This window comes from Dryobates pubescens, chromosome 1 (genome assembly GCF_014839835.1).
Source record: "Dryobates pubescens isolate bDryPub1 chromosome 1, bDryPub1.pri, whole genome shotgun sequence".
NCBI classification, from domain to species: domain Eukaryota; kingdom Metazoa; phylum Chordata; class Aves; order Piciformes; family Picidae; genus Dryobates; species Dryobates pubescens.
Window position 1 is genome coordinate 62,289,667 of NC_071612.1, and position 110,633 is coordinate 62,400,299.

General features: G+C 56.5%; 8 protein-coding genes across 11 annotated transcripts; 5 read left to right on the forward strand and 3 right to left on the reverse strand.

Moving 5' to 3' along the window:
- Nucleotides 1–10,588: 10,588 nt before the first annotated feature.
- Nucleotides 10,589–52,559, forward strand: TEX264 (testis expressed 264, ER-phagy receptor). Of its 2 annotated transcripts, none has more exons than XM_054167004.1 (6): nucleotides 10,589–10,708; nucleotides 11,696–11,762; nucleotides 12,911–13,202; nucleotides 19,626–19,847; nucleotides 44,735–44,900; nucleotides 51,726–52,559. In XM_054167004.1, exons 3-6 carry the CDS (start codon nucleotides 12,924–12,926, stop codon nucleotides 52,037–52,039), a joined length of 981 nt encoding a protein of 326 aa, XP_054022979.1. In that variant the 5' UTR covers nucleotides 10,589–10,708; nucleotides 11,696–11,762; nucleotides 12,911–12,923; the 3' UTR covers nucleotides 52,040–52,559. The 2 variants fall into 2 exon arrangements, with proteins under 2 accessions (XP_054022979.1, XP_054022983.1); XM_054167008.1 differs by lacking the exon at nucleotides 10,589–10,708 and adding an exon at nucleotides 11,350–11,558.
- A 5,379-nt stretch (nucleotides 52,560–57,938) lies between these two features.
- On the forward strand, nucleotides 57,939–66,546 carry GRM2 (glutamate metabotropic receptor 2). Of its 2 annotated transcripts, none has more exons than XM_054167023.1 (5): nucleotides 57,939–58,603; nucleotides 60,750–61,587; nucleotides 62,871–63,934; nucleotides 64,947–65,025; nucleotides 65,500–66,546. In XM_054167023.1, the coding sequence occupies exons 1-5, from the start codon at nucleotides 58,145–58,147 to the stop codon at nucleotides 65,571–65,573; spliced, it is 2,514 nt and encodes an 837-aa protein (XP_054022998.1). In that variant the 5' UTR covers nucleotides 57,939–58,144; the 3' UTR covers nucleotides 65,574–66,546. The 2 variants fall into 2 exon arrangements, with proteins under 2 accessions (XP_054022998.1, XP_009905949.1); XM_009907647.2 differs by having other exon boundaries at nucleotides 57,941–58,603; nucleotides 64,851–65,025; nucleotides 65,500–66,543.
- Nucleotides 66,547–66,559: 13 nt separating this feature from the next.
- On the reverse strand, nucleotides 66,560–70,100 carry RRP9 (ribosomal RNA processing 9, U3 small nucleolar RNA binding protein). The gene is made up of 15 exons (XM_054167035.1): nucleotides 69,982–70,100; nucleotides 69,823–69,905; nucleotides 69,638–69,753; nucleotides 69,471–69,550; nucleotides 69,321–69,362; nucleotides 68,951–69,077; nucleotides 68,630–68,754; nucleotides 68,304–68,396; nucleotides 68,108–68,208; nucleotides 67,848–67,982; nucleotides 67,597–67,659; nucleotides 67,371–67,516; nucleotides 67,188–67,267; nucleotides 66,991–67,064; nucleotides 66,560–66,893 (listed from the first exon to the last, which is right to left on the reverse strand). The coding sequence occupies exons 1-15, from the start codon at nucleotides 70,048–70,050 to the stop codon at nucleotides 66,752–66,754; spliced, it is 1,476 nt and encodes a 491-aa protein (XP_054023010.1). The 5' UTR covers nucleotides 70,051–70,100; the 3' UTR covers nucleotides 66,560–66,751.
- Nucleotides 70,101–70,526: 426 nt separating this feature from the next.
- NAA80 (N-alpha-acetyltransferase 80, NatH catalytic subunit) lies at nucleotides 70,527–74,018 on the forward strand. The gene is made up of 2 exons (XM_054170155.1): nucleotides 70,527–70,709; nucleotides 72,248–74,018. The coding sequence occupies exons 1-2, from the start codon at nucleotides 70,553–70,555 to the stop codon at nucleotides 73,024–73,026; spliced, it is 936 nt and encodes a 311-aa protein (XP_054026130.1). The 5' UTR covers nucleotides 70,527–70,552; the 3' UTR covers nucleotides 73,027–74,018.
- A 67-nt stretch (nucleotides 74,019–74,085) lies between these two features.
- Nucleotides 74,086–75,886, forward strand: HYAL3 (hyaluronidase 3). 2 transcript variants are annotated; one of them, XM_009907673.2, is made up of 3 exons: nucleotides 74,086–75,009; nucleotides 75,104–75,193; nucleotides 75,324–75,886. In XM_009907673.2, the coding sequence occupies exons 1-3, from the start codon at nucleotides 74,119–74,121 to the stop codon at nucleotides 75,669–75,671; spliced, it is 1,329 nt and encodes a 442-aa protein (XP_009905975.2). In that variant the 5' UTR covers nucleotides 74,086–74,118; the 3' UTR covers nucleotides 75,672–75,886. The 2 variants fall into 2 exon arrangements, with proteins under 2 accessions (XP_009905975.2, XP_054026217.1); XM_054170242.1 differs by having other exon boundaries at nucleotides 75,104–75,620.
- Nucleotides 75,887–78,401: 2,515 nt separating this feature from the next.
- Nucleotides 78,402–82,190, reverse strand: IFRD2 (interferon related developmental regulator 2). The gene is made up of 12 exons (XM_054167061.1): nucleotides 82,109–82,190; nucleotides 81,660–81,776; nucleotides 81,450–81,534; nucleotides 81,232–81,356; nucleotides 80,991–81,148; nucleotides 80,714–80,764; nucleotides 80,236–80,405; nucleotides 80,018–80,123; nucleotides 79,636–79,773; nucleotides 79,370–79,498; nucleotides 79,200–79,295; nucleotides 78,402–79,080 (listed from the first exon to the last, which is right to left on the reverse strand). Exons 1-12 carry the CDS (start codon nucleotides 82,134–82,136, stop codon nucleotides 79,000–79,002), a joined length of 1,284 nt encoding a protein of 427 aa, XP_054023036.1. The 5' UTR covers nucleotides 82,137–82,190; the 3' UTR covers nucleotides 78,402–78,999.
- Nucleotides 82,191–85,489: 3,299 nt separating this feature from the next.
- LOC104306686 (2'-5'-oligoadenylate synthase 1) lies at nucleotides 85,490–87,574 on the forward strand. The gene is made up of 6 exons (XM_009907676.2): nucleotides 85,490–85,706; nucleotides 85,875–86,169; nucleotides 86,249–86,424; nucleotides 86,505–86,746; nucleotides 86,832–86,964; nucleotides 87,044–87,574. The coding sequence occupies exons 1-6, from the start codon at nucleotides 85,515–85,517 to the stop codon at nucleotides 87,572–87,574; spliced, it is 1,569 nt and encodes a 522-aa protein (XP_009905978.2). The 5' UTR covers nucleotides 85,490–85,514.
- A 956-nt stretch (nucleotides 87,575–88,530) lies between these two features.
- LOC104306687 (semaphorin-3B) lies at nucleotides 88,531–104,557 on the reverse strand. The gene is given in 23 exon segments (XM_054177700.1): nucleotides 88,531–89,369; nucleotides 89,453–89,592; nucleotides 89,671–89,726; nucleotides 89,838–89,995; nucleotides 90,093–90,134; nucleotides 90,312–90,403; nucleotides 90,494–90,713; nucleotides 90,815–90,959; nucleotides 91,042–91,111; nucleotides 91,201–91,315; nucleotides 91,406–91,551; nucleotides 91,859–91,978; nucleotides 92,067–92,160; nucleotides 92,241–92,360; nucleotides 92,446–92,508; nucleotides 92,592–92,749; nucleotides 93,735–93,941; nucleotides 95,222–95,758; nucleotides 99,687–99,783; nucleotides 100,030–100,092; nucleotides 101,760–101,834; nucleotides 102,085–102,216; nucleotides 104,174–104,557. Coding segments are annotated over 23 exon segments (3,675 nt in total). The 3' UTR covers nucleotides 88,531–88,928.
- Nucleotides 104,558–110,633: the final 6,076 nt, after the last annotated feature.

Genomic DNA, 110,633 nt, shown 5'->3' on the forward strand with positions numbered 1-110,633 from the left:
GATAGGCTGTTAGTCATGGCTGGAGAAATGAAGCCTCCAAGCACCAGTACAATGCAGTTGGTGTGGCATCAGCATAGGCACCTCCTAGATGGCATTGTTCAAGCGTCTCTGGCCCAAGGAGCAGCAAGCTCTGTCAAGGACTGCTCAAGGAGAAAGCAGATCTGTATTCTCACTGGGAAACCCTGGTACAGAAGCCATGGAGATCCAGAGGAATATAGGACTTTTGGGAATAGTGTGGGACTTGAAGCTTCACCCCTGCATCCCCAGGTACAGCAAGCACTCTTAAAAATCTTACAGCAATGCAACTAGTTGTTATGGTCTGTGTTCCCTGTGCAGGATCTTCTGCACTCCTCACATGAAGATGATTTATGACCTTAACCAAAAGTTCATCTTGTATGCCTGTCTGGGAATGTGTATCCAGAAGCCTCTACATTTTGGAGGGCTTGGCTGGCGCTTGGGCATGGCAGTTCCAGACTTTCACAAGCTCATCCCTTAATCCTAATGTGACCCCCCCCCCCCCCATTCTTCTCTCCCACATAGAGGGCACAAGCAGTTCTGAAAACCTTTATTTCACTATCAAGTTCTTTGTTGCAAGTAATTTATTTTCCTTGTATCTTGGTTGAAAGTTGCTTAGAATTTCTATTCACAATCTAACTTCTTTCACACCAGCACAAAACCTTTGCTTTAAGCTTGTATGTGGCATTCTGCTGGCCTTAAAGGTAGTTGTTGCTATGGCAAGGAAATGCAATTAAAGCAAGTAAGGTTATCTTGTGGTATGTGGAGAGTCTTAGTTGAATTAAAAACCCTATCAGAAATATCTGCAGTTTGACTACCAGGCAGCAGGCAAGACAGTGAAATTCAGTCTATGTTCAAAGACTAGATTTATCCAGAAGTTGGAGTTTTTAAATGGAGCAGAACACACAACATGCAGAGATCTTTAGTAAGATCCAGCAATAACTCTACAGAAACTGTAATGCTTTGTAAAACAGTAGAATAGAAAGGGCATAGAAGACTTCAGTTGTACAGTAAGGCATTCAGTATTAACTCTTTTTGTTCTGATTTGTTTTCTTCCTGTTTTATGAATTGAGAAATATTTGGAAGACCTCTAGTGAATTAAACTGTGAGAAACCAAAATAGAACTGGTTTTCCTTCTCAGGCCCTGTGCCTTCCCCGCTCCCCAGGTCTGGATTTATTTCAAGAACCAGCAGAAGAGCCCTGAGACTCAAATATACAGCACATGTAACACTTTGCTTATATCCCAGGCTGGCTTGTCAGCAGAGGGAACACATCAGGGACTAAAGATACCTTACTGGGACTAAGTTTTCATATGTGGTTTCAGCCTGCCATTAAATGCTTGCTAAATCCACTGTTTTTCTTACATGCAGAAGGGAAAGACTAGCAGATATTCCCTCAGTATGAAATGTGCTATCATTGAGCAGCAAGGACAGACCTGCCAGTGCCCTACAAGAACCTCCAGTCTTGCCTGAAGGAGGACAGTGCCTCAGCTTGCTCACTTCCTGCCCTTTGCTGCTACACTCCAGAGAAGCCAGCTCAGAGGAACCAGAGCAGGACACCTGGCATGTGCTTGTACAGCTGTAAGGGTAAGGAAGGCTGTGCCCTGCTTTATGGCTTACCTAAATCAGCTGCATCGGGGCAAGATGAGAACTGAAGCTTTAGTAGCACTCGGTGCATTTGGATGGGGATTCCTGTAGCAGCAGGAAACTGTCCTGGAGATTCCCTTACCTACATGCAAAAAGCAAGAAAAAAATGCATAATACCCTCTGTTGATTCAAGGTCCCTGTGCCAAGTGGCGTTGAGATTTTTAGGCTGCTTTTAGGGCTTTCTGACAGCGGAGGGAGCTGTTAGCTCAGCATTGACCTGCACAGCCCACTTGAGAGCTGGTTAAGCTATCTGGGTGGCCCACCAAAGATGTAAAGCTTGACTTGCAGGAGCTGGATGATAACCTGAAAGTACCTAAGTCTTTTGGTTTATGTGTCTCTACGGGGTGTTTTGTGTCCCTGCACAAGGGAAATCACAATAACTAGTCTGCAGGGACAGTGGGAGCAGCAGGTGTGAGAAGCTGTCTGGAAGTGATAGGGTTGTGCACTCTTGAATGCTGTAGCAATGATCCCCGCATTGCACCCAGAGCCCTTGGAAAACTGCAGCCTGTGCAAAACCTTCCTGCTGCAAACCAGAGTCAGAGCACCCTCTGTGCCCACAGGATGCAAACAGTCTTTTTACCTGGAATACCTGCCAGGCAGCAGAAACAGGCAAGGAAGAAGCAAAGTTAAACTGGTCTAATGTAGACTCAAGCCAATGTGGACTGGTCTGAATTGGAATAACAACCTGATATCATCTGCCATTTCTCCTAGTACACTTTTTCAGCAGCCTTCCTGCCTCAGCCAGTAGCAGTGTGACAAAGAGTGGCTTAATTGCAACCTTGTAATAAAAAACAATTTCCTCGTTAGATGTTGCTTTATGGCTGCATCAGTCATCTGTCCAGCTGCTCATGGCACAGCTCCCAGTGGGCTGAGTCGTGCTGGTTTGGCAGGTACCTGGGGTGGTGGTGGTTTTCAGTGTGCAGCTGGGCAGAATGGGGCTCTGAGTCAGGAGCTTCTGGTGATGTTGCTAAATTCAATTTGCCACAAAGGTCTTTTTCTACTTCATACTGGAGCTGTCTATATGCAGTCTTTCTGCCTTCAGAAATGTGGCTCAGACCCAGTGCTTGGGAGTCATGTGTTCAGTTGTTAGCCCTTGGAAAAAGGCAAGAGGGAAAAAGTGACATTGTTATGTATTTGTGGACTGGTTTCCACCACCCTTGTCTTCTGACAGCAGTTAGTCAAGACAGCCTGCCTTCCTACCCAGGAGATCATGCTTTATTTATCCAGCCATTGAGGTAATTCCAGTATCAGACAACTATTGTGAGACCCTGAACAGATGATTCAGGAATGTGTGCTGTCATGGTTCTGATTTTTTTGTGCTGCTTTCTGCCCAAGAAAGGTGGAACTTGGCTAAGGCTAAATGAGAACATAATAGCAAATGCAATATGGTGCTATATGTTGTGGCTAAATGGATTCCCTTTAAGCCCCAGTCAGTCCGCCAAATCCTGTCCATCTTTCCCCAGGGTGCTGGTGCTAGAAAGTGGCAGCTTTTCTTCCACTTCAGTTAATGCACCAGCATCACCTTAGTGCTAATGGTTCTGAGCTGGTCTGGACTAAAGGTAAAACTTGTGTGTCTCGTACAACAGTGACTGACTCACATCAGCTCCCTTGGTCACTTATTCCAGGAAAATACCACTCAAATTTGCCAGAGAACTGCCCCTGACACAGTAAAATATTTGTGAATTCAAAGCTTTTCATACTCATAAAGATGATTTCTGGAAGTTTTCCTGTGAAATTGTTCATACTGAAGTGTGAGAGTTGTACAAAGAGCCTTGCTAGACTCTTCAGTTTGAGAAAGGTTTAACACTGACCAACAGGAGCCTTTTTTCCAGGCACCAGATTAACATTCCAGGCTAATGCAGAGTTGTACCAAAACCTCCCTAAAAAAGTAAAAATCAAGGCATACACTTGGGACTTAATTTTTCCATTTCATGCTGAAAGAATATTTAGCTTTAACTCAGGAAAGAGCTATTATCTAACTAGAAAAGATGTGTTTTCTCAGTGATGGCCTTAATACAATCCTTTTATGTTCTCCTTTTGGGTTTTTCTTGGAGAAGAGGCGAAAGGTGCAGGAGCAAATACTGGCAAGAAATAAGACCTCCCCTGTCATATGGAAGGAGCAAAGGTTTTGTAGTTACATTGGGGGAAAAAAGGCTTGCTTTTAGGCTTCTGAGGTTTTGCCACAAGTCTGTGTGGGATTTGTCACTGGTCCTCCCCAGCCACTGCATAGTGTTGCATTCACAGGAATAGGATCTTTGCTGGTACTGGAGTACACAGGATGACGTAGGGGATGTGCTGAGGGCACACAGCAGACTGGCTGTCATGTGTGTGGTGAATGCCTCTGAGTTAACTGCTACCACTGTATACCTCTGTCACTTCAATATGCTTTGCAAGGCCAGGGCTGCAGACCCTCCTCTTCCAAAACTGCAGTGGGACTGTCAGGCTAGCTCAGATGTGATAAGCTTGAGCCTTAAATGGAACAAGGACCAGGTAAATCTCAGAGCCACCTCCTAAACTTCTTAAATTTCGGTAAACTGATTTACTTGTGAAAGCCTAGACAAAATATGCAGTGTTGAGTCAGAACACCATTTTGTCATTTGGAGATTCAGCTCAGCTCAGTTTCTGACTTCACAGATGACAGCAGCAGTTTCTGAAAAGAGCCTGGTTGGAAAAGCTGCCAAATTTCCCCAGAAGATGTGCGTTAGAGGTTCGCAAGCTTCCTGCTCAATCGGTCCCTTGTGCTCAGGCTTTTTTGCCCTCCAGTGATACATAATATTTGGACAACCCATGATGCATTTGCCCAGCATTGCACCTCTCTTCCCTCTGGGCTGCATCTCAGTCTTTACTTTTCTGGCTTTGTCTATTAAGACAGCAGTTATGAGCTGTGACTTGCACCCCAGGTAGATTTCTGTGCCTCCCCCTGCCCCCAGCACTTCCAGTCTCTGTTTTCCTTAGATATCTGTGCCTGAGTTGGTTGTTTAGATTCCTGGTATAGAAAGACAGAAATTAAACAGACATGGTTTACCTTAGCCTAAAGTAGGAATAGGTACCTACAGAGAATTTTGGCCTGGAGGGGCCTTTATGACTGAACCATAACCTACATCTATGGTCTACCTAAAACTTGCTGAGTTGATGCTGCTCCCAGCTCATGCAGCTAGATGGGAAGTAGCTTTTTCCTGTCTTGCTGCTCTGTTACTGGTCTCATTCTGGAGGAGTGCAGCTATCTTGTATGCAGATGGGAAGGGAGCTGTGGAGGTTTGCTTGTGCAGCCCTTCTGCTCCAGCAGGGTCACCCAGATCTGATTTCCCAAGACTGTGTCCGGATGACTTTTGAATATCACCAAGCATAAAGATTCCACAAACTCCCTGGGAAACCTGTGTCAACACTTGGTTACACTCACAGTAAAAAAAAGTTTCTTGGTGTTCAGAGGGAACATCCTGGCTTTCACTTTGTGTGCATTGCCCCTTGCCCTGTCACTGGGTACCACTGAAAAGAGCCTAACTCCATCTACTTTGCACCCTCCTTCATGCATTTGGTATGCCATGCATTAGCAAGATCTCCAGTTTGAACAGTCCTAGCTCTCTTAGCCTCTTCTCATAGGGGATATGATCCATTCACTTGGTGACCTTAGTGGCTTTTCACTGGACTTTGTCCAGTATGTCCATGTCTCTTGTAGGGGGGAACCCAGGATTAGATCCAGCACTCTAGGTATGGCCTCACCAGTGCTGAATCAAGGGTTAGGGGTCACCTACCTTGACCCCCTGGCAATGCATTGCCTAGAAGAAAGGTGGGACTGACATCAGCTGCATCTGGAGGGTCTCGGGATCCTCATCAAACAGATGTTGCATAAGGGTGAGGCAGAGAAATTGTGTGTGCACTTTTACCCCCTGGGAATGGAGGCACTGAGATCAAGCCTGACCAAGCCAAAGAGGGAGGGTGAAGTTGTATTGTGTAGAGGAGGACAGCACAATTCCTAGCGGTCACTGCAGGTCTGGTTCAGTGTAAGGGTTTCCCACACATTATCCTCGCTTTAGAAGTGCAACAAAAAGACAAGAACACTGCAATGCCTTGTTGTGACACTGTCTTCTGTCTCCTTCCCCCATGTGGGTGGTAAGGCTCTGCACTCCAAATTCAGTTGTGGCTCGCATTTGATAAGGCAGCCAAATAAACTGTGCAATTAAAAATACTCCTGGATCTCCCTTTAAATGGTTTCCCTTACTGCTAGGGCAGACTTGTGTCACAGGGGATGGGATTTCCCCTTCTGTGCTCTGTTGCTGCAGAGTTCAGCCTATGTCAGTGTGAGCAGTCACCCTATCTAGTCAAGAGGAGGAGAAAGAGTAGCCACAGGAGCTAGTGCAGGCCTCCTGAAGAAATCCAGTCAGCTGAGACAAGCTCTTCTGTGAGGTACTTGTAAACTTGCTTCTCTAGCAGAGCTGCACTGGTGGGCTTAAATAAGTAGCAGGGAAGGGGAACATGTCTTGTTGAGATGGAATAATGTCAGAAATCATAATAGGTTTAATAACCTATTATGAATGCTGTGACCACTCCAACATGAGACAGCAAGAAAAGAAAAGGAGATAGGAGAATCAAATTAATCAAATAATCAGGGCTTCTCTTCAGCTCTTTTGGAAGATCTCCCCTTCCTCAGATTTGCTGCAGCTCCCTTGCAGATGGAAGAGGCTTTTGAAGTACTTTTTCAAGACCTTTTTTTTTTGGCCAGGAAGGGGATGAAAATCTTAAGCCAAAAATGTCTTTCAGCTTTCAATTTGGAGTTGTCATTGTAATGCAGTTCTTTACGCAGCTGCCAGAGGGGTTTTTGAAAGTATCATTTACATGTCTGCATTAAAACCAGGAGCACAACATGCCTATGAGAAATTGATTTTCTGGTCTTGAAACTAGCAATTAAGTTTGGGACAAATGTTCACATTTGTTGTTCCTTCTGCACAGTGACTCTCATAAAGCTAAAGAACCACTGGCATGAAAGCTCTGCTGGCGTCCTTACCACTGGGCTGCTTTGCTTTGTGAAACACCAGCTCCTCTCTGGTTAGGGCACAGTTGTTGAAGGCTCTTAAAATCCTGTTGAAATCTCTGGAAGCCTGTTAGGGGGTCCTGCATTAAAAATTCTGGATGTCACTTGCTGTGGAGAACGAGGTTGTTGACAAGGCCACATTAAACCCAGCTTTTTTGCAAGCACAGTTTGCAAACCCAGAGAGACACAGCGCAGCGTGTTTGTGCTTGTCTTCTTATTTTTGTCTGAATGGAAGATGACTCTGGGTAGAATCTCTCATGTCCTCAGCAAGAAAAAAAGCTAAACTTAATCTAGAAATCATGTACAAGGGAGGAGATTAAAGAAGACAACAGAAGAGCCTGGTTCGTAGATGTATGTTCTCCTGTAGCTCAAAGACAATGTGAGATCATCCTCAGGATGAAGAAGGGCCTACACAATCACCACTAAGACAATGCAAGTTGAAGGCATGTCACAGGAGGAGAAATGAATACCTCCTTTTGATACAAATGGCCTTATAAAATACATTTTTTCACCAGGAAGAGATGTGTATAGCCCTGTTCTTCATGTGTGTGTGATACCCTGCAGTAGGAGGCTCAAATACTCACAGGTAAAGGGAGATATTTCCTTCTGGATTGAACATGAATGTCTGTGAGAAGCATCACTACCAACCTGAGTACTGAATGTGACTGCAGGAAAGTGATCCTTTCTGAGCACTGGCCCCTGCCTGTCATCACTGGAAGAATTCAACCAGACAGACCTCTTTGGTCATGAGTAAAAGTTGTGCACCCTAGTTCTAAACAACTGGGACTGTTAAGCGGTTTAAAATGATTTTCAGGGGAATTCAGAGGTGAATAATGCATCCCTCCAGACCCATAAGTCATCTTTTATTCACACAAAATCAGTGATGTACAAATGAGATTGCTGGCACAGGGAGGGAAGTCTGAATGGCTGCTTATCGCTCATTTCAGCTACCAGAAGCGCTGTGACATCTGAAAGGAAGAAATGAAAGCTCCATCACAACCTGTTAAATAAAAAACACCTTAGTATCTCACTAAATAGCTGATAATCAGAGGTGCAGAATTCTAATGTGCTGTGAGGTGCTTTGATAACAAAAGCAGGAGTTCATAGGCTACAACCTACAAAAGTTTTTCTTGCGTAACTTTATGAACGTTTGCTCATAGCATGCATGGAAATTCCTTGTGACAGGAGTCAGGATTGAGACAAAGGCCTGGCAAAATACCTGATCTGTCTAATTCTGTGAACTCCTATTCTAAAATATTATTTCCAAATGGCATAGATGTAGAAGAGTGAAATGGAGAACGATTGTTGAGGACATGGGAGAGCTGGTTAATTTATTTACCCCAGCAAAATGAAAGCCAGAACAAGATGTTCCCCCTGAAGTAATAAAACTCACTGGAGACTGAAGTCAATATACACTGAAGAAAAGTAGACACTGGTTCTAAAAAAACTCCACTAAACACAAAAAGCAGATTTAGAGCCTTCCACTGCCCCCTGTCACGCCAGAGGAAGTGTTTGGAAAAGCTGTTTATTGGAGCAAGGAGCCTGGTTATCTTAAAGATGGCACATGGGAAATTTATTGAGAAATCATAGGATGCCACTGGAAAGGACTGGTGTCCAAACTGTGCATTCTTCCTCGTCCTGCCACTGTAAGTCTCAAGATGCCTTGCAGGCGTTACTGAGCGCTCTGTCCATCACTGCTGGATCTTCCGTTGCATTTGGTGCCTTGGGTTTTGGTTTAGCGAGGGGATTGTACAAAGCCAGCTTGCCCACATCTTCTCTTGCTCAAACCCCACCTCTGTTTCATGTCAGCTGCTAAGAGAGAATTTACATGAGAATGGGCTGACCTCTGTACCACTTCAGAGATGTGTGAGGCCCCACTTGGCCCAAACAAGTCTGCTGAAATCAGTCTGCTGCAACCAGACACTCAGGACCCTCACTGGAGAGCTGGCCCAGCTGGCTGACACCGTCAGACACCTGTGGTGGGTATGCAAAGTGACTGAGCTGTGCTGAGCAGGTGAGGACAACGGGGGAGCCTGCCAGACAGCACACATGTCACATCCTTCTGCTTCGGCTCTTTTTGATGGGCTGCTCCAGAGCAAAGGCATGAAACTGTTAAATGAGACCCACATTCTAGGGTTTGCTGCTGTAATGGGAGAATGTATGTGTGAGGTATTAACATTTGCTGAGTTAAATAATTCCAAGGCTGGAGGAAAGAAAAGTGTCTGCTGGCCAGAGCTGGCAGTTAAATGGCATTTGAGTTCTGTTCCTCTCCCTGACAGTGATTCACTGCACGGCTCCAGGCAAGACACGTAGCCAAGCTGAAATATTTTCTTCCAGCTGTAATGCCAAATACAAGGAAGACCTCTGAGGTTTAATTCCACTTTACAGAAAGCCTTGCTATCCTCACTGGGAGGCTGTTGGAGAAAGGCAAGTATTACAGTTTTTCAAACTACCATTCATAAATGAGCCCTTTGGCTTCACATCAGTGAAAAGCTGTGCCTGGGACTGCCTCTGCAAATGGCCCCAACAAATGGGGTTGGGATGGATGGGAAATGGATGTGAAACCAGAGGAGGAGAGACAGCAGCAAACTCCACTGCTTCTGGAGGTGGCTGAGGTGGGCAAGTTAATTTGGTATACCAGCGTAGAACAAACTTTCCCCACTAAGAGAGTTGAAGAGGCTGGAGAATGCTTGCTGTAAAGAAAGAAGTGTGAAGGTTACTTCTATACAGGGAGAAGAAAAGGAGGATGGCAATTATGTATGGCCCCAAAGGAGGCATGAGCCTCTGTGTTAAAGAAGTTGTCCCAGGATGTCAGAGCTTGGGGTGGGGCGAGGAGTGCAAGATGATGGTGCTCCTGACCGACTCCTGTGCTGGCTGAAGCTTTGTGAGTCATTAGCAACTGGTTAATGTGGTTCCTCTCTGGGTGATGAACCCCAGCTGGTAGGGAATGCCTGATGCCTGCAGTGGGCTGCAGGAATACAAGTGAGCAGAGAACATCAGGCCAAAGTCTGCAAACCCTTGAATGAAACAATGTCTTAACTCTGAACTCTCTTGGTGTTTCCCCTTGTTGGCTAGCACTGTCCATGCCTGCTGGATTTCCTTTCAGTTGGGCAGTGCAAAAGCCTGAGTGCTGGCAGAAGCTAAGTTGTTTCTGCCAGATGGCAACAGCCATAGTGATGGGCCTGCAGGAACCCATGAGCAGCTGCTCAAAACCCCTGTGGGTTTGGTGCAGAGGGCCCTGGCACTGCAGAGCAGCTCTGTCCAGTGCCCCAACCAGCCAGGCTTTGTGGTCATGGCTGTGACACACAGCTGGTGCATCCCCTAGTGTTGCGGCACCAGCTTTTCCAGCGCCAGAGGGGTGAAGCCTGTTAACTAGAGACTCCAGCTGTTAAGGAGCCTGAAGCTCAGGGGTCATTCCGCCAGGACGTGTGCTGAGCTCTGCAGCCCTAGCACTGGGGAAGCTGGAGGACTCAGCGCTGTGGTTCATCAGTCACACCCAACAGCGTATCTTGGCTCAAGAGCTAGCTCTGAGGGCAGTGCCGTGCTTACCGTGGGGCCTCGGGGTTGAGCTGGTCACCAGACCTAATGGCCTTGCACCCATGCTCCTCCTGAGCAGCACAGCGAGAGGCTCTCGGGCTGCTGCCAGGAGGAAAGCGCCGGGGAGAGCTGGGAGGCAGCTATTGTCAGGCCCCTGCGAGCCCCACGAATAGGGACGCGCTCCGTTCCCGCCTGCCCGCCAGGGGGCACTCTCGGCAGGGTGTTCCGGCTGTCATTGCCCGCGTAGGGGAGAGCGAACGGCTAGGGCGGCTCCGCCTCGTGCCGGCAGCTCCACCCCTCGCCCCGCCCCTCCGCCGGCCCCGCGCGCGCGCTCCCTGCTTCCTGCCGCGCACAGCCACCGCCAGCCGCGGCCGGGGCGGGCCCGGGGGCCCCGCGCGAGCGGGGCGGGGCAAGGCGGCTCGGGGCGGGGCGAGTGAGGCTCCGGGATCGCTCCGGGCCGGCCGTCACCGGCGAGCCCCGGGTGAGGAGAGCGGAGCGGAGCAAAGGGGCACGGGTCTTACCGGCTGTCACCGGGGCGGGGGGTGTCTCTGCGGGAGTGCAGCGGGGCCGGGCAGGCCAGTGCCGCTCCTGTCTGGTACCCCCAGGCCGCGGCCTGCCCGCAGCCGGGGGTCGCTGGCCGGGCCTGGTGGCAGCTCGGCAAATCCCTCACTGCTCCGGCCGCTGGGGTGGTGGTGGAGGAGGTTGCAGCCTGTGCCGGTACTGAGTCTCTCCGTCGCCGGGCAGGGCCGGGAGCTGTGGCTCCTGGCAGGCCAAGCGGGTATCGCCCGGCGCGAGCACTTGTCAGGGCCTTTCGGGTCAAATCCCCCGGCGGCCCGGGCGGGGACACGGTCTCTGGGCCGGGCAGGAGCCATGTGAGCACTACTCTTGCTGCCCGTAAGGAGGGCAGAGGGGAAACGACCCACGCCTGCCACCGGCGTTGAACCAGCTGTGGGAATCGGGAAGAATCGCCAGAAATACCCTGTTCTCCTCTGGAGCCGGTTCTCCGCAGGGCCCTGGGGCTGGCTGTTGGGCTGGCAGCTCATGGAGAGTCACCAAAGCCTGATTGCAAGTAATAAATGTGTGCTGGTCGCAGGGAGGAGGTGGTGGACGGACATACAGCTCCGGCCAGGCCATAGGTACAGGAGCGCTGCACAAAGAGGTCACCTGGGAGCAGCCCCGGGTGTGGCTCAGGTGTCCCGGGGGACAGCCCAGAGTGGTACACAGCTGCAGGACGTTGTCCTCCTTCCTGTTCCTTTCCAGTTTTTGTGCTTCTCGGTTCTGCTGCAGAGATTTGGGAAGAAATCTCGGCCTGTGGGGTCCTGCAGGAGAAGGTGCTGCTCAGGACAGTCCTTCTCTGGGGGGCAGGTCCGAGGTGACCAGGCGCCTTTTGGACGCTCTGGCACGTTTGTTTTGCTTTTGGCCTGGTGAGTTTGAAGGAAGCAATGACATTTGTTTTTTCCTGCTGCAGCGCTGTGGATCCTGCACCCTGTGGATCAGATGTCGTGAACTGTTTCTGGCTTGAGCTGGTTTTTCAGGTGAGTAGGGCCCTGGCATGTGATGGTGCCCAGCCTGATGCTGCCATGGCACCCAGACGGTGGTGCTTGCTCTGCAGGACTTGGTATTGTACTGCTACTTGCCGGGGTTGAGCAGAGCCACCCACAGTTCCTACCAGGATGTGGCTTTTCTCTTCCCGTAAAGCTGAACAAGCAGCAGCTGCTGTGAATGACTTTTTTTGGACAAAATGTGTTTATGGCACAGAGGTGAAGGTGAAATGTTTACTTCAACCTTTGTTTTCAAACCTAGCTCCTGTGGAGCTCCCAGGGGAGCGTCGCAGCAGGTCTGCGTGACCAGAGCTGTGTTTCAAGGGAGAATGAAACGCAAACAACTCTCCTGCAATGGTTTGAGTGGCAACTCCCTAGAGTGGGTGAAAACGAACAGGAGGCATTCACCAGTCTGCTGGGTTCTGCAGTCAGTGTGAGAGACAAAAGATGCCAAATGAAACAGGAAGACTTGGCTGGGGTTATAAAAGTCTTTTAGGTTAAAAAGAGCTCTCTGAAAAGAATATCAGTAATACAGTGCTCCTCAGTGTGTTGGGGATGCTTTTTCTACCTGGACTGTAAGCTTCCCCGGAGGCTGTCTGGGTGCTTGGATCTGGATGTAGGGCTCAACTCTGGTGGTCATCATTTAGGTTGTGAAAGGCCTGAGCTTCTAGTCTTTTTTGCAAAGAGGCTGCCCTGGTCACAGTGTTGGCTCTGATATCTAGATGACAAATTATTTGATTATGATCCCTTGATTCTTAGCCCAGTGCTGCATATCTGTTGGGTGATGCAGGCTCCCAAGATGATTTTTTGTTCTCTCCTGGATGGAAGGCTGGGCACAAGCAGTGTGGCTGGTTCTGGGGAGATGACAGTGCCTCTCCAGCTCCCCTCCATAATCACCTCATTCCCAAGGGATGCTGAAGCAGTATAATTTGTACCTGGTGGCCAATTGGAACAGGCTGATGCAACGTGAGACTAATATACAGGAGGTTTTGTCAGGGGTGTGTGTGTGTTCCTCCGTTTTTAAGCTTCACACGTAAGAAGAATTGGAGGAGGGTGCTTTTTTCCTGCAAGTAAACGGCTTTAGAGAGCAGCCGTGTGCCCGAGCACTAGTTTAACTCTCCTTTCTCTTCTCTTATTGCTAGTGCATCAGGAAGCATGCAGCACCAAGTGTCCATCATGTCCGACTGGGTGCTCCTGGGGCTGATTGCCGCAGTGGTGGCGCTGCTGCTGCTGACCATCTTTGGTTTCGCCGTCTACTCGGGGCTCTTCACAGAGGTGGTAGTGAGTGCTGGCTCCCCTCCTGTCGGCAGTATCACTCTGGCCTACAAGTTCAGGGTAGGCCCATATGGTGAATCGGGGCAGCTCTTCACAGATGGCTGCAGCATCTCTTCAAAGCTGTGTTCCATTGGCGTCTACTATGACAACCCTCACACGGTAAGGTGTGCCCAGCGGGGCCAGCAAGCTCTTGTGGTCAGTGCCCGGGTTCCTGGCTCAGGGTGCTCCCTGACTGTATTTCAGGCACTTGCAGCTCATCCTCTGTAGATGAGCACTGGGGTTCACAAGGTCTCTCCACATCTGCAGAAGGATGCTCTGTGGGGAAAGACACCTGAAAGCAGATAACCCTAACTGGAAGGTATTGAAGTGAGTAATGCTTGCTATCTTCTGATAGCTTCTATGAGCAAGTTACCAAGAGGATAAGGGATCTAGTTGTGGAGCAGAGGCCATGGAGCATGGCTTGTGATCCCAAGGTGAGGTGTTCCTTGGCAGATCTGCTGGCTGCAGGATGTGCAGCCAAGACTCCTGGACTTGCAGCTCTGTGGTTGAAAGCAGATGGGCTCTTCAGCTTGCTCTGTCCTCATCCGTATTCCTTCTCTTGTTTCTAGTGCTTTCATGTGTTTCTGAGCTTCCCTGTAGTCCTTTTGTCTCCTGAGAGTACTTACTAAAGCCTCAGGTGATGCGTGCTGAGGGCTCCTGTCTGATGAAACAGTTACTCCATGATGCTCTTCAGGCCGAGAGGTGAGCAGAAAGTGCACTGCCTAATGGCTGCCCGCCAGAGCTAAATACTTTGATGGGGACAGCCTAGGACAAAGAAGATACAGAAGTGCATCAGGGCTTGCTGGGGGGCAAGGAGCCTGGCTGCTGATGCTGGGTGGCACTGGGGTCTCAGGATAATGGCATGTGGGCATTTGTCTGTTGCAGACAGCCTGTCTCCCCAGTAATTCTATGGTAGCTAGTGTGACCGTAGAGGAATGCTGTGGGGGAGAGGGACAGCAGAGTGGCCAGCAGCTGTGTGTGTGTGCTTGGGCATGTGTGCTAGTGGCTGGCGTGGGGCACAGTGCTTGGGCTGACAGTCTTGCCTAGGGCTTCTGTTCTGGGGGTGACTGGTCCTGTGTTAGGAACCCTCTTGTTAGCACGATGATGCTCCCAAGGGAGACAGGGACCTACTTAAAGGGACCTTGTCCTTGAAGAAATAGTGCTGAATGGACTGTGACTGGAATGTGTTGGAGGCAAGAAAACACTGAGCTTAACTGTGCTCAGTGGAGCTTGGTGTGCTCAGCCACCTTGTCTCTTTGTATCCTTGTATTTACCCTGTAGTTTTTGATTCTGAATCATGGGCAGCAGAGAGGAGACACTGCAGTGCCTTTTCCTGGCCTGGGAAAGAGGATGGAGAAGAGGACCTTTCCTTCTGAGAAGAGATGAGCAGAGGCAGGGCCTGACTCAATGTGTTTGGCCACTTTTGTCCTCAGGAATTGTCATATTTGGAGAGGGTGAGGGATGAGGGCCCTGATGTGCTAAGCCCCACACTGTGAAAGTGGGCAATTCCCTCACCACTAATCTGTGTCCTTGTCTTTGTCTGAAGCTGAGAACCCCAGTGCTGCTGCTTCTTCCCCCCGTGCCTCTGGGGCTGGAGTGCAGCAGTCGACGGTGTTGGAAGGGCTCAGCATTCTCTGGTGAAATGATGTGGATGTGCCTGTTGTTGCCCTGCAGACCTTCATCTGGGTGCTGTGCCTTGCCTCTCTGTTGGTCAGAGCCTGGGCTAGCGAAAGCCTGTACTGCTGAGGACCACAGATAATGGTGAGGATATTTGTGGTGACTCCTTCCATGGCTAATGCAAGGAGTGTTTTCCCTGGTAGCACCAGGTGAAGTTGGGAAGAACTGGCTCCTCCATGACTCTTGAAAGTTGGACTGTCCATGTAGGATGAAGCTGCCTCCTCTTTCTGGTCCTGTCTTTAATCCTCTTCTTGCATCTGTCACACCTCTGCCCTCACCCTGTGGCTGGAGCAGGCAGTGGGGCTGCAGAACTTGTCTCTGGGTCTCCAGTGGTCATCCAGGGTCTTGGAAACCATCTGCATTTCCTTTCTCAGCCAGGTCTCTCAGGAGAGGAAGACCTTCTCTGCCAGCATGACTGAACGACATCTGGTGGGCAACAAGGCTCATCTTGATGTCAGTGACTGGGGGAGGTTTCTCTGGGTTCAAGGCTTAGCTGGTGGAGGTAGCTCTGGTTTGCTGTGGTCAGTGCACACCAGGACCTCTGCCTGATGGCCTGGTTGGTGCCTAGTGTGGCCTGGAGCATGCTACTGAATCTGGAGACCTTCTTTCCCATGCTGCTAAGGGTTCTGTACATGCTTGCCCATGGGCTGGCCAGCGATCCAGCATAGGTTGCAAGTGCCTTCAGCTGACGTGTGAGCTGAGGAGAGGTCCTTACACAGGGCAGAATACTGTGGGGAGCTACAGTCCATAGTGGGGCCCTCACAAAGTTTGATAGTTTTATAGAGAGTTCATATGGATCCTCAGATATTTTGGAGGATGCATGGCCCCAAGTCTGTGTGCCAGGCTCAGAGATCCTAGTGGTGATGCTGGGAGGGAAATTGCCTCCCTCTTGGAGCCTGCTATACAGGTGGTGCTCGGGATGGGTACAGTGAAGGCTCTGGGTGCTGCATGTTTGTGGAGTGAACCTGGGGGGTGCTGGAAGCTTTCAGGGACAGCAAAGCCTATAATGCATCTCTGTAACCAGACAAACCAAGCCCTGGAAGGCTGTGTGGTTGGTTCTTGTGACAGGAGCCTAACCTGCCCTCAAAACTTGGCAGGCAGCCCTATAGACCTTGCCCTTCTCTGGAAGGGCTACCTTTGCTTGTGACGTTGGCAGGTGACATTTGGCCTGAGCCTCCTTTGTCCATAGGTGCTGTTCTGGGGCAGAGCAGGGCTGTGCAGGACATAGCTGTGGTGCCCAGGGCTCTGCACAGCAGCAGAAGCCTCTTCTTACCTGATACCCCTGTGCACACTGTCAGATCTGCATCTGCTAGAGCAGCCAGAGTTCCTGTGGAGATCTGTCTCAGCCCTGGGCAGGCCAGGCCAGACAGAAGATGCTGGGAGTGAGGATGTCCTTGGCAGGATGGGCAGAGGGCCACCTTGCCTCCAGGCAGGTGCAGAAGGGACCAGTTTTAGGTGGATCACTTGGCCAGGCTGCAGCGGTCGTGCCTGCGCGCGGGCTCAGGTGCTGAGCACCTCAGTGTCCTGTGGGGTGCCCCTGTGCGCTTGCAGCCGTGATGGCATGGGAGGTGGTGTGCGCTGCTGGCTGCTTGGTCCTGGAGGTCCAGCAGGATGGGATTGGTCCCCTGGGCTGCCTTTCCCCTGGGAGGAAGAGAGGACCTCTTTCTTTTCCTCCTCATTCTCAGTGCTCTCCTGACTTCAGTGAAGCACCCTGTGGCAGGCGCTGGTCTACCCTAAGCTGGTCACCCCGACCGATGTGGACTTGTCACCAAAAATAGACCTTTTGTCACCAGGCAGCAGAACATGCTTGCTGCTTGCTGTGTCTGATGGTGTCCCTGGCTGAGTGCCAGTAGGCTCTGGCCAGACAAGACCCCTTGAGCCTGGCTCGTGGCTACTGGCTTCCAGTGGGTTGGCTGCCCCTGGCACTGTGGCAGCAAGGAGCTGGTGACCAGCAGGTGCCAGTGTAGCATTTGTTGTGATGGTGGACTCATGACCAACAAAGGTTCTTGCAAGGAGATGCCAGAGCTGGAGAACAGTGTGTGCTGCCTGCCAGATGGAGTGGGGCTGGGGTGAGCCCTGTGCCTGGGGTGTTTGGGCAGCCTTGGGGTAATGCCAGGCCTTGAGGCAGCTGCTGTCACCAACATCTCCAGGGCTTCCCACAGGCTCCTTGCTCTCTGGCATTTGCACAACGATGCTCCTCGAGCGCTGCCGAACCCCTGCCAGCAATGTTTTATGTGTTTTAATGGATGAGATTAATATTAATTTGCACTTTAAAAAATTATCTTTTTTATTTAATATTTAGCAGCCCAGAGGACTTCACCCTCCTTCTCCTACCTCTGGCAGGAATAAAAATAACTCCTCAGCAAGGACGGGATGTGGCAGGCGAATTTGTACTCAGCTCCAGCCAAGTGCTTCTGCTCACACTGAGCTGTAGGCACGTATCTGGGTGCTCAGCAGCCAGCTGGTGCCCAAGGATGGGATGGATGAGGCCAAAACACTCTGAATGTAGCAATGGGCCTTGCTCCTACAGGAGAAGCTGTAGACAAACTGGTTAACTAATAATTTCTAAAACGTCTCTGTTGGGGTGCCTGAGGGAGCAGAGGCTTTGATCAGCACCTGGCCACCCTGAAAGGATGAATTTGTTAAGGAAAGGCTGGTTTTAATCAGAGTATTTCCTTCCCTCCCCTGAGAGACAGGCTTTGCCAGGCAGGGCAGGAGGCAAATCCGCTTTGCTGCTGCCCTTGAGAAAGCACCTGCAGGGCTGTATACCGTGAAAAAGAAAGTTAAAAGGAGAAGGAAGGAAGCAAACACCCCTGGTCCAAGTGATACTCCCTCCTCCAGCAGCTCAGGTCCTTCTGTCAGTTGCTCTCTCTTTGCTCAGGTGGCCTGTTGAAAGGAATTTTATCTAGATTGCCTTTATCTCCTTGCTTCATCTAGAGCTTCCTCCATGAGTACCTCTTGGTGCTACCTCTCACTGTCTTTGCAATGGATCTACTGCTTCTTCCCAGCCCCAAAGCTGCAGTGATGAGCAGGACCTTGTCTGCAGCTCCCTCTTGCAGCACAGGAGGGCAAGAGCGAGCCGTCACGCACGGCAGGCCTCGGCCTCATGGCTGCTGCTGCTCCTGGCAGCCTGGTTTCTTCCTTCCAGAGTACATTTCCCTGTGCTTCTCCTCCAGAAGGGTCTTGCTATGCAACAGTAAAAGGTATTTAAGGGAAAGGGAGGGCAAAGAGCGAGGTGTGGGGTGGTTCTGCTGCAGGTGGAGACGTTGCTGAGCTTTAGCACAGGGAAAGTTAGGGATGAGATTGGTGAGCACAGGGTGGGTATCCCCTGGGGGGGACACGTGAGGATGGGAAGTGGTAACACGCCGGCTTCGTGTGCATCCTCTCTCTGCTTCGCATCATCCCTATGAGAACTTCCTGATGCCAGCGCCTGCAAGGGTGTCCATCTGTCTTGCTGCCACTGTCAGGCATCCTGGCAGGTCCTTGTGAGTTTTGCCACCTTGTGTGACAGAAGTTTGGAGGCTTTGGTTTCCCAGCCCTCACCAGAAGAGGCTGGCAGAAGGTGGCCAGGATCACACATTTACTGGTCCTGATTGCTGTCTGCCACATTGTCTCATCCACCTGGCTTGAGAGCAGATGGCAGGGAAGCATGAACATTCAGATGGTACCCACCTCTTGGTGCCCCCTGCACCCTCTGTACCTCCTGGGCTCTTTCTTCAGGCCAGTGAACTGTGCTTGAAGGAGCCCTGTCTCTGCCTGCCTACTCCTTCTTAATGATCTCTTTGCGGGGTGAAGGATGGCAGCTCTGCTGGGGACAAAGGCTGGAGTTAAAGAGAGTGGCTGGGCTCCAGTCTCAGCAGTGTGAAAACACGCTGTGCCTTTAGCTGGTACTGGGGAGAATTACTGGGCTGCCTTGCCCCCTGCCATGTTCCTGCCTAGTGCCATGGGTCAGTGGTGGTCGACTGGTGGAATTTTGTTAAAAACCAGAACTGAAAGCCATGGCCTTGGGGCAGCTTTGGTGTGGCAATGGCTGGAGTCCTGTACCAGGAGCAGAGCCTTGGACACTCGCCTTGCTGGACTGGGAGCCCTGCAGCCTCCTGCCTTAGTGGAAGGCATCTCCAAATCTGGAAGGAGAGCATGTTTTATGTTTTGCATGTTGTTTGGGTCTAGGGTGGAAGGGCATGCATTTCTTTTTGTGTTGCTACAAACAGCTTGGTGACTGCATGCAAGTCTTGGGTGCCTCAGTTTTGTCACCCCTGTGCTGGACTGAGTGTGCCTCCTTAGGTGGGACCCAGCAGACTCTGGATTTCTCTCCAGCTTAGTGCTGGTGGCCCATGCTGGTGGGTCGCATGTCCAGGCACCTGTTGGGGGCAGGCATTCCTGCAGGGTGACCTCCTTGGGGTGGGATGGGTGCAGGCTGGGTAGGTTGTTGTCACATCTCTTTTTAGCAGCACTCCCTGGAATTGCGGAAATGTCTTACAGATGGGGGCAGAGGTGAGCAAGCCTCAACAGTTGAGTCACTGATGGGCTCCAGGAGAGACACTTACTGCAGTGGCTGTCACCCAGGGTGGGCTTAGGTGAGCAACCCGGTGGGGTTTAGTTCTCTGCTGCAAGTCCCTCTGCCCTCCAAGGAGGTGAGCAGTACCTTCCCCACTGGCTGTGAGCTTAGGGTGGAAGGAATGTGGACAGTGTGTGCCTGGATCAGCCTTGGTTAGAAGTGGACACCTGGTTTGGTGTGCCCTGTCGTGCTGGGCCATTGCATTTACCCTGGTTTGTGGTGGACTCCTGCCTCCACGTTCAGCAGGATGAGGTTCTGGCCAGTCTTAAGCCTTCTTCTCATGCCATCTGTCTGTCCCCCTCAATCAGGTGTCTCCAGAGAAGTGCCGCTTTGCCATAGGCCGAATCCTGAGCGAGGGAGATGCAAAGCCATCAGAAGAGCAGATCAAACGGTTCCAGAAGTATGGCTTCAAGATCTTCTCCTTCCCTGCTCCCAGTCATGTGGTCATGGCAACCTTCCCATTTACTACACCACTGTCCATCCATCTGGCAGTCAACCGTGTCCACCCAGCCCTTGACACCTACATCAAGGTAAGCAAGTGTGGCGTGAAGAGCCTTGCATGTGTTTGGTGGACTGTCAGAGGCTGCTTCTGCTGACAGCTGATGGGACTGCTCTGACATGTCATCTCTTGATGTCTTCCCATGAGTCCTACCATCAAGAGCTCCTCCTTTTGCAATCTGGCAGGTAGTTCCCCAGCAGGCATGTCCTTCCATTCGCTCTGTAGGCACAGGGGTGTCTTTTCTTCTGTTCTGTGTTTACGAGAAGCAAGTTCTCATCTGACAAGTTGCTGCTCTTCTTAATGCACAGATAAAAGCTGCCTTTCTCCTTGAGCGCCTTGCTTGTTGTTGGGAGCTGGCAGGTACCTGCCCCTTCAGTGTAATGCATCACGCCATGAAACTTCTGTTTCAAGTGCCAGCCTCACGTGGTGCAGCTGTCTTCTGTAGGAGAAGTTAGAAACTTTCTAGCCTGTGGGCTTATGAAGGCTTGGTTTCAAGCAGTACATGGAAATTTGTGGCCCTTGGCCCTGTCTTGGCAGCTGGCTGCTGTGGGCTGTGTTTGCCCTTGCCCTCAAGCAGAGCAGGTGGCCGTCCCCCTTGCTTCTAGTCATTTTTGAAGCCAGCTCAGCTGCCTTGCTCTGACTGCCAGACCAGCTGCACCAAGGGTGTTCCCAAGCAGCACATCTGACAGGGACGCCTCTGGATGTAGGCTTTCTATAGAGCCAGGATGGGCCTGGCCAGCTGCGTGTTGGAGGGAAGGGACCATCCTTCCTGGTGGAGGAGGATGCTGGGGAGGGACTGACGCTCAGCCCCTGGCTTATCTGGCTGTCGAGTTCTGCCGCTTTGGTTTGTTCGTGTTGAAATGCACTATTTATAAACTTGCTTTTCCTGGCGAAACTCCCAGCCCTGTGGGGGAACCGTGTGAATCCCTCCAGCCTGTGCTGTGCTGCAGGATGGCTGCCGGGGTGCTAACCCCAGAACTTCAGCCAGGGGTCTTTGCCGACCCTCTTGCCTGCCTTGCCCTTAGGGAGCTACCTGCTGGTACCAGCAGAAGAGGTGCTAAAGCTGACAGTGGCTGAGAATGCTGCTGAGTGCATTCTCACCCTGCTGGAGAGCTGGTGGAGAGCAGAACCAGTTCCCCGTTCTCCGCTTCTCACTCCATCCTCTCTCTGTCTCCTCCTGGAGCTGTGCCGGCTGTTTTGGTGCGGGGGTATCGGGCGCTGGTGCCAGCCCTGCGGCGGGTGTGTGGGCGTGCAGGCAGGGGGCTGGCGCCGGTGGGAGCAGCAGGCTGGCTGCGGGAGCGCTCGGCGATGCAGGGCTGGCACTGCCGTGCCTGGGGAGAGGTCCCTGCGAGCGCATCTGTCGCGTGAGAGGTGGAGTCGTCGGAGCTAAAAAGGGAGCCACGGGTTGTGCTGGGAGCACCTGGCAGCGTCCACGGGAGTGGCTGACTCTGAATTAACGTGAATAACTGACATCCTGTGGGAACGCAGTGCCCAGGCCCACGTGCAGAGGGAGAGGACACATGGTGATCTCTGCCCCAGTCCCAGCAATACATGTGTTAGGCTACGTGCCTGTGTCCATCACAGAGTGTTTTGGGTTGGAAGGGACCTTTAAAGGTCATCTCAAGTCCTACAGCAGAGTGCACCCCTCCTCCCTGTGTTAGAATGACCATGGGGATGCAGGCGGGGAGACAGTGGAGTTGCCTTGCTGTTGTGGGGCAGAGGAGAGTTGGTGCTGCTGGTCCCTACATGCTGCACCGTGGGGGTGCCCTGGCTGCTTCTGACGTGGCATGGGGGACTTTGGAGGCCATTTGCAGCCATGTCGGGAGCATCCCTGCGGGTTCTTCTGTATCCCTGTGGCTTCTCCTGCAGGCTGGAATGTCTGCACCTCTGGGTCTGTGCTTGAGCTACCCAGAATGGAGGGATGGGGAGGGAGAGAAAGAAACTTTCATGGAAACAGGTGACCTGTGCCCGCTTGGTGGTGGGAATGGGGGTTGCCATGGAGACAGCTTCCCCAAATAGCATCCTTCATCCCACCCCCGAGCCTGGCTCCCTTAAGCAACCCGAGACAGCAGCAAGACAGAGATTTGGTTTATTTATCTATTTCACGCTGTGCCTGCTTTGAGAAGGGCTCCGTTAATGAGAGCTGGGGGTCAAGCCTGCTGAGCGCAGGTCTCCTCACTGCCCTCACAGGGAGGAAGGGAAGGGAATGGCAAAAGTCAGGAGGCATGAAAGGGTACTCAATGGCAGAGATGAAATGCTGACTTCTGTGAAGAGAGGGAATTAGCTGAAGTGGAAGGAGGGTGGCATGGCTGTCCTGGTCATAGGGAGGAGATGTGGGAAATCAGAGGATTGAGAGGGAGGTGGATAAGGAGGAGGAATAGGAAGATGTGGAGAGAGAGTAGAGAAAGCTCTGAAGATGCTAAAAAAATTGTGAAGGGGAATGGGAGGAGAAAAGGGCCTGGAGGGGGTATGTGGGGTGAAGGAACTGAGGGTATGGGGACCAGCTGAGGGAGCAAGACTGTGAAAAGTGATGAGGAAGTATGGGGCAGAGCTGGAGAAAGCTCCACCACAGGTAGCTTTCCAATGCCCTTCCCACAGTGTCCTCTGAGGTTAACTGTTGGGGATGTCAAACTCCAGGGACTGAAGGCTGGTGGACAAGGAGGGGAAGTGTGGTTCCCTCTGGACTTGTACTGAAGTTACTTGGGATGCCCGTGGCTCGGGTTTTCTGGACAGTGTGGATGCAGTGGTGCCAGCTTCCAGCAGCCTGGGCTTTGTGCATCCCAGTCTGCTGCTGCTGCTTCAGGACAGGGAAGATTAAAAATGTAATTTATAACAGTAATTAAAAAATTAAAGATGGCAGGGTTGCCTTTGATTAGGGACAGAAGAGAGATGGGCTGACATGGAGCAGGAGCTGCTGCAGTCACACTACCCTTGCAGCTGCCTCCTCACCCCCTGGCTCTTGTGGGGCTCAGGAGAAGGCATTTCCACAACTCTTAGGGGGCAGCCACAGCTTCCAGGAAATGGGGAGAAATGGCTGCAGTTGTCCTTGCCAGGTAAGAGGACATCCTTCCCCTGGGATGGCAGGCTGGCAGCAGCAAGCTGTTGGCTAAAATCTCTTGGAGAAGCCTGGGAGAGCCTGCTGGCTCATTGCTCCAAATGTGAGTGAGGACATGGGCTGGGATTACCTAGTGGCCCTTGAAAGTCTTTCTTCCCCAAGAACTCCTGCTGATGCTTCTCTCTACTGCAGGCAGGAATGCTCTGCTTTCTTGGGGTGCACACTGCTACCCCACAGCACAACTGCTGGTCAGACCCAGCTGTCCTGATTCCTGGAAGCAAGAAAGCTTCTGCAAAGGCCTTTGCTGGTGGAGACCTTTCTGACAGTTCTGGGAGTGGGTTGTTTCCCTCTAACCTCACAACATTGCAGGGACTATTTATTCTGGCTTGGATGTAATGAGCTCTCCATGGTGGGCTTCGTGTGCCTCTATCTCTCTGTGTCTGTGCTGGCATTCATCAGCCACTGACAGGCAGGTAGGCTGTCCCAACCCCTGGGTTCCTCTGGCAGCTGGAGAGGTGGCTTATTGCATCTGAGGCAGAGCTGGCAGGTTCCCCTTAGCAGTGACTGGCTCATCCTGGCCTCTTTCTGTGGGGTTTTAGTTCAGTTTTGTGCTCTCTCCAGCCAAGGAGGATGTGCAAATGGAGGCCTGCATCATACTGGCTGCCTTGTACCCTGCTCTGACTTTCAGCAAAGTCCCAGAATCTTTCCATTCCCCTGGCCTCTGTACTAGGATGTTTCCCACCTCTGTGGGTTTGCGAATCACTGCTTTAAAGTGTACACCTTGAGCACCAGTGACTGGCACGGGCCTGTAATGACAGGAAGGATTTGGAAGCTATCAGGTTGGCTTCTGCCCAGCATGGGCTGCCATGCTCCTTGACCTCCTGTCTGTGGGGAGCTGAGTCAGGGTGCTCCATAAGGTGCTAAAAAGACATGGCTTGCTGCTGCTTAGAGCCAGGGAAATGTCTTACTCCTCTGGAGGCTAGCTTGGAGCGAGCTTTGCTCCCTGTGTTGGCTATTGCAGTTTAGGGTGCAGCCACCTCTCACCTCTCTTTGATAAGATAAATATACAGAGTTTGTAAAGTTTGTAAAGTTTTCCACTGGAGTATATTTTGTATTTTTCTATCTTAATTCCTACATCCTTTTATGTACTTTTGGGTTTTGGACCTGTTTTCAGCTTAGAAGTTCTCTGATTTGTCTGTAGCACAGCTTTATTACAGCAATCCTCTTATTGCTGGAGTCTACAGATCTCTGATGGGGATCTTCTGCCCTGCAGTGGATCCCCAGTCATGGGTCTATTCTGAGTCAGCTAACAATGACTTCAAACATGCCCTACTGTCCTTTGATGGAGTTGTAATTTCTTGATTAAAAATGGGAAATGGTCTCAAGTCCTGTGTGTCCTCTCTGAGTTCAGATGAATGGCCCAGGTGCTGCTTTGTTTCTCAATCAAGCCCACAATTGCCACAAAAATTAAATCCTCTTTGCCAGCAGGGCCTGACAGCTGCAAGCATGAGTTGTTTCATGTTCATTATGCCACTTTCTTTTGCTTCCTGGTGATCTGGTCCAGTTGCAGCCATCCATTTATTTTGCCTTGGCTCAGTCTTTGCCTTGTGCTATTTACTGATTTGAATGTTGGCAGGTACAGGCTGCTGTATCTCCTGGGACTTTCTAACATCTCCAGCTGGCCAGAGATCACCCTTTGACATGTGGACAGTCAGCTGTGGCTCCAGCTTCAAATGTATGTTATCTGAACCCGTGAGCCTTCCCATGGAAGAGCAAACGTTTCATGAGCATCCTCTGCCCTTGTTGTCTGGCTTCGTCCTAAATCCAGTGCAGAAGTGCTCACTGAACGCTCCTCCCTTCTCAGTGGTGTCACTAAGGTTTCCCCTGGCTAACATGTCCAGGATCTGTGCCATCCTTCAGACTCTCCTCCCCTACCCAGTGCCCCAAATGGCTTCTTAATGTGAACAGCTTTCTTCGTGTAGGGGACTGGGAACCTACACATGCTCCCTCACAGCAGCCAAACCTCAGTGCCCAGCACCCCCATCCCCTCCTGCTGCTCTGACAGCACTGCTGCGGCTGCTGGCTTTGCTCAGGCCTGTTGATGTTGCTTTTCTCCCAGCTGTTAATAAATGAAGGTTTGTGGAGCTGTGCTCCCATCCCTGATGGTTTGTGTTGCAAAGATGGAACCATGGAGCAATCATTTTGCTTGGCTGTGTCAGGGTCTGCAGTCAGGGGTTGGCAGCTGGTAAAACATTTGCAGAGGGCTTAATTATTGGGGTGTTTTTACACTTAAATTCTTTCTCCTGGCTGGTTTCATTTGTTTGTTTTGGGCTCTGTGAATGAAGCATTTTTAAATGCTAATTTGTTGTGTGTGACTGGTCCAGGCTGCAGTGTGCATGAGACCCAACCACAGCTGCAGCTCCAGTCCATTAGCTCCCACTCGAGGTTTTCCTCTGGGGCCCCAGGAAGTGCTACAGATGCCCAGCCCTCTCTGTGCTGTTCCTCAGCCATAGTTCTGCTTGTTCTCATGAACTGTGGTTTTCTGTGAGCTCTGGGGACCACAGGCTGAAGTCCACTGTCTGAGGTGGAGCCTTTATTGAGCCAAGACCACTCAAAGTTGCATATCCATCACTCCAGAGTGGGATACCTTTATCCAGAACTTAACACTACCAACCTGGGATTTTGCTGCCCTCTATCACATCATGTGCATCTGGAAGGACTCATCCAGATGACCTCCTTCTTTGCATCAGTGGGTCACCCTGCAGTGTGTGTCTGTGGCTTTCTGGGAGATGGAGCTCTCCAACTTCCCCCTTCCCTTTTCCCATTCCCCAAGATGACTGTGGGAATCAGCTGTTGGATGCCTTGAGAGGTTTGGGCTGCTGGGAAAAGGGGTGGTGTTTCAGCTGTCTGGATAGGTGGGATGACCTTCCATTTAAAGCCCATATGCACTTGAGTATAGGCCTGTAGAGCTCCCAGGAAGACAGGAGGTTATCTGATGCTGCTGTTATGTAATCTTCACAAATCAAATAAAAATGGGGTAAAAAAAGCCCTTGAGAGCCAGAGAGAATTTGGCGTATCTAACTTGTATTGATGGCAGAGATGAGACCAGAGCTGACAGTGTGACAGGCTGCTGGGCCCTGGGCTGGCAGAGGCTTGGAATAAGGATACAGACTCCAGGGTAAGTGTTTTGGGAGCCCTTGCACATGCCTGCATGGGTCCCGAGTCAGGCTGTAGTTTTGAACACACGTGACGTGCACTGCAGACAAACATCACTGGCACCCAGATCCCACTGGCTGTGTACCTGGGAGCTGCAGCAGTGGCAGGTTGGGACCATCCCTAGCAGCTCTCCTTCAGACACCTCTTGTAATACCTCCAGTGGGTGGCACTCACTGTGGGGAGGTGACTATGATAAGGAAACCCCAGGGAGAGATGTGGATGTTCAAGGTGGACAGTGCAGATGGACTCATGGTGGAGGCTGAAAGTGTTTTCGTTTCCAGGTTTTTCCTGCTTTTGTAGGGTTTTGACCTCCACATTATGGTGTGACTGAGAGTGAACCATACTGATAACAAGCCATCTTGGCTTTGCCCCATTGGTGACAGCCAGCAGGGTTTGGAAACGGGGGGGTAGACAAAAGACCCGTTCTACTTATTTCCCCTCTTAGAAATGAAACACAGCTCAAATGCTGCTCTGGCTTGGTTTGTCATATCACAGTATCACACAGTATCACAGTAACTAAGGTTGGAAGAGACCCCAAGGATCATCAAGTCCAACCTGTTCCAACAGACCTCACAACTAGATCATGTCAGCAAGTGCCACGTCCAATCCCCTCTTGAACACCTCCAGGGACGGTGACTCCACCACCTCCCTGGGCAGCCCATTCCAATGACGAACGACTCGCTCAGTGAAGAACTTTTTCCTCACCTCGAGTCTAAACCTCCCCTGGCACAACTTGAGACTGTGTCCCCTTGTTCTGGTGCTGGTTGCCTGGGAGAAGAGACCAACCCCCACCTGGCTACAACCACCTTTCAGGTAGTTGTAGAGGGCAATGAGGTCGCCTCTGATCCTTCTCTTCTCCAGGCTAAACAATCCCAGCTCCCTCAGCCTCTCCTCATAGGGCTTGTGCTCAAGGCCTCTCCCCAGCCTTGTTGCCCTTCTGAGGAAACCCTCGATCATGTTGTCTTTGTCACCTGTTGCTTATATCCATGGGTGCTACATAGTAGACTGAGACTTTCTTCTCCTTCATGAACCCCATTGACCTTGGGGATGTGTAGAGTGTTTGCAATTCTGCTCCCCGAAGAGAATCTCATCTCGGGCTGGGCGGGATGAGCAGGCAGGGGGTGAATACCATGATGATGCTCCAGCCCAGGCCTCTCTGTAAGGTGACATACAACTGCAGGATCCAAAGAGGGAACCCAGGCTGTCTCTGCCTGGGCTTGTTGCCTTCAGGGGCACATTCATCTCCCACTGACCTGCGCTGACAGCTGGTTTCCAGTGGTCTGTTGGCAGTGAGGCCGCCGCTCGCTGCTGGTTGGCAGCCCCTCGCCGCGTGTCACATCGCATCAGTTCCTGCCTGTGCAGCAGCTTGCATGTGGTGAAGATTTCCAGTGACAAAACCCTCCGAAGGAGTTTCAGTTGTGTGAGCACGAGTGACCTTGCCTTCAGCACTGTGCAGGGGAGGGCAGGACGCCCACGAGGTCAGGCTGGGAGCTGAGTCAGGTGGTGGAAGGGATCTTTGGTGATCCATGTCCTTTAAGGGGGTGGGGACCCTTGTGGCCAGCTGGGGGTCAGCTCGTGGGGCAGAGCAGGTCTGTTTAACCTGTGTCTGCAGGGGAACGCCTCCTCCTGCGCCGCTAATGGAACATATGGGGATCCGGGGCTCTGCGTCACGTCTCCTGCCACTCACAGCAGGCATCCCTGCTTTCCCTCTTCTCTAGAGGAATTTGGCAGCCCCAGGCCACTACTCATCTGCTGTCAGTTTTCCCCTGGTCCTTGAGGGCGGGCAGTGACTTAGCACTGCCTGTGTTTGGTGCTGGGCACTGCCCCGACGGAGCCGACACGGCTGACCTGTGCCAGGCACACCGGTATGTGCTGGTTGGCATGTGTGTGGCTGCCCAGTGCCTGCCTGTGCCATACCTGCTGCTCTGCTGCCTTGTGCTTGCAAGTGCTTCTCCCTGCAAGCTTGTGCATGCAGCTTCAGTTTGGGCTTCTGCTGTTGAGCTCTGGGGGCAGGTGTAAAACTGCAGCTCTGGTGACATCGCTACTTTGAGCAGAGAAGAGGTTTTCTGGCCAGCTTTGAGCTTCAGTATCTACAAAGGCTCCTTCCCTGCCTCTGCAGCCTGTCTTGTATGTGAAATCACCTGTTTTTCCCACAATTTCATGTTGAGGCTGTGTAAGCATCTGCCCCAGCATCAGGCAGAGGAGTCCTGGTCCCAGGGAAGCAGCTGGTGTGAGACACAGGCTCCCAGCCACTGTGACCTCCTCCGTTTTAATTGATCACAGTACTGGAACGACCTAGTTTGGAAGGGACCTGGAAGGATTGGCTAGTCCAAACTTTCATAGGAGTGGGAGCACCTGATTGCATCTTGAAAGCCTCTGGCAGTGGAGGCTCCAACGCATCCTTGGGGAGGTTGTTCCAACTGGCATCTCAGCCCTAGGTCTGCTGTGGGTACTTTCGTCTGGGGTCCAGCATTTTCATCCTGTTACTATCCCATCTTCTTTTCCAGGAGCATTTCCAAAGGCAACTGCTGGAAGGAGAGCAAACTTCAAGTACCTATCAAACTGCACAGGCATCCCTAATAGCCCAATGGCCAAAAGCCTGGCCCAGTGCTGCCTGTCAGCCAGTAGTCCTGCTGGGGGACATTTTCATCCCAGGAGGAAGTAGTGAGAAGCCACCTCACCCTCCCAGCCACTGCTTTGGAAAGCCAGGGCTAGCAGCCTCGTAATGACTTACTCAGCCTTGCAAAACTGTCACCGAGATGAATCCACTCAGACACAAAGATTTGCTCCCCGCCTCGCCTTTGCAGAGAGGATTAATGATCAAGAGGAAGCCAGGCATATTTCATTTGGCTGTCCAAGGGAGACAAAGAGCTGAAATGGGTTGCCTTGGGCAAGGAGGGAGAGTGAAATGCTGTAGTGCTTTTCTGTCAGGTCTCTTTGTCGGCTCGATCTGTACGTGTGCTCTCCCCAGATATATTTATAGAGAATCCCAGAGGATGCAGTTGGCTCAAAAGGTTTTCTTTGTCAGGCGTTGGAGGCAGGTCCAACTCTCTCAAGCAGTGACACTGTCCCAAACCTTGAGGTCTTTCCTCCTTGCCAGCTAGTCTATTAATTTGAGGTTGAGATTGATCTGCCTCTCTGCAGTTATTTTAGCAGGGTCCTAATGATATTTTTTTCTTTTCCCTGGGCTGGTTCCACTCTGTAGCCTCCTGAGCCAGACCTTGCCAGCTGTGCCAGGCTCGAGAAACAGCAAAACGAACCTGATCAAATGTGAAACAGCTTCTTAGAAATACTGCTCTTTTCCAGCAAATGCTGTTGGCCCAGTTTCCCTGCTGTGAAGCTCCCACTTTGAAACCTGTGGAGCAGGGAGATAATACAGTTGAAAACAGTGGCATTTTTACCTCCAGAAAAGGTATGACTAACTTGCACTGTTTTGATTCTAGTTAGGTATAAAATAGTAGGAAAGGCCCCGCTTCAGGGAGAGCAGGAGAGTGAAAACATTTCTCTTCTGCACAGAGCCAAAATAGGGATGGGTGAGTGGTGAGGTTGAGTGGTGATCAGATCACACAGATGAAAGAGCAGAATTGGTTCTCACTCCTTCCTGTGCTGAGAGCTTGCGTGCCTTGGGTAAGGCACTGGCTTGGGGCTGCATCGGTGCTGCCACTCTGCCCAGCTGTTTGCTCCAAAGCAGAGGGTCAGGTTGAAATTCCTCAGTGTCTCTTCTTTCAACAGGGCTGCATACATATATAAATCCTGTTGTCTCTGTTTGCCTGCAGCAGCCACTGCCCTTTGGATGCTGTTTGAGTTGATGCTGCTGCGGGCTGGTGGCCCTGGGTGGAGGCAGCAAGCTGCAGGCAGCTGGTGCTTGTGACTGTGGTGGTCTGCAGAGCTCCTCATGTCTCAGGGAGGCTTTCAATGGGCTCAGCATGTGCTTTTCCTGTCTTTATGGCTGTTGCTCTGCCCACACTCATAGGGAGTCACAGCCTTTGGAGAGCGGGTATGACGTACAGAGAGCAGTTGGGTGCAGACCTGTGTACAACCAGCACACCCCTTCCTGCTTTCCGGAGCAAACACCTGGTGCTGAACCCAGGTTGTCCCAACAGACTGTGGGAAATCATGCTGCCAAATCCTGGCCCTCTTGAACTCCTCCAGATTTGCTGGGACCTGGTTCATCTTCATGGTCTCCAGCTACTTTTGTCTTTGCAAGGTTCTGGAGCAGCTTGCAGCTGGACTGTAAGCTCCTTGAAAGAGGAAGGTCAAGCTGTGCTTAATTCTTGGCTTGCAGGCATTTGGAGAGTGCCTGGGAGCTCTCAGCTCCAGGACTCCTTTTGTCCCATTTCTTTTCCAGCATGTGGCAGCTTATTGCAGCCTCTCTGCTTCAGCCAAACCAGGGGAAATTTGGAGCCTTTAATAGAAACGTTGGCAGTTTGTATCTCCAGCTCCCGTGGCCAGAACTGACAGGAATAAATCCAGGTTAGAACTGCCCCAGCTTATGGAGGTCTGCAGCCTCACAGGGATGCCTGGGCTTACCATACTGCTGCTGCTGCATCCCAGGCAAGCAGAAGGCCATGGTGAGCCTCTTCCTACATGGCCAGCAGGCCAAGTGGACAGTCATGTAACACCTCTCCTCTTCCCCCAATAGCAGAGGAGTGAGAAAAGGCTGATCCTGTGCTGTTGGACTGCAGTGGACAGAGGAGGCTGCTTCTCCCGGGAGACAGCTCAGGGATGAGTCAGTGCTTGTCCTCTGTCACCCATGAGCTGACTTCTTTTAGCTATTTGGTGTTGGTAGGAGACTTGAAGGTACCTGTTACCCTTAAGAGTGGATCAGCACCTAATGGAGTATTGCCTCTGGGTGTGCCAAGGCAGCATCCTGTTTCTTTGTCCCCAGCCCACCAGATGTTTGCCTTTCTTGGGCTTCATGATGCTCTGGTGAGCACGATGAGGTGGAGGCTCATGCTCAGTTTGAGCAGATGCACATCTGCTGTGTTTTTCAGAGATGCATTCTCCCTTAGGGTAGGATGCCTCTGCCCTGCCAAGGCTGAGGCTGTAACATGAAAAAGGATGTGCCTCCAGCACAAAGGGGAGCAACAAACCTGATGAAGAGGAGAGATGATGATGATGGAGAATCACCTTTCCTTCTGGGTGGCAGGGAGAAACTAGAAAGAGACTTCTGTGCTGACTTGGAACAGAGCCTAGGTGCAGCTAGTGGGACAGGATCAGCTTCCTTGGCTTCCATGTCCACTTTCTCCAAAGCTCACCTCTTTGAAGGGTCAAAAATATGGCTCTCCTGACCTGTGTGCAGAGGAGGAGATGAGGAAAGCTTTTGGAGGCTTTCAGGTTGTGAGAACAATGCTGCAGCAGAAAGCCCAAGCTCCCCTCCAGCTTGCACTGAAGTATCATCCAGAGGGTGCTGGCTGCCAGGGGAAGGAGTCCCAACCAACGTTCTCTGGCACTGGGATGGCAAAAAGACACTAGGGTCACAAAATGGAATCACTGGTGGGGCATGAGGTGTCCCTGTCTGCCCAGCACTTCTGCATTTTGCGAGGCTGCTTTCCTCCTGAAGCTCAGCAAGGTTCTGCCGTTCTGAGGCTGAGCTTCAAATTAAATGACACAGAACAATGTGGTGTTGCATTTCAAAGGGGCTGAGGGAGCAGGAGGGTGCCTGGGAGTTTCTGGTGCTATGGAGTAATTGGGTTGATAGTTTTTTTTTTTTCCTGGAGGCTTGTACAGTGACCACCAGGTTCTGGCTCCACAGATGGATGGTTTTACCTGCTCATATTCTGCTAATGTGAGGAATTATAACAACCCCACAGGGATGAAGGGGAGTGACAGAGCAGAGTGCAGCAGGCAAAGCAGATGAAAATCTGCTCTGCATCCCTGACTCTGGCTGTTTATCACAGTGGTAATTCTGGATGGGCACATGTTTGCATTGCAGGACCCCTGGGAACTTCTGCTTCTGTTCCCCCTGCTTCCATGTGCCACCAACCCGAAATACACCAGCCTGGTGTATTTAAAGTGGTTACACTATCCATTTCCCTTATCTTTGCAGCTCTGTGAGGTGAATCCTAAGGCAAAAGTGCTGCTTGAAGGTCAAGAACAGACCTTTAAAACAGCTGGGAGTGCCGTCAGTCTGGGAGTCCCTGTTCCAGTGCAGTGCTGGGGGCTGTTGCCTTTCAGATGAAACTGAAGGAGTGTCCTGACCCTGTGGGTATGAGGAGGGTGTGCTGTGGCTGTTTACAGAGCAGGCCTGTCCACAGCCACCTGCTGGCTTCATGCACTTACTGACAGGCACTGTTATAAAGTACCTGGGAAGGCTGGAGGCAGGGAAACTGTGGCCTCATTGCCACTGTGGACACTGGCATTTTCTCCCTGCCACTGGATGGCTGGTTACTCTCAGCTGCTCCTCTGGGTTCGATGTCTGCCAGGAGCTGATGGCAGCTCCTTGACATGCAGAAAGGTAGATATCTATCATCTGCTGTGGCCAGCTGCTCTGCTCTTCACACTGCGCAGATTCACAGCTTCGGGTAGCGTCCGCCCAGCGGTACAGTAACCAGAGCGTGAGTTGGCAAAAGCTTAGCAAGAGGTCAGCACCAGAGAGAGACTTGCTCCTTCTCTGCTGAGTGCTTCAGGAGTCAAGCAAAACAAGCGTGGCTGTTGTGGTTGCAGGAGCTGCCTGATGCTGAGGACTCACAGCAGAGGAGCACAGCTATCAGCTCCTCTCTTCTTGCATCCTCCTCCTCTCTCACGTGCATCTCTCGGTGCTATGCTCACTTGTCCTTCCCTTGCTCAGTTCTTGCCTCCCTTAGAAGTCCTCACTTGGCATCACCCTGCAAACCTCTGTCTCCCAGCGGGAGCTACTTTAGGACCCATTGCTGTGCTGTGAGGTGCAGAACCAGCTTTCAAACCTGTCCTCTTCTGCTAGTCTAGACCAGCAGCGTTTCTGGGATGGGGATGCAGCGGTGCGGGGCTGAGTCCTCTCCCTGCCCATGACAAGTTGCAGCTGCTCGGGGAAGGGCAAATGGGGACAGAGGTGCAGAGATGCTTCCCCAAAGTTCTTCCCATCATCCAGGTATCCAGAGTTTGTAGGAGGGCATGCTGGGAAGAGGAGGGGTGTCCTCTGGGTCTCATAGAGCATTAATGAAGATCCAGGGCAGTTCTGGTGGTTATGGTGTTGGTTGATGACATTAATGCAGGGCTGCACGTGTTTTGGGGTACCTGGGAGAGTGCAGGGTGGGTTGAGACAAGGATGTGGCTCCCTGGCAGGAAAACAGCGGGAAATCTGACCAGCATGGTGTGTATCTGGAGCTTTCCTGGCTCATGCAGCATCACTGGGGTCATACAGGACCTGGAAAGCCACAAGCTTGTGGAAGGGCAGTGTCAGGCTGGGCTCCATTCTCACCTAAGTCACTTCAATTTCATCTCCTGACTGATCTGCAGAGTCAAACTCACGATCCTTGGCTTGCTGTGGAGCAGTCGTCAGACTGCAAAGGTCACTGAAAGCAGCTGCTCCTCTCCCCTGCTGCCTTCATTGCCAGCATTAGAGGCTGGCTTTGGCGGTGCTTGGCTTCACGGCAGTGTGATCAGCAGGCACTCCGCTCCAGACAAAGGTAATGAGCCCTCTGGGACCCTGCGCGTCAGTCCCTGATGGGCTGAGGAGGAGTTGAGGGCTGCAGAGCAAAGGCAGGTGCCCAGCCCCACCTTGCCTCCCCACGCCTGCTCTGGGCAGGGTGGCTGGAGAGGTGGGTCAGCACCTGCAGCTGCTGAAGCGGCATGTCACGGCTCGAGGACATCTGGAGCTGTCCTGAGGCCCCTGATGAGTTTACCCAGTGCTGCTCACTCGCTCCCTTACCCGCTCCTCGCCCCTGCCTCGCATTTCCACCTCCTCCCGCATTGCAGGCAGCCTGCCTGGCATTTTACCCTTGCTTCCTGCCCGCCAGCGCTGTCGGGAGGCGCTGGGGATTTCCTCGGGCGAGCTGTTTACCACTGGCAGCGTGCGGTGGCTGGAGGCTCTGGGGGCTTTGTTAGCTGAGCTCAGCAGCGGGAGCTGCCATGACACTGGTGCTCGCCAGGGCCGCCAGCTCTGTGCCTCACAGGACTGCTGGATTGTTGGGGTGCAGGTGCAAGCCCTTGGGCGTGGTGGTTTGGCGGTAGCTTTCCTGGAAGCCTGCAGGAAGAGGTCTCTTGTTTGTTTATAAAAATTCAGACAGGTGCTCGTCCTGGGCTCTGGCTTGCTTTTCAAACAGGGAGATGCCTGTCCCCGAGGCAAGGGAAGGAGAAGCAGTGAACCGAGGGTGAGCGGTGGCCCGTGATCAAGTGTACTGCTGCAGAGAGTCCAGGAGGAACCCCTGTCACCCAAGGCAAGCCTGTGCCTCCCTGAGCAGGATGTCAAACAGTATTTTTCCACTGTTGACTGCACTTAGCTGATAGCTTATAAGATCTTCCTGTCCTGGAAAGTTGCTTTCTGCCATCAGATTTGCTGATGTGCTGTACTGATGGCATGCTGATGGATGTGGTCAACTTACCCATTCCTCCTCAGCAAACCAGGCTGAAACCAACTTGATCTTCCTCTCTGGTGGCCTTCCTTGCCTTTCTAAAAGAGGCTGATAAGCCTGACGTTAAGATGCTGTTGGTGGGGAGTGAAAGACTGTTTTGTCTGGGAATCAAACAGTTGCATCCCACCTTTGCTCTGGGCTGCTTGTAGTTTTATCTCTGCAGGTTGAACAAGGTTAAGCTCTTCAACTTCCCTTTTCAGCTTTCTCAGCTGTGAAGGGATAGTGTGAGGCTGAGCTTAGCTCATCATGAAATGAAGCCTGAGGGCTGGGGGTGTTGCAGAAAACAAGGCTGTTCACAGGATGTTAGGGGTTGGAAGGGACCTCTGGAGATCTTCCAAGTCCAACCCCCATGCGAGAGCAGGTTACACAGGAATGCATCCAGACAGGTCAAGGAGGCAGGAGGAGACAGGGGGATATTTATTCCACTGCACTGTTTTCCTCCTGGGAACATTAATGTGACACATGTTGGGTTAGTCCTGGTGACATGCAAGCTGAGGAAGACCAGCTGGAGATACCCATGATCCTGGAAGGGTGACTTGTGGAGCTTAAGAACAGGATCCATGACACTATCAAAGGACCTAATATAGCTGAGGATGCCTGTGAGAAGATTGGGAAGGACACACCTCCATAGGATGTCCTTGTTGAGAAAGGGAAATGCTCAAGCAAGTGTTGGCCCATGAGATAAAGCCATCAAGGTGAGTTGGGAATGTCCACCTGGATGAGGAGCCCTCTGGGCTTTCAGCTGTGAGTTATCTGTTGAGGAAGATCTCTCACTGCAGGAAACAACCTGTTGTTGGATGTCTCGAGCAGCACTGTGCTCTAGGTTAGGGCTTACTCTCACTGTGGGCAGCCTCACAATGACCAACATTTCAAAGAGGCTCTTTTGACCTGCACACTGTCTTGCATGGAGTGGGAAGCTGCAGTGTGGTGGGATGCCTGGCCAAGGCAGGATGAGCAGGAGAATGTCTTGGGCAAAGATTCCTTTTCTGAAAGGCCCTACCTTGATGAGAGACAGAGGAATTGCCACAGCTGCTGCTTCTGGCAGCCTGGCTGAGGCAACAGAGCAGGCAAAGCGATTTAGCATTGCTCCAGTCATCCGTGATGGCAGAGATCATTGCATCAACCTCTTCAGCTCTGTCATTAATGCTGAAAAAGCATCCTCTGAGGGCTGGAAGGAGAATGTGGGTCCCTGGAGACCTGTGCCCTAAAGCTGAGGCAGCCCTCTCCAGCTGTGGTACTCCTCTCCCTCCTGCTGACCCACACACTCTCATAGCGATGGAGTTCCTAGGGATGAGGACAGGAACCCAGGGCTGCTTCCTCAGAGGATTTCCTGTCTTGTAATGAAAATCCAGTGCCTGAGCTTTCTGAGATTAAAAACAAAGTCTGCTTTAGTGAGCTTATATGTGGCAGTGATAGGGAAGGAGGAGGAGAGGAAGGGATGCATCTGGGGTCAGGTAGAAGGAAGAGTGTGTGGTCATATAGTGGACCTCCAGAAAGCTGGTAAGAACCATCTCCCCAGCTGATTCACTTTACCCATGGTGAGTGCAGGAGCAAGGCAAAACCTGGGGGCATGGAAAGCAGTGAGATTTTAGGGAAAATAAGTGTTGGTTTTATGCCAGTTTGCTTCACTTCTGAAACTATCTGCTCCAGGAGTAATTACTACCAATAACTATGACACCAGGGGGGACCCAGGCCCTATGAATTGTGTGTTTGCACCATCTGCTCTTTATTCTGCAGGTGATGTTCCCATAGTGGGGGCAGTAAAATATGCTCCTCAAGCACATGCACCTGAGTGTGCCCAGTCTGAGAGCCTTGTTCAGTGCTTGTCCTTCCCCTGCACCAGTGGCTCTGGCTGCCCGTGGTAACTTTCTAAAAGGTTTCATCTCACTGGGAGTTGCTGCCTGGCTCGTCTCTGAAGATGCAGGATGCTCCTGGATGTGGTGCAGGATTTCTTTTGCAGCTGGAAGGGGAGGAGGTCCAGAGTGTGTCTCTGTGCAGCAAGGCAGAAGCTCAATCCCCTTTGCTGGAGGACAGGAAGGAATCTCCATCCCAAGGAGCAGAAGATCGTTCACGACTCACAGCAGCTTCCAGCAATGACATGGGAGCCTGTGGCTGGTCCCCACATCAGCCCTCATGCTGGGACCTCCCATAACCACCAACCCAGCCAGGCTCAGTCCTTCATCTGTCAGTGTGGCTGCACCTGACAGCTGCCACTCACGGGGGCAGGAGCAGCTGGGCGGTGGGGCCCTGGGAAGCACAAGCAAGCAGGCAGGCAAGGTGTAAATTGCATGGTGGGCTGCCTTTGCCAAGGTGAAAATGAAAAGCTCTCCCAGCTCTCCAGCCTGGCATTTCACAGCTCCCACAGCCCAAATGCGCTCCCTCTCACCACTGCAGGGAGGATCTCAGGGGCTGGCTTTCACCTGCCCCTCCCAAAGCCATGGTACTACTGCTTTGTCAGGACAGTGTCCTGGTTGTGGGCAGGATGGGGGCTGCTGCATGAAGGAGGTTGGGAAGGATGCCGTTGGGCTCAGGAGGTGCTAATTGCCAGGTGCTGTGTTTTGCTACCTGGAGGATTTGCTGTTCTTTGGTGAGACTTTGTTTCTGCTGCTGCAGTGCTGGTGTGCTGCTTGTTTTTCCTGCTGGCTGATGGGAATGGCCTTCTCTAGATTGCAATAATATCACCTTCTGTTTCTGAAACACCTCATGGCCCAGAGGATTTGAAAGTGAAGTGCACGTGCGTGGGAGCAGTCTCACCACCTCTGAAATGTGAGTTTCTCCAGACTGGGAAGTGGCAGCTGTTTTACAGCTCTCACAGCCTGGTATTCATGGCTGTGCTGTGTGCTAGAGCTGGCTCTGAGTGTCAGCCATGCCAGGACTCAGTGCCTGCCGGCTCCATGTGCACCTTACTCAATCTGCAAGCTGAGATCTTGGGGTTTCCTTGATGCTTGAGGTATTACTAGCATAAAGCTTGCCTGCCTCCTTCTCCCTCCAGCAGATTGTCTTCCTTTCTGCCCAAACTGTAGTTCCTCCCCAGCCCCTGCCTGACTTCTGCCCTTCAGGAAGCACCCAAGCTTCACCCCTGTCTCCTGTTCTCAGGCATCAACTTGGCAGGGAGGACCAGAATCACAGAAGGGTTTGGGTTGGAAGGGGCCTTCAAAGATCTCTATTCCAAACCCCCTGTCATGGACAGGGACATCTTTCACTAGACCAGGCTGATCAAAGCCCTGTCCAACCTGGCCTTGAATACTGTGAGGGATGGGGCATCCACAGCCTCCCTGGGCAACCTGTTTCAATGCCTCATCATCCTCATCACAACATATTTCTTCCTTATGCCCAGTCTAAACCTGACCTCTTTCAGTTTGAAACTTACCTTGATAAAAAGTCTCTTTCTTATAAGCCCCATTCATATAAGGAAAGGCCACAATATAGGCAAAGGCTTCTCCAGAGCTTTCTCATGACCAGGCTGAACAACTCCAACTCTCTTAGAGGTGTTCCAGTCCTTGGGCCATTTCCATAGCCTCCTCTGGACTTTCTCTGACAGGTCTGCAACTCGTGCTGGGGAATCCAGAACTGGAGGCAGTGCTCCAGGTGGGCTCCAGAGCAGAGCAGAGCAGAGAGGAAGCATCCCCTCCCTCAACCTCTTGGCCACCTTGCTTGTAGTGCAGCCAAGAGACGCTTGGCTTTCTGGGCTGCAAGTGCACAACATTGCAGCCAGGCTTGGAACCCAGGGAGGAAAATGTGCCTTTTTTTTTTTCCTTTTTATTTTTTTCCCCTTTCATTAGCTTGGACTTGGGTCCAAAACTGTGTTTAACCTCAAGCTGTTGTCTAGGCAAGGAGGAATGGAAACAGGGACACCCCCAGCCTGGGTCTGGGACAGTGGGATGGCCAGGCAAGGAGCCCCCCATGCCCTGGCTGAACTGGGAGAGCACAGCAGGACGCTGGGTGCTGTGCAAAGTGATTTGCAGAGCCTCTCTGCACTACCTAGCACCCATGGTCTAAGATAAGTGGGGATGACACACCGAGCGTGGAGCCGTGTGAGGAAGCGAGGAGGATGTGGCACACAGCACACTCCCTCTGGTCCTAGCTGGTGGCTCACTTTCAGCTCTAATTTTAGCATATTCTGATTTTAGGGCACTTCAGCTCCACGCCGTTTTGTTGTTGCTTTAAAAATCCCTGGGGCTGAAGCATCCAACCCCTTCCCTGGGAGCAGGAGGGGATGGATGCCTCTGGATGGAAGCAAGACATGGAGGAGTCTTGTTGCCTGAGCAGGCAGGAGGTGCTGGCATGTGGGGATGAGGCTGGCGAGTCCCCTGTGGTCCCCTTGCATTCTGCTGGGTGCCAGCTGACTTGCCTGAGTGGCCCAAATACTGGTGGCATGGGTGAGGAAGGCTTGTGGTAATCAGCATGACGATGCTCTGGCTGGCTGGCTGAGGGGATCCTGCTGAGCTGGTGAGCTCCCCTGTGAGCAGCAACCCCAGCCAATGGCCACAAGTACCCCCATGTGTTTACACCCATCTCCTCCTCCTCCAGGTGCATTGGTGCAAGAAATGCAGGGAGGGGAGTCCTGGTGCAGGATGGGAGCTGAAGGGGTGTCTCTTAGCATCCTTCCCACACCCCACCCAGGACAGGAGGCAGACACCCACCCTGCATCACTGGTGTTTGGCAAGTCATACTTGAGGCTGCTGATCCCGTTCAGTAGCAGGGTGCACATGGCTGTAACCCAGCAGTGGGCTGACCCTGCTCTCCAGCTCCTATGGAGAAGCCCCTTGAGAGGCTGGGGTCACTCCAGGGCTGCAGCAGAATGCAGATGGAGCTGGCACATCCCATTGCTGTAGGAGCAAGCAGCAACACCCAGCACATTGTGCCAAACTGATGTTCAGACAGCCTCTGGTAAACAGTCCACAACTCCTTCTTGAGTCTGGGTTCCCTCCTGGTGCAGGGCCAGCCCCTCTGGGAAATTGTTCTCTGAACTGGGGCTGTGTGGAAAGAAGTTGATGCTTAGGCCGGATCCTGCACCATCCCTCTCCCTGTGGCTGGCAGGCTCCAGCTCTTCAGCAGTGCCCTGTGGCAGATCCCTGCCAGGTGCATCCCTGGCTGGTGGCAGGGAGGGCAGCTAAGGGGTTGCCTGATGCCTCTAAGGTAAAAGAGGGGAGTGTCTGACCAGTCACTTGCTCCCCATGGCTTTTCCAATCCCAACTGGCTTTTATGGGCAGTTTTTAACACACTGCAGGCAAGAAGTCCTCTGGCAGGGTTGGCTGACAGGCTCAGCCAATGACTGTGTACATATGGCACACTGGCAGCTGGGACACAAGGCAGACTTCTCTGCACTGGAGCCAGGAGCTGCTGGGCAGCATGGAGAGCTCAGCCACTGGCCCTGCTCCAGCAGGAAGCCTCTCCCCTACTGCCATTGGCCCTGAAACAGCAACTCAGCAGGCTGAGGTAGCTTAACCATCACCCCTTGAGCCATGCCAGGAAGTCTCAGGCACAAGTCAAAGGGGCTGTGGGACCAGATGGCTTGTAGCCAGAAGGAGGACAAGGACAGCAGCTGCCTCCCCACCACCTTCCCAGAGGCCCTAGAAGTGTTTTGGGGCAGACAGTGGGTTCTGGTGGAGCCTGAGCACCAGCATATACAGGTATGGCCAGGATCCTGAGAGCATCTGCAAGGCTCCTTTGCTGATCTCCTATCAAACTGAGTTCTTAGAGCAGTGGGACATGAAACAGATCCAGCTGGTGGCCTTTGAATTCCTGATCAGACAAGCCTGATAGATGACAAAGCTGGTCCCCACAGTGTCCCACCTTGCCTTCTGCTTCCTGGCAGGTGATGAGGGGCATGGTGCAGTGTGAGCACCCTGCCACCTCCTGCCATTTTGGCAGGATTCTGATGGGATTTTAATGACTTCAGGTCATGTCTGAGCCACCTGCTCATATGCCCTGTAGCCCTGGGACTGTTCTCCTGCCTGCCCAGGGAAGCAGGTGCTTCTTTCGGCCAGGCTGTGCCCAAGCTGTTCCATGGGCAGATGATGGAGTCTGTTTCTTAACTGCTGAATGAAGAGAGGAAAAGTTGTGCTGCTAGGGAGGTGCCACCTCCCACTGTTGAAGAAAGTCTCCTGCAATCTGGTTCAATGCATAATCCTTGTCATCATTTCTGATACATAAGGCCAAGGGATGCTCCATTCCTAGAGGGATGAGGCTATCCTGGAGAAAGTCCTACAGGGTGTTAGAGGTGATGGGTGACTTGGAAAACCCAGGTGTACAGATTGTGTGGGGTATTGGTTCACCTGGGAAAGAGGAGTGCAAGTTTCTTCCCCTACATAAACCCTTGCTCCCAGGAGGATGGGGAGCAGCACCCCACCAAAGACCTCCAAGCAGCCAAGAAGTTGGCTTCAGCAGGAGCAGTGGGGCTGACATAGCAGGAGTATGCCAGAGCTGCTGTGCCAGTCCAGACCAAACTGGTGGCCTCTGGAGGTTTTGCCTTTGCTGTGTATGTGTAGTTTGGATTATGTGCAATAAATCCCACACTTAGGTGCCCACTGGAGGGTCCTGCATAGAAATAAGCCTTGTGTGCTGCACTGCCGTCTCCGTCTTTGCTGGCTGTTTGAAGGATGAGCTCCTGGTGGAGGCTGAGAAGGCACAACACAACCTTGCTAAGGGACAAGTCCCCTTCCTTGCCCTACTTACGGGGTCCTGCTGTCCTAGCCAGAAGCCTGGCCCCGACACTGAACATCCTACTGTTCACCTCTTGCTGAGCTCCTCCACCCGTGTGAGACTGCATTTGATTTGTCTGGAGGGCTCTGCCTTGCAAACTCCACATCCACTGTGCTGCTCCATCTGTTGCCTTAGCTGCACAGTTAGCAAGGGGCTTCCTCCTCAGTACTTGCCTGTTGAGTGTTTCTCTTGTTCTGCCATGTTGTTGAGCCTTCGCTAATTCGCTCCCTCCTTATGCCTTTGCCTTTGGACTCTGCTCCCCAGTGTCTCCAGGTCATTTCTTTCCTTGCAACAGCCTTGCAGCCTTCCTCTCCACTGGGATAATCCTAAACCTGATGCTGATGCCTGCTTCTTGGTTCTGCTTTGCTGCACCTCTGGCTGTGCTTGCCTGGCCTCTGCCTGCCTCCTGATATCCTTTGGGATGATCACAAGGGTGATCTGCCTTGTATCCCCTTTATCCATTTTTTCAGATGATCCACTTACCTGTTTCTGTTGTCCTGGCTCCCCACCTCATTGTCTCTGCCCTTTCCTTGAGTCTTTGTGCAGCCTCATCTCTTCTGTAGCAGCCCTGAGGGGACTGCATTCCCAGCTGCTAACTCCTTGCTTCTTCCTGGAGATGTAGTTGTGGCTCAGTTGGTAGCACATAAGACCCTTAATGGGAAGGTTGTGTAGTTCAAGCCTGCAGTGGGCAGTAGTGTCCTCCCTACTCTAGTCATATGAGGTCTGTGGTGACAGGTTGGACTCGATGGTCTTTGAGGTCTCTTCCAACCTTAGTGATACTGAATGCTAATTTGGGTTGAAATACTGAATGTTGTCCTCTGCTGAGCTCGCAGCAGCCCTGCCAGGAGCTGGGTTGCTCTGGGAAGAAGCACAGAAGCAGAGGCCAGCTCAGCAGCCTGATTCACAACTTGATTCATATGGACATAAATTAGGGCCACCAGGCTCTGGTTTCCCTCTGTTTTCTTTTGGAGAAAACCTTGGATGAATTGGGAAGAAGTCAAGTATTAAGCATCCTTGTAGCTGTCCATAGCCAGGCAGGTGTTAGTGTTGATAGTGAGTGTGGCTACAGGACACCTGGGTTCTTCTGGTTTGAGGAAAGAAAGCTGCTTCCTGCCTTGGCAGGGTGGAGCATCCTTGTCTCTTTCATCCTCGCATCTCATTGAGTGAAGTAACATTACCATTTGGCTCAAGAGCCAGTTGGGGACCTTGCTCTTCATACAGGTGTGCATTTTGATTCCTTGAAAGATCATGATTCCAACATTTAGTGTGCATGGAGGGAGTGTTGTTTGGCTTGGGGGCGTCACTGCTGTGGCTGTGTAGTTGGAAAGAGAGTTGCAGGAACCTAGATAAATTGTAGGGAGATGGTATGTTGCTGATCCACGCTTTAGGAATCCCAAGGTGGGTTTTGAGAGGTCAGCTTGGGATCTCTTGGAGGCTGGACCGGAGCCCTGAAGTTTTAGACTGGTTAGAGACCTTGTATCAGCTTAGTGAACTGCTCTGAGATCCTTGGAGTTGTCCTCCTCCGCATTAAGCGGTGGAGGGACAACAGGATGCATCCCAAAATCCTGCAGCTCCTGGAGATGCCCATCTCTGGTATGTGTTGCAGTAACCTAAAATAACAAACTGAACTGAAGACTGGCTGATGGGTTTGTGGTTGGTAGAGCAAGGGGCAGAGTGGTGAGGAGGGTTCTTGTCTGCCTTGCTGCTGAAAAAGCAGGAGTGATATGAGCCGCCCCTGCCTTGCTGCTAAAAACAACCCAGCTTGTTTTTATTTAATCCAGTTTAGAGCTCTGTGTGTTAGTGTTTCACCTGCCTGTGAGTGGGAACTCTGGGCTCCAAGTGCCTTGGAAGCCTGCCTGTGTCCCTGCGGCACAGGGCTCATGAATGTGGTTCCTCCTCACTAGGAGAAGGGACTCTGCCAAAGTTCAGGCTGGAAGGCGTTGGCATGGGATGGATAAGGCTGGGGTTCATGTTTCTGCCACTGTGATCTCACTGGGTGACCCAGGGCTCTGCAGTGCCAGCTCCTGCAGGCTTTCCCTGGGAAAAAAACAACACAACAAAACAATTCATGTGGGGGTTTCTCCCTGTCTTGCTTCATAGCATCCTGCCAGCATGGAGGTGGCTCTCCAGGTGGCCTTGCTGCCAGCACTGGGAAGAAGGGTGATGCTGGCTCCCATTGGTTGTGGATTCTGCCTGGTGCTGGCATTTGGTTGGGAAATAAATACTTCTAAATCAGCTTGGTCCATCCCCAGGGGTGAAGGGGTTCAGGAGCAAATAGTTTTCTTGTAAGGTCCATAGAGCTCATCCTTGGAGAGGGGAGCCCCAGAAGGATTGAGACCCTGCTGGAGGATGTCTGGGCAAACCATGCCAGGGATGATGTGGCAGGGAGAAGGATGAAGGTATTTGAGACAGGGAGGAAGAGGAGGATCATTGGGTCAGGGCAGAACAGGAGAATAATCAGGGCAAGGAGAAGAAAGAGGATAATTGGGGCAGGGATGAGGAAGAGGACGAAAGTCGGGGCAGGGAGGAGGAGGATGATAATCAGGGTGGTTGCGGGGTTAAGTAAAAGCTGTCAGTGATTTGAAAAGGAGAGAGAAAGAAAGAGAAAACCTGCTGGAGACACTCTCCCTCTCACCCGGCTTGTAATCAGCCGCCCCCTCTGCCAGCGAGCAGCTGGCGGGCGGGCGGGCAAGGAGGGGGTGGCAAGAGGGGTCCAGCTGCTCCTCGGCCTGGCCCTCTGAGAGTCCCTACATGGGCTGGGGCATGGCCCAGGGTGGGTACATGCCCCCATCACGATCCTCGGCAGCAGGCTGAGTGTTTTGAGGCCTCTTGAAGTGTGCTGCCGGGAGGAGGAGGGGTGAGGAAGAGGCGAGGGGGAGTTGTCTGAAATGCCAGGGTTTCATCTCCCACTCCCCCTGCCCTTGCCATTCTGAAAGGAGCTGCTTGAGCTGTCAGCTCTGGATTATATTAATTAGTGGCGAAGTGCTACGCCTGCCTGTGGGGCTGTGCTGCCAGGAGGAGCTGGAGACTTGGCAGGTCCTTGCAAAGCAGCTGCTAGGCTCCCCAAAACCCCTTGCTCCAGCCCCAAATGAGCACACCAAACAAGGCTGAGCTGGGGAAGCAAGTCTCCCTGGGGTTTGACATCTCATCTGGCCAGCTGCTCACCCCAGGGCTAAGCCTGCTGGCCCGAGCACGTGGAGGCCTGTTGTGGCAGGGAAAGCAGCACTGCAGTTTCAGGATGGGACCCACTGCTCCTCGCCATGCCCTGGTGTCTCTGAGCAATGCCAGTCAGTCTGCAATGCCACCAGGCTTCTGGGTCCATGTGGTGGGAGGCTGCTGGGGTCAGGGGCAAGGGCACAACCCTGACCCGTGTCACCTGCTGTCTTTCAGGAGAGGAAGCTGTGCGCCCACCCCCGGATCGAGATCTATAAGGAGGACCGCATCTACTTTGTGTGTCCCCTTGCCCGCCAAGGGGACTTCTACGTGCCTGAAATGAAAGAACTGGAGAGGAAGAGCAGGGCTGCTGAGGCCGAGGATGCCCAGACAGACATCACAGGTATCTGTGCCTTACACAGGAGCTCTGTCTTTAATCAGCATCAAGGTGGGAGTCTGGTGTTCCCAGTGCCGTTACTTGAGCAAGCGGAGAAGGGTCAACCTGCACACCTACCTGGTGCCCAACCACTGAGTTTCAGCATACCTCTTCCCCTCATGCTGGACTGAGATAGGATCTCATCCCTGGGAGGTCACACTGTGCCTCAGGGAGCACTTAGCCACCCCTGCGGTGTCAGGGTGAGGGCCAAGCTGCCGCTGAGCTGCTGGCCCACTGTTGTCAGAGCCGAGCTGGATCTCACAGCTTTTGGTTGCAGCTGGGCTTGTTTTTCTCCTTGTCATATACATCTTCTTTGGTCTCATCTTCATCTGTTACATATTGGGATTGTGATGAGCTTAAATACCAGGTTGCTGTAGCTGGTGGTGGAGTTGCCTGATAGCATCTGCTCAGCAAGATCTGTTGGAGCCTGAATGTATTCATACAGGAAGGGACCACAATGGCTGTAGGCGCGGAACAGCAGTGCTATAGTAACCCAACGTGCTGGCTGCCGTGGCTGCCCACGTGCTCACATGTCTGCGAGGCAGCAGCCGGCCGGCTGTGCGCTCCGGTGCTGGGCTGTGCGGCCCAGCCGGACAGCGCCAGGGCAGCCGCCGCCTCCTGCCCCGCCGGTACTTGTGTAACGGGCGTGAAAAAAGCCCCGACAGCTCTCCTCACCTCCCAGGGAGTCTGGCCATTTGTTCTAACACATCCTCAGGTTTGGGTTGCTTAATTCTTAATGGCATGTGGCGTAACAGCAAGCCTGGGAATTGCTTTCTGAGAGCTCTGCCCATTTAGCGCTGCAGCGGAGCCTAAGTGCAGGGGCTTCCCACCGCTTCCAGGTCCAGCTCCTGCGGCACTTGCTCGGTGCTTTGCTTCTCTGCCCTGTGTGCGGGCAGCTGCTTGAGCACTGTTACAGGCTGGCCGAAGGCACTCCTCAGCCCACTCACTCTGTTGCCCTCCCATGGCTGCTCCTTGGTTTTGGGGAGGGACAGGCGGGACTCATGTGAGCAAAAGCTGCTTCAGATTGGTGGTTTAGCAGCTGCAGTGCTCCTTTTGGTCTCGCTGAAGGGGGCACGGTCCCACAGCACAGCCACCGCCCTGTGCTTTGGCTGTCTCGGTGCTTTCCCTGGACACCACTGTCAGCACCTCCACAGTGGGAGAGTCCCCTGCCCTGCTGGGAGAAGGGCTGGAAAGGTCCTCCCAGTTTTAGACAGCAAATGATGTTGGACTTCCTCGTGTGGGAGACTCCAGGCCAAGCTCCCTGGCAGCAGCTCCTCTGTCATCCCTCCCCTTCCAGACATGTAGATGAGTTTTTGTCAGTGCAATGTGACGTGGTGTCATCTGCTGAGTCTGCACAAAACCAACTTAAAATAATAATAGCTGTGAGAGGTTGGCCTTGCTTTTGAGACTAAGGGGTTGAGCTTGGATGTTGAACTGTGTTTGCCATCACTGCTTTGTACAGTGGCAGAACCAGGTCTGGTGGGGCATCACATCCTTGCTCCGGCTTGTGGAGCGGGCTGAGGATGAGGCAAGCCTTCAGACTGTTTGTACTCCTCCTGCCTGAGGGTCTTGGAGAACCCCATATCTCCTGCCTCCCCATGATGTCACAGTGCCCCAGGCCAGCACAACTGCTCTCAGCTGTGAGGAGGTCCCATCCTTTTTACCCTCTTCTTCCCTGGGGAGCTGCTGAGGGAGCAAGCTTAGCTTAGCAACAGCCCCTGCAACAGGCACGATGGCCATAAGACCTTCATGACCCAGCAGATCTTGGGGTGTTTGTGACAGCCTTCAAGCTGTTGTGTGCTGACTAGAGGGTGAGCACAACCATGCCCCCATCTGCCTTTTAGAGCAATTCCCCTTCAACCCCATTTGCATGGATTTGGGTTATTTCTTCATTAACCTCAGCTCTTCCAATGTTTCAAGTAGTCCTGGAGTCCTGCTTGACTGGCAGTGGGAGATGTGCCTTGGGAGGGTGAGAGAGGGTCGTGGTCTCTTCTGGTGGCACTTAGCTCCCCTAACCATGCCTGAGCTGCACAAATCCAAGTGTTGTTCTGACACAACCTGGGGCAGCGAAGGATGGTCTGCACACAGCAGCTTTGGGCTCTCACTCCTGATGTGGCAGCAGATGAAGCAAGCACTGAGCAAGTGATTTCAGAGCAAACATCTGCTTTAGTAACATGGCTGTGGCGCTGCTGGATCATGGCTCATGAATCTCCCCAGCAGCAGGATTACACTTCCCTTGAATTAAGGACTTCAGGACTTCCTGGTGGAAGGTGCTGCACTTTCTTCTTACCTGTCCTGGCTGGTGCCAAGTGATACCAAGCAATTTAGATGTGTAAAGAAAGCTTTGGGTTTGATTTCTTGAGCCTCCTGACCATGGAGTGCATCTCTTCAGTTAGGCTGCTGTTTGCTGTCCTTGCTCCTGAGCTCACCCTGCAAGATGCTGGGTGCTTATGGCTCCAAGCCATTGGCCACAGAGGCTGTAGGATGTGGTTCAGGGTCTCTGCCTTCTGCTGCTGCCCTGCATGGAGCAGGGTGCTGGCAGCTCTGCTGAGGACAAACGCGCTTGGAAGGCAAGGAAGGGCTGGAGGCTGTAGCTGCCTTTGCACCAATTCCATCCTTTCTTTGCCATTGTCAGGGTCATCAGAAAGACAGAAAGCATTTTTGGAAGGTGGCTGAGGCTGACAGGTCTCCAGGGGGCCTGTGTCAATCATGATTAGTTGTTTTGTACTTAATTATTTTCTGGGGCTCTGGCACGGCGCTCAGCAGGCCCTGGCTCCCGGCTGGCTCTCAGCAGCACACTCTCCAGCGTAACCCTGCTGCGGCGCACGGGAGGTGAAAGCAGGCAGAGGCAGCTTCTCGACACAGGCTTGCTGGCAGGGGCACAGATGGCTTCCAAGCACATGGCTCTACCCAGAGTCTCAGGTGCTCATTTGCCTGGAGCTGAGTCTATCCAACAGCAACTGGGTGCAACCAATGGCATCCCCCACTGAGCCCCAGTGCCACGAGGGGCACCTTCCCTGATGTGCTCTGCCTCATCCCTGTGTGTGTCTGTCCTCTGAGGAGTCCTGCCTGTTCTGCCTGCCTGTAACATCCCAAGAAGGATCCCAAGGTGCAGCTCCTGCCATGCCTTCTTGCTGGTCTGCCTGCCCCAGCCCCACTCCTGCAGGCTTTGGCAAGTGCAGAGGAGCTGTGCCTCTCCTGGCATCACACTGATCTATTATTTAGTGTCAAGGGCAATGAATATTTGATTGCATGGTGGGGAAAGAGAGGTGCACCTGGGGTGCAAGAGGGGAATGATGCTTGGGCATCAATGTCATGCTGGGGCAATGCAGAAAGTGAGCCGGTCCTCCTTCCCAGGAGAAGTTGGAGGTGCTAGTAGCCAAGGCAGCACAGGGCTGAGCTGCACAGGGAAGCTGGCTCCCCAACAGCAGCATGGAATGAGTGATTTCCATTTCACCCATCCCAAAATGATCTGTTTGTGTTGGCTGCTTAGCTTCCCTTCTTCCTAGGTGGCCCTGGCCTTTGGGGAGCTCCTCAACACCCCAGTAAGGCTTCACTCAGGGCTGTGCCTCTTTTTCCCAAAGTAAAGCTTACTGGGTTCCCCATTCCTGCTGAGTGAAGAGGCAGTGGGATGGCTACACCATCCTCGGGGTAGCAGAGGTGGAGGTGGGTTTCCACAGGGTGGCCAGCACCTTGCTGCACACACCAGAAGGAAAAGCCATGCTGGATCCAGGTTCTGGGCTGGTGCAGTGCAGGTGCTGGCCTTGGGAAGTGGGATGCAGGTAATGGGCAGTGGTTCACTGTGGGACTGAGCAAGATGCCCTGGACAGGATGGAGAAACATCCATGTCTGAGAGCTGAGCTGAACCACTACTTGCCTAAAGGCTTTAGTTTCCCTCTAAGACCTCTGCCACACTCCCTGCCTAGTCTCTCTGCACTGTGCTGGGACAACTAGGAGTTGCTGCCATGTCCCCATGATAGACCTGACCCCACGCCATCCCCAGGAGCAGGGACTCCATCTCGCACCTTGCCTGCCTTGGCCATCTATTCCCAGCCAGGCTAGGTGGCCATGCCAGAGCCAGCCTCGTCCTGCATGGAGGAGAGTGAGGCTGCTGAAAGGGGCAAGTTCACCAGCTGAGGCTGTTCAAACATGATCAGAAGTGACAGAGCGGTGAAAAAGTGCCTGGCTGAAAGGAAACAGGACTGGGGTCACTGTCACCCTTGGAGCGAGGCAGAGGGAAGTGTCTGCAGGGGTGAGGACAGCAGTGCTTCCCTGCACTGATGGCTCGAAGCAGCGTGCAGGTCAGCTTCATCCCCATCTTCCCTTTCCCAAGCTGCTGCTCCTCTCCTCATGAGTTCCTTGGCTTTGTATCCTGGGGTTATGTGTCTGACAGCTCCCCAGCTGAAGCAGCCTGCAGGGTAACAGGGAAGGGGTGCTGCACAGGCAGGTTCTGGCCTGGGAGTCAGGGTCGCTCTCGTCTCGGGTTTCAGAGGAGTGTGAGAGGACCACCAATAACATGGGCTGTCAAAAGCCACGATGGGAGCGTGTCCGTGGCACCTCAGGCCACCAATCTGGCCTACTTTGATTTTGGGGTTTTATGAGGCATCACTGCTAGAGACCTTGCAAACCCATAGTTGGCTTCAAGGCCTGGGAGCCACACGCTCCCCTCTGTCCCCCCCACAGCTCTCCATCTTCCCAGAGCCTCCCTTCTGACCATGCCAAGGTCCTGCAGGTGGGACAGCAGCTCCTGCCTCCCTGCTGCCCACTCAGTGGCCGCCATCCCCGTTAGCGAGTGCCTCGCCGGCAGAGTGCCTAACATCCTTTTTAACTTAGAGCAAATGTAGTTTCCATGTCGAGGTGCTCACTGATGCTGCAGCAAAGGCAGCACATGTCAGTGGGCAATGGTTCCTTTCTCCTTTTCATGGGGGGGGGGTCACCAGACATTGCTTGGGTAGGCAGCCCAGGGCCTGCCTTGTGCCAGCTGTCCAAGGGGCTGCATGTCATGGCCCAGGCAAGGGGTTGTAGGCTCAGGCTCCTCTCTGGGTGCCCACTGGGCGGAATGAAGCCAATATGCCATCCAGAGGAGATGAAGCAGTGGGTACACCATCTCTGTGGGTCTTTCCCAGCTGCTCCTTGTCCAGCTATCACCGCTCAGTCCTCTCCAAAGAGCTGTCACTCAGGATGGCAGGACTGTAGGATGATGTGTCTCAGAAGGCAGAGGATTGCCATTTACAAGCAGTTACACTGGCAACTGTCCAAGCCAGGAAGAAAAACAGCAAAAAAAAAAGGAATGGAAGGATATTTGGAAGAAAAGTTCTCTCCTGGTAGGTCTCCCCCAGGAGATCAGTAGCTGCTATGCAGCTGGAAGAGGGCAAGCAGCCCAGCCCTGGGCACAGCAGCTGCAGGAGCCTGGGGAGGCTGGAGGTGCCCAGGATGCAAGCCTGGAGCAACCCAGTGCCAGTGTCTGGGGAAGGAGCTGTTCTGGCAGGAGCCAGCCTGGAGGAGCAAGTTCTCCTCTCCTGCCTGGGAGTCCCTCCATGGCATCACTGTCCTCTTTGCCATTTCCCTGCCCCATTGGTGATCAGCTGTGTGCCTCCACCAGTGCCACTGCCCAGCAGGGCTGCTCTGGTTTTCCTCCTGGTGCAAGCAGCATCCCCAGCAGGAGTGTCCAGCCCAGCATGGATGGAGCTGGAGGTTCTGGGAAGAGGCTTGAGTCCAGCACGTTTCCCACCAATGCAAGGCAAGTAGGAAGAGAAGGGAACATGGAGGACTGTGATGGAGGATCCCACCTAGTGCTGGCTGCTGCTGTCATAATCAGCATGGATCTGTGATGTCATAATTAACCACGTGGATCTGTGGTGTCATAATTAACAATGATTAATGTTTTACAGGAGGGTTTTGTCTCCTGGCTGGTTGCTCTGGCAACAGCACCGAGCTGCTGGTCTCAATCTGACACATTCGTCTTCGTTGTCGACTCCTTAATTGCGTTCTCACCCAAGCTAATGAGGCAGGGATCCAGGGAGGGGGGATGGTGGGCCAAGGGGTCTGCCTGGGCAGGCAGGGGCAGCCTTGGGGGGAAATTCAGCCATGAGAGGGGGTGTGGGCTGGCAGCTGGGTGACATGGAAGAGTGCCAAGCGAGCTTGGAAAGGGCTCTCCCCATCCTCTGGCACCCCAGGTCCCATTTGCTGTTGCCCTGCCTGCCCTTGCACTGCTGCTGGAGCTGACAGCAGCATGGGAACCACACAGGGAGTGGGAGCAGGTTGTGTGAGTGCTGAAGGCAGAGTTAGGATGCCCTGGCCCAAGTCTGGATGTACACCCACCTCTAATGGTGGCACAACCAAGGACCTTGCCTTGGGTGCTCCAGCAGTGTTGTATCCTCCCAGCACCCTCACAGTACAATGTCTTGCCCCTTGCCTCATTCCTGGAGGTGTGCTGTGGGCAAACTTGTCCCCCAGCTCCCAGGCTGGGCATTTTCTCTTAGAAAGGGCTTGCTAGGACATTGGTGTGTGCATGGAGAGCAGCAAAGGAGGCAGGATACATCCAGGAGGTTGGCAGGGCTAGGAAGCTGGAGGCTGCCTTGGGAAGCTTCAGGATGCCCTGATCTCAGGTTGCTGCCTGCATCCAGCTTGTGCTTGTCTTGGCCTAGTCACTTCTCAAAGGCCCAGGAGGTGACAAGAAGTAGGAGATAGACTCCCCAGTAAGCCTGAGGTTTCTGGTGGCTTTGAAGGCTGTGGCACCCTATCCCCTCCTTCCTGCAGCATTCACTCCCTCCTCTTCTCTCTCCACCCTAGGGGCCGACACCATGAGTGAGACAAGCTCCATCAGCATAGAGGCCACAACTGACAGTAGAGACACCTCGGTGGCCACCTCTGTCCTGCTGCCCTTCCCAGCCAGCCGTGGCCGGGAGGAGGCTGACAACCGCAGCGAGCACAGCTACAGCGAGTCAGGAGCCAGTGGCTCCTCCTTTGAGGAGCTGGACCTGGAGGTCACTGGGGATGGGGAGGGAGCCTCAGCCCTACTGCCCAGTGTGGGCTACGTGGGCAACCAGGAGGTCACAGACAAGTGGACCAAGGAGCCCACTGCTGCTGAGAGAGGAGAAGAGTGAAGTGGAGCCCTGGCTGCCTCACCTCTGATGGGCTCTGAGTTGCTGGGAGCAAATCTGCTCTCCCACGTCCTTACTCTCCAGCCAAGAGATTTCGGTTGCTGATTCCCCATGGCACCCACTCTCCCTCTTTGCAGAAAGGGTGTTTGACCATTTCAGGGGCCCCAGGAGGTGGGGGGTGTCCTGCAGCGCTCAGTGGTGCAGGGTGGGTGTAGGCTGGGGGGGAAGCAAAATGCATTTGCTGTTTGTGTGTCTTTAGATGCGTCACAAATTCCTCGCAGGTGTCTTGGGAGGGTGGTGGTGGATCGCAGAGGTGTTCCACTTCACCTCTGCTGGTGCCCCCATCACCCACAGCTTCTCTGCTGCACCACCACATGTTTTCTAGCACCAAAGAGCCATGAGTAGGGTCACTTGGGTTTGTTCCCCTCTTCTCTTCCCTTTGCTGAAAAATGGAGACATCCTGTGTAAACCTGGTCCTCCTGGCACTGCCAGGGGCGTTTTGGGGGTCTGTAATAAAGTGAATGCTTTTCCTCACTGGTGGCTGCTGGCATTGCTGACTGCCTCTTGGCTGATTGCGCCGTCCCGCTCTGTGGTGGGGAGCAGGCTACAGGTGGAGGCTGCTGGTGGGTTGCCCCCCTGGCCAAGCTGGGGAACTGCCCGAGGGCTCTATGTCCCTGCTGTTCATTCTTGCTGCCAGCCTGGGCAACCTAATGGGGCCACAGGGACATCCCTGGCTTCTGCAAGCTGCAGGAGGAGCAGGGAAGGGTCTCAGCCACCTTGCCGGGCTGGGTTGGGTTCGTGGGAGGCAGCATCCCTGCTCCTTTTGGGAATCTGCTGAAAATAAAACCAGTAAAGCCAGGTCCATGTACTGCTGGTGTGCCTGGCCCCACTGTGCACCTCCTGTCACAGGGGGGACCAGCCTGCCTGTGCAGTGCCTCCCTGACATCCCGTTTCCTGGGTCCTGCAGCTGTGGGGTGCAGACAGGGAAGGTTGCCCATGTGGGTCCCAGTTCCCTGTCTCCCAGCTTGGAGATGAAGAAGCAGCCTGGACATCACCATCACGGTGGCCCAGGGCAATGCCAGGTGCTGGAGCTCCTTGCCTGGCAGAGCTCAGCCTCTGCCCTGCCCCAGTGTCCCCAATGCCTCTAGCAGCCCAGAGTTTGTTTCCCAGCGATCATGTGGCATGGAGAAGGGGAGCAAGGGGCAGGGAAGGCCTGGCTGTCCCTCCATTTTGGGGACATGTCCTTCCTGGCTTGGAAAGGTCATCAGTCCTCAGCCAGTGATTGACATGAGATTGTTCATAAATATTTTGTGCTCTGAGTTATAAAATATTAAACTCCTCCAGCCCACATGGAAAAATATTGCTCTTCCTGGTGTTTATCTTTGTTGCTGGTTATTACAAAACTGCCAAACCCCCTGAAATATTTATGCCTGGCTGAGGCTCTGATGGGGTTGGAACCAGGCAGCAGATCCTAACACCACTTGCCCCTTAACCTCACCGAAGAAGGGAATCAGGGAGTCTTTGCCATCAGCCTTCTGCTGTCAACTGCACTGAAGCAGCAGCCAGGAGGATGCAGACGGTGCCAGTGCACATGCAAGGCTCGTGCCAGGTCCTGTTTGCCAGCAGTAAAGTGGGACTTTGGTAGTGCCAGCATCCTTTGGCACAGCACAGCTCCAGCCCTCCCTAAATTTCTGTCCCCCACAAGCCCTCTGTGACAAGGTCCCCCAGCACCCTCTTCTCCCCGGCGCCCTGCTCTGTCTGTGCTAACAGTCCTGAAAGGAGACAGGCCAGTCCTGGTGCTGTGAGACCCCAGGGGAGACCTTACCACAGAGACCCTGGGTTATTTGTCAGGACTGCTGAGGGAGGCTGGGACAGAGCAGGTCTGACTCTTGCTACAGTGCCCTGACCTGCAGCCTGCAAGCTCAGCACCTGGCACTGGAGAAACTGAGGCACAGGGCAGTGAGGTGGTTACTTGAGGTGGTGCCACAGAGGCATCTCTGGTCCCTGCCAACCCCTGGGACTCCTGGGCCCATTCTCTGTCCTATTCATGAGACTCTCCAGGACAGCCAGACTGCCAGCATGGGGATGGATGGAGACAGAATGGCAGGATCCTGATAGGCCAGGTGGCTCCAGACAGGGTTTGGGTAAGTGGTAGAGACCTGCAACTTGAAATCCAGCCACTGCCTCTGCCTTTAGAGGAGGCAGCTCAAGAAGCATTATCTGCAACCTTTCCCCAACCTTGGTGATTGGGCTGGTGGTGAGTGTCAAGGCTGTGTGAAGTGCAGGGGTGATGCTGGGCCACTGGGTGCCCCCAAGAGCTTGAGAAGCAAGGGCAGGTTGGCTGGGGGGGCTGTGCCAGCTGGGGGGGCAACTCGAGCTGGAGGTGGGGCTGGGCCCTCTCTCACTAGACTGGCACTCAGCTGGGGACTCAGGCCAGGGGAGCAGGCACTGAGCTGTGCCCTGCCAGGTTTGCCAAGGTCCTGAGCTGGTCGTGCCTGCTCTGGCTGTGTCCTGCCTCTACCAAGACTGGATATGGCCATCTCTTGTCTGCATTTGTCTGTCTTCTGGCTGTGTCTTGCCTTCTCTGGCTGTGTCCTGTCTGTACCCTGGCTTCTCTGGCTGTGTTCTGTCTACCCCGGCTTCTCTGGCCACGTCCCACCTGTGTCCTGCCTTGCCTGGTCATGTCCTGCTTTCCCTGGCCGTGTTCTGCCTTGTCCTGCCTGGATCCTGCCACGTCCTCCCCGGCTTTGCCCAAGCCCTGCCAGCCGCCGGCCCTGCCGGTGCTGTGTCCGGCTCAGCAGTGCAGGGAGCGGGCATAGAACAACAGTCGGGGCGGCCCCGGGAGTGCCGCTGCCCGCCGAGCCGGGCCGGGCCGGGGCGGGCCGGGGGCGGAGCGGCTCCGCTCGCCTGGGGCTGGCGGAGTGTCAGAAGCGGCGGCGGGAGGCGGCGGCGGGAGGCGGCGGCAGCCGCAGCTCCGAGACAGCAGCTACACCGGCACCGGCTCCAGGCACAGACCGCCGGACCCAGGTAAGGGCTGCGGTCCCACGCTGGCGCTCCCGGCCGCGCCCGTCCCCGTGGCCTCGGGTCGCGCCGTACACGGCAGCGCCCCGGCGTCCCCAGAGCCTCGGTGCCGGCGGCAGAGAGGAACGGCGACCGGCGGTACCCTGCAGCCGTCGGGGCTGCGGCACGGCGGGGCTCGGCGGCCGGTGTCGGGGTTCCCGGGACTGCGGGAAGGGAGTCGAGCTTGGGCACCGGCACGGGGTTGCGGGCGAAGCAGAGGGGCACTCGGACACGATACCGAGCTTGTGGCTTCATAAGAACGCTCTGGAGGTCACCGTTCCCCCGGTGCCCTGGCAGCCCCGACCACCGCAGCGGGCACAGAGCGGGATGCCACCGCCGCAGACCCCGGCCCCGGGTAGGAACTGCCCGCCGCCTCCGGGACAGGACCGCGGAGGTGACCGCCCGGCGCGGACAGCCCCTCCATGCCCCTGATGCTGCCCTCCCTTCAGCTGTCTCCAACCGGACAGAGACGTGGCTCTTGGGGAGTGCTGCCGGGACAGGGTGTCCTGGGGTGCCAGGGTGGTATTTGGGGTGAACCGGCCCAGGCTGTGGCCCCGGCCCCTCGCGGGGTGCAGTGGGGCAGGCACCTCCTCCTCTCCTGTCTTGTCTCACTGTTGGGATGTGTGGGCCAGGCTTGTGCCACCTCCTCTCACTGTCGCTTGCCCAATACTCTGTGCCCCTGCCAGGCTGGGCAAGACCATCCAAATGACCATGGTGGTAGGAGTCTACAGGGTGTGCAGCCAGGGGAGGTGCTTTGGCCCCACGGGGCATTGGAGCTCACAGGCCATGGGGCAGAACATAGGTGTGGGGGGTCCTGGCAGAGACCAGTGTCAGGACGACCCATGGCCCCCTTGGGGAGGTAACAGTGGCAGTTTGTGCAAGCCTGGCTCACCCTTGCACCCTCCCAACACCAATGCTCTTACACATCCCATGCCACCCCTACAGGTGCTGGTGTTGGGGAGGGTCAGGTCTCCTGGCAGGGGATGGGATGGGTGGGAAGCACTTGGGGCACGTAGGAGCAATGGCAGCTTCTCACTCATCCTACTCACAGATGCTGTCAGGAGAGGAGGCAGCCAGCAGCCAGCAGCTGGCAGGAGCCTTCCCACCACACTGTGGTCATCAAGGTGGACTTGGCTCTGCCCTGATGGGTGCTTCACCTTCCCTGATGTTCTCCAGATGTTTTTGTCCTCCCCCCAACACCATGCCCACACAGCCAAGCAGCTGTGGGGATGGCTGTAGCGCTACTCATGGTATCTCTCAGAGCTCCCTGTAGGGTGGGTAATGGTTTGCCCTTTCCAGAAAGCTTTACCTGAAGGTGCATTCTACCTGGCAGGTCCTGCCTGCTGCCCCAGAACATCCAGGTTACAGAGATTTGGGCTCTGGGTGCTGCTGAGATGCCTGTGCCAGGTTCAGCCTACCACCGACAGGCTCTCAGCAATCCATGTGCCCATGGACTCTTTGCTGCTTGAGGAAGCCCTGGGTCACTTGAAAACATTCCGTGCCTGACATAAGACAGGGACCCTTTCTTGTCCTCTTCCCCAAACTCCTTCAAACTGGGTAGTCAGGTAGGAGATGCCCTGAGGCAGCTGGGGGCTGGTCTCAGGCAAACAGCAGCTGTGGACAGGCACTTTAGGGCACGAAGAAGGAAGAGGTCCACATGCATCTCATTACCCCATCCTACTGCACCCTGTGCCACACTGCTGCCTGCATTCCCCAGCCATGGGAATCACCTGTTCTGGAGCACCATGGGGTGCCCTGCTCTTGCTCAAGGAGAGTGGCCCCAGTGCCAGCTGCAGGGGCTGCAGGGGGTCCAGCACACTCTGCATCACCCTCCCACTTCATGTGCTCCTGTGAGCACCCTGCTTTGCCAGGCTGCAGGCGAGCCCTGGGACCCACCACAGCACCAGTAGCTTCCTGTGCTGGAGCAGCTTGAGGTTTCTGGGCTCTCAGGGGGTCTCCTTCTCCCACGGCCCCCAAAATACCGGCCCTGTGGGATTTTAGTAGTCAGCTTCAAATGGGAAACAAATCTCTCCCGTGGTTCAGGAAAAGACAACTGATCTCCGAGGGGACTGCATCTCCTGCCAAAAAAAGGCCTGCCTGCTGCAAAAGCCTTTGATTCCCCCGCGCCTCCGTGCTTTCTGCAGAGGGAGTCAGCAAAACTGGCTCTTACTTTTACTGAAATCTCTGAATTTAGTATATGGGGAAGGAAGGGGCGGTGGTGGGAGAACAGACTCTAAAGCACGGCTCTGTGAGAGGATGAAGTCAGTGGCATGTCCCTGCTCCAGTCCCAGCGCCACGGGCAGTGCTGGGGACAGCTCCAGAGGGCCGGTGAGCGCTGGAGGCAAAGGATGGGGATTAAAATACAGTGGTGGCTGGGTGCTGGGTGCTGCAGGCACTGTGGGCTCTGCTTTTGGCAGAACTCTTGGCTGGAGGTTGGGAGCTGTTGGCACCTGTGATACTGCTATGTGGGTAAGGGGCTTAGGTGACATCCTTGCCCAGGTGACCTCCCTGGCTCTTTTCCTCCCCACTTCGATGTTTCAGGGGCCGGTAAACTCCACCCCACCAGGCCCTCCTCCAGGCTGCTCTACCCAATGCTGCCATGGGAGCCAGCTCTGTGTCCTTCCTGCCTGTGCCAGTTCATACTGGGGAGTGCTGTGTGGTGACCAATCCCTGTGCTACTGCATGTCCCCTGGGGTCTGTGTCATTTGTGGATGTGTCCTGGGATGCCAGGTCACTGTGGGAGCTGTCACATCCTGGCTAGTTGATAAGGGCACCCTGGGCGGAGGGGCACTGGGACAGGGGGCATCGGCAAGCTCATGCTCTCGCTTGCCCATGCAGTACTGACACTGCCGCTGGGGACAGAAGCTTTACTCTTTGCTTTTCCAGGTGCTGAGGCCTCTGCCAGGGAGACACGACGTCACTCCTCCTGCCACCACACCGTGCCACCCCCTGCTACCCAATGCCTGGGGACTGGCTGTCCTCATCTTGACAGGTGGCAGCGGGTGACACGGGGTGGTGTGGGTTCCCCGGCGAGTGCCGCCACATCCCATGGCGGTCCTCTTGGCTGCTTGGCTGTGGCTGATGCACCTGGCCACTTGCCTGGCTGCTGGGCATGGCATGGCTGGCAAAAAGGAGATCAGCATGGATGGGGACCTGGTGATTGGGGGCCTCTTCCCAGTCCATGAGAAAGGAGTGGGGAGCGAAGACTGTGGCAAGATCAATGAGCACCGAGGCATCCAGCGCCTGGAAGCCATGCTCTTTGCCCTGGATGAGATCAACAAGGACAGGAGCATCCTGCCAGGGGTGAAGCTGGGCGCCCACATCCTCGACACCTGCTCCAAGGACACCTACGCCCTCGAGCAGTCCCTTGACTTTGTCCGCGCCTCCCTCACCAAGGTGGACGGCTCCGAGCACATCTGCCCCGACGGCTCCTATGCTGTCCACGACGATGTGCCCATGGCCATCACTGGCGTCATTGGGGGCTCCTACAGCGACGTTTCCATCCAGGTACCCCCAGGCCAGAGGGGCTTGGATGGGGCTTGAGGGGTTGACAGAAACAACACAGCATGATAGAAGCCCAGTAGCAGTGTGATGTCTCTGCCTGTACAGCACAGGGATGCACTCCTGTCCCTCATGGTGATCCTTTGCCCCTTTCTGCAAAGGGGATGGCATGCCAGCCTGGCACCTGAGACAGTCATCCCTCCTCTGCTGTGGCAGGGGACTGCAGCCCTGATGCTGGCTGTGGGGAGCCCCCACCCACCACGAGCCAGTGGATTCCTCCCGCATGGGGTTGGAGGGATCATTCCCAGAATCTTGGCAGCCAGTGCAGCTCCTCAGCCCAGGACACTCAGTGCTCAGGTCCATGCTGTCCTCGGTGCCACCATGCTGCCGAATCCCTTGCCACTGCTAGATGGGCTGAATGGTGCAAACTGCCTTCCAGCAGCCATGGTACTGGTCCTTGGCATGCCATCTTCTGGCATGGGTCTGGAGAAGGACACTGGCCCCCTCCTGCCTGACAGGCACTGCTCTTCTGGACAACGGGTGACAAGATGCCACCAGCTGCCTGGATGGCCACAGTTGTGCCATGACTGTCCCAGTCCCTCCTGGCCAGCATAGCAGGGGCTGCTGTGGTGCCCTGGCTCCCAGTGGCTGGCTGTCCCCAGGAGCTGCCACAGGGTGAGAGAAGGGGTTGGCTCGCCTCCAGCCTCATGGGTCCTGTCTGCCGTGGGCTGGGTGGGCAGTGGGGCTCAGGGTCACATCCCAACATGACAGTGACACTCCTGATGTCAGAATCATGATGGGGATTCTGTAGTGGCAATGTGTAGACACTGCTCCTGGCAGGCAGAGGTACCCAGTCAGAGCAAGAGCCACCATGGCCTCCAAACCCAAGCCCAGGAGGTGCAGCCAGCCATGAGGGGCACCCATCTCCAAGGGGCTCATCCATAGGGCTGCCTGATCTGGGCAGGGTGGGCACAGAGGCCACTGCCCTTATATCCACAATAATCCCATGGGAACTGGCACCTCAAGCCTTGGACCCAGCAATCACCCTGTGTTGGCTGCAGCTCAGTCCTTCAAAGAGCCAGGGGCTGGCTTCAGCAGAAGAGCATCTCCTGAGGGTGCAGAAGCCGCAGGGGCTGCCCATGGGCCACAAGCTCGCTAAGATTTAACGAGTCCCTGGGACATGTCAAACCCTGTCTGCAGGTCCCCAGCGTCCCTGCATCCCCCCGGCCGTGGGGTGGAGGGAGCCGGGGCTGGACGATGGAGGGCTGGGTGATGAAGACAGCAGCCCAGTCCAGCCCACATGGGTTCTTGTCCCTCCCCTTACTGGAGGACTTGGTGTGTCACCACGGCAGGGGGTACTGACCCGACCACAGCCAGGCAGGTGGTGACACAGGCAGCCTGTGTGCCAGCCAGGGACCACGAGTAGTGCTGGGGTGGCACAGTGGGCTGGCAACTCCCTCTGTGTGGCAAGGCCATGTCATGCCATTGCTGCTCTAGAGCAGCTTGCCATTAGGGGACTTCACGGTCGGGAACATTTGCCCACGCTAATGAAGCTGCAGCTCTCGGCTGGGGCACAGCGAGGTGCGGGCAGGCTTTCCAACCCTGCTGGCATGGCTGAGCCTCTGCCTGGCTACCTCGGGGCCTGGGCTTAGCAGCCTCATTAGTGAGGTTTTTCTCCCCTTTGAAGATAACAAGGGCTTCTGCCAACGAGTGGAAGATGCTGGTCCTGCTGGGGTGCCACTGTAGGATGCTCAGGTGCTGATCCCCAGGCCTAGCTCTGCAGCTTCCCACATCTTGGGGGGGCTCTCTGCCCCAGCTCCCAGAGTCATTTTCCCCTATGCTATGGGGCTGACTGGCACCCTGGCTTTCTCCTTACCCTAGAGCATCTCCCACATGCCACTTTTGCCATGAATCCATTTAATCCTTCCCCAGCCAGAGGTGAGCACAAGAAATACTAACATAAAGAAATGAGCACATCTGTGGGCTCAGGCAACCCTGGGATTGTGCTATGCATCCATCTGTCCACTAACCAGGACCCTCCAGGTGGATGGGGCCTTGCTCATCATCCCCATGGTCCATGCCATGCTCGGTGCTGGGCAGGGGTCCTCTGGTGGGAGTGTCTCTTCAGGCAACTCACTTCTCCTCCATGCAGGTGGCCAACTTGCTGCGGCTCTTCCAGATCCCCCAGATCAGCTATGCCTCCACCAGCGCCAAGCTCAGTGACAAGTCCCGCTACGACTACTTTGCCCGTACTGTCCCACCAGACTTCTACCAGGCCAAAGCCATGGCAGAGATCCTTCGTTTTTTCAACTGGACCTATGTCTCCACCGTGGCCTCGGAGGGTGACTATGGAGAGACAGGGATCGAAGCCTTTGAGCAAGAAGCCCGCATGCGCAACATCTGCATCGCCACCTCGGAGAAGGTCGGGCGCTCCATGAACAAGAAGACCTACGACGGCGTGGTCCGGGCTCTGCTGCAGAAGCCCAATGCCAGAGTGGTTGTGCTGTTCACCCGCAGCGAAGATGCCCGGGAGCTGCTGACAGCTGCGCAGAGAGCAAACGTGTCCTTCATGTGGGTGGCTAGTGACGGGTGGGGAGCCCTTGAAAGCGTGGTGGCTGGGAGCGAAGCAGTGGCAGAGGGAGCCATCACCATTGAGCTGGCAGCCTACCCCATCAAGGAGTTTGCTGCCTACTTCCTTAACCTCCACCCCTACAATAACAGCCGAAATCCCTGGTTTCGGGAGTTTTGGGAGCAGAAGTTCAAGTGCAGCTTCCACACACAGGACTGTAGCTGGTACTCCCTCAAGACAGGCAAGTTTGAGCCAGAGTCCAAGATAACGTTTGTGGTCAATGCAGTCTATGCCATGGCTCACTCCCTCCACAACATGCACCGGGTGCTGTGCCCCAATGCCACCAAGCTCTGCGATGCCATGAAGCCTGTCAATGGCAAGAGGTTATACAAGGACTTTATACTCAATGTTAATTTTGATGGTAAGTCCAAATGAGGCTTGGCTGCCCAACTGGAAAGGGAGGAGTGGAGGGGCAGTGAAGAGGAAGGAGACACAAATTTGACCCAAGACCCTCTGATTTCTCCAACCTGCCTGCACCCAGGAGCTTCTTAGCTGTGGGCTGTGGCTATCCCAGAATGCCAACAGCAAACCACCACCCTTTGGAGGCAATAAAGGCTGCCTGTGTGGAGCTGGTGACCAGCTTCATCCTGCTGAAGCTGGGTGGGGCTAGCCCCACAAGGGACCATCTGAGAACATGGATCCTTGAAAACTTCACCTGCAAGCATTGTGTTTTATTCACATTTCAGGGATTAAATTGGTGGGATGCCCTTCATCAGGGACCCACATAATTTGGGGTGAATTAGTAGCACGTCACCTGTGATTTGGGCTGAGCCCAGCTACCCGGGTGTCACTGAGAGCCATGGAGGCTACAAAATCCTTGGCTTTGCCGCTACAGAGCTGGCTGGGGCTGCCAAGCTCTTAGGCACTTGGGGAAGCAGTTCTCCAGCTTTGCTTTCCTGCTCCTGACATGGTATGAGAGTGTGGGTGGGGGCCAGTGCCCACCAAAGCCGTTCTACCATTCCCCTTCTTGGATGGATGGGGGAGAGGGAAAATATAACAAGAGACCTGTGGGTCAAGCTTGAGGCAGTTTAATACAGCAAAAGCAAAGGCTGTGTGTTGGAAGCAAGAGCAATCAAAAATATTCTCTGCTTCCCACTAGCAATGTTTGGCCACTTCCTGGGAAGCAAGGCTCCAATACATGTAGCAGTTACTCAGGAGGACAAATGCTATCAACTAAGGCCCCCCCCCCCCCCCAACTTCCTTCTTTCCCTGAGCTTTTGTATCTGAGCTGACACCATATAGTATGGAACACCCTTGTGGCCAGTTTGGGTCAGATGGCCCAGCCCTGTCCCCTTCCAAGATCTTGTCCACCGCTCAGCCTACTGCTTGGGGTGGGGGATGTTGGAAAAGCACAGCCTTGGTGCTGTGTGAGCACTGCTCAGCAGTAGTTGTAGATAACAGCAGTGTGTTAGCAATACTCTTTTGTAGCTACCACTATAAAACACGGCACTGCAAAAGATGCTGTGGGGAGAGCTAACTCCATCTCAGCCAAACTCAATACAGAGAGTGAAGGCAAGGTCCAGGCTGGACATTTGCCTGTGACCGTAGTGAAATGTGACCCTTTGAAGGAGCCCTGCCTCCACTCCAGTAGCAAGCAGTCTCACGCTCTATGGCAGTGACAATCTCCCCTTCTCCTCCCTCCAGCTCCATTCAGGCCAGCAGACACCAAGAGCGTTGTCCGGTTTGACCCGTACGGCGATGGCATTGGGCGCTACAACATCTTCAACTATCACCACGTGGACGGGCGGTATCGGTATCAGAAGGTGGGCTACTGGGCTGAGGGGCTCACCCTCAACACCAGCCTCATCCCATGGGCCGAGGCCTCCATCCCCGTGTCCCAGTGCAGCGACCCCTGCAAGAAGAATGAGATAAAGAGCATGCAGCCTGGAGACATATGCTGCTGGATCTGCATCCCCTGCCAGCCCTACGAGTACTTGCTGGATGAGTTCACCTGCATGGACTGTGGTCTCGGTTACTGGCCCAACGAGACCCTGAATGGCTGCTATGAGTTGCCTCAAGAGTACATCCGCTGGAAAGATGTCTGGGCCATCGGTCCTGTCACTATCTCTTGCCTGGGTTTTATCTCTACCCTCTTTGTTTTTGGAGTCTTTGTGAAGAATAATGACACCCCCATCGTGAAGGCCTCTGGCCGGGAGCTCTGCTACATTCTCCTGACTGGAGTCCTCATGTGCTACAGCATGACCTTCATCTTCATTGCCAAGCCCTCCACCGGCGTGTGCACGCTTCGGCGCCTGGGGCTGGGCACCTCCTTTGCTGTCTGCTATTCAGCCCTCTTGACCAAGACGAATCGCATCGCCAGGATCTTCAGCGGGGTGAAGGAAGGGGTCCAGCGCCCCCGGTTCATAAGCCCCACATCGCAGGTGGTCATCTGCATGGCCCTCATCTCGTGCCAGCTGATCATCGTCATCATCTGGCTGCTAGTGGAGATCCCTGGCACAGGCAAGGAGACCGAGCCAGACAAGAGGTACATTGTCACTCTCAAGTGCAACAATCGTGACTCCAACATGCTCATTTCGCTCACCTACAATGTCCTTTTGATTGTCCTCTGCACGGTCTATGCCTTCAAGACACGAAAATGCCCTGAAAACTTCAATGAGGCCAAGTTCATTGGGTTTACCATGTACACAACCTGCATCATCTGGCTGGCCTTCCTGCCCATCTTCTATGTGACCTCCAGTGACTACCGAGTAAGAGCCTGAGTTTTGGGGTGGGGATGGGGGCTCTAATACAACCTAGAGAACTTAGTGCTGGTGATTTGTCCCCCGAGGAGATTGTGGCTAGGAGATGTGAGTGCCTGTGGAAGGGTCTCTGGCCACGGACCTGGTGATGGTCAGCTCTGCACTGGGGCATTCAGGACCAGGTGAAGGATGGCTGAAGGGCTGTGGCTGAGGGGCTGATAAATCCTGGGGAGAAGATCCCTTCTTTTGACAGACTATTTGCTAGGGTGAGGATGGGAAATAGCCCTGAGACTTCCAAAGACTCCCTGACCTGACCACAGAGGATTGATTGGCATCCTTCAACCTTGCAATGCAAAGGCATGAGACAGCCCCTGGATGATCCAGACAGTTCCCCATGAGGGCATGAATGCCAACCCCGGGGCCAGAATGGTCCCTGGGAAGCCCAGCAGTGCCAGGGACTGGGGAGCATGGGTTACCTGCAACAGCATTCAATTCCTCTGGCAAAGGTGCCCAGGTATGTTCTTGCTGGGCCTAAAGGACTCGGTAAGGGTGACTGCTCTCAAGGGCTTTCAGTGAGGACCTGCATCCCCTGATGGGAGTGGATACTGAGGTGAGGGGTACTGGGCTCTGGCTTCAGGCACTACCCCAAAGTAGCATGTTGGCTAGGCTGAGGCTGCTGCTTAGAGTGTACCTGCTTTTCAGGGGCAACATGTCCTTACTAGGGCAGTAACCATTCTCTGCACCATTCTCTGCTCATGGATCTCCAGCAGATCCACCTCAGCAGAGGGACCTGGTGTGGGGTGAAATATCCCTATAGGGTGCAGGCAGCAGACTCTGCCTGGTGGGGCTGGCTGGTGCTACAGTAAGGGCTTCATCCTGCCCCGCTTGGGACAGAGGGACACATGATACCCACTCCTGTCTTCAGGTCCAGACAACCACCATGTGCATCTCAGTGAGCCTCAGCGGCACCGTGGTCCTTGGCTGTCTCTTCACCCCTAAGCTCCACATCATACTTTTCCAGCCACAGAAGAATGTGGCCAGCCACCGCGTGGGCACCGCTCGGTTCAGCGTAGCAGCTGCCAGCTCCAGCCAATCCCATGGTGAGTATGGTAGAGCTGGGGAAGGACTGGGGGGCAGCAACCCATTTCTGGTAGGGGGGCAGAAACACCCCAGCATGGGCACCTGAAGGAACACGGGGTGCAGAGTACAACACGAGGGGAATAGAAGATGCTGAGTGAGGACATTCCTGTTCTCTGTTCCTCATCTCCCATGGCTGCAAACCTCAAGGATGTAGCACAGCCTGCCTGGGTGGGTACTGCTTCCAGTGTCCCCTCGTTGCCCTGAGGGCACAAGGCTGCCCCAAGCACTCTCCATGCCAACCTTGGGGGGATATTCAGCTGCCCCAGGTGCCCATAACCATCTTAGGGGCACATAGGTGCCCCTTGCACCCTCCGCTCCAGCCCTGGGGATTGGAGCCCCCTGGGCACCCATCGCCTGTGGCAGTGGGATACCCTGGGAGGGATGCTGCTGCTGCCAGACTCCACCCTGGTCCTGACTGCTGTCTTCCTGGCCAGGCTCGGCCTCACAGTTTGTGCCCACGGTGTGCAATGGCCGCGAGGTGGTGGACTCGACGACGTCATCTTTGTGAAGCACAGGGTGGCCAGGCCGTGGTGCTGCTGCTCCTGCCCCGCGCCCCTCCCCGAGGAGAGCAGCGCCTGCACCATGGCCTGCTCAGGTGCCGGAGGCGGCCAGGAAGCTCAGCCCCTGCCCCAGCACAAGCTACGCATCCCATGTGTTGGGTCACAGCATGAGTCACCCATCCCTTGCACTGAGCCACGTTACACGTTCCCTGTGATATACATCCCCTGCCTCTTACCTGCACTGAGCCATGGTGTATGTCCCTTGCACTGAGCTGTGGTGTACTTTGCACATTCCCAGCACTGAGCTGTAGTGCGTGTCCCCATTCCCTGCACCACTCTGTGGTGCAAGCCCCTCCACCTTGTCTCTTGCACCGAGCCTTGGTACAGGTCCTGGTCCCTTCTCCTCTGCACCAAGTCGTGGTGCACATCTTCACGACCCTTGCAGAGAGCTGTGGTGCACAACTTGACCCCCCTCTCACCAAGCCACGCTGCAGCTCATCCTTTGCTTGCACCAGCCACAGCACAACTCCTGCTCCACACCAAGCCCTGTGCTGGCACGTCACCCTCACCCCTGCTGCACTGCCCCTCCCTTCCCCAGTGCGGGGCCTTTCTTGTCACCCCTTTGTGCCACGCCATGCCCGGCCTCACCCTTCTCCCTGTGCTTTGCAGAGTTTCACTTTTCCCCTTCCCGTTTTTGGCCCCAGGAAAGCTGTCAAGTGCTGCTGGGCTGGCCCCATGTCCCCTCCCTCCCCCTTTGCTGTGCATAGTGCTTCTCACCCCTTTGGAGGAGAAGAGGCAGGGGCAGACACCAAAGCCCCCTGCGCCCTGGGCTCCTGCAGAGCCAAGTGGTCCGGTGGGGCTGAGGGCAGGTATTTGAGCCCAACCAAGTTTTTAAGAGTAGATTCATTTCTGTGAACAAGAGTGTGATTTTTTTTTTCCTTTTGTAATTTATGTAAATAAAGTGGTTTGGTTTTGTTTTGCTTTGTTTTTAAAAAAAAAACAAATTTCCAGAGCTCAGGCCTGGCCAAACCTCAGGGAAAGGGGCAGACCCTCGCAGAGGGCAGAGCTACATCATGACATGGGAGCCAGCAGTGTCAGGGGTTCACACAACACCCTCTGCTCACCCTGCTGGCCTCAGGAGGGTGGGTGCATGGAGGACAGGGGGAGCAGCTCGAGGCGCAGGGGTTTAGTGACTGGCTCCAGCAGCTCCAGAGCTAGGGCACTGGGAGCTGTCAGGGTCTTCGGGGCTAGGGGGCGCCGCTCTCCGCTTCAGGGGGATGATGCAGATGCTGTTTTTGGCTTCTTTGATTCTCCACCACCGGCCAAGCCTACAGATCAGAGAGAAGGGGAGGTCATCCTCTACGGAGCTGTGAAGGAGTGGGGTGGAGGCTGCATCCCCAGGCAGCTGGGGAAGGGGGAGGGTACCGGTGTTCCTGCCCAAGGCCGGCTACCAGGAAGTCACCCGCTGACGAGAACTTGAGGCTGTTGACAAAACCCACCTGGAGGAGATAGGACAGGGATGAGGAGCTTTCAAAGCATGCTCCTGTTGCCCAGGGAAAGGTGGCCACACTAAGCCAGCCCTTCAGCCCAGGTCCAGCAACCCCAACTTTCCCCATCCATACCAAGGGGATGTCCCATAGTGGCTCCAGCTTCCGAAATCCCTCACTGCACTTCCAGAGTTTCACGCTGGCACTGTGGGAGCCTGGGGCAAAGAGGAGACTGCCATGCACCCCAACCTGAGGAAGAGAGCAGGATGGCACCCTCCTGCACCTCCAACCCCCTGCATCAAAGTGGGTAGTACACACCTGTAGCCAGGAGGTCACTGCTGCGCAGGGCAGCCACGGCTGAGATCCAGTATGGCTGCTGCAGGTCCTGGGTGCCCTGCATGCCATGTGCTTGCCGAGCTAAAGCCAGTGGCTTCTTCTTCGTCAGCCCCCACAAGGCTATAGACCTTCCAGGGAGAGGAGGGGTGAGAAGGCTGAGAGGGACACCATCTGCCCACTCTGAGCACAGTCCTGGCCCTGTGCTTACCCATCATCAGCACCTGACACCATGTGCTCCTCATTGATGAGCTGGATACAGTCAATGGAACCCCTGTGATGAGAAGGGGCAACCACCATCAGCTATGAGCAAGCTTTGTGCTCTTCTTTAGGAGACAAGTGCTCTCTGAACCATCAGCATCCCCAGGGTGCAGGCAGACTTTCAATGATGCTTAGTATCCACATACCACTGCCTGCCTTGGACCTGCCTGCCTGCAGCCCCCTCTCCCACCCCAGACCTACTGGTGCCCAGAAAACACGAGCTGTGACTCCTCGGGGATCTTCCAGAGCCGCACAGAGCCATCCCTTCCCCCTGATGTCACGCAGCACTCCCGGCTCAGGCTATCCAGCCCCGTAATGACATCCTGGTGCCCAAACCTGGAAGAGAAAACGGCAAAGAGCTGTGGCAAGTACAGGCCTCCCTCTGCCGCCTTGCCTCTGCCAGGGCTGCCGGTCCATGCCGTGGCAGGGTCTGTGGGGCATCCCCCCACCCTAGGTCTTACAGGGTCTCCACATATGCGTTCTCTGCCACGTTCCAGACCTTGACGGAGCGGTCATGGGAAGCACTATACAGCTGGTGTGTGCCCTTCCGGAAGGACAAACCCTGTGGACAAAGGGACATGCCACAGCACTGAGGGATGCCAGAAGGATGCAGCTGCCCTGCCCCACAGGCATCACAGCTGTCTCCCTCTGACTCACCGAGACGGCGTCACGGTGTCCAGTGAAGATGTGCAGACGCTTGCAGGTAGCTGCATCCCAGATCATGATCAACTTGTTCCTGTCTCCTGTGGCCTAGAAGTCAGTAGGAGATGCCCAAGACCTGCCTCTTGGGGACCACAGCCTGCCTCAGCATCCACTCCCACCCCATGTTCTTCGGGAGTCCCAGGAACCTCCAATGGGGGTAGGGGCTGCTTTAACTCAGTACAATACATCAGGGCACGAGACATAGCTCCTCTATGAAGAGACACACTCCCCATGGCCACCTCTCTGCCCCACACAGCAGTGCCAGCCCCCTCTTCCCGTACCAGGTACTTGCCATCTGATGAAATGGCCATGCAGAGGATGTGAGATGCATGCCCCATATGCCGCTCCTCAGTGCCCTTCTTCGCTCCAGGGACCACACACAGCCTCTTCCCACTTTCCACCTCCCCTGTGGAAAAGGCACCATTGTCACCCCCTGGGAACCTCTCAGCACTCCAGATAATGCCAATGAGCCTCCAACAGAGGCTGAAACAATACCGGCAACCAAGCCACATCTGTGGGCAGCCCATAGTCCTGCTGCTTCAGGGTCCCCATAGGGTTCAGGGTGGGGGAATAGTGAGGCATGGGCCTAAGGGAACACTTGCATTTGATGAGGGAGCCATCCTTGGAAGCAGAAAAGATGAACCTATCATCAGGAGAGATGACCAGGCAGGTGACAGGCAGCTGGTGCCCCCGCAGCACACGAATGCTGGCCGGATCTGGAGGCTGAACCTGCAGGGAGAGTGAGATGTGAGCTGGGCTGCCCTGGCCTCTCCCCCAGGCATGGCAATGTCTGAGGAGCTCGGTCCCCTCCCTTCTCCAGAGCACCGGCCGCTGCTGCCCCGGGCAGGAGAAGGGCCCTGGACCTGTAACTGGTGACCGGCGTGGCAACGTGGGGTGCCGGTCGTGGCTGTGCCCGAGCGTCCCCTAGAGCCGCTGCTTACGGTCTGTCATTCCCCAGCACCGGGCACTTACATCTTTAGCGACCAGGCGCTGTAGCCGCCCCCTCTGCTCGAGCTGCGGGAGAAATGCGAGGCTAAGCGGAGGCGGCCTCGGCCCCACGGGGTGGGAACAGAGCCCACTGCCGCCACCGGGACCGAGGGTCGCGCCCGCCCCAATATTTACCACGTCCTCCTTCAGCCGGTCACCGATGAGATCCGTCGGCAGAGCCTCTTCCTCCTCCTCCTCCGCTACCCGCTCCTCTTCTGCGGCGGACACAGTGCATGTGAACTTGGCTCAGCGCGCGGGGTCGCCATGCCGGGGCACCGGCACTGGGGCCAGGCGGGACTCACCGTGCTGGCGCAGCTCCTCCAGGTACAGCTTGGCCAGACGCAGCTTCTTTTCCTGCGGCGTTTCCTCCACCTCCTCCTCCGCTGCCTCCCGCCGTCGCCGCCGCCCCAACGACGGACTGCGGGGACACACGTGAGCGCCGGCACACACACCGACACCGACACCTCCTCTCGGGCGCAACCCTTACCTCTCCGGCTCCGAGTCGCTGGACACCTCCTCATCGATGGGTCGGCCGGCAGCCGCATGCGGCCTTGCCTCGGTGCCCGGGACCTGCGGAATGAACCGGGATGATCAACGGGACGGGTCGGGTTGCCGGGGCAGCCCCTCCCTGTGGCTCGAGCCTCACCGCCGCTCGCGGGCGCCGCCGTGCCGCTCCGCGCGGGGCCTTGCCCCTCCTGCCGCCCGCCGCCGCCATGCTGCTGCCGCACGTGGTGCCCGCCCGGTGCCGCCCCGCCGGCAGCTTGCGAGCAGGCCCCGCCTCTGCGGTCCCGGCACCGCCTTCCTGCCTCGGGCCCGCCCCCTAGCGGCTTCCCGCGCTGTCACTCGGGCGGGGCCGCCGCCGCTCACGGCGCGCCAGTCCGTCGGCGCTGGCGTCGCTCTATACCCGCCTTCCGCACTGTGTCTTGTCGCTTATCGGAGGGGTTCTCTACAGCGTGTCTGCCCCCGCCACGAGTGTTCCGAGGGTGCCGGGAATGGGGCCCTCGCAGGGGAGCCCTTCTGACGCTTCCCCCATCAGAGACCGGCCGTTCACTGCCGGGGACTCGAACCTTCTAGCCACCCACCGGGACACCGCCCGGTTGGCAGAATCCCATGGCCGTGCGAGGGGGCGCCGGGGCCCGGCCCGGAAAGGAGGCGGTGTGGGGCAGAGGTGTCAGTGTGTAGAATCAGAAAGCAGGTCGGGAGGTAGCAGCGGGTACATGTGCAACCCCGGACCCCGCTCATGCGCTCAACCGGTGGGGGAAAAGGCAGAAGGCCTCCGGCCGCCAGGGGGCGCGGTTCGGGCTCAGAGGTGTGGAGGAGCAGAAGTGAGCGATCGAGGGCGGAAGTGGTGGAGGCGGCGGGGACGGTGGCTCGGTACGCGCGGGACGGGGCCCGGGAGCGTGGGGAGGAGGATCAATGATGGGTCAATTAAAGGGTCAGTGATGATGGGATCAGCCATGCGCTAGTGATGGGTCAAGGATGGCATCAGCTCGGTGGTAGGTCAGTGGCGGGTCAATGAGGGGTAAGGTCTGGGTTAGTGACGGCGTCAGTGGTGGGGTCAGTGCTGGGTCGGTCATAAGTCAGTGGTGTTTGGGAGGTGCAGAAGTGGAGTGGGGCAGCGATCAGCTGGGTGGTGCCATTCGGGTCTGTATGCCAAGCGCGGGTGCGCTGTGGCTTGGGGTGCTTGTCAGGTGCAGGCGCGGTGTGTGCCCTGTGTGAGGGTGCAGCCTGACTTGGGGTGGGGGCCGTGGGAGGGCCTGGCCATACGTGTCATTCCCGCTGGGGAAGCAGAACCAGGCGCTGCGGTTGGCCGTGAGCCTGGGCTGCTTCCTGCTGCACTGTTGCGCAGGCAGAGGCCGCGGGAGCCAGCCGCAGCAGACAGGGTGAGTGTGAGCAGGGCGAGTACGGGCAGCGTGAGTGCGAGCAGAGTGGGCCACAGGCAGGGCGATGGTGAGCAGGGTGAGCAGTTCTGTGTCCCTGGGCAGGGGCTGGAGAGTGGCAGGCATGGGGGAAACCTGGACACCAGGGTGGGCAAAGTTTGGCAGCACACTGCAGGCAGAAGCAGGCAGGAGGACAGGTGCTGGGGCTGCTTACCCTCAGGGCCCTTTTGAGTGCAGGAGCGGGCTAGCAGGGTCTTGGTGTGGGCTTGCTGGGAAGACAAGAAAGAAAAAGTGTCTCACACCTAGGGGTGCTAGAGGGGCCTTACAGTGCTGCATGGCCTCCAAAGTGGGGAGCGTGGGCTGGGCTGGGAGTTGAGAGTCATGAAGATGGGCAGGGGGAGAAGGGTTGTGGTTTTGGGGGGCATTCTGAGGGAACAGGGGGCAGGACCAGGCCCTACACCTTCCAGAGCAGGAAGCATGGCAGTTTGCTCAACCCTAGTCTGTCAGCCAGCACAGCAGTTCCTCCTGCCCTCTGCCTGTGGCTTCTTTGCAAAGGGAACAGCTGCTGGGCCAGGAGAGGGGTCCCTGCTTGTTCAGATTGTGGCTGGGGACCCTGGGTGTGGTATGGCTAGGGTCTGCTCAACTCCTTGCTGCTGAAGCCCTCTCTTAGAGGCCAGGGATGTGCATGTGATGAGCTGGCTGGTCTCAGGTGGATGCCCAAGTGGCAGAAGCTGGTGGCAGGGCTGGGGAGAGAGCAAGGCCAGCCCTATGCCTCTTGCCCCTCTGCTGGCTCAGTGGTGCCAGACCTGCCCACAGGTCTTACAGCATGGGTGCCTGGAGCCAGGACCATGCACTGCTTCCCTTCTGTGGCACTGTCATTTGGCCTTGGACGTGCCACTAACCTCTGCAAACCTATCTGACTGTTCTGCTGGGGAGCTGCACCTACACTGGGGCTGGTACCAGGCTGGGAGGGGATACGTGAGGTCTGTTCCCTTCTGTCTCTAAGCTGTGGCCTGCTTGGTCTTCTGTCAGTGAGAAGAATGGGCTCTGTGTCAGAGGAGCTCAGCCTGGTCCCCCTGCACCAGAGGCCGGAGCTGCTGGAGGCCTGTGCCGATCTGCTGGGCGAGGAGTGGGGAAAGAGCCGAGCGTCACGGCTGCACACGCTCCAGCGCTCCTCAGACGCCTTCCCTGCCTGCCTGCTGCTGCTGCGGAGCCAGGGCCCTTCTGAGGCCCCCACTGCCCGGGAGGGTCCCTACCAGCTCGTGGGCCACGTCCGGCTCTCCCGTGTGGCTGGCCGGCCCCGTGACCTCTTTTTGGAGAGTGTGGTGGTTCCCCGGGCGCTGCGGGGCCGGGGCTATGGGCGGCAGCTGATGGAGGCCACCGAGCGGTGGGCTCGGGCTCGGGGCTTTGTCTGCCTGCACCTCACCACCCACGACAAGCAGCACTTCTATGCCCACCTGGGTTATTCCCTGGGTGAGCCAGTGCAGAGTGTAGCCTTCCTTAGCCCTGCCATATCCACTGAGGTGCTGCGGCTCTTCTCCACCCCTCCCAGCACTGCCACCACCACCAGGCAAAGGGTGCCCACTGCCCCACTGCCTCCCCTCCTACTGCCTGCTGCCCCACCACCACCTCCCCTCCTACCCCCAGCTGCCCCCCCACCACCCCCCCCAACGACTGTGGTGTGGGCAAGGGGAGTTCTGGCTGAGAGCAGCAGACAGAGCCTCCTGGAGACCCCCCACCGCGATGCCAAAGGGCTGCCCATCTTCTGGATGAAGAAGAACATCCAAGGGTCTAGTGCCACAAGCCAGTGATTAAAAGCAGTGCAGGCAGGGGCTGCCTGCCCCAGTGCTGCCTGACTGCCTGGCATTCTTAGGGGCTGGCACCAGCTCTCCCAGCCTCCATGGTTTGCCCTGGCCCCATTGCCAGGGTGGGTGGTCCCCGCCCTACCCAGCCCTCCATTTGCCCAACCAGGTCCTTAAGACCACCAGCTGCTATAGCAGGGAGTTGTGCCAACTCCAGGCTCTAGAGGTAGGACTGGTCTCAGGAGCACTGCCCAGTCCCACCAGTGTCTTCTCCACCCATGGGTCTCACTGTAGGTAGGGCAGCTGGGGCTGATGGCATGCTGTGTCCACCAGTGTGACTGCCACAGTCCACTGAGCAGCCTGAAGAAACTTAGACACGTGATGTCTGGGTGGCACTGGGGGCATAGGCCTGTGCCAGTGTAGGTTGCAGGGTTCCTGCAACTGCACTGCCACAGGGGTAGCCAGCAGCGAGGGCTGGAACTATGGGAAGATCAGGGAGAGCGTTAGGCACGCACCAGGGGATTAGCACTGTCCTTGCTGTGTCACCCTTCCCCCAAGCCTGTCCTCTGCCTAATCCCCTTACCCTGGGCAGCTGACCAGCACTGGACAGGGTCACCCAGCCCACTCCAGCCCTGCCTGGGCTGGGGGTGGACAGAGCTGCCCCTTTGCTCCACACCTTTTGGGGGGCTCAGTCCTTCAGCAGGGCACCCAGCCAGGCTAGGGCTTGATACAAAATGGGGAAGAGGGAACCATGGTGCCCAGGCTACAAGCAGGGCTAGGACCCAGCATGGAAACTGAGGTTGGTGGCTTGTAGTGACAAACTAGGGCCATGCCATGGCTATGGTGATACAGGCAGGGGCTCTGGGTACCAACAGCAGAAGTGCCCATTAGTGGCATTGAGGCGGGAGGTGTCTGAAACCTCCAAGTTTGCTGAGTCCCATGGGATTTGGAGTGGGCAGAATGTGCCTGTGGGGCAGCCTGGCCCACCACATGCCCAGGTGGCAGTGCCAGCACAGCCGGAGTGCACGCTGCACACTGATGCCTCATTCCCCACTACTCTACCTGCAGGGTGCTGGCCCCGTGAGCAGCTGGTGACACAGGATGGTGCTGGTGCTGTGGGCCTGCCTGGTGTTGGGCATGGCCCGAGGGGAGAGCCCAGCACCAGAGCCTCTGATGGGCGACCAGCCATTTGCAGTGGTGTGGAACATCCCCACCGGCCGCTGCCAGCGCCGCTTTGGTGTGAGGCTGCCCCTCGGCGACTATGGCATTGTGGAGAACCAGGATGGCCGCTTTACTGGCCAGAACATCACCATCTTCTACAAGAACAAGTTTGGGCTGTACCCCTACCTGTCACGGCAGGGCACTCCCTACCACGGGGGCATCCCGCAGCGTGTCCGCCTTGGTGCTCACCTCACCAGGGCGGCTGGGGACATCCGCCGCCTCCTGCGCCCTGCTTTCCATGGCCTGGCCGTGGTGGACTGGGAAGAGTGGAGGCCCCTCTGGGCCCAAAACTGGGGGGCCAAGCGAATCTATCGGGCAGCCTCAGAGCAGTGGGTGCGGGACTGGCACGGCTTGCTGCCGGCACGGCAGCGGCTCCGGCTGGCCCGGTGGCAGTTTGAGCAGGCGGCGCAGGTGCTGATGGAGGAGACGCTTCTGCTGGGACGGACCCTGCGGCCAGGGGGACTCTGGGGGTTCTACCGCTTCCCCAACTGCCTCAACGGCAACTGGCTCAAAGAGGCCAACTACACTGGGCAGTGCCAGCCAGCAGAAGTGGAGCGGAACAACCAACTGGGCTGGCTCTGGGCTGCCTCAGCTGCCCTCTACCCCAGCATCTACCTGCCGCCGATGCTGCCACCTGCCCTGCGCCGCCGCTACGTGCACCACCGGCTGCGCGAGGCGCTGCGCGTAGCTGCCTTTGGGACCGGCGGCCTGCTGCCCGTGGTTGCGTACTCGCGGCTCTCCTTCCGCCGCTCACCCAGGTTCCTGGAGCTGGTAAGAACCGCGGGGCCGGGGCTGGCAGCAGACGTGTCAGGGGTCCTGCCTCACCCTGTCCCTCAGCCGGGTCACATCTCGCTCTCCCTGGCAGGCTGACCTGGTGCACACCATCGGGGAGAGTGCAGCGCTGGGTGCAGCTGGACTTGTGCTCTGGGGAGACATGTCCTACTCACGCTCAGCGGTCAGTATGGCCCCTTGGTGCTGTGGGCATGGGATGTATGGGACAGGCACATCCCCTGTGCCCGCTGGGGAGAAGTGGCTGAGGGGGCTGCAGTGCTGGGGAGAGTTCTCACCGGTGCTTCCCTCTCCAGGAGAGCTGTGCCAACCTGCACCACTACCTTGTGTCCACCCTGGGTCCCTATGTGGCCAACGTGACAGCAGCAGCCCAGGAGTGCAGCTACAGACAGTGCCACGGGCACGGACGCTGCGTGCGCCGGCAGCCCCAAGACCTGGGCAGCCTCTTGCACCTCGGCTCTGGTGCCAGTCTACTCACCTCGTTCCGCTGCCACTGCTTCCGCGGCTGGACTGGCAAGGGCTGTACCCAGCAAGTCCAGCTTGGCCCTGATACCTCCTGCCTCGTGCCCACCCACAGTCATGGCCTTTGTGGTCACAATGAACCCTCTGACACTTGTCTGCCACAGGGCATGTGGAGCTGGTGATCAGGGCTGGGGACCACCATGGCCCCTCACCCTGGCAGTGCTACAGCCCAGTGCTTTCTGTGGGCTCATTAACTTCAATAAAGCCTCCTGGCACAGCTGGCATGGTCTTTGTGAGCAAAGCTGAGGAGGGCTTTCCATGGTGCCCCCAGTCAGCACAATTACCATTGCTGCCAAGAGGCAGCAGAGCCCCCAGTTTGGCTCTGCTGCAGTCTCATGGTATGCTAGCAGCCCCTTTCCCCTCGGAAGTGGGCACAGGGCACCATCACAGGCTGCTCTCCTTTTGCCGTGCTGGCACCATGCTGCCAGCAACCCTGACCATGCAAACAGGCCCCCTCTGCTCACAGCTATTTTTATCCCCCTCAAACTGTATTTCTCACTGTCCTATTTTAAGCAGTGCAGTTGGTGCATCAGGAACCCAGTGCCCAGCTCCCAGGGGCCCCACACCGCCTCACTGCCCACTCACGCTGCCCGGGCACAGAGAGCCATGCCCAGGGAGGCTGGAGAAGGTAGGCTAGGGAGCGGGCTGGGGGCTGGCAGGGACCCTGGCACCCCAGGGGGGAGTGGGTGGCATGCGACTATGATGTTGGGATGGAAGCAGTGGCCAAACATTGCCCTCCTCCACAGGGACCGTAGGCACAGATGCCCGCCTGGGGAAGAAGGGGGTCCTGGAGGGCTGTAGGCAGAGGGCAGCAGGTTTTGGGCAGCTGGCTGGCACAACCCCCCCCTGCACCAAACCTGCATGACCTGCTGTGCCCTGCAGCAGCAGGGGCTGCGGATGCAGGGGTGAGGGAGATGCATCCTGTTCAGCCCCCAGCCAAAGGCAGGGCTGTAGGGACAGCCTGGGGGTACCCTGGGCACCAGCTGAAGTACCCCAGCCTTTGCACCTGCCAACCCCACCAGAGGCACACAATGCCCTGATACCAGCAGAGTGGTGTCATGCTATCCTGCGACACACCACTGACCCTGCAAGGGAAGGGGAGAATGCACAGTGCCACTCTGCCCTGCTCTGCCATGGTCACAGCCCCTGGGCCATGCCTGCTGCAGAAAAATGCACAAACACCCAGAAAAAAATGCTTTCCCTCTACCCCAGTGTGGGCATGGTCACTGCCCAAGTCACTGCTGGAGCCATACCTGCCTCCAAAAAACATCCCCCTCCCACGGGAGGCGAGTCCACCTGGGCAGTGGACACAGCACACACCTTACGTCTCTGTCCATGCACCCCTAAGCAGCACACAGGCACAGTACCCATGGGGTGAGCCAAGCCGTGCTGCAGGCTAGGAGCTGGCATTGCCCTGCCCCTGCCTGCTGGCTCCCAGCTGGCCCAGAGGCGCACCAGCCGGCCCTGTAATGCCCAGGCTGCTGGGCTGGGGGGATGTGAGGCACATTCCTGTCTCCGGCGCAGACCAGATTCCAGCCCCACTAACGAGGCGCTGGGATTGTGGCCACCAGATGCCCGCTAACTGCCCTGATGACAGCGCTGGGGAGGGGACAGCCAGCACTTATTCACCTGCAACTGCAGCCTTGTGCCAAGGCAACACTGGCACTGGCTGCCGGCCCAAACATAGCACCAGGCTTGTGTCAAAGTGGGGGTCACCTCTGGGATGGGGTCTAATACCCACAGGGGTGCCTGGGGCAGGGTCCACACTCACCCTCTGCCTCCACTCTTGGCAGACAGCATGGGAAGGGCTGAGGGCACCATGCCAGCAGAGCCTGGGGACCCCGATGGCAGCGACCCGGGAGCCATTAGCCTGCGCCCGGTGGAGTCCATCAGTGACCTGCACTGGGCCTTGGCTGGGCACAAGGGTGCAGAAGGTGAGAACAGGGTGTGGGGGGCCCATGCTAGCCCTGGACATGCCATGGGCCAGGCTCTGACCTCTTCTTTCCCCTGCCCACAGGCAATGGCCCAGCTGCCTCCAGCAGCCTGCATCGGCCTCCATCTCGCCCCATGCCCCCCAGCCCCTCGGTGTTCCTGCCCACCCTGCGCCCCGTCCCTGCTGCCAGCCCCTGCCCCTGCCTGGGCCCCAGCCACCCCCTGCTCCTGGCCCTGCTGGGGCTCCTGGCCCTGACAAGCCTCATCCTGGCCACGCTGGCTGTCTACCTGAGTGGTATGTGGCACTGGGCAGAGGAGGGAGGGCTGGGGTCTGGGGGAGGACCAGGCTGCCCATCCCCAGCATATCTCTGTCCTGTCCCTGCAGTCCTACAGAGCCAGTCGGTGAGGGCACTGGCCCAGTGGCTGGAGAGCCAGGAAGACGCCGTGCACCAGCTGCGGGCAGCCAGCAGGCAGCTCTGGGCTCGCATCAATGCCAGCACTGAGCCCGGTGGGCACCGCTGAGCTGTTCCCAGCCCCGCCACAGGGCCACCATGGGAAGGGACACTGAAGGGCAGGAGTGGGGGAGCAGTCAGCCCTACCACCCCCTCATCCCGCTCAGACCTGGCAGCATCGCCCCACAGGGTGCAGGTGGTGGCAATCCTGGCATCCACCCCAGGCTACAAGAGAAAGGGACAGAGCTACAAGGATGGGCACCTACCCCAGTGACAACCCTGCCACAAGGCAGAAGGCACCCTCCAATTAGCCTTTTAATCAAAGTCTTAGAAAATCACCACCACAGATACATTCCCAGGGTGGCAGGCACTCCCAGCTGGCATGGCCCCATGCCCACCTGGGCAGCAGCCCCCTGAGGCTGCACAGGCAGCACTGGGACTCACCTGCTGTGCCACCCTCCCTTAATTTCCCCACAAGACAACGATTTCATATAAAGCATTTGGCTGAAAAAGGGCTCAGCGCAGGCAGCTGGCAGGGCAGGCAGCACCTGCCACCCCGCACCACTCTGCCACTACCCCTGAGTGCCAGGCTGGCTGCAGAGGCAGGGGTTGTGCACAGTGTGGTAGGGTGGAGAGCTGGAAGAGCACTCCTGCTACAGGCACAGGCACCAGGGCCAGATGCCCCACAGCCCTGTATGGCTCTGCCCTCCCACCCAGCCCTTCAGGATGTGCCAGGCCACTCTGGTGTCCCTCCAGGGCTGCGAAGAGGGTACACAAGCCCTGCCTCTGAAGGGGTTGCAGGAGCCCTGCGAGACCCCGCTCCCTCCACGCCACCCAGGTGCAGAGCAGGCACACAGCAGCATGCCACCACCTGCTCCCCTGCTCTTCTTTTATCCTTCTTTTTTTGGTTAAAAAAATAAAAGAGGGGGCAGCCCCTGGTGGGGCAGCTCCAGGCATTAAATACTCTGCTGTACATGAATAAAAGCCCGAGGGCTGGGGGCACCTGCCCCTCACAGTGCTGGGTCTGCAGTCCAGGTGGGCTGGGGGCTCCGTCTCCCTCTGCCCGTCACAGCACGTCTGCCCGCTTGTCCCGCACCCGGCTCCGGGCTTTTGTGCGGGCTTTGAAGGCAGCCGAGTTGTAGAGGTGCTGGGAGAGAACAGATGGGTTAGCAGGTCCCATCTTCTCACCTCCCCAACACACTCAGGCTGCAGCCCACACCAGCATGGGAGGGGGCTGCAGGCATGAACCTGGGAGGGGCCACTCACCTTCTCAAAGCGGGAGACCTTGCTGGTTTTCACAGTGGCTGCGTCCAGCACCAAGGGTGGTCCAAGGCCGAAGATCTCCCGTAGCAGGTCATTGTTCTGGGGAAGCAGGGGCACGTTAGCACCTGCCAGCACTGGCCCAGCACCTCCAAGCACAGCTGCCTGGCCCTTACCTGGAGGTGATGGCAGATGCCAGCACCCAGCACCTCTTTAAAGGCCTGGTAAGTCCGCTGACGTGCCCAGCTGTCCAGGTATATGCACTCCAGGCCAAATCGGACGGTCTCCTCCTGGTACTCCCCGTTCTGAGTGGGAGAGGGGCATCAGCCATAACCCAAGCACCCATCCCGTGAGTCCCCCAGCATGCAGCACATGGGAATCGCTGAGCAGTGGCTGCACAGCCAGGGGCTCAGCCAGGTAGCGCGCTGCCAGGCTCCAGTACCTCAATGAAGCGCAGGATGTCCCGGAAGATGGAGTGCTGCTTCCGTCGGTCTGTCTTGGCTCGGTACTTGTTGCTCTCAGTAGCCAGGATCTTGAGCTGGGCACACAGGAACTCTGTATCTTGGTAGTACGAGTCTTCCTGATAAATAAGCAGGGTGATTTGGAGGGGACACAGCTCCAGGCACTGCCCACCACCACCACCACGACAGGGCTGCAGGATCACTGGGTCCAGCTCCTCTGCCTGGGCACCTGCTGGTGATGCCTGCCTGGAGCACCCCAATGCTGTCAGTGCCAACTCAGCCGGGGCACAGACAGGATGCTAGTGCCAGTAGGTCTCTGCTGCCTGCCCACCTGCCTCCTGCCACTGCAGCACCCCAGCATACCTCCAAGTCTTGGGCCAGCTCAAAGATCAGCGCAATGGTTTCCCCAGCCAGGATGCGCAGCGTGACACTGCTGCTGGACAGCAGTGGGGACAGTTTCAGCCAGCAACTGAGACAGGAAAGCAGGAAGGCAGTCAGAGGGGCTGGGCACCACCAGGGGCTCCCTCCTCCACAGCCATCAGCTTCACACCAGCCCCTGCACCCCACAATACCCCACTCACTTGTCCAAAATACTCTTGATGTGGGAGGGGGGGCAAATGGTGAGGAGCAGGGACCATGACTGGAGTGCACTGCAGTGCAGAGGGCCATGCTGAGTGGTTGCTGAGGCCTCTTCGCCCATGCTGGGGGGGCTGAAGATGCCCTCCAAGCAGGACAGGCATAAGATCAGGTCCTAGAGGGGAAAACCCACCTGTCAGACAACAGCTGCTAGGAAGACACCACAATGAAGCCACACACTGGAAGTGAAGGGGATCCATTCTGCCCAGGGGCACCAGGAGCTCCTTGGGGCAGAAGAGCCTCCTTCACCCAGGACATCCCAGCTCTGCAAGGTGGACTTCCCTCCCAGTTCAGCCCCATGCTGCCCAGAGAAGGGGTCTGAGCTGTCACTTGTGTCTTGGCACCATGGGCTGAGGGCAGGTGGTATGACAGCCCCCTGGGTGCCCTACAACAAGGGCATGAACAACATCCAGGCACAGTTACCTCGAGGTCAGCAGCAGCAATGTAGCAACACATGCCCAGAGCCATGGCACACTGGTGAGAGATGTAGGGAAAAGGCAGTCAGGAGGCAGTGATGGGCCAGATCTAGTGTCCAACCAGGTGGAAGCAGGGCTGGAGTGCCCCTGCTTCACCCCACTGCTCCCCATGGCACCCAATCCTGTCACACTGCCATGACTGCAGGAGCCCCAAAAGGCACTGCCTGGGCTCTCCCCACTGCTGAGGTACCCCTGCGTGCAGGAGAAAATGGGCCAGGCCTTACACTCTGCCGGGCACCAGGGCTGGCTGTGCTGTCTGTCAGGACACTGATGAGTAGGGGCTTCAGGCTGTGAAACAACTCTTCCCCCTCCGGGCCGGAACCCACCTGGAGGCAGAGGAGGGTGAGGACGGTGCCTGCCAGTGCCTGTTCCTCCCCTTTACCTGTGAGCAGCACAAGACATCCCACTCAGACACTGATCACCAGCCCCACCACCCCCAGCCCCGGTGCCTGCCCGCACCCACACCTTTCTTGAGACACTTCTCGAGGGAGTCGGTGAGCATGAGGCGACGCTCCAGCAGGAACTCGGAGAGGATTCTGGAGGAGAAGGCCAGGCGCAGGCTCTGCAGTGCCGCCTGCCGCATCCTGGTGCTACGGGAGACCGCGGGAGGTTATGGGGTGGGTTGGCCCGGGACCGGGCATGTCCCTGCCCCTTGCCCACAGAGGATGCCAGCTGCTCCACACCTCTTGTCCAGGAGGTTGTCCATGTGCTCCTTCAGCCTGTCCTCTGCCTCCTCCTCCTGGCCTTGCTCAGTCGCCGCCTCACTCCCTGCCGAGGCGGCACCCACGTCAGGGAGGTGCTTGGGTGCAAAGGCAGGAGGCCCACGGGTGGGGGACACGGCAGCAGCATTGCTACCCACCGAGGGGCACAAAGAGGGTTGCCCTGGGGCTCACCTGCGCCCTCATCGGCGGGGCTGGTCCCCTCACTGGCGCTGCTGCAGTGGCTCAGCACCTCGCTGCCAGCCTCCTCCTCGCTGGCGGGAGAGCGAGCTCGGGCGCTGCCGAGGCCACCTGCAGGGGGAATTGGAGACAGACGCCTGTCACCCAGGGCCTGACCGCACCGCGGAAGCCACAGAGGCAGACGCCTGAGACACGTGTGGGTCGTGGGACCTGTGCGGCTCACGGGGCCTCTGTGGACCCCTATGCTCCGCTGCCGGGACGGGAGGGGAGGGGAGGGCAGGGCAGGCCAGGCCAGGCCAGGGCATGGCAGGCCAGGGCAGGCCAGGCCAGGGCAGATCAGGCCAAGGCGGCTCGACCCGACTCGACGGCTCACACGACCCCGCCGCCCCCACATCCCGCTCCGCCGCCTTCCCGCCCTGCACCGCGCCCAGGACCCCACTCACGGCGCGCGGCTCGGCGGGAGCGCGGCATGGCCAGCGCGCGCGGACCCCACGCCCCTCCTCCCCAGGCGTGAGGCCCCGCCTCTGGCCCTGCCCACCGTGCCGCCCCGCCGCGTGGCCCCCTGGGATCGCCCGCCAGCATGTAGGGGAGCTCCCCGCGCGGGGGCGCCCCTCACAGAGCCGGGCGCTTGCTTGTGGCCCTGCCCCTGGCCGTGGCCCTGCCCCTGGCCGCAGGGCCGTGGCCGTGGCCCTGCCCCTGGCCGCGGCCCGCACTTTCGCCCTGTACCTGCCTCTCTGCCCGTATCCTCTGCCGCTTCCTGTATCCCTGGCCCTGCCCTGTCTGTGTCTTTGTCCCTCCACGCATCTCATTAGGAAACTCTCTAACTGTGGTCCCAATTAGCCTTTATAATATGAAATTGTATGAACTGGTTGAAGGGAAGTAGTCAGGGAGTTGTGGTCAATGGGACAGAGTCTGGTTGGAGGCCTGTATCTAGTGGAGTCTCTCAGGGGTCAGTACTGGGACCAGTGCTGTTGAACATATTCATCAACGACCTGGATGAGGGCACCGAGGGCACTGTCAGCAAGTTTGCTGGTGGCACCAAACTGGGTGGAGTGGCTGATGCACAGGAGGTTGTGCTGCCATTCAGCAGGACTTGGACAGGCTGAGAGCTGGGCAGGGAGAAATTGAATGAAGTTCAACAGGGACAAGTGTAGAGTCTTGCACCTGGGAAAGAGCAACCCCATGGACCATGATAGGTTTGGGACTGACCTGCTAGAGAGCAGTGAAGGGGAAAAGGACCTGGGGGTCTTAGTGGATGAAAGGTTGACCATGAGCCAGCAACATGCTCTTGTGGCCAAGAAGGCCAAAGGTATCCTGGGTTGTATTAGAAGAGGTGTGGTCAGTAGGTTGAGAGAGGTTCTCTTCCCTCTCTACTCTGCCCTGGTGAGGCCACATCTGGAATGTTGTGTCCAGTGCCGTGCCCCTCAGTTCAGGCAGGACAGGGAACTGCTTGAGTGAGTCCAGCGCAGAGCCATGAAAATGATAAAGGGAGTGGAACATCTTCCTTATGAGGAGAGACTGAAGGAGCTGGGGCTCTTCAGCTTGGAGAAGAGGAGACTAAGAGGTGACCTCATTAATGTTTATAAATACATAAAGGTTGAGTGCCAAGAGGATGGAGCCAGGCTCTGCTTGGCAATGCCCAGTGGCAGGACAAGGGGCAATGGGGGGAAGTTGAGGCAGAGGAAGTTCCATGGAAACAGGAGGAAGAATTATTCCACTGTCAAGGTGACAGAGCACTGGAACAGGCTGCCATGGGGGGTTGTGGAGTCTCCCTCTCTGGAGATATTCAAGACCCACCTGGATGAGTTCCTGTGGGACCTGGTATAGGTGATCCTGCTTTGGCAGGGGCGGTTGGACTGGATGATCTCTTGAGGTCCCTTCTAGCCCCAAACATTCTGTGATTCTGTGAGTCTGAACTTAAGTACTTAAAGGATGGCTACAAAGAAGATGACAAGGACTCACATGGAAAAGATGAGTGGTAATGGGTACAAGCTACTCCTGTGGAGATTCCAGTTGGATAGAAGAGGAAAACTTGTCACATCAAAGACAATCAGCCACTGGAATAACCTCCCCAGGGAAGTGGTGGAGGCTCCAGCACTGGACACTTCTATGATCTGGTTGGAGAGGGTGCTGGGCCTTCTTATTTAAAGTATTTTTCCCAAGAAAGGTTGGATCAGATTATTCTTCAGGTTCCCTTCCAACTTCTGATTCTTTACATATATATGTTTTATTTATTTATTTATTACATTGTATACTGCATAGTTACAGGTCAGTAGGCATGACTACAAGACAGCTTGTTATGAGGAGGCCTGTCCCACCATAAAGGACTCTGAGATAAGGCACCACAGCACCCAGCCCCTCCAACACCTCCCTGAGGCTGTTTTATTGTCTGGCCTAACAGATAAGTGCCTGTAGCAAGACTGACACCAGGGACACCTGGACAAGGATGGAAGGATGATGACACTATAGAGTTGCAGTGGCTTTGCAGTCAGGTGGAAATGGGATACTTAAGGATTGGTCAAACTCTGCTGTTCTACAGTGCTTGAAGGGTGTGAGGTGCATGTCAAACCACATTTGGTTGCACATAAAGGATGAGTTGTTCTTGGTATCCCAGCCATGCTCCTAGTGCCAGACAGAGCAAGTGAATATGCTTGCTACAGCTATCCCTGCCCCTCTCTGCATACTTGCCCATAGTCTTGCTCCTGTCCCACTCCTGCTCATGGCTGTATCTCTGCTTCTGTTCTTGTCCCTGTCTCTGCCTGTATCCCTGCTTCATTCCTACATAAATACCTGCTTCTGTCCCAGATTTTGCCAGTCGCTGTCCCTGCCCATAACATTGTCCATATCCCTGTTCTGGGCATGTTGTCGCTCCTGCCTGCCCATGTCCCTGTCCAAATCCCTGTCCCTGTCCTGTCGCTGTTTACAACTCTGGCATGTCACAATCCTCGTCCATATTCTTGCCCATATCCCTTCTTCTGCCCACGGCCCCCACAGCGCCGGGGGGGCGACGGGAGGGACAGGGTGTGGGGAGACCTTTGGACTTTCGTTTCAGCAGCTGGCAGCAGAAATCGAAAGTGGAGCAGAAACAGAAACTCCGGTTTCCCGGCTCCGCCGCAGGTGCAGTTTAAGGCAGCGCGGTCAGCAGCAGCCTGTCCCTACCGCCTGCCGCCCCCTCTGCCGGGTGGGGGAGCACCAGGGGCTCCGGTGATGCTGACACTGACCGTGTGCCACTGTCGGGGCGGCATCAGGAGCTCCCATAATACTGCCACTAGCCGTGTCTCGTTGCCTGCGATGACACCAGGACTCCAGGTGGCACCGGCACTGGCTACATCTCATTCCCTAAAGTGATTCCAGGACTTCTGGTGACCCCCGCACTAGCTCCGTCGCATTTCCTGGGGTGGCACTAGGGCCTCTGGTGTCACTGGCCATATTCCATGGTTGTGGTGACACCAGGGATCTCGCTGACGCTGGTACCGGCCACATCCCATTGCCTGGGATGAAACTGTGTCCCCAGCACAAGCCGTGTCCCAGCGCTGGCCGCCCCGCAGCCCGGACACTTGATCCCTCAGGCGATGCTGCAGGCAGGGCAACTCCAGCCCCCAGACAGGGCCTAGCGCCGGGTCCCCGTGATGGGACACCACGTCCTGCCAGCTAGGCACCCAGCGTAGACCGTGGGCAGGAGCGCCCTGGGGAACGGGGGCTGGGGAGATGCGAAACTTTGGGGCCAGGGCCACCTTAACTTCCCGGCGATGACGCCATGGGGGCGGTGACACGGGGAGTTTAAAAGCTGACAGGAGCGGGCAGAGCGCGGGTAGGAGGTCAGAATACGGAGCAACTACAGCTGGCAGGATGAATGTGGGACAGATGACATCCATGAATGGGCTTTGGTCGGTGGCCCCCAGCAAGCTGGACTGCTGGATCATGGAGGAGCTGCAGCCCAGCACGGAGTTCTGCAACCAAGTGAAGGAGACAGTGAAGCAGATCTGTGACTTCTTGAAGGAGGACTGCTTCGAAAACATCCGTGTCTACAAGACTGTCAAGGTGAGCACTACCTGATGTGGGGGTCAGCCAGCACCCCTGCTGTCATTCTTACCTCTGTCCTGTTGCTCTAGCTTTTGTCCTGCCTCATTTTCCCCCAGCAGCTCTGGTGACAGGCAGCCCCTGTGCCGAGGGGCAGTGGTGCTGAGCAGGCAGGGTATCTCTCTGCAGGGTGGCTCGGCAGGCAAGGGCACAGCCCTGAAAAACAAATCTGATGCCGACGTGGTGCTCTTCCTCAGCTGCTTCTCCAGCTACCAGCATCAGAAGCAGGAGAGAAAGCGTATCCTGGATTCGATCAAGGAGAGGCTGCACGCCTGCAGGGAGAGCTTGACTTTCACAGTGCACATCAGTGAGCCCCGGTACAAGGGTCCTGACAGTATGCCACGCTCCCTCAGCCTCACTCTCCACTCCAAGAAAAATTCAGAGTCCATCGAGGTGGATGTCCTGCCTGCCTATGACGCCTTGGGTAAGAGCTGTGGGCTGGTGCTGGGCTGAGCTGTGGCATCAGCACTGGGATAGCTCTCACTCTCTTTCTCACCCCGTAGGGCAGGTGAGCAAGACTGACCCACCAAATCCAGAGGTGTATGTGAGGCTTCTGAATGCCAGCAGTGGCCCTGGGGAGTTCTCCCCTTGCTTCACTGAGCTGCAGAAGATGTTTGTGAAGCCACACCCTGCTAAGATGAAGAACCTCCTGCGCCTGGTCAAGTACTGGTACAAGGAGGTGAGAGGCTGTCTGGCTTCCTTGACGCCCACCAAGAACTCACCTTGGTCAGTTCTCTTATCTGTCTGTTTTCACCCCAGATGCTGAAGCCACAGTACCCTGATGCAGACCTGCCTCCAAAGTATGCCCTGGAACTACTGACCATCTATGCTTGGGAGAAGGGTACGAGCTCCAGTCATTCCTTCAACATGGCTCAGGGCTTCCGTACGGTGCTGGAGCTGCTGCGCCGGCACCAGGAGATGTGCATTTACTGGGAGAAATACTACTCACTCCAGCACAGACAGATTGGTGACCACATAAAACGTTTGATGCGTAGTCCCTGGTGAGGACCTTGCCTGATGGGACCCATGCCACCCACCCTGTGGTACTGCCTGGGGCTGATGGCAATGTCCACCCTCTGTTTGCAGCCCCATCATCCTGGATCCTGCTGACCCCACGGGGATCCTGGGCCAAGGCAAGGATTGGGACCTGCTGGCGCAGGAGGCAACCCGCCACCTTTTGCTGCCCTGTCTCAAAGACATCCAGCCCTGGGATGTGCAGGTAAGGCTGCTTGTGCCAGCAGGCACCACAGCCCTGCTGTTCCTACCAGCTTTGTGTACTGGTTCTTCTGTCCCCACAGCCAGCCCGGCCTGTGATAGTTGAGGTGAAGCAGCTGACAGGCAATACTGTCATGACAACAACCGTCAGCCCAAGCACCACTGTCTGGCAGCTGAAGGAGGAGATCGAGCAGACATTGGGCATCTCCCCGTATAGCCAGCGTCTGGCAAAGCAGGAAGAAGGCAGGAGCACCCCTATCCTCCAGGATGATAAGACCCTGGCCACCTACAGCATCTTCTACAACACCACACTGATGCTGCTGCACACTGAGCCCCAGGTGATGGAGGTCTTTGTGAAGGATGACAAGAACCGGACCACCACGTACAGGGTGCAGCCCACTGACACTGTCCGTCAGCTGAAGGAGCAGATCCACGCTCGGCAGGGGCCTCCTGCTGAGCAGCAGCGCCTGACGTACGGCTCCAGGGAGCTGGAGGATCGGCACACGCTGGCGCACTGTGGTGTCCAGAACAGGAGCACCATCTACATGCTCCTGCGGCTTCGGGGGGGTGCAGACCCCCAGCACTCTCAGTTGCCTGCCTGCTCATGCTCCTGAGCATTGCCCCAGCATCACCCCTGCACCCACACTGTCATGCTGGAAATAAATGCCTTGGTAGATCTCTGTGGAGCTTGCTAAGCTGGAGATGGTGCTGAGTGGTATTGGGGGATGGTGGTGGGTAGAATCCCTTGGGATGAGTGGGTTCTTCAGTGCCACTGGCTGCTAGGATGGTACAGGGACACATGGGTGCAGAGCAGTGGTGGTGCCAGAGCCTGGGGTGCCTGGTGGGGGTCTGGAGTGCCAACCCCATGCCATCTTGACCTCAGGAACAAAATGGTTCTATCTTCTGCCTCCCCTCTTCCTGCTCCTGCCTGCAGCAGCCTTTAAACCTTCCCAAATCATGACCCTCATCACCGATGGGAATTTAAGAGTGGCCCCAGTGTTTTGCCTCCCCCCAGCTCCTGTCCTCATCTGGCTCCTGCCCAGGGTCCCCCCTGGAAGCCCAGCTGGCAGGAGGTGGTGCCACACCACTGGAATGTCAACCCGTGGGCTGGGGGTGCCCTACTTGCATCAGTGCCTGCCTGTGCCCATGCAGGAGGCTCAAGTATCCGGGCTGAGGTGCAGCCAGCACTGGGTCATGGCTGGTGGTAGGATTTCACCCCAGGCAATGGGATGTGGCCGGTGCCATTGTCGGTGGGAGGTCTGGTGATGCTGCAGGTAGCAGACGCCGAGATCACCTCCCGTCCCCGGAGGTTGCCACTGGAAGGTTGCCACTGGGGAGTTTCGGTTTCTGTTTTCCAGAAACGAAAGTGCAGGGAGCCAGATGCAGCAGTGCTCTCGGGATGCAGGGGCAGACGCAGACCACAGCCTGAATCGCCTGCTTTATTGTGCTCAATTAGTACAAGCCCCCCGCGCCGCTGCTCTGTCCGGAGCGCTGGATACCATCTCTGTGCCCCCCTCATCTCCCTCCCGGGCCTTCTCCTGCCAGGCCCCCCCATGTCCCACCAAGTGTCCGTCCTGTCCCTTCGGGGTCCTGCCTGTAGCCTCCAGGACCTGAGGGTGGCCCTGCTGCCACGTCCCCAACGGTGTCATGCCCAGGGGAGGCCCGGCCCGGCCCCGCCGCTCCCTCGCCGGGGCAGCTTTACATTCATCCGTAACAGTCGTTAATAAATATTTTGGTGACTGCGGTACCGGCAGTTGCTGCTGCTGAAGCCGGTGGCAAGGGCGGCCGGCAGCCCCTCGAAAGGGTGTCAGCCTGGCTGCCCCCCAGGCCCCACAGTCGCAGTCCCCCACTGCTGTCTGCGGCCGGCTCCGGTGCTGCCGGCGGGCTGGCCGAGGCTGGTGAGGGACTTCGCCCCTGCCCGCGGCTCCGCTCCTAGGCAGAGCCCGGTGCCCGGGCCCGGCCCCGGGGTCACCAGGCGGATGTGCTGCGGGGTCTCCGCTCGGCCCGCGGCCCCTCGTGGGTGCGCCGGCGGCGAGCTTTGCGCGGCTCCTCGCCGTAACTGCGGCCGGGGGATCCGGCCTGGGCACGTGGAGGTGGCAGGGACCTTCCCCGGCTCCAGGGCCGCTGGCAGGCCCTGTCTGCAGCCCCCAACGGCGGGCGCTCCACCAGCTGGAGGAAGTCCCGGTACCAGACTTTGCGGCTGGCAGGCCCGGCGGTGAGCTGGGGGTCTCCGGCGGGTGCCATGCCCACTACCTGCCAAGCACCGATCACCTCCAGGGAGAGCTGCAGCAGGGGCTGGGTGAAGCCATGCTCAGTGGCATGGCAGACGTAGAGGCCGGCATCGGCACGCTGCACGCTGCGCAGGAGGATACCCCGCTCTGTCTGCACCACCCGCTCATCCATCTGCACCTGTGGCACCCATGGGGATGAGCAGTCAGCTTGGCATGGCATGGCATAGTCCCACTGGTGGTACCTGGCTGGGGAAAGCCTACCTCTTGCTGGGGCTCATCTGGGCTACGTTGGTACATCCAGAAGACACGGGCTTGAAGGGATTTGGGGATGCACTCCAGGAAGGCGGTGCTGCCCTCCACCCCATAGAGCTGCTTCTGGGGCACACTGCCTCGACGGGGATCTGGAGGAGACATGGCCCAACTATCAGCCTCTGTCCTGGCAGGGCTAACCCCCAGCCCCCAATTGGGTCCCAGCTCACCTTCTGAGCAGAGCGTATTTGGGTCACCATTACGGATGTCTTGCCGACGAAAACGCCTGCAGGAAGGTGGCAGAGGAGCAGGAGCTGGGGCAGCGGGGCTTGTACCCCTCACCATGGCCTCAGGGCAAGCTGGCTGGCCCAGCATCATACTTTGGCATCTCACCTACCTCTTAGTGTTAGGCACATAACGGGTGCAGGTGGTGCCATCCCAGGCACAGTATGGGTCCCGCGCCAGGCAGCACTCAGCACAGGCTTTGCCGTAGGCACCACAGCGGTGCAGGGACAGCTGGGCCAGTGCTGTAGCTGAGCCAGCATAGAGTTGATGCTGTGGAGGAGAGCAGGCCTGAGCACTCCTATGCTGTGGCATGGGGCCCAGTAAAGCCATGGTGGAACACAGGGACCCACCTGGGATTCCCACTTACCCGCTTTGAAGAGAGCTGCAGGCTGGTGACAGGGGAGGCATCCTGCAGGCAGAGTATGAGCAGGGGTTAGGGGCTGGGGGGGGTGGAGGGACATCAGGCATCCAGGCTGCTAGCTCACACATCCTGGCAGCTGGAGCACTCAGCGTAGTCCAGAGTACATGCAGCACACAGGGGTGCTGGGGAGCTCTGACTGGGGTGGTGCAGGGTGCCTCCCCTCACCTGGAAGACCTGCAGCTCCTCCAGCAGCAGTGGCTCCATGTGGTGCCAGCTCTCCTTGGCCATTGAGACTACCTTCAGCACTGTGCCAATGTCTGTGGGTAGGGAGGAGTGAGGCTGCAGGTCCCAGCCCCAGCATCCCCCCAGCCATCCACCCCTGCCCTGGCCTGGGGGTCACCACGTGCCTGTGCCAATGAAGAGGACGTCGTAGTGGCCATCAGCAGCAGCGACACGGTCCACAGCAATGCGGGTGAAAGTGTAGGGAACGGAGGCTTGCAGGAAGAGGGGGCGCTGGCTGTGGGGCAGCACTGGGTTGTACATCAGTGGGTGGTGCCGGGCAAACTGGATCACCTCATCCGGGAAATCTTTGGTGGAGCCAAAGGTGCCAAAGGTTTTGCTGGGGCACTGCAGGGAGGCATCACTGACTCAGCAAGGGTCTCACTCCCCACGCACCCCAGATACCAACATCCTACTGGTGGCAGCTTGGACACCTCTCTGCCACATACCATGCCTGGGCGGGGGTATGGCACACGTCCCTGATATGACACCCACTGATAGTTGGGGCCTTCCTTGTGTGCGAAGGGGCCCAGGAAAGCTCGGCGAATGTCGGCCATGGTATAGACACAAACAGCTGAGCCCTGGAAAACAGAGCTGGTGGGGGAGAGATAGGGTGATGTGAAGGACAAGGGTGGCACTGTCAGCCATGGGAGGTGCAGTAAGGAGGGGGCTCAACCTGGAAGTGGAGAAGATGGCATAGACCAGGGGGTTGCGCTTGTCCTTTGTCTGCAGCAGGAAGACATCTCCTGTAAGACAGAAGGGCATCAGCACTGCCCTAATGTGCCAGGACCACACCTGACCACCCTAGGGGGCGCATCCTTATCCCCCTACTCACGGAGCTCATTGAAGTGGGTGTCTGCCCCATCAGGTCCTGGCACAGCACAGACGAGACGTGCCTTCAGGAAGGTTGTCCACTTGTTCACCAGGCTGCGCTGCCCACCCATGTCATTCTGCCAAAAGAGGATACCAACGTCAGTAGCAGTGGGTGGCACCCACAGGTACCTCTGGACCCCAGTCCACCCACCTGTGGATGCTCTTACCCGGCAGATCTGGCCAATACGGGCAAATGTGGTCTTGCCCAGGCCCTGCTGACGTTCCACGGCCGTCTCACGGAAGAAGAAGTAGATCTTGTCATCATCAGGGTCCTCGCTTTCTGGCACCCAAAAAACAGCCACGAACTTGGGCTCTGCGGGCAGAAGGGTACTTCCTCCAGTGCCTCTGCTATCTCTGCTCCCTGGGCACCCACTGGGGTCCCAAGTGAGCACAGATCTGTCTCTGCCCAGCTGCAGGGCAGAAGCAGAGTGACAGTGGGACCCCACCAGGCACCAGAGGTCTGCAAGAGGCACAGACCACCCCCGAATCACCCTGCACAAGCAGTGGAGGACAGAGCGTAGCTGAGCCTGGAGCACTCACTGCCCCAGTATCTCCAGGGAGCAGAGATGCCGTGCCGAGGTGCCAGCAGCCCCATTGCCGTCCTGCTCCCTGGCACTGACCGTTGAGCCAGCGAGAGTCGTGCTGCTCAGTGCGGATGGAGGGACGTTGGCCCAGGCTGCGGAAGATGGTAAAGTCACGGCCCATCAGATCGGTGGCCACCCCGGAGTAGAGCTCCTCTCCTGGCAGGCACCGAGGGAAGTGTTATGGGGCACCCCCTGGCACCTCCCACCACACTGCACCCCAGCACCAGGTTTGGCTCTCCCTTACCCATGAGGACAGAAGCAGCTGCATGCTGGGGGTCATAGGGGCTCTTCCCCTTGCCATCCTCAGTGCGCTGAGGGTCCAGCTTGAAGATGGGCTCCTGGAGGGGGTAAGGATGGGTGGGGGGGTGGGTGGCAGCAGGTGGGGGCCATGGTGATGCTGGGGCAGCATGGGCCTCACCTCTGCATGCTGGCCAGCCTCCACGAAGGCACAGACCGGATGGAAGGCACCAGTGCCGCAGGCGTACAGGTGGGTCCGGTTGTAGGCATGGAGTATCTTCACAAAATTCATGCACTCAGCCTGGAGGCAGAGGGCATAGGAAGATGGTATTAGAGTGGCTCCTTGGCACTCCCCCTGGCATCCCCAGGCATCCCCAGAAACTCACAGTGATGTCCTTGCCAGCCCAGTTGCACTCCTCCCTCCATTCGACTGGTGCTGGCCAGTAGATCTGCAGGGTGTCAGGGAAAGAGGGATGTTCACAGCTCTGGGGAGTGCCTCGGGCCACCCAGCCGGTGTGTCCTCCCCAGTTACCTTCCTGTCCCGCTGACTGATGTCATCCAGGGCCAGGGAGAGCAGGTGGTTCTGGGCGCCGACAAAGAGGCGGCCACGCTCCTCGTCCAGCAGCAGGGCCTCGTAGCAGCATGAGCGCTCCAGCGTGAAGAGCTGCAGCCCGTGGCGAGCCCGCAGCTCTGCCAGGAGCCAGCAGCACTGTTCAGCTGGGCCCCGCCACGGCACCTGCCACTGTCTCTGTGTGTTCTCCTGCCCCAGAGGTGCCCCGCAGGGACCTGGGTCTGCCCATGACTCCCCTGCCATGCCAACCCCTCCCCCAAACCTGTCCTACTCGCTTAACTGGGTTCATTAACCCTCTGCCAGCCCAGCACCCATCCTCACACCAGTCTGGCACCTATCCCTCAACTAGCTAGCACCCATTCCTACGCCATCCACCACCTATCCCTATGCTGGCCCAGCACTCATCCCCACACCACCCAGCACCCAACTGTGACCCAGCCCAGCGCCCATCTCTGTGCCCCCCAGCACCCAACTCTGACCCAGCCCAGCAGCCATCCCTGTGTCTCTCAGCACCCAACCCTGCACCACCCACCCTAGCAACAGGCAATGGGGGAGAAGCAGCCATTCCCTGCCCTGCGGAACTAATCCCACCGTGGCGGGAACAAACAGCCCTTTGTCAGGCTGGGAGGAGAACGCTCACTGGGACCTGCTGCTGGACAAAGACCCTGCGCCGTGCTGGAGCCCACAGAGTAGGCAGCCAGGTCATGGCACTGGCTCCCCGGCCAGTACAGTGTCCCACAGTGCCACGGCACAGCAGCTGTGGTTAGGGAGTGCCACCACGGTGCACTGCAGGGGTATGGGCACCTGAGCCAGCACATGCCAGGGTCAAGAGTGCACTTCAGTGCAGGCATGGCCCTGAGGGCAGGCAGGTGGCCCTGGAGGGTTGGCAGATTGGAACCTGGCAGCCCGTGCCAATGTCCATCACCCTACAGGAAGGGCAGCAACAGTGCTGGTGAGGCAGCAGTGATGGTGTTTCTCACCTCTTCTGCCTTGCTGCCCTCCAGGATGCTCTGGTCGCCAGGGATGATGCTGAGTGCTGACAAAGGACCAGCGTACCCGTGCCCGACCCCCCATCCCCTCACCCTGCTTGCGTCCCATGCTCACCAGGGAAGGCCAGCTTGAGGCGGGGGGTGGCAGTGGGTGGGGGCTGGCCGGCGGCGGGGCCACACAGCAGGAGTAGGACTAGAAGCAGGAGCAGCGTGCAACTCATGGCTGGGGGCGGGCTGGCGGCTTGGTGGCTGGGGCAGAGAACAGAGACCTCAGCTCGGGTTACAGCTCCCAGACCATGATCTCTCCCGGGGATGGGTACTGCTGATGGGATACAGAGAGCCCTGAGCATCAGTGTAGGGCAATCCCAGAACAATACAAGGTCACCCCCCAGACTGGGCTCGACCCAGTGATTGGGGGGGAACATGGGACAGCCACATCCCTTCCTGGACTTTAAGCCCCAGTTAAGCCAGCCTGAACCATAAGGAGCTTTAGGAGAACCCTTCTTGCTCCTGCCTGTGGGGAAACTGAGGCAGCCCAGCTGATTAGCTCCTGGCCTTCCCCATGCCTGCCCAAGCCCTGCTGTTAGAAGGTCACTGGGCTGTGCCCATTCCGGCCTGCAAGTGGAGAACTATCCTGTGGGGACAGGGACAAGGACAGAACACATGCTGGAGTACTGTCAGCTAGACAGGGAACCCTGGGCAGGCAGCTGGCTCCTGAACACTCCCATGATTTGGCCCCTGGCCCTCCAAGTATCATCATGTGAACAGGAGCTTGGTTTGGGACAGGGCCGGCTCTGGCCAGGCAGATGTTCAAAGACTATAGGTGAGCCCACACTGGTGTGTCCACCATCCTCATAGGCACCCACTACAGGGTGAGAATAGCTCCACCAGCTCCAGCACTGGCATGCTTTTCCCTGGGGAGCAGGAGGTGATGGTTATCATGAGCACTGTGCCAACATGCAGCTTCCTGCCTTGCCCGCCAGCCATACCACGGGCAGCTGCAGGCAGCTGGGGCACGCCAGCCAGCACCTCCCCATGCCGCGTGCAGAGCACAAGCCTGGCCACACCAGTCACCAGCTTCTGGTGCAGATGATGGGTTTCACCTGTGCCACTGCCATCGTGGCCTTGCTGGGTCACCACTGATGACCAAAAACCCTGCCACAGAACCAGGGTTCGGCGCAATTGCCCCAGGCTACAACACCCAGCTCAGCCATGGGGTGAGATGGGACATGGTGGTTGCCAGGCCAGGGGGCAAATGTGTGTGGCAGTGTCTGGCAGAGATCTGGGCACATCTGCCTGTTGCTTGGCATGGCCAGCCAGGGCATGCCCTGGGCTACATCGGGCAGGGGCAACTGGAGGTGATGGCTGGGTGAGGAGAGAGTTCTGGGCTGTCAGTGGGCAGCAGGCAGGAGCCCCAGCCGGGCATGGTGCTGTGGGGCTGGGCTGCCCAGTCACTTGGCAAGAGGGCCACAGATGCTAATAGCATTTCCAGAGATGCTGGGACAAGGCAGGTGACCTGTGTGGGTCTGCCAGCCCCTTCAGCCAGCCAGCCACAGCCGTGCCGGGGGCACTGGGGGTTCTTCCTGCCTGCCTGGGACTTGCCAACGCCTGATGAGGGCCCAGGGCAGACCTCCGGGCACGGACTCCCAACGCCGTCTGCCCCGACCCGATGGTGGCGCGGGAGGCAGGTCGTGGGGAGCAGGTGGGCAGCACTGGACACTACCGGTGTCAACACTTGCAAATCCAGCCCCTGAGACCCGCGGTGCCAATCACCCCTGGTCCCCGATGCCAGCCTCAGCACGGAGTCAGCGCCCGTACTCCTGGTGCCAGCCCAGACAAACCCGGCCACTTCGGTGTCAGCCGGGAGACGGACCGTGCCGCCAGCACCACCACCCCGCCCCCCCACCCCCGGTGCCAGCTCGGACAGACCCCGACGGCAGCGCAGAGACCCCCGACCCGGGACACCCCGTCTCCGACCCGGGAGCCCCCCGTCTCCGGCATACTCCAGCACCCTGCCCGACCCACGACACCCACCTGGGTCCCGACTCGGCTCGGCGCGGCCCGGCCCCGCCCTCCGCGTCCGCTGGGAAGGAGCGAGGCGGCCCCGGCGGGGCGGGGCGGGGCGCGGCCCGGCGCGGCCTGGGGTTAGCAGGGGGAGGAATGTGTGCGCATAGGCGAGGGCACACACGCTCGTGTACAAACATGCACACACGTGCGAGCGGGCGCAAGCACCCAGGCAACCACACACACGCGTGCTAACTCCTTCATGAACACTCACATGCGTGTGTAAACTCACAGACGTGCAAGCAGGCATGTGTGAGAACACAGCCATGCACAAACACCCCCACACACACACGTGTGCAAGCACACCCGCTCAGACTCACATGCAAGCACAGAGTGCACACAGGCACACGCACACAGGGGCACAAACACACACAGCACACACACAGGAGCACACATTCACACAGGAGCACGCAATCACACACAGGAGCACACACTCACACAGGAGCACACTCATGCCCCCTGGGACACACTGCCACCCACGTGGTGTACAGTGACACCCATGATGACACCCACTGCCCGTAGGGCAGAGCGAAGAATGCCACAGTACATGAGTGGCACAGCACACCAATGGCAGGACTGCTTCGGCCCTGGGGCAGGCAGCTGCCACCTGGGTGCTTCCTGCCTAGGTGTGGGGTGCTGTGGTGTGCTGGGGCCATGCCAGGGACACTGGGGGCCTTGGTGGGGGCGGCAGGGGGCTGGTTCTGTGCCCCGCTCAGCTGCAGCCCAGATGTCTGGCCTGGGCCCAGCCCGGAGCAAACAAAATTCCTCTACTGCTTCCCATTTTCCAGCCATCGCTGCCAAGAATAGCAAGTGCTGAGTGGTGCCGGCAACGCGGCCACGCGTGCCTCAGTGGGCAGGGCTCGGGGCAGGGGGGGACACGGGTGGCCCTGGGGGCTACCCATTCCTTGTCCTTCCTGCACCCCTGGCTGTCCCTATGGGTGGAGGAGTCCAGGAAGGTGGATCTGGTGTGAGTGGGGAGGTGGAGGGTGGAGGTAGCAGTAGGTGCAGGCAGCAGCAGGTACAGGTGGGCTGGCAGAGAGTGCAGGAAGGCTTGGCAGCAGATGCAGGAAGCTGGCAGCAGGCACAGGCTGGCAGCAGGTGCTGACAGCCTGGTAGTGGGTGGAGGCAAGTCAGGTGCAGGTGCAGGCAGACAGCTGGCACATGCAGGCAGTGGCTTCAGCAGGCTGTGGCAGCTGTGCAGGCAGGCACAGGCAGGATGACAGCAGGCAGGAGAAGCTGTGCCAGGCAGAGTGCCTGGGCAATGCTTTTCCATCTTACTGCTGGTAACCCTTCTACTGTACTGCTGGTAACCTTTCTACTGTACTGCTGCACTGGTGTGACAGAAGGATGGTGTCAGGCACCAGCCCAGCACCACCACTTATGCTTTCTCAGTCATTCCATGGTGCCAGGTGACAGCCCAGAGCCATAGGTGGCAAAGGGGATGGGGACAGAGAGAGGACAGAGTAGATGGAAGGGGTGCTGCTGGCACTGGTATGGCATGGGTTACTCTGCCGTAAGACCTTGCTCAGGAGCTGCAGCAGGACTTTGGGCTGAATGACCCCCACAGGATTGGGCATAGTGTCTCTATTCCCCCCTAACATGGCAGGCTGGGACAGGGTGGGTGGGGATGTTGTGCCCCACCCTGTATAGTGGGCACCTTCTTATGCTGTGCCAGCACTATGCCTCAGTTTCTCTTCACCCAGCTAGGATCTTTTCACCTAGTGCCACTCCTGGCATGTGTGGTGAGGTGGCTGGGTGGCGTCACCATCACTCCAGCTCCAGAGCCCTGCGGGAACCTCCCTGGCAGCAGTTCTGCCTGGAGAAACCATCAGGCGTCAGAAAGGCCGGGCTTCCATCCCGGAAAATCGGAGCGGCAGGGATGTGCCACGTCACCTGCTGGCCACCCCTTCCCGCGGCGCCGGGGGTTTTCTGGCAAGCGCTGTAGCCTCTGGGCGCTGACATGGTGGCTGTCCCCATCTGGAACGGGCATTGGCACCAGCATCCCGCCCTCGTGCCCATGCTGCTCTCTGTTAGCCCTGCTGAGGGCGGTACAGCCAGGTGCCGGGAGCCTGGCTCCCCACCAGCGTGAGGGTGGCACCGCCGACGGCACGAGCAGGTGCTGGCACCTTCACTCCTTTGATCCCTTCCCTGCTGCCGGTGGATCCGTGCTTCCTCTGCCAAATCTCCCCCGGCGGTTCCGTATCTGGCGAGCATTCTAGCTCTGCCAGAATCGTGTGAGCCCCCGGCGGTGTTTGCGGTAGGAAACGGCTCCTCTCCGCCTACACAGAGTTCCTGGGGGTGCTGAGGCAGCAGGCAGCGGCTGACGGCTCCTGCACCTCCTGGGCTGGTGGATGAGCTAGCCCTGTATGGGTGTATCTGTGCCGTGGGATGGGTAACTGGTACTGGTGGCTGCTGGAGAGCCAGCACGGAGGGAGACAGACTAGGATGAACACCTCTTACCCACTGGGATGGGGACAAATCCTGCACCCCAAACAGGAGCAGTACCTCACTGAGATAGCCCTGGGGATGCCACAGAGACCTGCAGGGTGGCCCAACTCCCTGAGGGGTAGGGAATCTCCCTCCACCCTAGGGGAGTCATCATGGCAGAGGCTGGCCAAAACCCAGGGGAGCAAGGTGAGCTGTGCTTTGCTGACCAGTGCTTTAGCATCCCTATGCCACCTGAGCTTGGGATGGCCCTGCTTCCCAAGAGCTACAGTTTTGCAGTGGGATGGCCTTTGTCAGCATTGCTAGTGACACTGCTGGCTTGTTGCAGGGAAAGGAGGAAGAAGAGAGAGGAGAGGTATCTTCACTCCAGCCTGCACCCATGTGGCTGGAGCATGCGCTCTTTGAGATGCAATTCCCTGGGCTTAGCCACTCCAGAAAGTTCTCAGCTTTAGGCTTCCTCTGGGAGCCCCCCCGGCATGGGAACTTTCACTCTCTGCCTCTGTGGCTCCTCCATCCCTGGTTAGGTTAGATCCCCATACCAAGCCTTGCTTCCCACTGCAGCCTGCAGCTTTTCCAGGGTGTGAGGTGAGCCCTGCTGTGACCTAAACATCTTGAGGATCCTATCAATGCTTTGATGGTGTCTCCTTGCCAGAACACCTGGCTTGGCAGTACATCAAGACAGGAAAGGGGCTACATGTCCATGTGGCACACGTTATTGGGCCATGGGTTGCCATCAGGCCTCAGGTGCAAGAGGATGATGCGCCAGGCCAGGCTGGAGCCCATGGAGTGCCATGTGTGCTGTTGTGAGAGCTTGGCTGACAGAAAACAAATGCACCTGAGCCAGCTGCAGCTTTGTAGTGTGGCATGATGGCAATATCCTGGGGACACCAGCTCAGGAGATATTTCATCTGTGGATACACTGCCCCAATCCTGCATCCACTCCACCATCACAACATGCCACTGGAAACCCCCACAGCAGGGAGCCACGTGGCCCCAGCACATTCCTGCCGGGATTAGGTACCAGTTCCTGGCAGCACCATGCTGGTGTAGTCTAGCTAATCCTTTTTTAATTGTCCCCACCCTGCTCTGGTCGACTCAGGGGATATGGGGTCCCGGGGCCATTCCAGCGCTTGAGCCCATCTTGGGTATCATCACTGGGTGTCTCTGCTGTGGGACTGAGTCATGGGGTGCATGGTGAACCTTTGTGGAAGCACAACAGCTTGGGAAAGGGAGGGATTATGGGCTTCTAGGATCCCATCCTGCTGCCCTAGAGTGACTCTGTCCTCATCCTCATTACTACTGGCAGCCAGGCTCCAGGGCAGGCAGATAGGCTGTGTCCTATGTGCTGAGCTTGAAGCTCTTCAAAACCATTCCAGATGGGCAGGAGCCTGTAAGGCACCAAAAATTATTATAGATGTAGCTCCACATTGTTGGGAGAATTGTTTGGAGCACAGGGAGCCTGGCCTTGGCTCCCAGGGTCGACCAAGGGACTTTGAGACCCTGGAGACGCTCTGGCGACAGAGTCGACAGAGAGACTTTAGGACCTTGGAGTCTGCACCAGCCGAGCGTTCCACCGCCGAATCGGGGCGGGTGGCTATACTTAACCGCAGCGTGAAGCTATAAAAGCTGTCATGGTATGGCGGACTGGGGATCAGCTGCAAGGGGATCAGCTGCTATGGGAATTGACTACTGCTGAGGAAGATGTGCTGAGAAGTCTGTCGAGGACTGCTGAGAATAGCAGCTGGGAGCTGAGCTATCTCAGAACCTGTTAACAGCTGCGGAGACCTGCTGCTGGGGGTCTCTGCTAGCTGCCATCACCTGGAGAACTGCCATTGCGACTCCTGAGAGCTGCCATTGCCCCAGAGAGCCATCATCACCGCCCTGGAGAGCTGCCAACCTACCTGGCCCCCTCTCGCCACCCCTGTTCGCGTCATCCCCGCTCGCGTGATCGCGCCGCATGCTCCCTACAGGTCGGACCCCCGTGGCGTTTATACCTGCTGCCTGTTAAAGAGGTTTGGCACTTGGCTCCGTTGGAGTCTTGATTCTGTTCCCGAGAACGTTAAGTTAGTCACGCTAAAGATCCACCTGGGCATCACTCAAGAAGTTAAGTTCAGCTCTTTTGATATCTGAGGACTAACTGGAAAACAAGGGGTCTTAACTTCTGCTAAATTATCCACCATTGCATCATGAGAGAGTCTCAGTGGAGCCATGGCACACAGGGCACGGCACACAGGCTCTCTGCTGCAGGCCTGGCCCTTTCTGTGTCCTGCTGGAAAGGCAGGAGAGATGCTGACAGTGTCTCCTTGCCTGCTTCCCTACCCCAGCCCCTCTGGCCCTTCCCTGTGCCACACCAACTGGTGGCATCCAGCGCCTCTGGGCTTTAAAAATAGGCTGGTGTCCCTGCCACAGGGTTGGTAATTTTAGCTGGGGTGTGTCTGGCTGGGAAGCATGCAGGACCGTTCATTTTGCTCTGGCTGGCCTGACTACGTCCACACCCAGGTCAGTCACCTGCTGCCCACTCACTCATCTCTCTCCTGGGGCAGCACACAGCTTTGTTCACCTTGGCATTGGTAATGCCTGGTAGGATGGCCAGGACAGGGGAGTGGGGACAAGGGTGCCTGGATCCCCCCCTCAGCCTGTCTGTTCCCTATCTGTTGCATTTTCCCCCCAAAGCTGGTGGCATTGAAGAGCAGCATCCTACTGCCACAGCACCCAGCAGCACCCAGCCAGGCAGTAGCAGACACCCTGCTCTGCCCACTCTCCTCCTCTCACCCTGGCCCCCCAAGACAACAGCCACTTCAGATTGCCTCCCACGGTGCTCCCGCAGAGCCGTGGCGGCTGGGAAGTCTGGGGGACCACCACTGAGAATAATGCAGCTATTGAGGGCTGAGCAGGCGGCCCTAGCACGGCACAATAGAGCCTTGTCTGCTGGCCCAGCTCCCGCTCCTGCCCAGCCTCGTGCCCAGCATTGGGTTCCTCTCTTCCCCAGATGACTCAGAGCTCTCCCAGGTGCCATCCAGGGCAAGCACCGCTGGGGCTGAGCTGGTGAGCATGGTGCAGAAAGTCGCAGATGGGAGAGCACTAGGTGAACCTCCTTTTCCCTCAGCCAGCCCCAGAGGAAGGGGCATTGCCCAGTGCATCAGTGCTTGCCCTGATCACCCCAGCTGGGACCGGACTTGGGAGTCCCCACTCAGCTGTGGGGTGACGGGAACAAGGTCACGGCATGTGCCTGGTGATGCCTTCACTTCCCTCTCAGGCCATATCTGAGCCCACCAGCACTCAGCACACACAGAGGGGAGCCAAGGACCTGACATCCCCCCCTGGAGAACTCTCCCACTACAGCACATACCCCACCCCAACCCCACAGTCCCCTTCAGTGGGCAGCCCAGTGCCCTGGAGCCGCTGTCTCACCTGCTACAGTGCGTGGGCTTTGCTGGAGCTTGCTTGCCTCCTCTTCTGGTGGGTGAACTGGGGCTGTGGCTGCCGCCTGCTCTTTAAACCCCAAATCCCTGGTGCTGGGCACCAATCCCGCCGGCGGCGGGGGTGGAGGGAGGGGACGCAAAGCCCCGGTCCCTGCTCTCAGGGCCAGCACCAACAAAAGACAACTGTATTCCGTGACCTCCCTGTGTACCCAGCGACCCGGCCAGCTGCTCCGAGACAGTGCCTTCAGATCCCGGAGCTCCCTGGATGCCGCCACTCCCTTCACCTGTATCGGGAAGGCAGGAGAGGTGTGGGTGAGCCGTGGGTTCCTGATTGCAGCTGTGGAGACTCACAACATCCGCAAGGACCTGGTCCTTCTGCCTGGAGGGGTGTGAGGGCAAAGGCGCTTTCTGTCATTCCCTGCTTCGTGTGCTCCTGCAAACCCCAGTGGGGCTGGAGGAGGATGATGGGGTCGTGGCTGCTGCCATGGTGCTCATGCCCAGGGGACTCACCCCATGGGACCCTCACAGCCCCACCCCACTGGGGCAATGGAGCTGGAGAGCTGCCTGTGAAGCATCTCTGTGGTCCGAAGGCCGAGCAGCCTGTGCTGCCTCATTAACGCAGGGTAAATGTGTAACAAGCTGTCAGCCAGGCCAGGGCAGTTGGAGCTTCACGGCTCATTTCGCCAACCCAGCATGCCAGGATCCAGGGATGTGGTGGCTGTACCCAGCAGGATCCACACATCCAGGGCAGAAGGGAGAAGAAAGGTCTGTCTTGTGGCCAGGCACGATGGAGTGACTTCAGCGCTTGCTGGGAGGAATGGAGAGGGCAGTAAGCAGAGCTAGGACAGGAACAAGCCCATTCATGGAGTGGGAAAGCTGACACACCACCCACGCCTGCCCCAGCCTCCAAAAGGCTGTGGCTGAGCCCAGCTGCCCACCAGCAGGACACGAGGGTGGGGGAGCCGGGCTCTGCTTCATGGTGCCCGCCGGCACAGGAAGCAATAGGCACTGATTTAATAAAGAAAACAACCAGAATATTTTCCATTTGAAGGCAAGATTTCCCCTCCCCCTGGTATGGTAGTGGCCAGGTGCTTGGCATGGCTGCCCCAGAGGCCGTGGAGCCTCTGCCTGTGGAGATGGGCTGGGTTGGCAATTGCTCTGCAGTGGGAGTTGGGGGCTATGGGGTCTGCCAGCACCGTCTGTGCTGGGGAGTTGCGTGCGGTAGTTTAACGCTGGGGGGAAATTTCAACCCACCACATTATGCCAGGCCCCAGCTACCTTCCTAGGATCTGTGCCCTGTGCAGGAATAGAGGGGCTGGGGGGACCAGAAACTGGGATGTCGGTGCCGCTGTGGAGATGTACTTATGCCTGTGCAGCTGCAGGCCATGGTGTTGTTACAAATGACCGAGCCAATTAAAGTTGATTGGTTATAGTTTTAATTCGAAAGGAGCAATTTTAAAGCAATAAGAGACATGCAGAACAGCGGCTGGGTGCTCAATGCACACTACTGACTTTCTAACTACCCTTTAAATATTCTACCCTTAATACATATGCATATAAAGGTGGGTTTATTTAAATTAGTTTGCCCTTCTGGTGGTCTTTCAATGATGTAATCCTCTAGTCAGCACAGCCGGTGTGCTAAGGCCTTGTGATTGTGTCTTTTTAGCTCTGTTACAACCAACGTCCTTCCCAGGGATGGGTTTTCACATAGGTTCTGTTAATTCTCACAGTTGTCCCTTGTGTCCACGTCTTCTGTGGCAATCTCTTCCTTTCTCATCCTTGAACAACTTATTATTTCATGATACTCCAACTGTTAGCTGTTAATTCCTCACCTTTCACTAGGGCAGTAGTATACATACATTAAAGCAAATAAAATTAATAAACAACAGGTTATAACAAAACCTAAAATCTTACTCTGTACTAAAACAAGTCAAATTAATCATAAACAACTGATTGTAATAAGGCCTAAAAAGAATCTCACTCTAGTTACATATGTAAGTTCCCAGTGTCTGATCCCTTGTTTCATCATTCATGCTCCTGCTTTTGCTTTAATCAAAAACCATCTAACTGACACAAATTATCGTTCCATTTATCACAGTGTGCCACAGCTGACGGGGTGCTGATGCGTACCTCGCTGTGCTGTGGTGTGCTGAATACCACAAGGTACTGTGCAGCGTTGAACCCCATGGGTAGTTTTTGGTTGTCTGGGGACCCCAGGGTGTGGGGGATCCCCCCCAGGTGACACACCCAACCCTTAGAATCATAGAAGTTTTAGTTGGAAAAGACCTTTAGGATCATCAAGTCCAACTGTTAACCCAGCACTGCCAGGTCACCACTAAACCGTGTCCCTCAGCACCACATCTCCACAGCTTTCAAACACAGGAAGGGATGGGGACTCCATCACTGCCCTGAGCAGTCTGTTCCTGTGGGAGTACTTGAGAGAAGCCAAGGCTGCCCCATGGTAGGATGAGCTGTGTGGAGAGAAGGCTTCTGTGGACGCATGAGCATGATGGAGTGGTGGGTGCTGGGAAAGCCCCAGTGGGGCCAGGCAAGATGCAAGGTGGGAGCGAGGAGGACACAAGCAGGGCCCGGGCAAGGTGCGGGCAGAATGCAGGCAGGGTACGGGCAGGGCGGAGACGAGGCCTGTCCTACCCGCAGCCGCCGTCAGAGGGCGATCGGGGCCCATCCTGTTGGGCCGGGGAGGGGCTGAGCCGGGGCGGGGCCAGCGGGGTGTGGGCGGGGACCGAGCCTGACGTGGAGCATCCAGAACCCGGATATGGGACGGGCAGAGCTGGGGCGTGTGGGTGTCCGGAGCCGGGCATGGGGCAGCCGGTACCGCCGTGGGGCTGCTGTGGGCACTCTGGTGCTGGGGCTTTCGCCCCTCTCCCACCCGTGAGCGTGGTAGCAGGGCAGGGCCGGGCCGTCCCCAGCCATGGCGCAGATGTCCCGGGACGTCACGGGACCGCAGCATCTTGCGTGGGCGGTGTGCCGGCGTCACCAGCGCCATGCTCGGGGATTCAGCCGGTGGGAACCGGGAGCAGCTGGCTGGCTGCGGCCGTGGCACTGCCGTCACCTTGCCGGCAGCTGTCCGTGCCCCGGCACCTGTACCTCGTCCTCCCTGAGGACAAGCCGGAGCTGCAGTGCCAGTAGGGTGACTGGAAGCCTGTGTCCTCTGTCCCCGCTCTAGCCACAGTGCAGTCACTGCTAGTGGCAGCATCCCCCAAGCCCATCTAGGCCATGCTTCCATTGCCAGCCAAGCCTGGAGCTGGTGATGGATGGGTAGCAGGTGGGGCTTACTGCCCACAGGCAGGGTGGGGGTCCCAGAGATGCTGCAAAGCAAGTGGGGGCTTTGAATGGTGTGGGGTACACGGGAGAAATGGGAGTGGAGCTGTCTTCCAGCATCTCCCGATGTTACAATGGGAGTGGGGTGCCCCTCTGATGGGAAAGGTCCTAGATGTAGAGCAGGGTGGGGGATTTCCATGAAGAGCTGTGTTCTGCTGGTGGGGAAGGGTTTCAGGTAATTGAACTGCGGGGGAAGAGTCGGGCAGCTGGGCAGGGCGGGGGCACGTGCCCCTGGCACATGATGGTTGCCCGCTTCCAGCCGGCTGGTCCCAGCTGGCCCACAGTCCCCGGGACTGGCCCAGCCCCATGGCAAACAGTGCTGAACTGAGCAAGGAAGGACCGTCCAATACCCCGGGCTAGCAGTCCCAGGGCTACCCCAGCTGTACTTCATCACTTTCACCACTGTGCTGCCCACTGCATCGCAGCCCTTCCACCAGCATGCTGGGTGCTTACTCCTGCTCCCTCCTCTGGTTCCCTCCTCAGCCTTTGCAGCTCTCAGACTCTTTCCTGGCTGTGGGGCAGGTAGATTGGTACTGCTGGCAACTCTGCTTGGCACAGAGGGTCCCAGGGACAGAAGTACTGGCGGTTGCCATGTGCCTGGCCACGTGCTGGTGGTGACGGAGGCTGGCTGGGGCTGTTCTGCTCTGTTTGCTCAGCCGTGGGGACGGCCAGTGATGCGGATCAAGGCTGATGTCCTCTGGGCAGCCAATTGTTGGCCAGCTTGGAGGGGAGGGAGAGGGGCAACCGCCCCAGGGCTTTCCCAACCATAGAGTGGGCTGCCATGCGAGCACTGCCCAGCCTGAAATGGTGCCACACTCAACCCACCCAAGCGCATGGTTGGGTGATGCTAGCAAGGACCAGGAGATGCCCACAGGAACCTTGGCACACAGGTGGCACACACCACCTGTGCTCCACTGCTGCAGGAGCATGGGGACCCCAGTGCTGGGGGACATGGCAGTCTCAGTCCTGAGCACTAGCATGTCACTATGGGCTTGTTCCACTGAATCATTTTCCCTGGGGGGCCATGAAAGGGCCTTTATCCCTTCACCTCCTCGTGTCTGTGTCACGTTTGGCAGGACGCTGTACTGCTGTCTGGCCCTAGGACTGCCAGTCACCCTGGTGAGGGTGGGGGCCTGGCACAGTCAGGGAGTGAGAAAAATGGCTACATGAGCTGTACCTGCTTCCAGACAGTTCTGGACTCACCATTACCTCCCTGGGAGAGGAGGGATATGCCTGTGGCTGTGTCTCTCTTTTTGGCCTGGTTATTTGGATCTTTAAACATGTTACGGTCATGTGGGCAAAAAGGCATCCCTGGTCCTTCCCTACTCCCCAGCTCCCCAGCCATCTGCCATCCCATTGCTGAGACCCTGGGCAACATGCCTGTCCCCCCTTGAGGCTCTGACAGCCATCTCCTCACTTGTGACAGCTTGCTGGGGAGCTCAGATTTGAACAAGAGAACCCCTCAGGGCACTATGGGTACCCCCAGCATTGCCCTACATTTCCTTCCATTGCCCCATGCTAGGGTCCTGCTCCTGTTCTGGAACTGCCAGCTGTGGCTTGGAACTGGACCTGGCATTCCAGGGAAGATTTGTCCCTGCACCCAACTCAGGTGGGTTTTGAAGTATAGGGCAGCCCAGCCGGGCTGTCCTGTGCTGCTTGGAGGCTCTGGGAGCTGCCTGTACTCCTTCCTTGTCCATGGGAATCCTGGGAGACTGCAGCACAGATTGTCAAGGTCCCTGTGGGATAGAGGACTCCAGGGCTTGGGGGAGCTGATGGAGGGCAGCTCATGGCCTGTAGACTTTTCATGCATGTGGGATTGTCCCCTGTAGACTGGCTGGTCCATTGGCTCCCCCAGCATTTTGGGGCATTAGCACTATTCTGAGGGATAGCTGCCAGTGCATCCCCTTCACAGGTGATAACCAGTCCCTCTTTGCCTGCTGAAGAGAAAACTCTGCCAGCCCTATCCTAAACTTTCCAATTAAACGTGGGAAGCAATGGGGCCCAGCAACTGGAGACACTGGAGAAACAGGCCAAGGCTGAGAAGAGCTGGCCCAGATCAGAGCACTGAGTACTAGACTTTTTGAGACCATCGTGGCCACTTAGGCTCTTTTGGCTTTAAAGCTATTTGAGTTGCATTTAAAAGCATTAAAGTCCTCGGTAAGTCTTGCTTAATTGCCTTAAAGGCATTTAAGCCATTGCTGCAGGATGCCAAGTGCACAGGAGCAAAGCCCCTGGCCCTGGTGGAGCTGTGGGTGCTGCCAGTGGGGACATCAGGGGTGGGACTGTCCCTCCTGAATGGCAGATGATCAGCTCCTGCTTGCACCTCTGGAGGTGACAGGGCCTTCTGTGCTAAGAGGAAGAGTTTATCTCTATCTCCAAGGGCTCAGGGCATCCTCCTGCCTTCAAGTGCCTCCAGGCAGCTGTGTGCCTGGAAGGCTGGAAGCCACTTAGGCATGAAGCTGGTCCAATGGGGGACCAGCATCAAAGTGAGAGCTGGGTGTCCTCAGGACCCTGCTCAGAACCCTGCAGTGCTGTGGGGACGAATGGCAGGGTTACCCTGGGGCTCGTCCTCAGGTCCTTGATTCCCAGTGCCATGCTTGGCAGGGAAGTGATTGAGGGCAGAGATAACCACCCTTCAGGTCTGGTGAGCAGCACTTTGCTTCTGGCTTCTGTAAAGTTAATTGGTTTCGAGGTTCCAGGAACAAACGAAGGAGAAAAACCCACTCTCCCAATGTGCGGGATCATTGAATGCTCTCTGGTGAGTTATAATTGCAAATCATGTTTTGAAATCACATTAACCAATTAGCCCTTGTTGTTGTTGTGCCCTGCCACATGACACTGTGTGCTGTAAGGGAGCCACGGGCAAGGGCAAGGGCCATGAGCTGCTCCCCACCAGCTCTGGTCCTGGGCGCTGTGCTGCCAGTATCAGGGGGCTGCCCTAGAGGGGGGTGCTGGGGGCAGAAAGGGTCCTTTCTTGTCACAGCCTCAGGCAGGTGTCACCCCAAGGTGCTCCCAGTCTGCTGTGCCAGACACAGGCGTTTCCCTCCTGCCACTGGCTTTCCCAGCCCCTTCCACGTGCAGTGTGTCCCACCCTGCCTGTGCAGTGCTGCCAGTAGGGCAGTGGGGGTCTCGGAGCTGTTGAGGGGAGGCTGGGGCCATGCCTGTGGGATGGTCAGTGCTAAGGATCAGAGGCATCCACTGGTGTGTTCCTGACAAGGACAAGTGCCGGGAGGCTTCTCTTTGGCTGGCAGGGGGAGGATACTGCTTGAGCTGCAGATTTGAGTGTTATCATCACTGCAACTTCCTGCCATCTCTCATCTTGGCCCTGGGAACGGTGGGCAGTGGCAGGCAGCAGGCACAGAGGCTAAGCAAGGAAACCAAGGGTAACAAGTGGAGCATGCCCTGGCCACACAGGGCACCTGCTCTTTCACAGCTGGGTCCTGGTTGGCCTAGTCCATGCCCAGATTCTCCTGAGGCCGAGTGATTGCTATGGGCTTGCATTAATCTGCTCTATTGCTGTGTGGCTGAAGGATGAAAGAACAGGACAGCTTTGGGTTGAGAAACTTGGTGAGAAGTCAAATGGCACAGTGGTGGGCTGTGGCAAGTATAACTGTCATGACACTTAGCTCCCTGCCATGAATAAGGCAGGGTGCTGCTGGCAGGACATGCCATGCCATGCCATGCCATGCTATGTTGTGATGTACCATGCTGTGCTCCCTGGAAGGCTCCTCACATCTGGGGATCTAGCATCAAACTTTCCATTTATCTGGAGAAAATCGCATAGCTGCAGTTTTGCAACTGGCTGAGGCCTGCATGCAGGCCTGACACCCCCTGAGCTGGCAGTGAAGCTGCCCTGGGCTATGCCATCAGCTGGAGGGCTTAGGAGGCTGGGAGGAAGGTCTTAGCCCACCCTTTTCCTAGGCAGCCCTTGGACACAATGAAGGAGCCGGTCCCCATACAGCTCCTTGCTGTGTGGCCAGCCCGGTGGTGTGGATCTGGACCTGCCACATGTGGGATGCTGGTTGTGGGGGCCCTCTGGGACAGATGCTGGGAGGTTTGGGGACATCTCCATTCCCTTTAACCTCATTGCTTTGATTTTCTACAGCACTCCTAGAGAGGGGCATAGTCACCTGACAGCTGGGCACAGTGGGGCTAATAGTTTGCCTTGCCCAGCTGAAAACAGGAAAATGATGGGGAGGGATGACACATGCTGGGTAAGAGAGAGGACAATAAATAGGGGGCAATGTTTCATTTGTTCCAACAGAAAGAGAAGAGTGACATTTGGCGGCTGGGAAGCAGCAGGCAGGCTCTGATTTGCTGCTTGCGCCCTGGCTCCCAGCACGCCCACCCTGCCAGTGGGTGCAGAACTGTATGCAAGAGGTCCACATTGCCTGTCCCTGTTCCCAGCTGCCTGCATCGTGTTTGCTTATAGGGTGGTAGCTCTCAAACACCTTTTACAACCCCCAGCGAGGTGTGTTGCTGCCATCTCTGCACTGGTGCCACGTAGCCGGTTTCTGCCTTCGCCTGGGCAGAGGAAGGGTTAAGCGAATGGCTTGGGCCCAGCCATGCCCATGGCCCCGAGTGTCTTGACTCCCCCCTCGCCATCCTGCCAAACCTGGCTGCCTCTGGTCCCCCCGCCCCCTCACCCCCACCCCCACTCCCCGCATGCCAGCCCGCGCTGGTTCAGCAGTTACGCATGCTGCTGTTATTAGAAATTAGTTAATGGATGTCTCCGGCTGAAGCGGAGCAGCGGTAACAGGAGCCTGGGATTGTGGGGAGTACAAGGGCTGAATATTTAACACCCCCCGACTGACGGTAGGGAGAGTGAGTACCGCTGCTGGTGGTGGGGCAAGGCGGGGGGGCAGGGTGGAGAGGGGGAAGCTTTCCTCCTCCCAGTTCCACAGCGACGCTCGCCGCTGGCCGGCGGAGTCCTTTCCATCACAGGCTGCCTGAAGCTTCGCAAGGGTTTATGAAAGATATGTGTAACACAAATAAAGCCTCCCGGCAACGCACGGAGCCGTCCTGCCGACGTGCGGCGGCTGTGCCGGGCTCGCTGCTCTGCCCGGGGAGGCTGAGGGTGCATCGAGTCCCAGCCTTGCTGCCCCGGGGACCCCAAAGCTTTTCCTCCAAAGTAAAATCCAGGAAGGGCAGAATAGCAGGAGGTGGCTTGGGGGCGACAGCTCTTGGGAAGGGGCAGGGAGCCTATGGGGACATGGCTTGTGGCTGGCAGCAGGACGGATGCTTTGGGGAGAAATTTCCTCTTCATGGATAGACCCCAGAATTGTGTCTCCTTAAAAAAAAAAAAACCAGCAAAAAGAGGTATTTTAGCTCAAGTGGAGAAGTTTGATGGAGACCAGAGGAGGTGATTGGAGTGTCCTCCCCAACCCTGGGTAATGTTGGGATGGTCCCACAGAGATTGTCATAGTGTTGGGAGGTGTGCCAGGGTGGTCACTGTGGGTGCGGTGGGCATCCTCAAAGCAAGGCATCCAGCAAGGCTGATTTAATGTGGGGGCAGCCTGAATTTCCCAGGCTGGGGAGAGATCGTGGCTGTGGGGGGTTGCTGGTGGAGTCCTTCGTGAGCTATTGGGTGATTCTGCCCCTCTCTAAGTGGATGAAACCCAGCACCCGTGCTCGAGGTGTTCTGGATTTAGCCCTTTGAGTTAGACTAAAGCAAGTGTGACATCCCTGTTGCTTTGAGTGCCAGCCATTAACCTCTGGTTGGTGCTCTGGGGAGTGATGTC

Coding starts and splice junctions, on each gene's coding strand:
- TEX264 (XM_054167004.1), top strand. CDS start 12,924: ATGCAGCACCAAGTGTCCATCATGTCCGACTGGGTGCTCCTGGGGCTG. Junction 13,203..19,625: donor ACTATGACAACCCTCACACG/GTAAGGTGTGCC, acceptor CCCCTCAATCAG/GTGTCTCCAGAGAAGTGCCG. Junction 19,848..44,734: donor CCCTTGACACCTACATCAAG/GTAAGCAAGTGT, acceptor GCTGTCTTTCAG/GAGAGGAAGCTGTGCGCCCA.
- GRM2 (XM_009907647.2), top strand. CDS start 58,145: ATGGCGGTCCTCTTGGCTGCTTGGCTGTGGCTGATGCACCTGGCCACT. Junction 61,588..62,870: donor ACTCAATGTTAATTTTGATG/GTAAGTCCAAAT, acceptor TCCTCCCTCCAG/CTCCATTCAGGCCAGCAGAC. Junction 63,935..64,850: donor TGACCTCCAGTGACTACCGA/GTAAGAGCCTGA, acceptor TCCTGTCTTCAG/GTCCAGACAACCACCATGTG.
- RRP9 (XM_054167035.1), bottom strand. CDS start 70,050: ATGGCGGCGGCGGGCGGCAGGAGGGGCAAGGCCCCGCGCGGAGCGGCA. Junction 69,906..69,981: donor GGCGGCGCCCGCGAGCGGCG/GTGAGGCTCGAG, acceptor TTCATTCCGCAG/GTCCCGGGCACCGAGGCAAG. Junction 69,754..69,822: donor AGCGACTCGGAGCCGGAGAG/GTAAGGGTTGCG, acceptor GTGTCCCCGCAG/TCCGTCGTTGGGGCGGCGGC.
- NAA80 (XM_054170155.1), top strand. CDS start 70,553: ATGTGCAACCCCGGACCCCGCTCATGCGCTCAACCGGTGGGGGAAAAG. Junction 70,710..72,247: donor GCGGCGGGGACGGTGGCTCG/GTACGCGCGGGA, acceptor GTCTTCTGTCAG/TGAGAAGAATGGGCTCTGTG.
- HYAL3 (XM_054170242.1), top strand. CDS start 74,119: ATGGTGCTGGTGCTGTGGGCCTGCCTGGTGTTGGGCATGGCCCGAGGG. Junction 75,010..75,103: donor CACCCAGGTTCCTGGAGCTG/GTAAGAACCGCG, acceptor TCTCCCTGGCAG/GCTGACCTGGTGCACACCAT.
- IFRD2 (XM_054167061.1), bottom strand. CDS start 82,136: ATGCCGCGCTCCCGCCGAGCCGCGCGCC. Junction 81,777..82,108: donor CTCCCGCCGAGCCGCGCGCC/GTGAGTGGGGTC, acceptor TTCCCCCTGCAG/GTGGCCTCGGCAGCGCCCGA. Junction 81,357..81,449: donor GACAACCTCCTGGACAAGAG/GTGTGGAGCAGC, acceptor GGTCTCCCGTAG/CACCAGGATGCGGCAGGCGG.
- LOC104306686 (XM_009907676.2), top strand. CDS start 85,515: ATGAATGTGGGACAGATGACATCCATGAATGGGCTTTGGTCGGTGGCC. Junction 85,707..85,874: donor GTGTCTACAAGACTGTCAAG/GTGAGCACTACC, acceptor ATCTCTCTGCAG/GGTGGCTCGGCAGGCAAGGG. Junction 86,170..86,248: donor GCCTGCCTATGACGCCTTGG/GTAAGAGCTGTG, acceptor CTCACCCCGTAG/GGCAGGTGAGCAAGACTGAC.